General features: G+C 44.5%; 4 protein-coding genes, 1 non-coding gene and 1 pseudogene across 6 annotated transcripts; 2 read left to right on the top strand and 4 right to left on the bottom strand.

The window, feature by feature from the left end:
* Positions 1-3,233: 3,233 nt before the first annotated feature.
* Positions 3,234-5,574, top strand: LOC111169658 (heterogeneous nuclear ribonucleoprotein K pseudogene; annotated as a pseudogene).
* A 17,521-nt stretch (positions 5,575-23,095) lies between these two features.
* LOC115803950 (U6 spliceosomal RNA) lies at positions 23,096-23,198 on the bottom strand. The gene has a single exon (XR_004024754.1). It is a non-coding gene; the product is annotated as a U6 spliceosomal RNA (small nuclear RNA).
* An 11,525-nt stretch (positions 23,199-34,723) lies between these two features.
* Positions 34,724-87,590, top strand: TICRR (TOPBP1 interacting checkpoint and replication regulator). The gene is made up of 22 exons (XM_022564032.3): positions 34,724-35,610; positions 40,245-40,524; positions 41,570-41,808; positions 43,132-43,366; positions 44,288-44,417; positions 48,023-48,162; positions 48,991-49,209; positions 51,681-51,832; positions 52,442-52,539; positions 53,583-53,676; positions 53,767-53,846; positions 54,019-54,255; positions 54,772-54,865; positions 56,461-56,518; positions 59,565-59,711; positions 76,838-76,928; positions 77,951-78,012; positions 79,446-79,580; positions 80,197-80,354; positions 82,126-84,298; positions 84,424-84,549; positions 85,437-87,590. The coding sequence occupies exons 1-22, from the start codon at positions 34,948-34,950 to the stop codon at positions 85,547-85,549; spliced, it is 5,724 nt and encodes a 1,907-aa protein (XP_022419740.2). The 5' UTR covers positions 34,724-34,947; the 3' UTR covers positions 85,550-87,590.
* A 5,253-nt stretch (positions 87,591-92,843) lies between these two features.
* Positions 92,844-109,700, bottom strand: KIF7 (kinesin family member 7). The gene is made up of 19 exons (XM_022564024.3): positions 109,604-109,700; positions 106,903-107,254; positions 105,430-105,630; positions 104,658-105,051; positions 103,920-104,430; positions 103,300-103,416; positions 102,488-102,715; positions 101,434-101,573; positions 100,926-101,041; positions 100,412-100,564; positions 98,954-99,156; positions 97,690-97,887; positions 97,162-97,287; positions 96,792-96,968; positions 95,460-95,675; positions 94,535-94,741; positions 94,171-94,369; positions 93,939-94,085; positions 92,844-93,735 (listed from the first exon to the last, which is right to left on the bottom strand). The coding sequence occupies exons 2-19, from the start codon at positions 107,228-107,230 to the stop codon at positions 93,362-93,364; spliced, it is 4,035 nt and encodes a 1,344-aa protein (XP_022419732.1). The 5' UTR covers positions 107,231-107,254; positions 109,604-109,700; the 3' UTR covers positions 92,844-93,361.
* Positions 109,701-114,927: 5,227 nt separating this feature from the next.
* Positions 114,928-132,231, bottom strand: PLIN1 (perilipin 1). The gene is made up of 8 exons (XM_022564037.2): positions 129,701-132,231; positions 126,530-126,734; positions 124,806-124,888; positions 123,339-123,603; positions 122,859-123,031; positions 120,624-120,818; positions 119,965-120,210; positions 114,928-118,933 (listed from the first exon to the last, which is right to left on the bottom strand). Exons 1-8 carry the CDS (start codon positions 129,743-129,745, stop codon positions 118,592-118,594), a joined length of 1,554 nt encoding a protein of 517 aa, XP_022419745.1. The 5' UTR covers positions 129,746-132,231; the 3' UTR covers positions 114,928-118,591.
* Positions 132,232-132,376: 145 nt separating this feature from the next.
* PEX11A (peroxisomal biogenesis factor 11 alpha) lies at positions 132,377-141,527 on the bottom strand. Of its 2 annotated transcripts, XM_022564027.3 has the most exons (3): positions 141,326-141,527; positions 138,766-138,881; positions 132,385-136,160 (listed from the first exon to the last, which is right to left on the bottom strand). In XM_022564027.3, exons 1-3 carry the CDS (start codon positions 141,379-141,381, stop codon positions 135,589-135,591), a joined length of 744 nt encoding a protein of 247 aa, XP_022419735.1. In that variant the 5' UTR covers positions 141,382-141,527; the 3' UTR covers positions 132,385-135,588. The 2 variants fall into 2 exon arrangements, with proteins under 2 accessions (XP_089762938.1, XP_022419735.1); XM_089906812.1 differs by lacking the exon at positions 141,326-141,527 and having other exon boundaries at positions 132,377-135,897; positions 138,766-138,875.
* Positions 141,528-142,624: the final 1,097 nt, after the last annotated feature.

The raw sequence follows: 142,624 nt of genomic DNA, 5'->3' as shown, positions 1-142,624 counted from the left end.
AAATAAGTAAAAAACAAACTAAAATTAATTAAATAACTATCCTCAGTTGTCATAGAACATGTTGAACAGTAGAGGGAAATGGACACTAAAATCATGAAAGGGGAATCCATGAAGTGCTCTAGAAGGAACTGTTTTCTGGGGGTTGGACAGGACCTGACAGCAAGGGAAGTGAAGAGAAGGGAAAGGAAAAGGGAGTCAGGGAGGATGAGGTTAGAATGTCAGAATCAGGACATGAGGTTAGAATGTCAGAATCAGGACAGGGAACGGGAACACTCCAGGTGCTAAGTCCAAAACGCAGCAGTCTGCAGGGAGGTGAACCTTCCAAGTGCCACTTGTACAGAGTGATGCCTTTGAAGTAACAGCTAACATGGCCTCTGTTTTCATGTGGGGCCCATCTGAAGCATCCCTGGTATTTGAAGAAAAAGATCTCATAATCCCCTATCTTGCATGTGACTTAAATTGGCTGAGCCTCCTTGCTCCCACCTTAAGATGGGTCTCAATGTGTCACATCCAAAGGAAACACCAATCTTACTTTGAATGTCTTGTTTATGCATTTCCTGGGTTTGGGGTAGGGGACACAGAGGAGAAATCATCTCTACCAATGTCAGTCAAAATCCTCTTACCCATTTCTACTCCTAGACATCCACTTCTAAAGGCAGCTTCGACTCCTCTGGTTAAGAAAAAACTTTTTTTGAAATTGCAAAACTGGTTGTTTTTTGCATGTGCAATTAGAGAAAGCTAGCTTGTTAAAATACATTTTTTTTTCCCCCAGAATTCTGACCCTGAGGAGCAAGTCCTACTAGGAGAAGCTTATATTCTCTCCCTGTGCCTTGAGACTAGGGTTCTCAGGAACACTTATCTAGACCGCCTCTGATTCCTGAAACTGAGGGGAAAAAAACAGGGAATGAAGCCTTTTACAATTTTTCTTATTCCAACTGTTATTTATAAATGAGTGAGTTTTATATTGTGATATCTGATTCATGACTAAGTTTAGAAAATGAAGCTAGCTCTCTCGTTGTGTCTGTCTGGATATGTATATGTGTCTCAGTATGTGTCTTTGGATAATATTTCTGAGGTTAATTTGTAAATTATATGGAATTCCTAAAGATCTGATATGTCCTGGTAAAATGTTATCAGTGATAATTCTAATTATTATCTTAAAGTGTTGTATATCACAACAGTAACCAAGTTACTTTGTCAATTGCATTGTAATCAGATTTTAAATGTGCCTTCTTAAGTCTTTTGTCATTATAGACACTTACAGTTTCACCCTAATACCTTTGCAAAAATGCTTCCTCTTCAATAAGACTTATAGAAAGGACTTTTGGATTAATACAAGTTTCTGACTTTCAGACCATAATGCTGAACTGGGTAAGAAATGGAAGAATCCTAATGAAAAACCTGACGGCTTCATAAAGCTGTTAACAAAAAGGATTAGTTACATAGGACTGAGTGAACTGACAAATGTGGTTATAATTTTTATGGTTTCTATCTGAAAATTTTACTGGTTTAAATCTGTGTTTTCCAGGTGTAAGGAAAATCTTCCCCTCAAACTAATTATGGCTTACAGTAATTTGGTAAATTACTTACAGTAATTTGGTAAATTACTTTTGCAACCAGAATTGAAACATTTATATTTTCTCTCTCTCTGCTCCCTCCAGAGATTGGAAACTCTTAGGTTCCCAGCAGCTTTAGCAGATAAATTAGGCTGGCTACCTCACTAACAGGGCCCCTGCACTGGACTGGCCTATAGAGAGGACTGCTGTCCTCAAACTCACCTTAAAACAACATTCAAACAGGGGAGAAACTACACTTGCACTAGGAAGAGAAGATGACATCAGAAGTAGACAGCCCAAGATCCTGGACCTGACTTGTATGATCATTTATAATGTTTTCTTGACTTCTTAGACCTCTGCATATGAATCAAATGTTTTCCTATCATGGGTATGATCCTATGCTAGTTTTAAAAATCAGTCCAGTTGTTGGGTTTGTGGCCAATTACCTGTGCCTAGTACTTCTGAGTTTCCTTGCTAGATATCTCCATTCCAAGGCTCTAATTGGTTGGCCCTTAGGAAATTTTTGACAGTGTGGCCACAATATTCTTTAGACTTTATGGAGAAAAAATTAAGTCATGTTCAGGCCACTATTGATATTACTAGATGGGATCCCCTCACCTAACCAATTAATAATACCTGTTCTGACCTTGGCCATAAATATGAATTTTCCTCTATTACTCAAGCTCAATCAGAGCAACAAGCAAAATTTCAGCCAAGGAATAAAACCTCCCACAATTATGGGATGGATTTATGTAGTTAACACTAGGCTATGGTAATTTAAGTTTAAAGGCTCCTCTATGTTGGGGATAATTAAATCATACTAAAGATAGTCAGTCTAGTAACACTAGGAAACTGGGCTGGGTGCCTTATGGACAGTGCCAATATATAATTTCCCTGAAAGATAAGGATTGATAAGATAAAGATAAGTCAGATGACCTGGGATATATTGGGCCACACCTAATGGAAGTTCTTGGCTTAATTCTTACTTATGAACTTACTAATACTACTAGCTATATATTTTTTTATATTGTCTGTTTTACAAAATTGTTGTTTCTTACATTACCAAATGTGTGACTGAGCCTCTGATAAAATGATGATATATAGTTCCATATGAGATCAATAATTGTAAGAGTGTAACTCTAGATATGGGAAGAAGCAACAAGAGGGAATATTTTCCTGGACCATAAGAGACAAGTAAGACAGGTGGTCCAGAGACTTTCTGCTGCTTGTAAGGCCTAGTCCAATAATAGTACATTGAGTAGCCTATCAGCAAAATCTTCGCCAGACCTGGGAATGAGCATTCCTGGCACCATGGGACAAAATGGTCATGAAATGCCTCCCAAACCATGGTTAAATTTATAACCACGAGGAGGCCCTGTCACCTACAAATTGGCACTTGCCATTGGCACTTGCCATGTGCCTCTACAAAGATTAAATCAGGAGCCACTGCAGCTGCTGACTTTCAACACCCCCTGAAAGGAGTTCAGGGTGGAGATCAGGAACGAGGCGCTCTGTGCTCTGGGTAAAACTGGCAGAACAAGCCTTCAGATAGTTAGATATTTTCAGGAGAAGATTTTATGAGCCCAAACTCTTGTATCTTCTCGTACCCAGAGAAACACTAACATCATTAACAGTGACATGTGCTTTGGCTATTAAGGAGAGAATTACAATTAAAAGTCAAAATGGAGTAGCTGTGGTTCAGACATCCAAGGAAATAACTAGGTGACACTATGGGTGTGATTTTAGACAAGTTCTTGTATTGCCAAGAAATTGAGTTTTCTGAGCTATGTCAGACTTGGGATGCCACCAGCTATTCTCAAAACAATGTCTGCTGGCAGCTGATAACTGCAACCTTATTTTTTAAAGGTCTCCTCTTGTAACTATTACTCCTCCAACTACTTCTAACTGGGTTTGTTACACCTACATCACGGCCATGCCCAGAAATTCTGATTTAATTGGTCTGGAGTACGGCTCAGGGATCCCATTTTCAAAAGCTCCATCCCTGGGACTTCCCCGATGGTCCAGTGGTTAAGAATCCGCCTTCCGATAGGGACGGTAGCCTTGCCCGGTTACTGCAGCACTAGGGTGTCAGTTGGTCCCACCCAGAACACTTCAGTTCTGCCCTGCAAGGATATATTTAATAACTGATTGGTGTGTCCCTTTAATACAAGAAAATGGAAACTGAACAGCCAGAGGAAACCCTTCCCAACACCGAAACCAGTGGCGGATTTGATAAACACCCTGCTAAAGATAGGAAGAGGAACAAGCTTTGAAAAGATCTAGAAACACTGATGAGATGGTTGAATTACTCATTCTGCTGCAGAGCAAGAATGCTGGGGCAGTGATTGGAAAAGGAGGCAAGAATATTAAGGCTCTCCGTACAGACTACAATGCCAGTGTTTCAGTCCCAGACAGCAGTGGCCCCGAGCGCATACTGAACAGTGCTAATATTGAAACAATCGGAGAAATTCTGAAGAAAATCATCCCTACCTTGGAAAAGGGACTGCAGTTGCCATCACCCACTGCAACCAGCCAGCTCCCGCTCGAATCTGATGCTGTGCAATGCTTAAATTACCAACACTATAAAGGAAGCGACTTTGACTGTGAGTTGAGACTGTTGATTCATCAGAGTCTGGCTGGAGGAATTATTGGCGTCAAAGGTGCTAAAATCAAAGAACTTCGAGAGAACACTCAGACAACAATCAAGCTTTTCCAGGAACGTTGTCCTCAATCCACTGACAGATTCGTTCTTATTGGAGGAAAACCTGATAGGGTTGTAAAGTGCATAAAGATCATCCTTGATCTTATATCAGAGTCTCCCATCAAAGGACATGCTCAGCCTTATGATCCCAAATTTTACGATGAAATCTATGATTATGGTGGTTTTACAATGATGGTCGATGACCGCTGTGGACGTCCCATGGGATTTCCCATGCGGGGAAGAGGTGGTTTTGACAGAATGCCTCCTGGTCAGCGTGGGCGTCCCATGCCTCCATCCAGAAGAGATTGTGATGATAGGAGCCCGTCCAGGACCTCCTCCACCTCCTCCTGGACGAGGGGGCTCGGGTGGTGGCAGAGCTCGGAATCTTCCTCTTCCTCCACCACCACCACCTAGAGGAGGAGATCTAATGGCCTATGACAGAAGAGGGAGACCTGGAGACCGTTATGATGGCATGGTTGGTTTCAGTGCTGATGAAACCTGGGACTCTGCAATAGATGCATGGAGCCCATCAGAGTGGCAGATGGCTTATGAACCACAGGGTGGCTCTGGATGTGATTATTCCTATGCTGGAGGTTGTGGCTCATATGGTGATCTTGGCGGACCTATTATTACTACACAAGTAACTATTCCCAAAGATTTGGCTGGATCGATTATTGGCAAAGGTGGTCAGCAGATTAAACAAATCCGTCATGAGTCAGGAGCTTCAATCAAAATTGATGAGCCTTTAGAAGTGTCCGAAGATCAGATCATTACCATTATAGGAACACGGGACCAGATACAGAATGCACAGGATTTGCTGCAGGACAGTGTGAAGCAGTATTCTGGAAAATTTTTCTAAGACTAGTGAAGAACTGAAGGAGTCCTGCATCTTTTTTTTTTTTTAATCTGCTTCTGTTTAAAAAGCCAACATTCCTCTACCTCGTAGGTGTTCTGAATTTGAGGTGTAGTGAAATCTTTGCTGTTCACCAGATGAAATGTTTTAGTTCCTTACAAACAGGGTTGGGGGTTGGGGGAGGGTACACAAAAACTAACACTGAAATTTTGAAACAGCGGCAGAGCGAATTTTAATTTTTGTTCATTGTTGGTGGTTTAAAAAAGTCCCCCCATCTAATTATTGTGAACACTTTGCTTTGTGGCCGCTGTAACATCCGGAGGGGTGGGACAGGGAGGAAAAGTAACAATAGTCCATATGTCCCTGGCATCTATTCAGACCAGTGTGCAGAATGTAATGCTTTTTTGTAAGAAAAGTTTTATGATTTTTAAAATAAAGTTAGTGAACCTAAAAAAAAAAAAAAATCTGCCTTCCACTGCAGGGGACACAGGTTTGATCCCTGGTTGGGAGACTAAGATCCTACATGCTGGGGCAACTAAGCCCACGTGCCACAACTAGAGAGAAGCCTGCGTGCCACAATAAAGATCCCACGTGCCGCAACTAAGACCCGACGCAGCCAAATAAATAAATAAATATTTTTTAAAAACCCAAAACAAAAAAAACTCCATCTCTGATTCTAGTGTACTTCCAAAATTGTACCCTGGAATTCCCTCCCCCTTCCTGCTTCAGCCTGAGAGTTCCTCCTCTCTCCCCTAGGTATTAGTTTCACCTTGGTTTTCTCTTCCCTCTCTGGGCTGAAAAGTCAGTGAGACTTCTTCCTGAAATAGCAGGAGACAGGTTTGCTCGTATTTCTAGTTAAAGAAAAAAAAATTATATGTATATATACCTGTCACATATCCAACGTTGCAGGGCATGGGATAGATTTAGTCATACACCTCTAGAAGAAAAGGATCTTGGAGAGCATCTGGTCCAGCCACACTCTCTAGTTGAGGAAACTGAGGCCCAGAAAGAGGATGCGACTAGTCCAAGGTCAGACAACGAATGAGGCACAGACCCAGAGACAAAACCCTAGTCTTCTGGTTCCAAGCCATGGTCCTTCCCTTCCCCGCCCCACCTTCACTCTGATTCTGTTCCCTGGGGTGGAAAGTAGAAGACTCCAGGGAAGGATCTGGCTCTTTAAAACCATCTTCCATTTCCAGGAAGAAGGGGGCCTGTTCAGTGAGCAAGAGCCAAACCCCCTGGAGGTGACCTTGGGGGAGGGGAGGGTGCTCTCCAGAGAGATTCTGATGGCTCAAGATAAAGGGGATCTGCAGGGGGAGGGGAGCCAGTCAGCTGAGACTATCACGTGGAAAGCAGAAAGCAGTGAGGCCTGCTTCTAACCACCTACTCACCACCCTGGGTAGGAGGCGGGTGGGGAGAGAAGGGGGGGTGGTGGGAGGGAGAGCTGGCAGGGAGGGGAGGAAGAGGCACGGTGCCAGGACTTGCAGATAAAGAGCCCCCTCCCTACTGCAGAGGCCCTGGGCTGACAGAGGCCTGGAATCTGGGTGAGGGTGAGCTAGGTCGGTGCCCCTCTTCACCCACCCCTAACACCTGCAGATCCTTCCCTCCCTTAAAGGGATGAGTTGAGGGAGGAGAGGTGAGCAGGAGGGAACTCGGCCTGGCTGCCAAGCGGCAAGGTTCGGAGAGGGCAGCAGTGCGGTGTCCCGAAAATTACACACAGCATTTGGAATCACGCAGGCGCAGATTCAAATCCCAAATCTGCCACCTCTTTCAACCGCGTGACCCGGAGCAAGTCTCTGAGCTAGGTTCCCTCATAAAATGGGGATAACAATGCCTGGTCCTTGAGAGGATTCTGATACCGTACACATTCATGTACGGTACAGGTGGGGCTCAGAAAATGGAAGGCAGTAGGAGGAAGGGTGGCAGCTGCCTGGGTTCAAATCCCAGCTCCACCCCTTTCCACCTGGCACAGGACTTCCTGGTGCCTATTTCCTCTAATAGAAAGTGGGATGGCTGTAGCATCTACCTGATAGGAGTAAGTGAATTCATAGGCAGATGTGAAAGGCTGAGGACAGGGGGGCCTGGCTCAGTGGGTGCTCCAAAGTGTCAGCTTAATTTTGCTGCTGCTGTTGCTCTGTGGTGGGCACAGCCAGCCTGTTGTACCCCTCAGAGACTCTGGACAAGTGCTAGGCCTAGGAGGTTTTCCTATCAATAGAAACATTTATATCACCTGGGAAAAAGGTGTTTGGCCTCGAAATATGAAAGGAAAAGTGCAAAACCAAAACTAGTGAATGCCTTGTGAAGTGTCTACAAAACACTATTACTTTAACTTCCTTAACTGTCTTCGCAAACATTTAATAACACTTGAAATCCATTTATATGTTAGATTTTTTCATTCTACAAGAATCTAAGTGATGACGACTAAGAATCAGAACCAATCGGAATGTAAGTAACTTGTAACCAGATAACTTCAAATGCAAAATTGTAAAAATTATTTTCGTAAATCACTGTGATAGAGCTGAAAATGCAAACATTTTCAATCTGTTTCAGAAATATATATAAAGTTTAAGGAAATCAGTAGGAACAATACACTCAAAATTCAGGATGGTAGTTTCCTTTGTAGGGAGGGGAGGGTAGCAGAGAGAGGTACACAGGATATTTCAGCTATCCTGCGAACATTTTATTGCTTAAGCTGGTGGTGAGTACCACAGGTTTTTATTATATTATTCTTTATTTTATTTATGAAAAATGTAATAAAATTTTACAATATATTTTTGTAGCAGAAAGAAGAGAAAGAAATGTCCCCACATCATTTCAAATGATTTTAGGGCAAGTTTATATTTAATGTGAAATGTGGAGGCATTTTAATATGCTCTACATAATGTAAGGCAGGGCTAGCAAAAGTGCAAGTCCCCAAGGCCCTACCTCTACCAATGGTCCTCCAGGCCCCAGACCTCTTACCTGGGAATCAGGTGCTCACTGTGGACCCTGCAGAACCCAGCAGGGGTTCAGTTTCTTTATTAAGCATATATCTGTCTATGAAGTACAGATAAGTATATTTCTCCCTATGTACTAATTAGGGAGGTCAGATACATGGAGTTGTGAGAAAGCCAGAGAGTTGCAGAAAAGTAGGAATCACGTGTAGGACTGGAGGTCTGAGCAGGCCCGGTGGTCCCCCCTACAAGCAGGTCTAAAGTGGATCCATCTGTGTGTGACAAGGTGCTGGCTCAGCCAAATGGCCTGAGAGGACAGCCTCCTTCACTTCTAGGGAGAGGGAGCGTCTGCCTGACCCCTGACAATTATAGAGAGATGCTGATAGGCATGCAGGGTAAAGGGCAAACTGTGAGACTTCAAGGCCAGGCCTTGATAGACAGGGAGTCAGAGAGGGGAGGAATGCAGAGTGGGGAAGGGACTCAGTGTTGAAAGAGGGAGAGAAGTGGGTTGTTCATTATCTGCAGTGTAAGCTGGACTCCACAGAGGGTCACCAGGCCCCACCCGGAACCCCGCTTGTTGGAGCTCCCAGGAAAAGGAAAAGATCTTAAATAAGAATCTGGGAAAGATGCCAACTGTTCTCTGGGTCATTCCTCTGGGATGGATTTGATTTGGGGCCATGTTTGCCTTGAGATTAGGAGCCAGGGTCCAAGGAAGTGGTTAGCCAGCACCTGATCCCCTTTGGTTATCCTGGATGTGAAAAAGCAAGGTACATTTGTCTCTGTCTGTTCCAGCTCCTGACACAGGGCAACCTGAGTGTAAAACAAACAAACAAACAAAAAACACCCTTGTAAAAAAGTGATAAGAGCATTAGGAGCATCTTTTGTTCTAATATTTGGTCTTTGACCTGGTCCCTGACACAGGGCTCCTAAATCCCTTGGAATTTTCTAGGTGATAGGAGTGTCTTTTGTTCTAGTGAGGTGACTCTGGGTGGGCTCTTGATGGGAGCTGGTCGCCAGAGAGATCAAGCCATGATTAGAAGCTTGGAATTTTCAGCCATGCTCCCCATTCTCTAGAGAGGGGAAAGGGGCTGGAAAGGGAGTCAGTAATTGATCATGCCCATGTGAGGAAGCCTCCATAGAATCCCAGTAGTGTGGGGTTTAGGGAGCTTGCAGGTTGGTAAACACATCCATGTACTGGGAGGCTGACATGCTCCAGCTCCACAGGGAGGGAAAATCCTGTGCTCCAGGGAACTCTACTTAATGCTCTGTAGTGACATAAATGGGAAGGAAATCCAAAAAAGAGTAGATATATGTATACATATAGCTGATTCACTTTGCTATACAGCAGAAATTAACACAACATTGTAAAGCAACTATACTCCAATAAAAATTAAAACAACAACACAAAAAACCCAAAGAAAATCCTGTGCTCAGGACCCTTCCAGGCCTCGCCCTGTGTATCTCTTCATCTGGCTGTTTATCTGCATCCTTCATCATAGTCTTTAATAAACTGGGAAACATAAGTGTTTCCCTGAGTTCTGTGAGCTGCTCTAGCAAGTAATCAGATCCAAGGGGGAGGAGGTTGTGGGAACTTTTGATTTGTAGCCAAGTTGGACAGAAGTTGTGCATAACTTGGGGACCTAGTATGTGCCATTGGCATCTGAAGTGGGGGGCCAGTCTCATGGGACTGAGCCCTTAACCTATGGGATCTGACACTCTCTCCAGGTAGATAGTGTCAGAATTGAGTTAAATTGTAGGACACCCAGCTGGTGTCACAGAGAATTGCTTGTTGGGGGAAAAAACCCACACAACTGGTGTCAGAAGTATTCTGAGTGTGGTAGTGGTGTGAGAGGAAAGGAGGAACACAGGAGGTGGACTGAGGTTTTCTCTATTTAAAAGGTTTCCCACAAAACTCTTGTAATCAACCAGCAATGGGAAAGAGGGCTAGTGGTGCAGGCTCAAGGCTGGACTCTGGTGCAGGCTGAAGGCTGGACTCCAGTGCAGCCTCAAATGGGGCAGGCAGCCCAGAGCCTTGGCTAATGACAGGCCACCAGTAAATTAAACCCTGTGGGAATTGTCTTGATTCATGGCACATACAGTCCCTGTCGTCAAGGGTCTAAAGGCCACTGGAGAGAGAAGGTCAGCAAATAGACAACAAAGAATGTAAATACACCGATTACCTTAATTTACTGAAAAGCTATAGAAAACATCATTCTTAGTGGGGAAAATAGGAAGCATCCTTTTTAAAATCCAGATGAGGACAAGGCCCTCTATCATCCTTTCTATTTAGCATTATTCCAGAGGTCACAGTCAGGTCATAAAACGAATGGAAGGATAAGGATTGGAGAGGAGGAAGTAAAACTATCCTTGCAAATTATGCAATTGTCTGCATGGAAAGCCAAAAGATGAATCTACAAACAAGTTGTTAGAAATAATAAGAGAATTTAGCAAGATGGCTGACTACAAGATCAATAATAAATACATTGTACATTATAATAATAATGGCTAACTTTTATTGAATTAACTATTTCCGGGTGCCACATGCTTTATATTTACTCTGCGCTAAGTGCTTTCTATGGACTGGCTTGAGTCCTTAGAACAACCCTCACTTTAAGAATGAAGAAACTGAGGGTCAGAGAGGTCAAGTGAATTTATCATAGCAACACAGCTGTTGTGGGGTGGAGGCTGGACCAACTCTTGAACTCTCCCTTAACCACAACCACTATCCTACATACTCAAGTGTGCAAATCTCTGACGTCTAGGGTGGGACTCAAGATTTAGGGCCCTTCTCCCATTCTCCATACACCATGAAAGTTTTCATGTGTGAACAGAGAGAAAGAGAGAGAGGAGGAAAGCCCCAGTAAGAACTGAAGTTGAATTCCCCTCCAGCCTATTGGAGTCAGACTTAAGCTGATTTAAAGAAAATAAGGAAGTGTGGTGTTTCTTGCACACCTGTGTTGTAGCTCAAAGTCTCGCATGCCATTCACCTCTTACCTTATTTAATTCTCAAAAGATCTGTGCCTCCATCTTACCAATGAGGAAAGTGAAGGTCCTAGAAATTCAGAGACTTGTTCAAATTCACAGAGCTGGGAAGTGGCACAGCCAGCATTCAATCCTGAGCATGCCCTCCTAACCTCACAACTCTCTAGACTTTTCCAAGGAACTAGAGGGAAAGGCAGGCAGGTGCACAGCATCCCTAAAGTATGTGAGACATGAGTGTGGGGAAGACAGGCTGGGAAGGGAGCAGTTAGTTAAGGAGGGGCAGAGACAGCTTCCTGGAAAAGGTGGCCTTCAAGCTGAGTTTTCAGGAAGGAGCAGGAATGAGTCAGGGAAAAGTGATGGGGAAGAAAGGTACAAAGTCCCAGAGATGAGAGTAAAACGGCAGATTCTGTCAACAGCTAAGAGTTCAGATAAGAGAAGAACTGACTGAGGATGAGCCTTTTATAGTCACCAGTAACCACTGACACAACCGACCAGTAAGACCCCTTGGAGGGACTTCCCTGGTGGTCTAGTGGTTAAGACTCCATGCTCCCAATGCTGGGGGCATGGGTTCGATCCCTGGGCAGCAAGATCCTGCATGCTGCATGGCGAGGCCAAAAAAAAAGACCCCTTGGAGAGCAGCAGCACAGTGCGGACCTTGCCCGGTGTTGCCCCTCTAGGCAGTGCAAGTGGATGGCGGGAGCTTGGCCTGGTGTCAGCTCTCAGCAGTCCCAATTCTTCAGGTTCCCCTCCCTTCCCTTCAATTCTCAGGACTGCCTGGCCCTGGCTCTCTCCTGAAAAGAAAAAGCTTGCTAACCCCTGATTTAAACCATTTACTGTTGAAAAAATTTGTTTTGAATCATGGAAAATTTCAAACATTAAATATAAAGGAAAGAATTGTATAATAACCACCTATATTCTTGTGACCTAAATTCAATCATTTTAACATCTTGTCATACTTGTTTCATTTATATGTGTTTGTTGAACTATCTTAATTAAAATAAGTAACAGACATCATGATACTTCAATATTAAATACTTCAGCATGTATCTCTTTTTTTAAAAAGCATTCTCCTAAATAACTCAATATCATTATCACACCCACGAAAAATAACAATAATCCCTTAATCCTGGCTAATACCGAGTGTATTAAAATTTCTCCAATTGACTCTAAAATACTTTTTTTTTTTTTTTTTGCGGTACGCGGGCCTCTCACTGCTGTGGCCTCTCCCGTTGCGGAGCACAGGCTCCGGACGCGCAGGCTCAGCAGCCATGGCTCACGGACCCAGCCGCTCCGCGGCATGTGGGATCCTCCCGGACCAGCTTACGAACCCATGTCCCCTGCATCGGCAGGCGGACTCCCAAGCACTGCGCCACCAGGGAAGCCCTAAAATATTTTTTATAGCTACATTTTCAAACCAGGATCCAGTCAAGGGACACACAATACATTTGGTTATTTTATCTCTTATCTTTAATCTAGGACTGTTCCTCCCCTCCCTCACCTCAATTTTTTTTTTTTACATTGATTTTTGATGAAACCAAAGACTGATCTTGTAGTATATTCCACATTCTGGATTTGTCTATTTCTTCATGGTCATCCACGGAATATTTTATTTCAATTATTATACATTGATTTGGTTCTTTTTCAAATCTGCTTCATCAGTCTTTATAGTGGTCTCTACGGTGGTGGAAATCCTATATAATAGTATTGTGATGTTCAGAGATGTCACACTGGTAGCTTGAAATCAGCCATGGTGGGAGTATTTACACCTGAAAATAAGCAAATGCTACAAATGAAGGCTTGGTTTAATGTTTTATTGTCTAGCCTTAAGAAACTGATGGAAAATGTTAATAATTTAAACTTAAAAGTGTGTTGTGTCTGTAGCCATTACATTGAGAATAGCACAGAAAAACTGAGGAAATATTCTTCCACTATTCAAAATTATTATCTGATTTAGCAAAGAAGTAGCTTACATTACTGACTAACAAAGGAAGTGCCAATGTATGTCTTTGTTGTTTCATTTTATCTTCCTCCTTAACATAAATAAAAGTGTTAGCCAACATTCACTTTAGAATTGCAGTGAATTGCAACCATAGGTTGGCTATGGATACAAGAGTTTGGCAAAAATCATCAAGTGTTTTGTGTGAATCAGTTTTCTATATAGAATTTACAATAAGGAGTATTGTATATTTTATTATTATTTGTAAATTGGTGCCATACATCCTTTATGTCAGTAAAATTTATGTAGATATATCTGCATGCATTTTTCCCATATCACTGGATGGAACCTAAGATTCGTCTTTGATCTCTCACCTGGGGCAGCCATCAAAGTACAAGCTCACAGTATCCAGTGTCCAGCAGAAAGCCTCAGAGTACCAGCTGGCCTTGGGGCTCCTTTACCCCCAGTTTTGAGATCTGTGCATTACTCATTTTTGTATCAGTTCAGTGATACATTTTTTTTTTTTTTCAGTGATACATTTTAAAAGATATTTTGGGGACTTCCCTGGCGGTCCAGTGGTTAAGATTCCACACTTCCACTGCAGGGGGCATGGGTTTGATCCCTGGTTGGGGAACTAAGATCCTGCATGCTGCATGGCACAGCCAAAAAATTAAAAAATAATAAATAAAAGATATTTTGTTTAATATTTTATTCAGTATTCAGTTTTTTCATTTTCTCATTGGGAGAATCATTCAGGTATCTAACCTACCACACTCATGGTTTCCAATGACTTGCAGGCACAGGGGGCTTGGCTAAACTGTAAGAGCCAGGGCTTAGTTTATTCATTTCACCTGTCCACTCTACAAGGCTGCAGACTCAGCCATCTCAGTATGTGCAGCAAATTAGTGGGTAATATCTGATTGCTGTGCCATTTTCTGTCTTCTCAAGGAAAATGTTTGGATTTAGGTTGTGATGTTCGGGGTGGTTCTATTGTTCTGAGCTTGTTTTTATGTGTTTTCATTTGTGAATGTTACAGGTGGCTTTGGCTTGGGTGTGAATTATCATCATCGTCATCATCATCATTTTGGTTCTACCCCAGTCCTGCTCTTTTTGGGCAGAGCAACATTCCATAGAAGGGGAGCAGTTCATTTTAATTGGCATCCTTGGCTGATCTGCAGCAGCTGGGCCCCTGTCCTAGTCTGCTTGGGCCATAACAAAATACCACAGACTGGGTGGCTTAAACAACAGAAATTTATTTCTCACAGTTCTAGAGCCTGGGAAGACCAAGATCAAGGTGCCAGCCAATTCAGTTCCTGGTGCAGGCTCTTTTCCTGATTTGCAGATGGCCACATTCTCACTGTGCCCTCACATGGCAGAGAAAGAGAACAAGCTCTCTGATGTTTCCTCTTATGAGGACTAATCCTATTGGATCAGGGTACCACCCTTATGACCTCATTTAACCTTAATTACTTCCTTACTCTAAATATAGCCACCTGGGAGTTAGGGCTTCAACATATGAATTTGGAGGGGTACACAGTTCAGTCCATAGCAGTCTTGCTGACCAGGAGGCCCAGTATGAGCTATAAAGTCAGACAGACTCAAGTTCAGAGCCCAGTTCTGCTACTTACTAACTTTGTAAAATATTTCATCTTTCTGGGAATTCACTGGTGATCCAGTGGTTAGGACTCAGCACTCTCACTGCTGTGGCCTGGGTTCAGTCCCTGGTCAGGGAATTAAAGATCCTGCAAGCGAGGTGGTGGGGCCAAAAAAAAAAAATCATTTTCTGACCCTCAGTTCGCTATTCTGGAAAGTAAAAACAGTAAGTTCCATTTCAGAGGAGTAAGTTCCAATTCCAATGTTGTAATTATTACATTAGAAAATGTATAGAAAGTAGCTAGCACAGTGGTGCCTGACATGGGGCTCAATGTGAAGTTTCCTAGATGATGCCACTCAAAGTGTGGTCCTTGGACCAGCAGCACCTGAGATTATGACAGACATGCAGAATGTCAGGCCCCATCCCAGACCTGCCAGATCAGGGTCTGCACCTTAACACTATCCCCAGTGATTTGAATCCACATTGAAGTATGAGAAGTACTGAAGTAAATGGTATGACTTGGCCCAGCTTGGCCATGAGGCATATTGGGAATGCGGTGTCATAATTCAGTGTGCACGCACACACACACACAGAGCGAAAGTGAGAGCAAGAGAGTCTAAAAAGCAGCTGGAGAGAAAGCACAGATCACCCACAAAGAAATAGCAATTAGACTATGGCCAATTTCTCGATGGCAACAAAGGGAACCAAAAGCAGGTGGAATAATAGCTTTAATTTGCTAACAGAAAATAACTGTTGACCTACAATAATTCTATACCTAGTGAAACGCTCTTTCAAGAAGAAAGGTGAGGGCTTCCCTGGTGGCGCAGTGGTTGAGAATCTGCCTGCCAAAGCAGGGGACACGGGTTCGAGCCCTGGTCTGGGAAGATCCCACATGCCGCGGAGCAACTAGGCCCACGAGCCACAACTACTGAGCCTGCGCATCTGGAGCTTATGCTCCGCAACAAGAGAGGCCGCGACAGTAAGAGGCCCGCGCACCGCAATGAAGAGTGGCCCCCGCTCGCCACAACTAGAGAAAGCCCTCGCACAGAAACGAAGACCCAACACAGCCAAAAATAAATAAATAAATAAATATTTTTTAAAAGGCAGATGCTTGCTTTAAAAATAAATAAATAAATGACCAAAGAGAAAAAAATTTAAAAAAAAAAAGAAGAAAGGTGAAATAAAACCATTTCAAACAAATAAAAACAGAGTGTGCTGACAAAAAAAATTCACTAAAGAAAACTTAAAGAATGTACTTCAGATATCCTGGATAGAAGAACTGAAATAAAATTTAAAAAAGGAATGGTGAGCAAAGATGTTAACAAATATGTGTATAAAAATATTAACTACTGTGAGATTTGTGTGTGTGTGACAAGGGAAAGAGGCTACAGTGCTGGATGAGAAAACCAAATAAATTAAGAGAGTGTGATTGGAATGAAAGAATTCTAAGATCCTTATGTATTTGGAAAGAATGCACAGATACTGATTGAACTTTAGACTTCACTATGTTAGGTATGCATGTTAAAGAAAACGCCACAGGGACTTCCCTGGTGGCGCAGTGGATAAGACTCTGTGCTCCTAATGCGGAGGGCCTGGATGCGATCCCTGGTCAGGGAACTACATCCCACATGCATGCTGCAACTAAGAGTTTGCATGCCACAACTAAGGAGCCTGTGTGCTGCAACTAAGTAGCCAGCAAGCCACAACTAAGGAGTCCTGGAGCCACAACAAAGGAGACTACCTGCTGCAACTAAGACATGGTGCAACAAAATAAATAAATATTAAAAAAAGAAAAGAAAATGCTACAAGCAGAAAATAGAATAGTGGTTTCCAGGGGCTGGGAGAGAGGAAAATGGAGATAATAATGTATCCATTATTATTTAATGGGTACAGAGTTTCACTTTGGGAAGATGAAGTTCTGAAGATAGATGGTGGTAATGGTTGCACAGCAGCTTGAGTGCACTTAACACCACTGAATTGTACACTTAAAAATGGTCAAAATGTTAAATGTAAATTTAACGTTATGTAAAGAAAGAAGAAGCTAGGGTAATCACCAAAAGAACAGACATAAAGCACGTAAGTTGCAAACAAGTAGGAGGGTGGGAACAATGGAATGAAATGGACAATGGAATGAAACAATGGAATGAAAAAATCTTTAAAAATCAGAAGAAAACAAAGAAAGGAGGTAAAGCTCAGAGGCAGGCACAACTCAATACTGTATTGTTTAAGAAGCATGTATAAGTGGTTCAAATATACAGAACATCAGGGGAATGGATAAACCAGAATCAGGATAATGAGGAGGAGGTGTGGTATCAAGGCGGGACACACAGTGGCTTCTAAGGCATCGGTCATATGTTATTTTTTAGCTGGGTGATGAGTATATAGATATTCATTCTATTATTTTTCTTTAAAATAGTTCAATTTTAATAATATTTTGTATGTATAAAATATTTTATCATTATAATTACAATCATTTTTTCAAGAAAGAAGGAAAAGGTAGTTGTAAAGGCAGATTAAAAATGGGACTCTGCAAAGGACTGGGGGTGAGCCATGCTGGGTGCCCTGCTTCAGCATCAAGTTCTGCAACTGGAGGACAATTTAAATGCAGCCTAATTTGCTGTCCTGTCCCCTTTAGTTCTCCATAGATGGGGACAGTGTCTTCTCTACTCTCTGACCCTACAGTTCCTTCCCTGTAGTTTAGGTGGGGCCATTGCACACCCCCCTCACTAGTTTGTTTTTTCTCCCTCTCCCATTTTTCATTTGTCTTTTATGATTCCCAACAGCAGGCCAACATCCTGCAAGTGTTTGTTCAAGGTCAGTTCTGTCTGGTGACCTCTGCCTTCCCTTGTTCTTTAGTGGCTTCCCAGTCTCTTGTGGGATTAGGAAAGAGTTAGGCAGCTCAGACGCTCTCCATCTGTCCTGTATTCTTTGTGTGCAATGTAACTCTGGTGTGTGGATATGGACAATAGGGGAGAAAAGATATCTAATGATTACAATGAACATTCATTTAATCTGTATAAGCACTCTGCATGCATTATCTCATTTAACCCTCATAGCAACTCCATGAGCCGAGTAGTAGTAGTATTCCTAATTTACAGATAAGGACACTAAGACTCAAAGAGGTTAAGTGAGGCTGCACATGTGGTTAGAGGAGAGCTAAGCAGTCTTACCAATACGTCAGGCTCCTCTGGCTCCTCATGTGTGCTTGTCCAGGGAACTGAACACAGAGAGAGCCACTGAAAACCCTTGAGGATCATAAGAAGAGACCCCTCATGTTCACAGAAAGCCTAGAGAAATGGCCTCATCCTCCAGATGAGGATGTAAAAAGCCCTCCCAGAAACTAGGGTACAATTCTACAAATGCAATTCCCACTCTGCTTCTTACCCTTATGAGTAAATAGTAGAGAGTATGTGAAGGAGATGATATGACTTTTGGGCAAGTCACTTAACCTCTCTGTGCCTCATTTATTTATTTATTTTAATATTTTAAAAGTTATTTATTTTTATTTATTATTATTATTATTTTTGGCTGTGCTGGGTCTTCGTTGCTGCGTGTGGGATTTCTCTAATTGAGGTGAGCAGGGGCTACCCTTCATTGTGGTGCACAGGCTTCTCATTGCAGTGGCTTCTCTTGTTGTGGAGCACGGGCTCTAGGCATGTGGGCTTCAGTAGTTGTGGCATGCGGGCTCAGTAGTTGTGGCACACGGGCTTAGTTGCTCTGCGGCATGTGGGATCTTCCCAGACCAGCGCTTGAACCCATGTCCCCTGCATTGGCAGGCGGATTCTTAACCACTGCACCACCAGGGAAGCCCCTATTTATTTCTTTTAATATGTATTTATTTAGACCGTGCTGGGTCTTAGTTGCGGCACGCGGGATCTTCGTGGTGGCATGCGGGATCTTTAGTTGCGGCAGGCGGGATCTTTATTTGTGGCATGCAGACTTTTTAGTTGCAGCATGTGAACTCTTAGTTGTGGCATGCATGCGGGATCTAGTTCCCTGACCAGGGAACGGACCCAGGTCGCCTGCATTGGGAGCGCAGAGTCTTACCCACTGGACAACCAGGGAAGTCCCTGTGCCTCATGTAAATGAAGATTATAATGGTGCTTACCTCACAGAGTTACGAAAATGAAATGTTAATATATATGTGGTTCTTAGGACAGTGCTTGGCACAGAGTAAGCACTAACTGTTGGCTATTATTACATTATTATTATCTGCAGCCCAAGTCATCCAGTGACTCCTCCTGAGTTTCGGTATGGCTGGGTGGTAGATTGTCTCCACGTGTGTCTTGGAGTTAAGTTCCCGCTTCCAGTCCCAGAGTAAGGCAGGAAGGTGGGTAGACCCAGGTGGTTACCGAAGAGGTTGGTCTGGGTGAGCTGAAAATGCAGTGACGTCAGCAGGTGGTGAAAATCTCCCCCTTTCACTCATTGTGTGCTATGAGGGCACGCGTGGGTGGATGGCTGGGGCCCAGGATGTGTGTGGGTTTCATTCCCACAGTGGTTTCAGGAGAGTTGAGTCAGAGAGCATTTTTTAAATATGGCTGCTATAAATGATTTGACTAATTGATCTGGATAATTCTACATACTCTTTCTCAATATTCTGAATTTATGGCTGTGGTTTTCTTTTCTTTTTCTTCTCTCTCTCTTTTCCCCCATATCCACTGAACTTGGCCTCTGGGGATTATGGGGATCACAGGATCATAGTGTGATCAAGGGATCAAGGTGATACTAACCATTGAGCTCTGGGATCATCCGAAAGAAGTATTCATCCTAGGAGATCCTTAAATGTCAAACTGGCCCAAGGGAAAATCTGCTAGGCTGGATTGATAAGTTTAGCTCTCATTTCTCTGTTCTGATTAGTGAGACTAACTCTTTCAAGGCAAGAAACATGAAGTTAATTGCCAAGGTAGACAGGACAATGCTCTTTTTGGAGACTTCAACAACACACAGTGACTCCCTCACTCAGCACCTCTCTTGCTGATGCCTTCCCAGCACCCTGGGGCTTCACATCTCATTGGGGGGATGACTCCCAAAATGACCCAGGGTTTGGGGAAGTGGAGGGCTTGGGTGAAAAGGGCTCTGACTTCATCCCAGGCAACCTTATCTCCTTCCGTCTTCAGTCACAGGCCTGAAAGAGAGAAAGTGGCAAATCACTCTGGATTCTTGGTTGCAAACGATAGAACCCAATCTGGCGAGCTTAAGCAGAAAAGGCTTAAGGTACTTCTAAAAGTCTCTATGAGGGCATGAAGCCAGGCTTGGCAGCTGTGACAAGGCAGAGCTGCTGTAAAGAGACACCACTGCTGCCCTGACTGAGTGTGGACCAGGTGCGACCCCTGGCAAGACCGATGCTGGGCTCACACTCCACTACTGCTACCTCTGGCAGCTGGGCACTTCCGCCCGCCTACACCCTCGCCAAACTGGGTGGGGCTCAATTCCCAAATCCAGGCTCTGAGGTTGCATCTGATTGGTGGACATCAGGTCACATGTCTGGGCCCTAACTGCAAAGGAAGCTGGGAAAGTGCATTTCGGGTTTCTGCTTTACCAGAGGCGCAGAGTAAAACGGTTGAGGACATCCTAAAGAAGATTGGTTGGGGGCGCCAAGAGGAATGACTGATGTTAACATATAATCAACAACTTAAAAATCACATGACTAAGACCCCCTCAGAACCTACCATACTACCTTGACAGAGACCTTTGGGCCGTGACCTGCTGCGTGGGTGTAAACCCACCCTACACGCCCTCAAGTTCTTACTCTGCCCCTGGGAGTCTACAGCATAAGGGTGGACCCTCCTCCTCATCAGGGGCCTTCATTCCCTATGTATCCCAGAAGCATTGGTTTAATTGTTGCTTTTGTTTGGGCCTTTTTAGGCAAACTCAAATGACTTCAAGTGCCAGGCAGGTAAATAAGTGGGTGAAGTGAGCAGAGGGGAGGGCATACTTGGGACAGGAGAGGAACCTAAAGAACAGCCACTGCTCAGGGCCAGATGTTTCCATCTGGAAATATGGACCCTGTGGCCCAGATACTGTGAAGTTTCCAGAGAAGCCAGAAATTTGGATTTCTTTACATGAAATCTCCAGATTTTTTAAATGTTTGATTAAATACTCTTGATTATTAAAATTTTTTTATTGTGAAAAACTTCAAATATACAGAAAAAGAGTGATGGTATAATAATCATCTACATCCAAATTCACTCATCACTCAGATTTAATGCTTTTGACGTTTTGTCATATTTGTTTCATCTATTTTTTTTTCTGCTTAAGTATTTTAAAGTAACAAAATCAAAAAAGCTAATAAAATATTTTCATCCTTAAATACTTCAATAGGTTTCTGTTTAAAACATATTTTCCTGAATAGCTGCAAGAATACTGAAGAAAATGAACAAATACCTTGTCTTTACTCAAATTTCTTTTACTCCCCCAAAATGACTTCTTTAGATGGGTTGTTCAAACCAGAATCCAATAGAGGACCAAGAATTGGATTTGGTTGTTACATGTCTTAAGTATCTTTAATCTAGAGGAAACACTGGTCTGTTCTGTTATTTTTGTGTATTTCTACTGACAGTGATTTGAAGAAGCCACACCAGCGTCTTGTTGACTGTCCTGTCTAGATATGTGTTGTTTCCTTGTGATGTCACTTCAATTGTTCCTTTATTCCCTGCATTTTCTGAAAACTGGAAGTTAAAGTCTTGATTAAATTTGGCAAGAATATATCCAGGTGTTGCTGACTCTGCCTAATTCATCACCCCAGAAAGCATGGGATGATGTCCTACTAGTGGTGATGCTAGATGAAGAACTAGGTTAAGATGATCCCTCCCACTGTAACTTTATATTTTCTTCTTTAGACTGATCATTTCCCCCAAGAAAGCGTTTACCTAATGATTTTAGCATCCATTGACGTTCCTTGCCTGAATCAATTGTTTCATTAGGGATTGCAAAAGAGTGTTTTTCTGATGCTATAATTTCTTTGACATTTATTAGCTGGCATTCTTCTGTAAATAAAAACTTTTGTAATCAGCTGGGACTATTCGCTTATCCTGAAATGGGAACTATTAGTTCCTACCGGAAGGCATTGTCAGGAACCACATCACAGGCTTCCAAGAGGTTATCTCTGGGTGATTATTTCAGTTTATTCAATTTGTTTATCTAAATTTTCTATGATAAGTAAGTATCACTTTATTTTTAAGTTTAATTTTTTAAATTAATTAATTTATTTATTTTGGGCTACATTGGGTCTTCGTTGCTGCGCGTGGGCTTTCTCTAGTTGCGGCGAGCGGGGGCTACTCTTCGTTGTGGTGCTCAGACTTCTCATTGAGGTAGCTTCTCTTGTTGCAGAGCACGGGCTCTAGGCGCACGCGCTTCAGTAGTTGTGACATGCTGGCTCAGTAGTTGTGGCTTGCAGGCTCTAGAGCACATGGCCTTAGTTGCTCCGAGGCATGTGGGATCTTCCCTGACCAGAGCTCGAACCCATGTGCTCTGCATTGGCAGGCAGATTCTTAACCACTGTTCCACCAGGGAAGTCCCGAGCATCACATTTTTTTTTAATTAATTAATTAATTTTATTTATTTATTTATTTTTGTCCGCGTTGGGTCTTCGTTGCTGCGTGCAGGCTTTCTCTAGTTGTGGTGAGCAGGGGCTACTCTTTGTTGTGGTGCGCAGGCTTCTCATTGTGGTGGCTTCTCTTGTTGCGGAGCATGGGCTCTTGGTGCACGGGCTTCAGTAGTTGTGGCACGCGGGCTCAGTAGTTGTGGCTCATGGGCTCTAGGGCGGAGGCTCAGTAATTGTGGCACACGGGCTTAGTTGCTCCACGGCACGTGCGATCTTCCCAGACCAGGGCTTGAACCCGCGTCCTCTGCATTGGCAGGCAGATTCTTAACCACTGCGCCACCAGGGAAGTCCCTGAGTATCACTTTTTAATAAGAAATAATATTTAAGAAATGAAATCAGGATAAACACACAAGCATACTCAAAGAGTAGCCATACTAGGTAAGCAAACAAGAACCGGGCTGACCCAGGACCATGCCTTTAAGGTCAGAGATGCTTAGACAAGAGAACACCAGCCTTGTAGGTACCTGCAGGGATGTTACACATCTACTCATCAACTCTGACTCTCACAGTATTCACTGTCATCCTCACCGCTCACAGTTACCACACTAATCACAGGGTGGGGAGGGGCAGGATGGGGTGACCAGGGCAGGATGCCACAGGCCCTTAGCTGAAAGAGTCAAGTGATCTTTGTCTTTGAGAGCGTTTTGATTGTCTGGCCCTTCCCAGCCAGCCGTATCCCACTCCATCCCTGCCAGTTCTGGCAAAAACAACACAGGCTGGTGCCCTTGCTGTCAGGTCAACTGAGCAGTCACCCAACCTGGTAGTCAAAGCCAGCAGGCCACGGGGCAGGATGGTGCCCCAGTGACCTGTGGTTTTCAGCATGTAAGTCTTGCACATCTTTTGTTAAATTTATCCTTAAGTATTTTCTGTTTTTGTTGTTGTTTTGCTGTAAATTGGTTTGCTTTTCCAATTTCACTTTTCAGTTATCGACTGCTAAAAAAATATGAAATGCTTCACAAATTTGCATGTCATCCTTGTACAAGGACCAGGTTAATCTTTTGTGTCATTCCAGTGATGTTATATGTGTTTTAAGTAAAAACGTAATAAGATCCACTCTTGTGAATTTTTAAGTAAAAATACACTCCAGGCAGGTAAATCCCTTCTCTCCCGAGGCCTCCTGTGCTCCTAGACACTGCCACAGACCCCTACCGGGGGCGTATGGGACCTCTGCCCGGAGAGTATACCTTCTGCTGCATCGTTAGCTGGCTCTTTCAGCCTGGATGCAGTCTGCATTCTCCACTGCAAACTTCACACACTCATAACAGCTAAGATTCTGTAAAATGGTTCAGCAGTCCTAAAGCAGGGTGCAAAAATGCCAGGGGCTGGCTTACTGGCTCGGTCCTCACATGCACCCCCAAATTTTACTGGAGAGGAGAGAGATAATCCCATCTCATGGACCTAAGGACAGCCAGAAAGGGTGAGAAGGGAGGCACATCTGACAGGCTTTTAAGAACTCATTTCTAACCCCCTCGGTGGATCATTTTGAGCCTTAAGGGGAAGACTATGCCTTCCCCAGAAGCCTGCAGGTGCTTCTGGAAGCCTCTTTTCAGCCTCAGATGAGACTGTCTGATGATGTGCTTTCTGGTCTGGTGTGCTTTCTAAGCTAACCACCGTTAAATATCCTTTCTTCTTTTTTTAAACTGTAGTAAGATACACATAGCATAAAATTTACCATTTTAGGACTTCCCTGGTGGTCCAGTGGTTAAGAATCTGCCTGCCAGCGCAAGGGACACAGGTTCAATCCCTGGTCCGGGAAGATCCCACATGCCGCGAAGCAACTAAGCCCGTGTGCCACAACTACTGAGCCTGCACTCTAGAGCCCGCGAGCCACAACTACTGAAGCCCGCGTGCCTAGAGCCCGTGCTCTGCAACAAGAGAAGCCACCGCAGTGAGAAACCTGTGCACTGCAACGAAGAGTAGCCCCCGCTCACTGCAACTAGAGAAAGCCCGCAAGCAGCAACAAAGACCCAAAGCAGCCAAAAATAAATAAGTAAATAAATATATTTGTTAAAAAAAAAAAAAAGAATGAATTAGGGAATTCCCTGGTGGTCTAGTGGTTAAGACTTTGTGCTTCCAATGCAGGGGGCATGGGTTCCATCCCTGGTCAGGGAAGTAAGATCCCACATGCCGTGTGGGCAAAAAAAAAAAAAAGAAAGAAAAAGAATGAATTAAAACCAGGTTCCCCAGTCCTCCACACCCAAACCACTTGGCAGCCCCAAGATGAATGATGTGATAGAAATCTTTCTTTCCTTGTGGCTTCTATTAGCTGGTCCAGGCCTCACTGGCTTAGCCCAGCTTGGGGCTGTGAAACTGCAGGTCTACTCGCCTAAGTGGAAGTGTGGGTAGATTCCTATGGGGAGGGGCCCTCCAGATCAGCTCCAGCCCTCCCCTCTGCTCTGGCCATGGCTCCATTAGAGAGGCTGCAGTCCTGCCCACCCCCTAAATTGTCTGGGGTCTGCATTACTTCCCAACATTCCACCCCAGACCCCATGGCTTCCCTGAGCCAGGGAAGGATGGGCAGGATGCCATCCAAGGCCCTCCAAGAGTAGGGAGGGGAATTATGAGCTCCTTCCTCAAAAGTGAAACTATCCCGCCTTGGGCAGAGCCTGAGGCTGATGGTCGGTCATCAGGGTGAGAATTGCCCCAGTCCGTGTGCAGACTCAGGATCTTTGCAGCGTAACTGGCTTCAAAGAAGGAGTTTAGTCTTAGAAGGAGTTTCAGCCTTGCTCAGTGGCTCCAGAGCCCCCCATCTGCTTTAGTCCCATCTCTTGACAGGCTTCCGTGAGGAGCCTGGGCTGCCTCCCCAGGGGACCTTCCTTTTGTCCTTGGGTTCTCACAAAAGTGAATGGACCCAGTGTTCCAGACCATTTCCATAGGACCCAAGGTGAGCTGTTCTGGGCTCTGTGCAGTCCTGATAAGGCAGGCCTGGGACATGCCTCATTGACTTCATCCACGGCTTGGCTCTCTTTGCCAGAAAAGGGAGGGCCAGTGATTGTACTGGCCCTCAGTCACGGTTTGCCCAGGGACTACTGCTGGGTGGGAGTGGAGGTGGGGTTGGAGCAAGACGGTAGGGGTCCCAGGCCTCAGGCTAGCAGGGGTCAAGAGAGATGATGGGGCAGATGTGAGGCAAGCACCACCCAGCCTTATACCTACACTTCTGCACCCCACTCCACCCTCCACCATGCTGAACCGCAACACTGCCCCTACAGTAAGTACAGGGACCACTCAATCAGCTGTGTGATGTCCAGCAACATCCTTAAGCTTTCTGAGCTGTAAAAATGGGGATTCTAGAAAATACCCAGAAGGGTTTTTGGAAGGTTAAATATGAATGTTCCTTGTGTAATGCCAGACACTCAGAAAGTGTGCAATACACATCATTTTCCTCTCTGCTTTCTTCTCTATAACAGTTTTATGCACATTGCTTTGGTTCTATCAGGGAAGCTAGGCAAGCTGGCAGTTCCCAGAAGAGGTGGGGAAGCCACCGTCTTCTCTTTACCCAGAAATACTGCCACCAATGGATGGCTTCCTCCAGAGGCCACCAGCTAACACTGGAGTACTGACACCCTGGGCGGAACCGACGGCTGGGTAAATGGCTGCTGTGGAGGAGAAACAATGTCCTCAAAGACCCACCCTTTACCCAGACCCACCAAGGACACCTATTCTTCATGTCACTGCCAGTAAAAATTCCCATCTTGAGACTCAGTCCAGTTCAGTTAGAATCTGTGGAGGTGGGACCAGATTTGGGTATTGTTTAAAAGTCCCCAGGTGCTTCTAATGTGTAACCAGGGTTAAGAACTACTGGTCTAGTCCAACCTCCCCATTGTAGAGATAAAAACACACAGGGGGAAATAAAAGCAATCTCAGAAAGGTTAAAAGAAATAAATATTTAAAGTGACAGGGAGAATTTAGTGCAAAATAGGTGCCCCAAAGAGGGAAGCTATTATTATTTCATTATTTCTATTATTGCTCTAGATAGGGCTGGCTTCAGGGACAGGCGACTTGCACAGTCAGTCACACAGGCCCTCAGGCTTGGTTTAACGCTCTGCTGTGGCTGTTTTGAAATTTTTAATTTTTTTTAACAAGGGGGTCCCATATTTTTCACTTTGCACTGGCCCTGGCCCAATATCATACAGCTCTTGAAAGCAGAATGGATTATCACCCCTCTAAAGAAAGATGAGGAACACACTCAGAGCTCAGAGGCTTGCTGGGTGTGGGGCTAACCTGGGTTCATTGCCCAAGGAGGTTCCTTCTCCTGTTCATTCCATCACAGGGAGAAGGCTGCTCTTGTATCTCTTGGAGGAAGCAGTGTAAGAGCTTCAGAGCTCCCTCTTACTATCTGTGAGAGGCCCTCTGAGCCTCAGTTTCTTCATCTGTAAAATGGAGGAAATAATGCCTGTGAATTACTGTGAGGAGTGTCCAGAAGCACGACTGTCCCTCTAGATGCTGGAAATATGTGACTTCCCATCCCTTTATTGGGAAGAGGGGGACCCATGTGCTCCCAGTACAGCCTTGTCAAGTCCTTTTTTTCCTCCCTGGGAGGCCCATCATTAAGTTCCCAGACTTCAGCTTTTCTCATACAAACTAAGAGGAAGTAGTTCTGGGGAAAGGTTTCATTCTGGAGCAGGGTATGTATGCTTCAGAGCCCTTAGTGAAGTGTTGCTGCTACTGCCCTCTGGTGGTAATATATCTGTATCTGCCCAAATTCCTAACATCCTTCCGGGAAATATAAAAATGCTTGATAACACACTACAATTCAATTAAAAAAATAATTTATTGCTACTCTGCTAGACACTAGGGATGCAAAGATGAATAAAACACAGTTCTTGCCCTCATAGCTTAGAATGTGAAACAAACTCCTAAAGAGATAGCTTGAATTATAGTGCCGTGTGATATTTTAATAAAAACAATGACTCCCGACTTCTGGTTCCAAACAAAATGGAGTAGACATATTTATCCCTAGCCTTCCCACTAGTAAAAGCTAAATATCCCCTGGACATTCCACATAAACAAACATAAGAAGACTCTGAGAGGTTGAGAGAAGAGGCAGACTGGCTAGGGCTCTCTTGAGACCCAAGAAATGATATGGCAGTGAGTACCCTGGGTTTCCTTTTTGCCTTTTATATCTAACTGGATACTGGAGAAGCTGGCAACCTAATACGTCAATGGAGGCAGGCAAAAAACAACAAAACAACAACAAAGCCTGCTCTCTCTAGTCAAAAGACGAGGAAAGAGGGCTTCCCTGGTGGCGCAGTGGTTAAGAATCCGCCTGCCGATGCAGGAGATACGGGTTCGAGCCCTGGTCTGGGAAGATCCCATGTGCCGTGGAGCAGCTAAGCACCACAACTACTGAGCCTGCGCTCTAGAGCCCGCGAGCCACAACTACTGAGCCCACGAGCCACAACTACTGAGCCCTTGAGCCACAACTACTGAAGCCCACGTGACTAGAGCCCGTGCTCTGCAACAAGAGAAGCCACCGCAATGACAAGCCCGGGCACCGCAACGAAGAGTAGCCCCTACTCGCCGCAACTAGAGAAAGCCTGCGTGCAGCAGTGAAGATCCAATGCAGCCAAAAATAAATAAATAACTAAATACACTAAAAAATAATAATAAAAAAATAAAATGAACTGCTTAAAAAAAAAGAATGAAACAGAGGCTATCACTACAGACACTGCAGATATCATAAAGATAATAAGAGAATACCGCAAGCAACTCTACCCACATAAATTTGATAAGTTAGACAAAATGGACCAATTTCTTGGAAAACACAAACTACTATAAATCACCCAACATAAAATATATCATTTGAATAGCCCAGTAACTAATAAAGAAGTAGAATTTGTAATTAATAAACTTCCCAAACTCATTTTGTAATATTTAGTTGTGATAAAAATACAAAATATAAAATTTATCCTCCTAATCCCTTTTAAATGTACAGTTCAGTAGTGTTAACTGTATTCACATTGTTGTATAACAACTGCCCAACTCATTTTATGAAGCCAGTGTTCCATGATACCAAAATCAGACAAAGTTAATGTAAGAAAATAAAGCTATAGACCAGAATTCTTTGTGAATATAGATGCAAAAACCTTCACAAAATATTAACAAGGAGAATTCATCCATACATAAAGATAATTATATACTATGACCAAGTGGGATTTATTCCTGATACCCAAGGCTGGTTCGACATTAAAAAATCAGTCAAGGGACTTCCCTGGTGATCCAGTAGTTAAGGCTCTGCACTCCCAATGCAGGGGACAGGGATTTGATCCCTGGTCAGGGAACTAGGATCTTGCATGCCGCATGGCATGGCCAAATAAAATTTAAAAAAAGAAAAATCATTCAATGTAATCTACCATGTATACATACAAAAGTCTCATGATCATATCAATAGAAGCAGGAGAAGAATTTGACAAAATTTAACACCCATTTCTGATAAAAACTCCCATAAAACTAAAAATAAAGGGGAAATTTCTCAACTTGGCAGAGAACATCTACAAAACAGCTAACAACATACTTAATGGTAAAAGGTTGAATGCCTTCCTCCTAAGATCAAAAACAAAGCCAGGGGTTTCCCTGGTGGCGCAGTGGTTGAGAGTCCGCCTGCCGATGCAGGGGACACGGGTTTGTGCCGCGGTCCGAGAAGATCCCACATGCCGCGGAGCGGTTAGGCCTGTGGGCCATGGCCGCTGAGCCTGCGTCCGGAACCTGTGCTCCACAAAGGGAGAGGCCACAGCAGTGAGAGGCCCGTGTACCGAAAAAGAAAGCCAGTATGTCTGCTTTCATCACTTTTACTAAGCCAGCTCAGTTAGGCTAGAAAAGGAAATAAAAGGCATATAGCTTGGAAAGGAAGTTGTAAAACTGCCCCTATTTGCAGATGGCTTTATGGGTTACCTAGAAAATCCCAAGGAATCTACAAGAAAAACAAAAAAACCCCAAAATTCTCATAGAACTAACACATGAATTTAGTGAGGTTGCAGGATACAAGATCAACATGAAAAAATGGATTGTTTTTCTATATGCTAGCAATGCATACTTGGAAACTGAAGTTAAAAATACAATACCATGTGCAATTGCTCAAAAAAAAAAAAAAGACTTTAGGTATAAACCTAGCAAAACACGTATAGGACTTGTATGTTGAAAACTACAAAACAAGTTTTCTTTTTAACCAAAAAAATCAAAGATCTAAATAAATGAAGAGACATTACCATGTTCACATATGTATTGGAAGACTCATAGTAAAGATGTAAATTTTCCCCAAATTGATCTATAAGTTTAAAGCAATTCCTGCAAGATTATTTCTAGATATAGGTAGGCTTTTTCTAAAATTTATATGGAAAGGCAAAAGGAACTAGGAGAGCTAAAACACTAGGAGAGCTGCCACATTATCTTACTATAGACAGAGGTTGTCTCCTCCCACTTTAGGCCGATACTCAATGCCTGCATTAAATTCTTCATGCTTTAGGGACTTCCCTGGTAGTCCAGTGGTTAAGAATCCACCTTCCAATGTAGGGGACGCGGTTCGATCCCTGGTCGGGGAACTAATATCCCCCATGCGGAGAGGCAACTATGCCTGCGCCCTGCAACTACTGAGCCCACACGCTCTAGAGCCCGTGCGCCACAGCTAGAGAGAAGCCCGAGTGCTGCAACGGAAGATTCCCACTTGCCGCAACTAAGACGCAATGCAGCCAAAAATAAATAAATAAATAAATAAATGTTTAAAAAATAAAATAAATTCTTCCTGCTTTAAATACCTAGAATGGTTTCTGAGTCCTGCACTGAACCCTCAGCCCTTTTTTTCCAGGCAATTCTCATCATCTTGATTTTAACCACTTACAGCTCTGTATATCCCCTAAGCTGACCCCATCTCCCACCCTTCCTTGATCTCCCTACAGTGTCTTCTGGAATGGTAGTGTACCAGGAACAAACTCCCCTATGTCCTCAGCCCTTCACCTTCCTGCTCTACTGGAAACCTGGCTAATGCCTGCGGATATTACTTCCAGTGTAGTTTCCCCAAGTAAGGGCTGTTTTCCCTTTCACACCCCTTATTCCACCTGGCCTGCAGTAGCTGCAGGTGGCAGTAGCTGTCCTCCTTTCTCCTTCTCCATAAAACCCCAACCTCTTTGACATTAGACTATACCCTGCCTCCTTGTCACAGTCATCTGTAGATCTCTTCCTCTTCACTGAACATTTTGGCCACTGGCTCACTGTCTCTCTCCACCACTGCTCCTGTCATCATTCTTGGTAACTTCAGCATCTGTGAAAATGATCCATCCAAAACTAGACCTCTCGGTCAATCATAACAATCTCCCCGAATTCCCCAGCCTCCCTTGCAGCTAGAGGTAGTGCTATGTGACCCATTGAGACTTAAGTCTAAATCTGACGGTGGGGTGGTTTCTGTGAAAGCTTTGCTTTCCTGCTGTGGGATCTGCTCTTTTCTTCCTAACTTGAATATGAATGGGGTGTACGCAGCCTTCTTGTGATTATGAGCATGTGGAAAAGGCAGGAGGATGGCACACTTGTTGGTCCTGACATCATTCAACCAAGGAACTCACACCAGAAGCCACTTATCTCCAATCTTCTTGTTATGTAAAGGGAAAAAAAGCTGTTTTTTAAGCCATTGTGGTCAAATTTTCTGCCCTTGCAGCTGAAATAATTTATAATCAGTAAATATCTCCCTGGCACACATCCTCAAATCCCTCACCTTCCTCTTTCACCTATTGTTCTTGTCCAGCATCACCAAATCCTGGGGTGTCTAAGGCAGCAAGTCATTCCCCAATATCCATTCTCCCCTTTTCCCTTTAGTAATAGAACCGCAAAGTTGTCACAGAGCCCATGGTCACCCAGAAAAAGGGAGGAGCCCATCCTTCTCACCCACCCAGACATCAGGCTACTGCACTACTGCAATCCTCTCCCTCTCCAACCCTTTTCTGTATCGTCAGATTTTCAGTCCTTTTTTTTTTGGCCATGCTGCGCTGCTTGCAGAATGTTCCCTGACCAGGGATTGAACCCACGCCCTCAGCAGTGAAAGTGCCAAGTCCTAGCCACTGGACCACCAGGGAATTCCCCTTCACTTTTTTTTTTTTTTTGGTACGCGGGCCTCTCACTGTTGTGGCCTCTCCCGTTGCGGAGCACAGGCTCCGGACACGCAGGCTCAGCAGCCATGGCTCACCGGCCCAGCCGCTCCGCGGCATGTGGGATCCTCCCGGACCCGGGCACGAACCCGCGTCCCCTGCATCGGCAGGCGGACTCTCAACCACTGCGCCACCAGGGAAGGGGAGCCCCCACTCACTTCCTGATCATTCCCAACCACATACATTGTAATGTCTCCTACCTTAAAAATACACACACACACACACACACACACACACACACAAAACCTTTCCCTGGCTACCACCTCATTTCTCTGCTCTGCTTTATGAAAAATCTGTTGGCCGGTGAGAGCAGTGAGGTAGGTGTCATGGTCAGTGGGTGTGTGACAGAACTTGCAGAATGGGAGAGAATGGTTTGAAAGTAACTACCAGAGGCAGTAGTGGAGCATTCTTTTGAGAAATACTGTATTGCCAACACTCCTGATGGCAGACAGGATGGATGATAGTTTATGAAAACAGATGGACCCTGGAGAATGAATTGAAAAGTGATTGACTGGGATTCTGAAGAAGTTTTAGGAATACTTTAACCAATTAATTTTGCTTATATTCTTGTTTTCTTTCTTTCATATGTACAAGAGTGATAAATGATTTTTTAAAAATTATGTCTACATAAATCTAAAGGAGTTCTTTCATATATAAACCCCCCAAATTTGAAGTGATTAGGAAACATTGGGTTATTATAATTGGCTGAATTTTTCTTTTAGTGTGACATAAAATAATAAAATCTCACTACCTATATTATCCTACAGTTGATAAACAATAAAAACTCAGATAAATGTTTACCTGCTCTATGAAACCTCTGCAAAATACTGTCAAGTACACAGTGAACACTCAATAAACTAGCTCTCACTATGACGATATCTTCCAGTGGGGGTGGGAGCGTAGTTTTCTAGTATCTAACTGGACAGACCAGTGCCTTAACCTTTTCTCTGGTAAGATTTAAAAAAAATTAAGGACATGTATATCTCTATTTTTCATCATGATTTTGCATTTGGCTCCAATTTTGGAGCACTTTAGTCCAATTATTCCACCACTGTCCACAGTGATGTGGAACATTTCCTCTGCTGTTTATTTCACAGTATAGAATTAAGCATTTAGCAAGTTGCTGTTTTGATTGATATGTGACCTCTTTAAAATAGGAATCATTTTACTTTTGTCACTACAAGAAAGATGCTCAGCTGCTGAGTTTTCACTTAAATTAGTTAAGCAGTATGGCAAGGACGTTTTTTACTTTTATTTTAAATAAAATGTCTTTTATTTTAAATAAAGAGACTTTGAATGTGTTTGGGCCACAAGCTCACCCCCCTCTATTTCCCATTTATCACTAATGCCCACCATGTCTCATTTCCTTTACCTGTCTGGTGCCTAAAAGCATCCAAATTTTCCAGCAATGATAAAATGCTTCTCTCACACTCTCATCCTTCCCAGCCTGGTGTGAGGGTGGCATATCTGGAAACCCCAGCTCACTGTGATGGTTTCTTTTTGGATGGTTTCTTCTTTTGGAAATACTAAACATTCGGTTTAGCATTGAACTGTCTCTTAAGCATTCTATGTATTTTTGTTTTTAATTCCTCCTAGGGAAAAATATTATTCTTCCTTTACATCCATCCCTCACTTCCACTAACAGTAGGCAGATAGGCAATAACTTTTCGTTAACTAAATAAAAGGGTAGAAGACAGGGAGAGAAAGAAAAACAAATATTAAATAAACAAACAATCTTTAAGGGAGATTGTTGAATGGAGAGGGAAGAAGAAATGTGGATTAAATAGCCAGATCCTGTCACTGTTTTCAGTGAAGACCTAACCAATCAACTTTACTCTTAAAAGTATACTAAGTCCCTCCTTATGAAGCTGGTTTTTCAGTCTAGGTTGCAAGCATTGCACCCCGGGAACCTGCTTTTGGGAATCTGAATTTGATTCCATTTGTGGTTCTGCTGTGTATAAAATCATGGCAGAGATTCTTCAACTGCTCTGAGGTTCAGTTTCCTCTATTTATAAAAGCATGAGTTTAATAACTCTTTAGAAGTTTACTTTGGCAAATAGGGAGCAAAATCCTGTCCCAGGGCCTTTGCATTTGCTGTTCCCTGTTCCCTTCCTGAAACCCTCTTCTCCCAGATGTCCACGGTGCCTCTCTCCCTATCCTGCATACTCTTACCTACTTCATATTCTTTTTTCCACTTAATTCTTCTCCAAAGATTTTATCACCACCTAACATATTTTATCTTTTACTTATTTGTTTGGCTCCCCGTACTGGAATGTAAGCTTCCCAGGGGAAGTATAGTTAGCTCTTTTGTTCCCTGTAATGACTATTTGTTGAATGATGAACAACACAATGGGTGTGTACAGTTTTAGTAAGCACCTGACACATTAAGACTAAAAAATGTTTGTGACTCTAAAATGACAGTCGGTGGATCAGGAAAAGTCCATGAATAAAATAAACTGACAATCTACAAAGTATCATTGGTGGTCTTTCTTGAAACAACTGGTTCAGAGAATCTCAGGATTGGAAGGATATTTAAAGGTAGGCCAGTCCTAGCTAGAGAGAGTTTAAATTCTCCTCTGCTGTTAGAACCAATAATAGGGATTTCTCCCATCTAGAGTCACAACCTTCTCTACAATTGAGGATTCTTCTATTTGCAACAAAAAGATCCTTTTCATTAAGAATATTCCCCCCTCCTCGAATGTAAAAGTAAAATAAAAATATAGAACTTTAGAAAATTAAAAGAAAAAAAAACTTTTAAAAATCACCATCTCGTTACCCAGATACAATTAAAAAACTTTCAGTACACAGTATTATCTTAACAGTTTAAAAATATACACATAGGCAGATAGAAAATTTGGGGATCTCATTGCATGTGCGGTTTTGCAGTTTTTTCCATCTAACATTACATATAAAAACATTACTTTAAAAAGCTGCACGATGTTCCCCTTGGGGGTGCACCATACCTTATTTGATCATTCCCAAGCTGTTTCCTTTTTTTCTCAAATTAAACTTTTATCCTGATCTTCGATTACCTTCTTCAAGAGAAACGCTTAGAAATTACTAGGGCAAAGGAAGTGAACTTTTAATTTTTAATATTTTTTTCTTAAATTACAGAAAATTTGTCTTCCCCATCGGATCTCGCTCCATAGAAAGTCTAGGGTGGCTTTAAACCAGTTCGATTCAAACCATCCCAAATTCTCTTCCCCTACTATTTTCAGATCTTAGTAAACCTCTCCCCGTACCATCGCACGGCCCCAGTCCTCCTTCGTAAAAGAGAAACTTAAAGCCACAGGCCCCCAGCACCGCCTCTTTAAATTTTAAAACGAAGGCCCAGGCCAATGAACGTTAAGTTTCTCTCGGAACACAGCGTCCCGCCCGCCGTCCCGCAGTCCACCAATCAAGCAGGGCTCTTCTCCATCACCCTTCCAATCAGAGCCAAGGATGAAAGTTGCTCACGTAACTTACGTAAGGCAAGCGACCAATGGGAGCTGACCTTGGGGGTTAGCTCCGCCAATGCCAGCAGCCCTTGGAGAGCGCGGGAGGCTTTCGACCAGGGTCCCTGAGAGAAGCAGAGAATGGCGCTGGTTCTTTGAAGCGAGCGTCTAGGAGAGAGCGGCGCCGGCCCCGGCTCTAACCCTGAGGCGGCTGCGCGGCCGACATGGCCTGCTGTCACAACGTAATGCTGCTGCTGGACACCGCGGGAGGCGCCGCTGGTGAGAGCCCAGTCCGACGGGTCGCCCTGCGCCTCCTCACCTACCTGAGTTGCAGGTTCGGCCTGGCCAGGGTCCGCTGGGCCTTCAGGTTCTTTGACTCTCAGGGTGCGCGGAGCCGGCCTTCCCGCGTGTCTGACTTCCGCGAGCTGGGGGTTCGCTCCTGGGAGGACTTTGAGGAGGAGCTGGAGGCCAGGCTCGGGGATGGCGCCCACGGCGCCCACCTGCCGGGCCCGGCGCCCAGGGCCACCCACACGCACAATGCCCTTATGGAGACGCTGCTAGACTATCAGTGGGACCGGCCCGAGATCACATCGCCCACGAAGCCGATTCTGCGTAGCAGCGGGAGGAGACTGCTGGACGTGGAGGGCGAGGCCAAGGAGGCCCAGTCTGCTCTCGGCGGCTTTGTGAACGCCGTCTTCCTCCTAGCCCCGTGTCCGCATTCGCAGAGGGAGCTGCTGCAGTTCGTGTCCGGGTGCGAGGCCCAGGCCCAGCGCCTGCCGCCTACTCCTAAGCAGGTGATGGACAAGTTGCTGCCCAAGAGAGTCCAGGAAGTCATGATAACCCGAAAAATCACCTTGTACTGGGTGGATACCACCGAGTGGCCTAAGGTAAGATTACACAGCAAACTCAGATTTTAGTACGTGGTGCTGGTGCTGATGAACCAGAACTTGACAGCATCTGCAGAGCAGCCCGTGGACCCAGAATGAGACTAACATGACCAACAGGTGTCCCTTCAGAAGGAAAGTTCTGGGGTCACAAAGAGGGACATTCATCACAACGGGATAGGTAGGTCCTCGGTACCTGAGTCAATGCGTTTGAGGTCCTTCACAATTTGGGCCCTATCTGTCTTCCCAGACTTAATCTTTCCTACACACGACCCTTATTCCAGACTGTTGAAACAGTTTAATTGGCCAACAGGTCTTGACGGCTTGTTTTGTCTTAGCAGTGAAACGCCACTGCTCTCTCTTCTGTGCCAGTTTAAATCACACTCATTCTTTAGGGCCTTTGCCCACATGGCAACTACTCAATCTCAACTTCTGAATTTCTAAACACTTTTGTGGCACTTACCCTTTCTCCATTATATGTTCCAGTCGTGCAGTCCCTCACCTTCCATCTAGCCTAGAAATAACCTCAGAGGCAGGCACACACATCTCTGTATCTCCTGCAGATGTGTTGTTGCTTGTTATAGGTGTTCAGAAAATATTTGTTGACCAAATGAACAAATTCTTATGTACTTACAGTCCTAAATGGCTAATTTGGACTTTCGTTGAGGCAGTGGAGCCCCTGCTCCAGTGATAAGTATAAATTTCTACCTCCATCATTTTCTTTCTGTCACTTCACTTTGTCAATAAATAACTTCATTTGAGGAGCCACTACATTGAGTACCGACTACATTGTTTTAGCTGCTGGGGATGCGGTGGTCAGCAAAGTGGAGTTTATCTTCTGGGGGAAGATATATTAGACAGGTATGGTTAACAGATTAAACAGATAAACAAGTGATAGGATTTCAAATAATGCTCTCAAGAAAATAAAGCTGAGTAAGGGGCTGACGGTGGGGCAGAGGAAGTAGAAGCAGGAGACAGTTGTAAATAGGGTCGTAGTCAGGGAAGGCCTTTTTGAACAGAGAACTGAATGGTGAAGGAGGAGGATAGTGAAGGTTGGGCAAGAACTTTCCAGGCAAAGAGAAGAGCCAGTGTAAAGATTTGAGCTGGAAATGAGCCTAGTTTGTTTCAGAAACAAAAAGGCAAGGAATGCTGAAAACTAGTAGGCAAGGGCAAGCACAGTAGGAGAGGAAGTTAGAAGGTAGCAGAGGCATATCTGTAGGGCCAAGGTAATAAATTCGGATTTTGTTCTAATAGTTGGGAAAGTGGCTTAACCAGGTGAAAGATGTGATTGCATCTGTTGGAAACATATGTCACTAAAGTGGGGGTGGGTTAAATTGCAAGGTTGCAAATGGGAAATGAGCAGATACTTAACACAAGTAGTGATATAGTGGGTTAAAATTTCCAAATTGCTTTCACATGCAAAGCCCAAGGAAGACTTAGCAAATGCAATGTAAGGCAGCAGTGGCTGGTCAAAAGAAAAGGAAAAGGCAAAAGTGTTTAAGGGAATGGTAAACATTGACGGAGAAAGTGGAATCCTAAAACTTAGTTTGTTTAAGGCAGCAAATCAGGTGTTGGACACAATACACAACACATAAGGGCTCGATTTGGGATAGTTGATATTAAATCACATCAAAGACTTTATGCTGGAATTGTATTTTATCAAATATTGGCTAGAAATAAGTCTTAGCAGATTGGGCTTGGAGATTCTTTTTCTCTTTTCTGAATGGCATTAAAATAAGTAGGTTGACAGGATCTTTTTAAAGATTCTTCCAGTTTGCACATCCCATCATCTGTGGAGATGGGTCTTCTCTGAGGCTTCTTACATCTGTTATGTTGTTTCCCATAAGAAAAAGCCCATCAGATAATCTTAAGCTTTTCTGGAATTTTTTTTCTGGTGTAGGTCTGTCTTTTCCTGTTCAAAAGCCTCTGCCTAGCTGCACTGTGGAGGCAAAAGGGAGACTTAGGTTCTGTCCTTGGGGAGCTCTCACTATGAGGGTAGAGAGAAGAGAAGAGAAATTCCAGGGTCTGCCATGTGGAGCTTACAGTCTGGGAAGTAAAACTGGGAGAAACAGACTCAGGGAGGAGGGAATCCAAACACACATAACTCTTGCAAAGATATAGGATAGAAGGGAGCATAAGAGACCTCTCTCACATTTTCCACTTTATGCTAACCCTGATTTACTCAACAGATACCTGTTGTTGAACAAACTGCGAGGTATGCTGAGTACTGGGTGCACCATTAGTGAGCCAGACGGATGTGGTCCCTGCTGTCTTGGAGCTTATAGTCTTGTGGACGTTTATAAATCCCTAAATTTGAAACTACCACTAGGACTTGTCTGTTACTTAGCCCATAATGTACATAAAAAAGAAAAATGTAGCCATAATCTATATACTGGTTGTGGGTTTTTTTTTTTATCATGTTCATATATTTTTAATCAAAGCTTATGTCCTTTTCAACTCCTTTTAAAGTTTTACTTTTCATTTGCCAAGCAGTTTTTTTTTCCTGGCTGGTCCTCTGACTGAAATAATTTCAACAATTTTTTTGTTTCCCTTTGGCAGAAAATCCTAATCAGGATCTATGATAATTGAACTGGCTTACCATTCTCCCCCTTGGCAGTGAGCACAGGTGTGGATATATGGGTGGTAACATCAAATACTAATTGATTAATCTATCACAGCATTTTCCAAACTGATAGGCATAACCAAAACAAAAGTTTGGCAGTACATTACTTATCTTCACTACATGTGATAGTTTCTGTTGTGATCTGATATTTTCTTTCCTGGTTTTTTTCTTTAACACTGATCTTAAACCATTCAGTTGATTCATCATAGGGTCCATCCAAGTTCATCAGGATCACCATCCTCATTTTAAAAGCACTACCCAAGAGAGTCGTGGGTTCTTAGACTGGACTATCATTGCCTTGCTGTGAACTTGGGCACCCTTTGAACTTCAATATAATGGAAAGTTTGGAGAGGACCTAGAAGACCCTTCTAGTTCTAATTTTTCACATTCACATAGCAATTTGTGGTTCACAGTTGTCAACTCACCTGTGGAGTAGGCAAAGCGGCATGATCAATGTATTCTAGGGTAGGTGCGCCTTTATGTTCCCATAGTACCTGCATATTGTCATGGTACATTGTGATTCTGAGCTAAATATTTCGGGTTATTGCTTTTTTACTCACCCCACCCTTGACTTTAAGATCATCGAAGACAGGAACTATGTCTTGCTAGTTCATGGTATTATCATCCTGGGTCCTTGGACTCTTTAATCAATAGAAATTGATAAGAGGCCAGATGAGAAATTCAGGCAAGGCTTTACTGGGACTCGTGCTGCACAAGGGAGTAAGAACAAGAAACAGGGGCCCTTCCTACTCCCCAGAGAGGGGCAGGGGCCTGGTTCCTTAAATGGGGGTGTAGTAGGAGCAGATTGGTGGGCTGGGCAGGAGGCGTAGCTTAGGTGATCTGTGCACCCCCTTGGTGCTGTGTGCAGGGATCATGCTCAGTACCCTGCTTTTGCTCTCAGCACCTCAGAAATGGCAGTTGATTTGTGGCCTTTTTGTATCCTATTGTCATAATTGCCCTGACTGCATGCAGTTATTTTTAGTCCCTTATAGTTTCTTTGTATTCGTTTGTCCAGGTGCAAGCACTCCAATAAAGGGTCCCATGCCCCAGCCTATCTCAGTGGCACATAAAGGTTGCTCAATAAAAGTTTGCTGAAAGAAGGTTGGATGAAGAGTCAGCTATGTGTGAAGGAGTGAGGAATGGCTTTTACAGAGACAGCAGGGTTTGAGCTAGGTAATGAAGTATAATAAGCATCCAGTTGGTGAAGATGGAAGGGGAATACACAGCAAACAGAACCAGCAAAAACATGGAAGTGTTGTAAGATGTGGCATGTTCAGGAAACAGCAAATGGTTCAGTGTGCCTGGAAGGTAGGGATGGGTGAGGGAAGGATAATGTGTTTGGAAATATTGTTTAGAGCTGGGTTGTAAAGGGCTTTATGGCTATACTGTAGGGCAGTGGGAAGCCCTTCAGAGTTTTTACAGAAGTAGCATGATTGGATATGTAGTTTCGAAGAATACTTCTTAAAACAAAGGAAAGATTGGAGGCAGAGCACAGACTCTGTAAGCTTCAGTAAGAGTCCAGAGTTTAGTGAAAACACTGAAGATAGAACTGAGAAGACCTGTTTGGTCTCCACACAGACCCGTGGGTGCGGGCAGGGTGGGTGAGTCTCTGGTGATCACCCTCTAAAGGAGGTGCTCCTGCCTCTCTTCTGTGACACTTGGCTGCTGTTGTGTTGTGGAGGACATGATTTTTTTTATTAATGTGTAATGACTTTGCATTCCTTCTAACGTTTTATGATTTTTTCCCTCGTGAGTTGCATCACTTCTGTTCCTTGACAGAAGATAGAATTGAAGTGCTATTTTCACTAAATAGGTGCTTTCTTGAAGGCATATTATATAGCAGTTATGCAAGTAATGGGATGCTGGCCATTATTTGTGTTTGGTTCAACAAATACATTAATTGTGTAATTTGATCCTTTAATGTACATATCAACTTTACTTTCTCCTGATTTCCCTTAGCTTTATGAATGCCTAACTTACAATAACCCAAGATTCTTTGTAATTTTTATTTTAGTTGTGGGAATCTCCGGACCACCTTGGGTACTGGACAGTATGTGAACTGCTCCACCATGTAGGAGGCACTGTCTTGCCATTTGAAACTTTCAGCCAGGATTTTACTAAAGCTGGGGAAACACTGCTTGGTAGTGAAAGAAAGCTGTCAAGGGAACCTCACCTCTCTTCATGGATTTCAACTCTGCCAACTGATTCCACTTTAAACTGTTTGCTCTATAATTCTCCTGAGTATGAAGCCTCATTTCCACGGGTGGAAGGAACATTATTTTTCCCTGTTGAAGGTAAGCAAATAATACTTGGGGCCGGGGGTGGGGGAGGAGTGGTGATGGGGTGGTTGGTCTGGGTTTCATTCATTTCTGCAAGTCAGGCCCATGAATTCTTTAGAATTTCCAGCAGCCTAGGCATTCCATTAATGCTTGTCATTGAAAGATATCTAAGCAAAATCAGAGATACCACAGGAAAGGACTGAAGTTTGGTACAACTGTAAGCCCATGTAAAAAGGACAAGTGAATGTTTTTAAAGAGTTTCCCAACTTTTTGCAAAGAAGGATAATATTGTTCAGGTGCCCAAGCAAATGGGTAGTAAGGTTTCACTGCTTCATAAAAGAGATTGATAAATTGAAGATCATAGAAAATCAGTGATTGACTCAGAGAAGAAATAACAAATTAGTCAATTGAAGCAGAAAATGGTGCCTGGTACCAGGAAGAGCCAGCATATTGGAATCTTCATAAATTTGCTTTATCATATGATTTGCTATATAGTGAATCTAATTTCTGAATCATTATTTAGTCACATAAATAATACCATATAGAGATATGTACATAAAACTATATTATACACTATGGACAATTTAAGGAAATTTCAAGAGTAGTTTTGAAACTTTGAGCCAGGATTTTACTAAAGCTGGGGAAACACTGCTTGGTAGTGAAAGAAAGATGTTAAGGGAACCTCATCTCTCTTCATGGAAAGCAGTTTTGTCTTACATGGTCCTTAGAATTTAAACTCGTAAGATAGGATGCACTGTATTTTATAGATTTAAGAAGCAGTGGGTTTTGTGTGTGTGTATTGCTTGAATACTTATTTCTAAGTCATAATTATTGAGAAGTTCTGAAATCAAGTCACACCATTGTAATTCCAGTCATATACAGCTTTTCCTGTGAAACTGAATGAACTTAACTATGATAGCAGTAGAATGAGGGTTGAAGTGTGAACTAAGTGACAATACTAGTACCTCTGCTGGCAATCTAATTTTTTTTTCTTACTATTAAATCTCTTATTAGGAGCTACTTCTTATATTAGAATTTCAATACTCTTTACTTCTAACAGGCAAAGAGATTCAAGAAACATGGACAGTTACTCTAGAGCCCTTGGCCGTACATCAGAGACATTTTCAGAAACCAGTCAGAATTTTTCTAAAAGGCACAGTGACCCAGTGGTCCCTCCCAACAAGCTGCACTTTGGGCACTGATAGCTGGATGCTACAAAGTCCAGAGGGTAACAAATCAACTCAAAGGATGTTATTTCAGCAGCTGGTAAACAGGCTGACTGCTGAAGAGTTACATCTGGTAGGTATCTTCCACGTGGCAAGTTATTCTGGTCTAATAACACACTGGTAAAGTGAAATAAGTGCATTTATGAAATGCCAAGGAATGCCCTACATAATACAGTCTCAGTGAAACATGATATTTTTGCAAGTATTATAGCATCGTGACAATGCTCATTAGTGAAGAAACAGCTTATAAAAATTGCATGTACCTTGAATCCAATTAAACCAAATTATATTCACATAGGGAAGAGGCAGTGAGCCAAATGGAATGATTATATTAGGGCGGTGAAGTGATGGGTGGTTTTTCATTTTTTAAATGTTGCATTATGTATTTATTACTTTTACGTAATAAATATATTTCATTTTAAAAAAAACCTCTACATTGTAAAATTAGATATACTAGTGTCCAGTAGTTATACAAATTTAGTAATGTCTTCTGAAAAGGAATACATACATACCCAGATTTGACATAAATTTAGTAATGTCTTCTGAAAAGGAATACATACATACCCAGATTTGATATAAAGGTGATGCTAATTTTTTAACTACCAGTAATTCCTTACCTTACTTTGTCTTTTGCTTTTGTAAGCTCAGAAAGCTTTTATCTTCTGGATTCCACTGTAAAACATTCCAGAGAAAAACTGGGTAGTCATTTGGACAGTTGTTGTTCTAAGAGTTGTGTGCTCTGACAGAGCACTGGAGTCAGGGCGTCAGGTGACCTGGATTAGATCACAGCTCTGCTGCCCACCATGTGATCTGAATAAATCCCCTTAAGTGGTAGAATTGATTCCTGGTTAAGAGCATGGGTTTCAAATTCATACACTCTTGGCTTCTGCCTCTTATTAACTAACTGGGTGACAAACAGGTTGCTTATTCCTCAACCTCAATTCCTCCTCTATAAAATGAGGATAATAATTTTTTTTTTTTTTTTTTGCTGTGCCTCATGGCATGCAGGATCTTAGTTCCCCAACTAGGGATCGAACCCATGCTCCCTGCAGTGGAAGCACAGAGTCTTAACCACTGGACCGTCAGGGAAGTTCTGATAATAATCATTTTTACTTCAGAGTGGTTATGAGAATCCATTGAGTTATAATAAGTACATCATAAGTGCTTAGTAAATATTCCTAATAACCTTAGGCTTTTCTTATCTGTAAATTGAGGAATTAGGATTAGATGATCAGTAAATTCAATGCTAGCACTAATATCCGTGAAGTCTGTCTTTTCCAGTTTTCTCTTTTATATTAATCATTGGGTGAAACTATCATTCTGTCTTTTACTAAACTACATGCCTTTTTAGACATATGTCAACAATATTGCCAACTAATTAGATCTTTTTATGTAGGTTACCAGTGTGGACCCTGGTGAAGGCTGGCCCCCCATCACTGGAGTTATTTCCCCCTTCTCTGCCAGTGCTACAATTCTCACTGTGTTCCACACCAAGGAGACTGAATTTCAAAGACATTTTCTCCAAACGGTTGTGGCAGAGAGCCCCCAGGATTCAGCTTCCCTTTTTTCTGAGGTTGTGGATGGTGTATTGAATCAGATTCACAATTCACTTGAAGATCCTGCTACCTCAGGTAAGCTTCTGAAGCAATAACTACCATACTCTAGGTTAGTTTACCATCTTTTCTAGCAACATAACTTTTTTTCAATGTGCTCTTAGTAGAGCCCAATATCTGTTATAAAACAGATAAAAGTAGGCTACAATATTTCTGGCAGTTTAAATCATTATTTATAGAAATCCTGAAGCAATTCTGAGGAGGCCAAAGGCTCTTTGAAACCATTTTGAAATCGAAGGTATAAGAGGAAACCTGGTTTTTAATATGTTTAATAAAGACTACATGTAAAACTGTTATGATTCTGTCTTCCACTTTTTGCACTGTTACTGATATGATACAAACCTTATTTATGCTAGATAGATATAAATATAATCAATTTGATATTTCTTCCATTCACATTTACTCAGTAGATTTATTGAGTGCCTGCTGTATGTCAGGTTCTGTTCCAGGGGCTGGGAGTACATTAGAGAAGAAAATAGAAAAAGGTCTCTGTTGTTAAGAAACTTATCTAGTCAGGGGAGACAAGACAATAAATTAAATAAGGAAATTATATAGTATGTTTGAAAGAGTTAAGTGCTATAGTTATAAAGCAGAGAAAAAGGAATAGGAGGGTTGTAATTTTAAACAGGCCTTGTTAAAAAAGTGATATCGAGCAAAGGCTTTGAAGGAAGTGATAGGGAGAGAACATTGTAGAAGCAACAGTAAGTGCCAAGGTTTGTGTGTCTGGTGTGTTTGAGGAACAGTCAGGAAGCCTGTGTTTGCACATTTTTCATAGACAGCATAGGCCTGTTGGGATTGGGGGTGCAGCTGAAGGAACATTGTTAATGATGTCCTTTAGAAGAATGCGGTCAGTCCAAGGGAGGAGCAAGTGCTTGGAATTCTCTGCTTTGCTTCTAATGCCTCTTTTCCTCTTCCATCTCTGCTCCTTTGTTTCTGTAGCTCCGCCTACTCCAGAATGGGCCCAGCAGGAGCTTGGCCGCACAGCTCCCTGGAATTCCTCTGTTGTGGAGAAGTGGTTTCCTTGCTCTAACTTTAGTGGTGCCAGTTCAAATTTGATGGAGTCATTTTGGTAAAACTTATTTTTTTCTCTGGGTATTGATTATTGAAGTCAGCTCTCAGTTATCTGCATGTGAGTTTGTTGTTGTTTTTAACAGACCACCTTTTCTGAGTACAGTCCAATAATATTAAAAACTAATTACAAATGGAGAATATTGTTTAATGGGTATAGAGTTTCAGGGTTTTTTTTTGCGGTACGTGGGCCTCTCACTGTTGGGGCCTCTCCCGTTGCGGAGCACAGGCTCCAGACGCGCAGGCTCAGTGGCCGTGGCTCACGGGCCTAGCCACTCCGCGGCATGTGGGATCTTCCCGGACCGGGGCATGAACCCGTGTCCCCTGCATTGGCAGGCAGACTCTCAACCACTGCACCACCAGGGAGGCCCCTAGAGTTTCAGTTTTACAAGATGAATCCTGGAGATGGATGGAGATGATGGTATTATGAATATACTTAATACCACTGAACTATGTACTTAAGAGTGATTAAGATGATAAATTTATGTTGTGTATTTTATCAGAACTAAAAATTTAGAAAAAGTTAATTACGAAAACAAAATACACTCGTAGATGTCAGAAAATATTTAGTATTAAATCTCAATAAAAAAGGAAAATAGCAAACTTGAATAATGCAGTTAAATTTATACTTAAAGGAAAATTTAAAATATCTTTTGAAGAGAAAAATTAAAAACCAATTAGCTGAGACCGACACACTTAATACAAGAGAGTAAACCCAAAAATTAAAAAAAGAAGGCAATATTAAAAATAATAAATAGAAATCAAGAGAAACAAAAGATGATTCTTTGAGAAGCCAAATAAAATAATCTATAGCAAGATTGAGCTACTTGTATGAGCAGTCATAAATAATATTGGAAATATAAAAGATATGGCAGAAATTCAAAATATTAAGAAGTAAAGTTGAGGTTTATTTTTTCCATAAAGATACCCAGTTGTTCCAACTCCATTTGTTAAGACAATCTTTTTCTCAATCACTGTGACACCTTTGTCAAAATCAGTTGACCACCAACGTGCAGGTCTATTTCTGGAAATAGTCTAGTCCAGAAATTATGTTAATACCACATTATCTTGAGTACTGAAATCAGGTAGTCTGTGTCCTCTCAACTTTGTTCTTTTTTTTTTCTCAGAATTGCTTTGGCTATTTTGGACCCTTTGCATTTCCATGTAAATTTTAGAATCAGCCTGTTTCCACACACCCAAAAAAAGCCCGCTAGGATTTTTGATTGAGTGTGTATTGAGCTTATAGGTCCATTTGGGAAGAATTGACATCTTATAATAATGAGTCTTCTGATTCATGGACATGGTACAGCTTCAAAAGACTAAGAGCATAACAGGTGCACCTTCCCATATGAGATAGCAAAATTTACCATAAAGCTCTAGTAAATAACATAGTGTGGTATCGGTGCAAGGATCAACAGATAGACCAGTGGAGTAGAAGCAGCAGGGAAAGAATGGACTATTCAGTAAATGGTGGTGTTGATGATTGGCTATCCAGAACAAAAAAGATAAAAAATTAGATTTCTACTTCACAGCATACATAATGATAAATTCCAAATAAACTGAAAAACCAAACATGAAAAGTAAACACTTTAAAATTGTAAGAAGGAGAAACACTAGAGAAGATTAGGCTAAGGGTGGATTTCTCAAATAAGACCTAAAAAATTCAAACCATGAAGGAACATATATGACTACAATGAATTTTAAAATGTTTATATGATGAAGACTAGTTATAGACTCGGGTAGCTGTAATCCATATAACCAGCAAAGGATTAGTATCCAAATTAGTACATATCTCCTAAATATAAGAAATCCAATAGAAACTTGGGCAAAGAATGTGAACAAGCGGGGTTTCCCTGGTGGCACAGTGGTTAAGAATCCACCTGCCAATGCAGGGGACGCGGGTTTGATCCCTACATGCTGCAGAGCACCTAAGCCCATGTGCCATAACTGCTGAGCCTGCGCTCTAGAGCCCACGAGCCACAACTACTGAGCCCACATGCCACAACTACTGAAGCCCGTGCGTGTAGAGCCCATGCTCTGCAACAAGAGAAGCCACCTCAATGAGAAGCCTGCGCACCGCAATGAATAGTAGCCCCCACTTGCCGCAACTAGAGGAAGCCCGCGCTCAGCAACAAAGACCCGATGCAGCCAAAAATAAATAAATAAAATAAATTTTTAAAAAATTGGGAACAAACAATTCATATGAAGAAATCCAACAGAGCAGTAATTTGGAAAGATACTCAGCGTAGGCAAGTGGAAATTAAAACCACAACATGGAAAAACCCACCAGATTCTATTTTATAACTATTAGATTTAAAAATTAGCATGTGGAGAAATGAGCACATTTTAGATGGTAGAATTGTGAAATGGTTACAACCATTTTAGAGAACAATGTTCCTAGTAAAACAGAAACTTCACATACTCTGACACTCAGCAATTCTACTTCTAGGTGTCTGCACTGAAGAAATTTTTGCACAAACAAGGAGAGCTGTGCTAGAATATTCATTTCCAGTGGAAAGGACTAGCAGACTCTCAGCAGGGAAATGGATAAATAAATTACAGTATAGTTATACAATAGAATATTATACATAGATTAGTAAAACTGAATAAACCAGAGCAACACGTGAAAAATATGTTGAGTGCAAACAAAATTGCCAAAGGATGGTGTTGTATGATACCATTTTCATAAGATTTACAACATGTGAAACAGCAGTTTGTTCGTTTTGTTACATATATATGTCTCTGTAAATAAGGTACACACGAATCTAGGAATACCTCTGGGAGGAAGGGATGGGAAGAAATTGGGTGAGGCTTTCTCTGTGTCCATGAATGCTTAATTTTATTTAAAAAAAAATCTGAAGCAGATACAGTAAATTAACGGGGGGGAAAAAGCCACCCTCACTGCTCAAGGAAATACCAGCACACTTAGGAGAATTAGGCTGCTTCAGACCTGCTGCTGGTATGAACTAATTCAACTAATGGCACCATAACTTTCTCCTACTTTTAAGTCAGATGATATCAGATAATGGAAGATAATGAAATAGAAATAATACATTTTGAAAGTTGTGCTATTTTCATTATTTCCTTAGTGACTGATATTTAGCTGTAGGCGGGAAAGCAGTTAATAACTAATCATCTCCCCTGCCCTATTTCTTTCCCTGCTCATCAATCCCAAATTAGTTTACTAGAGTGTGAAATAATTATTCAAAAGTTATTCTGATACTCACTACACTGTATTACATCATCTTGTACTTTAATGTATGGAAACTGGGTAAAAATTATGGAAGCCCAGAAGTGAGTGAAATAGTTAGCATAATTAGACATGTACCCTAGGACATGAAGAATCTTATTAATAAAAGTCAATACTGTATGTATTAATACATTAATGGTTTTGTGAACAGGTAGCTTCTGCCCCTGAATTTGTACAAATCATAAATGAGAAGAGGGACATTTTCCCTCCTGAGAAAAAATACTTGTGAAGGCATCTTGTGGAGACATCTTTTGATTAGCTTTTAAAAGGATAATGAATATTGTTGTTGCTGTTTTTAAAGCATTTTGGAAAATCAGAATTTCACCTTTGTACTAGACATCTTGACTTATTCACAGGTTACTACAGGCTGCCTCATCTAATAAGGAAGAGCCTTCCAAAACTGAAAGTGAATTGACACGTTGCCTCTCTGAGCTCTACCAGAGAAAGTCTCGTGAAGAATATACTGTGTCCAATCAAGAAGACAGCAAAAAGAAGCGTAAGCACATAGAAAGGCTGTTTCTTACAGTCTTTTTTGACACTGTGTGTTTTAAAAGATTGATATTCCTTAAAATGAAGTTGAAATGGTAACTGAATAAAGAAGGACAAGTTCTTATATTTCATATTTTAAAGTAATTATATTAGTACAATAGTGATTTTAAAAATCTCCCACAATCCTACCTTCTTTTTTTCTACCTTCTTAATGAATTAAACCATTTTTGTTTTTAGTTATAACAGAAATTTAAATACAACTTTGTGTGCTGCTTATAATTACTTGTTTATCTACTACTTTGCTTTTTTAGTTACCTCATTGCTTAACAAAATTTGCAAATTTCTTATGTTGTTGAACATGTAGATTGTTTTCACTTTTTACCATTATAAATAATACTATAGTGTACATCATGCATATGATTTACCTTTGAATGATTTCCTTAGTATAAGTTTCCATGAACAAGTTATTCATGGAAAAGGGAGCTCTGGATGCAGACTGCTTAATTGCCTTTCAAAAGAGTTTCATCACAACTCTGTGACTACTGGGTAACACCAAAATGAGTCAGTTCGGCATTTGTCTGTTTGGCATTAGATGTAAAAATCATCTAACCACCTTGAGATATTTAGTTCCTAAACTTCAGTTTAAAAAAGAGCTCTTTCTACCCTGTGTTGTAGGTAGAAAGAGATGCAAGAACTACCTAATTCAGATCATTCTGAATGGATATACTTCATTTCAATACTCCTTCACAGAATATTTCATCTGAATTAAAGTAGTTCTTGATTCCACAGAAGTAAAAGTTATTTTACTTTCCTTCCCACGATGTCGTTTTGGTAGGAGGTGTCCCTCGTACTCCAGTGAGGCAGAAGATGAATACCATGTGCCGTTCCTTAAAGATGCTGAATGTTGCAAGGCTGAATGTAAAGGCTCAGAAGTTACATCCAGATGGCAGTCCAGACACAGCTGGGGAGAAAGGGATCCAAAAGATAGCCAATGGAAGAACAGCAGATAACTTGGGAAACAAAGGAAGAACGCTAAGAAGTTCTAAACCTAAAGGTATTCCTCAGTTCCATTGCATTTTGGTATCTAAATTCATGTTTACTCTTCTGTACTCTCATATTTTTAAGTTTTAATCATATCCCTCGCTTAATGAACATTTATTGGCTATCTACTGTATGTCCACAAGTGTGTTATGGGGAGTACAGTAAATAATAAGATAATTTCCTCTCCTTAGATTTATGATCCAGCTACCAAGAATAATAATAAACATATATATATATATATATATATACACACATACATATACACAACGAATTGGTGAAATGAATACGTAAGAGAGCCAAGAGACTGTATCAGAAAATACTTGTTCATTTTGGAAGTAAAGACATACTAGGAGTCAAGAAAGGGAAAGTCCAGTCTTGAGCAGAACAGGCTGAGAAGGCTTTTACGGAGCCAGTGGAGCCCAGGTTAGACTTTGAAGAATGAGCAGAGTTTAGAAGGCAGAAAGGTAAAAGAAGTGTGTGCTAGATGGAGGATTAGCATAAGCAAAGTCACAAAGAAGGGCTGTGTCTTGGCCCTTTAAGTGGCTAAAGAAGTTTTATACATTTGTGAATGAAGAGAAGGGAAAAGGTTCGTGAATAATCTAGGGTTAGATTATTGAGGTCTTTCAAAGTCAGGCAGAAGAATTTAGTCCAGTAGCTTTTATTTTCCTATTTGTTCTTTTTTCTTCTTTAAAAATGGATTGAATTACAGTATGTTTCTCATTCTCAGGGTACATTCTTAGCTCACACTGACAGTGCCAGTACTGTGGGGTGATTGTGACAATAGCTTATGAACTTTGGGCAATAATTACCTGATGTCACCTTTGAGTCCTTTCAAAAGTTCTGGAATGAAGGTTTTCTGCTTCTTTAAACATTTTTTTTTTCTTGTGGAATACTGGATCATAGATGATAATCAGTTTGAGTGAGATAGCACATCTTCGATGAGCTAGTATGGTATACCAGAATGCGGATGGGAGAGCAAAATTAACAGTAATGCAAGACAATGTGTCATTAGCATAATTTCTGGACTAGATCCTTTCCAGAAATAGACCTGCACAACAGTGGTAAATTGATACTTGACAGTAGTGCCCCCAACAATTCAACAGGACAAGGATAATCTTCAACAGATGGTGCAGGAATAATTGGATATGTTTATGGAAGAATTGAACTTAAACCTTATCTCTTAATAGTATTTTGAATTTGTTTTATTTTCTTGAACCATCTTTGTTTTTGTTGCTCTCTCATTTCTTTTTTTCCTACTTAATTCATTTCTGTTTTTATCTTTATTATTGCCTTCTTTATTATTTGGATTTACTCTTGTGTTATTTCTTGTGTTGGACCCTTAGCTAATTTGGTTTTTGAATTTTTCTTTAAAAAGATAATTTGTCTATAAATTTTCCTTTAGGTATAAATTTAGCTGCATTATATAAGTTTGCTATATTCTGTTTTCATTGATACATCTAAATATTTTCTGACATCAGTAATAGAAGGGAGTGTTTTATTTTTGTAATTAGCTTTTAATTTTTTTGGACTGTGCACAGTGTGTTCTGTAAGATATTGAATCTTTAATATTTGTTGAAACTGTGGCCTAATATGTGATTGTTTTGTTAATATTCCATGTGTATTCTCTAATTTTGGGGTACTTGGTTCCATACATATTCATCTTAATATTTGAATATTCAAAATCCTTATTAATTTTTTTCTACTTAAAAGAATCTGTAACTGAGATGATTGTATAGTCTTCCACCATGTAGATGTCTAAATTTCCTTGCAGTTCTGCCAGTTTTTGCATCATATATTTTGAGGCTTTCTTTTTAGGTCCATACAAAATCATTTATGTTTTCCTTGTGATTATACCTCTATTCCTTTATTTCCAATGTTTCTTTGTCATGTGTTTTGGGTATGTCTTTTGTAAATAGCATAATTTTTTTTTAAAACCCAACCTGACAGTTTCTATCTTTTATTTAACCAGCAAGTGTATTCGTAAAATAAATATTTATAATTATTATGATTACTGATAAGCTAGGGTGTATTTTAGTGTCTTATTTTGTGCTTTCAATTGTTTTTTTCCTTTCTAGCAGGCTATGGGATTAATCAAGTTTTCTTTATGCATCTTTTTCCTTTCTGCTAGGTTTGGAGGTTGTATAGTTTATTTCTTCTCCATTACTGGTTATCCTTAAATTTATAACATGTACACGTGATTTGCAAACCTTAAAATTAATCACTATCTCTGAACTTTTCAACCTCAGCATTTTAGACATTTTGGACCAGGTAATCCTCTGTGAACTATAAGATGTTTAGCAGCATCCCTGGCCTCCACCCCATTAGATGCCAGTAGTACCCTCCCTCTCCCCACCAGTCACTGCCACCCAGACATAGCCAGATGTCCCCCTGGGCAGCAAAACTTCCCAGTTTATAACCACTGGCTTAAGCAGTACAGTGACTTCAGCTGGGTCTGATGATCAATTTGACTTTTTTTCCCCACAGATTTTAAAACTGAGGAGGAGCTACTATCTTACATACATGAAAATTACCAAAAGACTGTGGCCACAGGAGAAATCGTGTTGTGTTCATGTGCTCGGAACATGATCTCAAACATTAAAGCATTCCTAAAGTCCAAAGGCACCAAGGAATTAGAAGTAAGGGAATCCGGATATTGTTGTTTGTCATAACAATGTTAGTTGCTTGTTGGTGGGTCTGGCTCATATGTCTTGGAAAATATCTGTTATGCAGTGCACATTTCAAAAATGATGAGTGAGGGGGTGAGCACAATTCTAGGTCTTGGAAGATGGACATAGTCCACTGAGAAGGCAGAAATCAAGGAAATGGGCCAAGTGGGAGTAATTACATGTACTTCCCTTCCAATGAAAGCTCTATCCTCATCTGAGTTGCATGTTAGCTGCATGAATTAAGCCAGTGGTTCTTAACCCTGGCTGCACTTTAGAGTCACCTGGAACATTTCTTTAAAATGTTGATTCATTTTGCTTAGACTTCTCAATCACTACTTTATGGAATCATCCTTTTATGAAAGTTCAAATCAGCAGGCTTGCTGTATCCATGCCCACTTGCTCTCAAATACTTTTCTACATGTTCTTTTAAAAAATATAAAAGAATATTACACTATTTTTCATTCAAATGAAAGAAAGAGGATGTACTTCCCTTCTTAGGGCATTAGTCAGCTGTGAAGAAATTAGAAATAATGATAAGCATTAATATTAATATTCTCCTATGTAATTTTGTATTTTCAGATGAACTGCCTACATCAAGTAAGAAACAACCTCTTGAAAACTAGCAAAAGTCTTCGACAGAATGTAGGAAAACTGGATAAAGAAAATAAAGTCAGAGAGTAATTAACTACCTTTTTAATTTTTTTTAAAGATTTATTTATTATGATTTTTTAAATTTTTGGCTGCATCGGGTCTTAGTTGTAGCATGCGGGCTCTTCCTTGCGGTGCGTGGGCTTCCTTCTAGTTGTGGCACACGGGTTCCAGAGTACGTGGGCTCTCTAGTTGAGGTGCACGAGCTCAGTAGCTGTGGCGTGTGAGCTTAGTTGCCCCGCGGCATGTGGGATCTTAGTTTCCTGACCAGGGATTGAACCCACGTCTCTTGCATTGTAAGGCGGATTCTTTTCCACTGGACCAACAGGGAAGTCCCCCCTTTTTTTTTTTTAAACCATTACTCCAAAACAGAGCTCCCACGATTTACTTGTATCAATTTAATTTTTCATTTTTAAAAAATTCTTTTCCATTATGGTTTATTACAGGATCTTGAATATAATTCCCAGTGCTGCACACTAGGACCTTATTTATCTTTTTTTAAACATTTTTATTTGAGTATAGTTGCTTTACAATGTCGTTGTTTATCTATTTTATATATAATATAGTTTGTATCTGCTAGTCCCAAACTGCTAATTTATCCCTCCCCCACGCCCTTTGCCCTTTGGTAACCATAAGTTTGTTTTCTATGTCTGTGAGCCTGTTTCTGTTTCATAGGTAGTTCATTTGTGTCATATTTCAGATTCCACACATATAAGTGATGTATGTTTTTCTCTTTCTGACTTACTTCACTTAGTATGATAATCTCTTGGTCCATTCCTATCGCTGCAGATTGAATTATTTCATTTTTCTTTTCAATGGCTGAGTATATATCAGTTTAAAATAGATTGCCAGTTGCTTGAAGAGGCTTTTGTAGCTGATTCTCTATAACGTTCTAATGTTCAGTTTGCAACACCTGTTTACCTAATAACCATATTGCTATTTAGAAAGCAATGGCTCTTCTTTTTGGTTGTTGTTTCTTATGTAAACAGATCTCTGCATAAGGAAGGAACTTTCATTTCAGTTAAGTGACACTCAAAGCAGATATAACCAAGCTTTTTTTTTTTCTCTCAAGGTGCCAGCTCCAGGTATTTCTTCATTTGGAGATGTGTCGGCAGTGCCCTTCAGTATATGAACATATAGGTGAAATGGAGCAAGTAGTGGAGGAGGCAAGTATGCTGCTTAGTGCCACTGGGGATGTGCTGTAGATGCATTCAGCTTCCTGCAGAGGCCATGTGGTAATTTTCTAAAATCTTCAGGTGACAGATTTGCTGCGCATGGTGTGTTTAACTGAAGATTCGGCATACCTAGCAAAGTTTCTGGAAGAAATTTTGGAATTGTAAGTTTGATGACTACTAATTTAAATTTAAAATAATTTTACCAAGAACTTATATAGGTATTGTCTCAGAATTGTAGCATTGTAAGGACTATTTCTCATGCTGGGTGAGGAAGGGAGTAGAGAGGGTGGAATGGTGACTGACTGTTCCATATTTAATCAATCTATTCCACAGGTATATTGATTCAATCCCAAAGATACTTGGAAATCTTTACCACAGCCTAGGATTTGTGATTCCTCAGAAGCTGGCTGGTGTCCTTCCTACAGATTTTATCAGTGATGACTCCATGACGCAGGAGAGCAAATCACCCCTTTCTGTGCCTCTTACGTCAAATTCTCATAGGTCAGTGTCGGGTGGCACTGAATCTGACCAACTGGAGGAGCTTCGTTCCAGATCAGCTAAGAAGAGAAGGTAGGAGCTCAAGGAATTAAAGGAATTACTTGTACTGTTACAGTTCTGGTATAGGGTATGTTTAAGCCATAGTCCAGTTGTCTTTGTCTATAATTTATTGAATTAGTAGTTGCCCTTATGTCTGAATCACAGAAGCCAATTATTAGAGTTCTTAACAAGGAGCATCTGACACTCTTTATATTATCTGGGGAACATATAGTCTTGTATTGTGTAGTCACAGTCCCCTCTTGACTCTCCACATGGGGTCTCCAAGAACTAGGAGCCTTCCATGAGGTAAGCTTAGGGTTTCAGCTTACTTTGTATATTTTCCATGATGCTCTACATTGTTCATAACTAAATTTATAGTTGTTACTTTTAGAAATTCTGGGATTGACTTGTTTTACTGTAAGTTCAGGCCAACCTCAAGATAACCGACTTTTATTTAAGTGTTTTATTTTAAACTCTAGTTCCATTCTGATATAACTAGCTGTAACCTGTATTCAGTGTATATTGACTGTTTCTTTCTGTTTTTAAAAGGAAAAATGCAATAAGACATAAAAGCATTGCAGAGGTTTCACAAAATCTGCGACAAATTGAAATTCCCAAAGTATCCAAGAGAGCTACGAAAAATGTAAGTCATTTCCAGGAGATAGAAAGTGGTATCACTTTGGGTATGAGTTCATACAATAAATAAGAATGAAACACGGTGTCTTTACTTCTAAGAAATGAGCATTGGAGGATACAGAAATAAAATTAGGTATTTTTATGAATGTGTCTACAACTGTAATCTAAGGAATAAAGAAATATAAATTTATTAAATATTAATCATTTTTCCCAAAAGTGTGACAGAGGTAATATTAAGGGGAAAAAAATAGTAAAAGTTAGGAATGAATAAGTTAATTCAAAATCTTTAATGTAGTTAAGAAAACTCATGAAATAATAACATAAGCAAAAGAAACCATTGAAAAATAATGTACAATCATAATAGGACTTTGTGTATCAGAAAGTACTTTTCAGTAAGTATGTTTTACGTCAATAACAAGTTACAAAAGCAAACAAAAAAAGTCATGAAGCCAGGTGGTAATTATTTTTCTGTGGCAGTAGATGTTAGGACTTGGTTGCAAAAAAAGAAATCCAGCTGGAGTCTATTTACTAAGTAGAATTAATGTCTTACTAAGAGAAGGAGAGAGACAAAAAAATGCGTTGAAACTTTTGAACTGCATGAATTATGAGAAGAGTTAAAATTCTAGGAGAACTAGCTTTAGAAGCATTAATCATTACAATAGTGGTTTGTTTCTAGAGATTTATAGCTGTGCTTTAGTACTGGAGGTGGGGTTTCTTTGGAAGAGTTAGTGGTGTTCACTTTCTTAGTGAATAAGATGCAAATGTTAGATATCTTGGAGATTTTGTTCAGAGAGTATGAAGTCCAAAAGGTATCAGACCACCTCTCTCACTAGATTTTACACGATTAGCAGTCCTTTCTAGCACTCCTTTTGGAAAACTTTTGTTTCAGATTGGCCTAGAAAGTTAACTTCTTTAAGACCAGATTTACTGAGATCAGGATTTGATTTTGGTTAAAAAAGAATATCATTTGTTAAGTTTCTGCTCCTATTTGGCTGTTTATTCTTTAATGATTGCAGTGGCATAATTGAAAAAACAGCAACAAAATCTTTAAAAACAATTCTCTTGTTTAGATGCCATTTGAGTTTAGGCACTTGAATCCTCTACTATAATAGCAAATAAATAGCAGGTGGGTATTTTTTTTTTCTGCCACGCCGCACAGCATGTGGGATCTTAGTTCCCCAACCAGGGATCGAACCAGTGCTCCCTGCAGTGGAAGCGCGAAGTCTTAACCACTGGACCACCAGGGAAGTCCCCAAATAGCAGTTTTATACAGAGACGTTCCTAAGAGTATATAGCCATGCTCTAATATTATGGGGTTTCCCTGATGTTTTAGTTATAAAAGGTATACAGAAACATCGTTTAAAAGTTGAAATTGTATAAAGTTAAATGTTAGTGCCTCTTCACCATCCATTCTTCAGAAGTAATCGCTGATGACAGTTTGTTGTGTATATTTCCAGGCCCTATTTTTGTGCATTTTACAACTATTTCTGTTACAGATTCCTACAAGTGGAATTGCAAGGATCAAAGGGTTTCTTGTGGAATTTTTATTCTTTTAAATGAATTCCTATTTAAATTTTCTTATTGGATTTTCTCATCTTTCAGGAGAATTCTCACCCTATTCTTCAGCTGCCTCCACCCCCAGTGAAAGAAACGGTACAAGGTATACTTTGTTTCCTTGTTGTACTCAGTGACAGTTTTATTTTGATTACATATATTTAAGCAGTTGCATATAGTTAAAAATTATAGTTTTGTGTAATTGTTCGTTTATGAAATATGTCCATATACTGTGTGCTAGAGGAGTAGGATGTTCACATGGTCTCAAAATACTGCATTTTGTAAAATAACTGGTCTAAAATTTTTTTTTTAATTTATTGTTTGTTTATTTTTGGCTGCATTGGGTCTTCATTGCTGTGTGTGGGCTTTCTCTAGTTGTGGCAAGCGGGGGCTACTCTTGCGATGTGCGGGCTTCTCATGGTGGTGGCTTCTCTTGTTGTGGAGCACGGGCTCTAGGCACGTGGGCTCGGTAGTTGTGGCGCACAGGCTTTGTTGCTCCGTGGCATGTGAGATCTTCCCGGACCAGGGCTCGAACTCGCGTCCCCTGCATTGGCAGGTGGATTCTTAACCACTGTGCCACCAGGGAAGCCCTAAAATATTTTTTTAATGCCATTAACATGAAAGCCGAAAAAGAAAAGAGGCAGTGGAGCTGGTTTAGATAAAAGGAATTTAACTGTGACATAAGTGCACTACATGATCCCTGCTTGGGTCTTAAATGTAGGGTAAAAAGCTATAACGGATATTACTGAAACGATGAGAGGAAGTTCTAAGATGGTTTAGATATATGCCCTTGTTCTTTGGAGATACATGCTGAAATACAGGAAACTAAAGAGTTGTGATGTCTGCAACTCACTCTCCAGCGTTCTGGGGTGGGCAGTTGTACAAACGTAGAGAGAGAGATGGAGGGAGAAAACAGATGTTGACAGTTGGTGAATTTTAGTGACAATTCTATGTGTGTTTTTTTGGTTTTGGTTTTTTTTAAATATTTATTTGTTTGGTTGTGCTGGGTCTTAGTTGCAGCTCGCCAGCTCCTTAGTTGCGGCACACGGGCTCCTTAGTTGTGGCATGCAAACTCTTAGTCGCAACATGCATGTGGGATCTAGTTCCCTGACCAGGGATCAAACCCAGGCCCCCTGCATTGGGAGCGTGGAATCTTATCCACTGAGCCACCACCGAAGTCACCATGATTCTATGTTGAAATTTTCTATAGATATTAAACTTCTCCAAAATGTAGGAAAAATGGAAAATAACAGATCAAATTTGGCTGTCAGGCCGTAAATCAGTTTCATAGACAGCCTAAGGCAGGTAACAGAGGCTTTTATAATGGAGATAGAGAAACATTTTTTTGAAACTTTGGTGTGCATTATTGGCGTCCTTAATGTTTATGTCATTGATGGGTAAAAAAGGCTCCTCCCAGTTTGTGGATCCTGGTTTATTTGGTTTTTATTTAAGTGACTTGCTCTTAGAATATTTTTCCTCTTGGTGAATTTTTGAATAGCCTCCACCAGGCCATCTTGCTTAAGATTAAGATTAAAATGCTAGCCTGCTAGCTTTGTCAAGTATTTCCTGACTCTTCAGCTATTTTTCCTAACTTTGAGTCTAGATGGTTACAACTCTCATGCTCTGGAGTTAGGAAGAGGATTTAAAATATAGTAGTTCCCCCCTTATCCACAGGGGTTACGTTCCAATACCCTCAGATACTGAAACTTCATATAGTATCAAACCCTATACTATGTTTTTTCCTATACATACATACCTATGATAAAGTTTAATTTATAAACTAGGCATGGTAAGAGTTAACAATACCATAATAAAATAGAACAATTATAACAATATGCTATAATAAAAGTTACATGAATGTGGTCTCTCTCAAAATACCTTGTACAAATTTAATGCCTTTTCCATCTTAACTAAGCCCTTTCATGCGTTGTAGCCATAATTTTTGAAGTTTGAGTTGTGACAGCAAAACTAGCGTGAATTTTTCCTTCACAGTTTCACAGATAGACAATTCACTCTTACCATAGATCGTAGCAACCTTAACATATGATTTTTTTTTCCCTTAAGTTGAGAAACTTTTTATTTATAGGAAGCACTTTATGACTTCTTTTCAGCATATCCAAGTTGCCAGCATCACTACTTTTGTGCTTTGGGACACAAAAAGTATTTAAGTAAAATAAGGGTTACTTGCATATAGCATTGCTATACTGCTACAGTCGATCTGATAACCCAGCTGGCTACTAAGTGCCTAACGGGTGGGATATGCTGGACAAAGGAATGATTCATGTTTTTGGTGGGACAGAGCAGGATGGCATGAGATTTTATCACACTACTCAGGAAGACACACAATTTTAAAACTTATGACTTAAGTATTTCTGGGATTTTTCATTTGATATTTTCAGACTGCAGTTGACTGCGGGTAACTGAAAATGTAGAAAGTGAAACTGCAGATAGGGAGGGACTACTGTATCCCAGCAAATTAGTAAAATACTCAAAAGAAGAAAAATGAAATCTCTGGGATTGAAAAGAACAGTTTCTCTGCTTGACCCTGAAATACAAAGCAGCAAAAAGTTCCAATGTGAGAAAAATATCGTAATACTGGGATATATTAAAAGGACTATAATTTACATTATCCAACCTCTTACCTGAGGATTATGTCCATTTTACAGTGAATAAAACTTCTAATTTAAGTGATGTGGGCCTTCCTTGTATTCCTGAAAGGTTGGGTTTATATTAAATTTATAAATGTAAGTAGTTTTTAAAAAAATTTTTTTAAGTTTTTTTTAAAAATATTTATTTATTTATTTGGTTGTACCAGGTCTTATTTGCAGCACGTGGGCTCCTTTAGTTGTGGCAGGCAGGCTCCTTAGTTGCGGCATGCACGTGAGATCTAGTTCCCTGGCTGGGGATCGAACCCAGGCCCCCCGCGTTGGAAGCGTGAAGTCTTAAGCACTGTGCCATCAGGGAAGTAAATAGTTTTGATATACCATGTGAGTGTACTATTTAAGGAAATCCTATTAGTAAATGTGAATATAGCAGTCAGCCTGTCAAATAGTTTCCTCAAGCAGATTCTCTGTTTTGGATATCCTTCTTTTCCCACATGTGGCTTTTATTAATGATAATATTTGACTTTCTTTTTTTCTTAATGCTTTCAGAAGTGACCAAAGTTCGAAGAAATCTCTTCAACCAGGAAATGATTTCTCCTTCAAAGAGATCTGTAAAGCGGGGGTTGCCTAGAAGCCATTCTGTGTCAGCTGTGGAAGGTCTAGAGTATAAACTTGACAACTTCAAGAGGACCAAAGGTACTACATTTTAGGGTAACCACGAGAAGGGGATTCTTGGACCCAAACCGGTCTCCAGACTCTTGTTGCAGAAGCTCATTAATCTCATGTTTTCCTCTCCTCTTTGGTTACCATCAGTTAATTTTCCACTTTGGGTCTCTCCCTCCAAGTTTAGATGAAGAATTAATCCTGGTTTTTCTCATTCCTCCCTTTCTAGTTACCCCTACAGACAACAGACAAACATCTATTTTATAAAACCAATTAAACAAAAACAAAAGATAGTGACTAGCAATTTTCTAGTCTTTCGGTGTGTTGGGGTTTTTTTTGCTTTTTTATAATTGAGACCATTCATGTATCATAAAATCAACTTTTAGTGGTTTTCAGTATATTCACAAAGTTGTGCAACCATCATGACACATTCCAGAACATTTTCATCATTCCAGAAAGAAGCCCTGTACCTACCCATTAGTAGTCACTCTCCATTTCTTCCAGTCTTCCCAGCTGTAGGCAACCACCAGTCTACTTTCTGTTTTTATAGATTTCTTATGGATATTTCTTTTAAGAGGAATCATATTATGTGGTCTTTGTAACTGGCTTTTTTTACTTTAGCATAATGTTCAAGGTTTGTACATGGTGTAGTACGTCTCAGCACTTCATTTCTTTTTATTGACAATAATATACCATTGTAGGATAAACTACATTTTACTTATCCATTCATCAATTGGTGGACATTTAAGTTGCTTCTACTTTTGGCTATTGTGAGTGATGCTGCTGTAAGCATTCATATATAAGATTGTGTGTAGACACATTTTTAATTCTCAGGCATATGCCTAGAAATGAAATTGCTGGGTCATATGGTAACTCTATGTTTAACTTTTTAAGCAGTTACCAGACTGTTTTCCAAAGTGGCTATACCATTTTATATTCCCACTAACAGTGTATGAGGGTTCTAATTTCTCCACATCCTTGCCACCACCTTCCATTGTCCCTCTTTGATTCTGCTCATCCTAGTGGGTGTAAAGTGGTGTGTCATTGTGGTTATGAGTTGCATTTCCTTGATAACTAATGTTGAGTTGCTTTTCATGTGCTCACTGGCCATTTGTATATCTTCTTTGGAGAAATCTTTGCCCATTTTTAAATTAGGTTGTTTGTCTTTTCACTGTTGAGTTGTATGAGTTCTTTATATATTCTAGATACCAGCCCCTTATCAGATATACAATTTGCAAATATTTCTTCCCCAATCTGTTGGGTTTTCTTTTCACTTTCTGGATAGTGTTCTTTGATACATAAAATATTTTTAATTTTGATGATATCCATTTTTTAAAATTTATTTTTGGCTGCATTTGGTCTTCATTGTGGCACGTGGGATCTTTAGTTGCGGCATGCAAACTCTTAGTTGCAGCATCTGGGATCTAGTTCCCTGACCAGGGTTCATACCCAGGCCCCCTGCATTGGGAGCATGGAGTCTTAGCCACTGGACCACCAGCGAAGTCCCAATTTTTTTTTTTAAAATAAATTTATTTATTTATTTATTTATGGCTGCATTGGGTCTTCGTTGCTACACGCAGGCTTTCTCTAGTTGTGGCGAATGGGGGTCACTCTTCATTGTGGTACATGGGCTTCTCATTGTGGTGGCTTCTCTTGTTGCGGAACATGAGCTCTAGGCACACAGGCTTCAGTAGTTGTGGCATGTGGGCTCAGTAGTTGTGGCTTGCGGGCTCTAGAGTGCAGGCTCAGCAGTTGTGGCACACGGGCTTAGTTGCTCTGCAGCATGTGGGATCTTCCCAGACCAGGGCTTGAACCCGTTTCCCCTGCATTGGCAGGCAGATTCTTAACCACTGCAACACCAAGGAAATCCCCCCAATTCTTTTTATTTTTTAATATCTTTATTGGGGTATAATTGCTTTACAATGGTGTGTTAGTTTCTGCTTTATAACAAAGTGAATCAGTTATACATATGTTCCCATATCTCTTCCCTCGCGTCTCCCTCCCTCCCACCCTCCCTATCCCACCCCTCCAGGCGGTCACAAAGCACCGAGCTGATCTCCCTGTGCCATGCAGCTGCTTCCCACTAGCTATCTACCTTATGTTTGTTAGTGTATATGTGTCCATGCCTCTCTCTCGCCCTGTCACAGCTCACCCTTCCCCCTCCCCATATCCTCAAGTCCGTTCTCTAGTAGGTCTGTGTCTTTATTCCTGTCTTGCCCCTAGGTTCTTCATGACGTTTTTTTTTCTTAAATTCCATATATATGTGTTAGCATACGGTATTTGTCTTTTTCTTTCTGACTTACTTCACTCTGTATGACAGACTCTAGGTCTATCCACCTCATTACAAGTAGGTCAATTTCGTTTCTTTTTATGGCTGAGTAATATTCCATTGTATATATGTGCCACATATTCTTTATCCATTCATCCGATGATGGACACTTAGGTTGTTTCCATCTCTGGGCTATTGTAAATAGAGCTGCAGTGAACATTTTGGTACATGACTCTTTTTGAATTTTGGTTTTCTCAGGGTATATGCCCAGTAGTGGGATTGCTGGGTCATATGGTAGTTCTATTTGTAGTTTTTTAAGGAACCTCCATACCGTTCTCCATAGTGGCTGAACCAATTCACATTCCCACCGGCAGTGCAAGAGTGTTCCCTTTTCTCCACACCCTCTCCAGCATTTATTGTTTCTAGATTTTTTGATGATGGCCATTCTGACTGGTGTGAGATGATATCTCATTGTAGCTTTGATTTGCATTTCTCTAATGATTAATGATGTTGAGCATTCTTTCATGTGTTTGTTGGCAGTCTGTATATCTTCTTTGGAGAAATGTCTATTTAGGTCTTCTGCCCATTTTTGGATTGGGTTGTTTGTTTTTTTGTTATTGAGCTGCATGAGCTGCTTGTAAATTTTGGAGATTAATCCTTTGTCAGTTGCTTCATTTGCAAATAAATATTTTCTCCCATTCTGAGGGTTGTCTTTTGGTCTTGTTTATGGTTTCCTTTGCTGTGCAAAAGCTTTGAAGTTTCATTAGGTCCCATTTGTTTATTTTTGTTTTTATTTCCATTTCTCTAGGAGGTGGGTCAAAAAGGATCTTGCTGTGATTTATGTCATAGAGTGTTCTGCCTATGGTTTCCTCTAGGAGTTTGATAGTTTCTGGCCTTACATTTAGGTCTTTAATCCATTTTGAGCTTATTTTTGTGTATGGTGGTAGGGAATGATCTGATCTCATACTTTTACATGTAGCTGTCCAGTTTTCCCAGCACCACTTATTGAAGAGGCTGTCCTTTCTCTACTGTACATTCCTGCCACCTTTATCAAAGATAAGGTGTCCATATGTGCGTGGGTTTATCTCTGGGCTTTCTATCCTGTTCCATTGATCTATCTTTCTGTTTTTGTGCCAGTACCATACTGTCTTGATTACTGTAGCTTTGTAGTATAGTCTGAAGTCAGGGAGCCTGATTCCTCCAGCTCCTTTTTTCGTTCTCAAGATTGCTTTGGTTATTCGGGGTCTTTTGTGTTTCCATACAAATTGCAAAATGTTTTCTGTGAAAAATGCCAGTGGTAGTTTGATAGGGATTGCATTGAATCTATAGATTGCTTTGGGTAGTAGAGTCATTTTCACAATGTTGATTCTTCCAATCCAAGAACATGGTATATCTCTCCACCTATTTGTATCATCTTTAATTTCTTTCATCAGTGTCTTATCATTTTTTGCATACAGGTCTTTTGTCTCCTTAGGTAGGTTTATTCCTAGATAGTTTATTCTTTTTGTTGCAGTGGTAAATGGGAGTGTTTTCTTGATTTCACTTTCAGATTTTTCATCATTAGTATATAGGAATGCCAGAGATTTCTGTGCATTAATTTTCTATCCTGCTACTTTACCGAATTCATTGATTAGCTCCAGTAGTTTTCTGGTAGCATCTTTAGGATTCTCTATATATAGTATCATGTCATCTGCAAACAGTGACAGCTTTACTTCTTCCTTTCCGATTTGGATTCCTTTTATTTCCTTTTCTTCCCTGATTGCTGTGGCTAAAACTTCCAAAACTATGTTGAATAAGAGTGGTGAGAGTGGGCAACCTTGTCTTGTTCCTGATCTTAGTGGAAATGCTTTCAGTTTTTCACCATTGAGGATGATGTTTGCTGTGGGCTTGTCATATATGGCCTTTATTATGTTGAGGAAAGTTCCCTCTATGCCTACTTTCTGCAGGGTTTTTATCATAAATGGGTGTTGAAGTTTGTCAAAAGCTTTCTCTGCATCTATTGAGATGATCATATGGTTTTTCTCCTTCAATTTGTTAATATGGTTTATCACATTGATAGATTTGCGTATATTGAAGAATCCTTGCATTCCTGGAATAAACCCCACTTGATCATGGTGTATGATCCTTTTAATGTGCTGTTGGATTCTGTTTGCTAGTATTTTGTTGAGGATTTTTGCATCTATGTTCATCAGTGACATTGGCCTGTAGTTTTCTTTCTTTGTGACATCCTTGTCTGGTTTTGGTATCAAGGTGATGGTGGCCTCGTAGAAGGAATTTGGGAGTGTTCCTCCCTCTGCTATATTTTGGAAGAGTTTGAGAAGGATGGGTGTTAGCTCTTTTCTAAATGTTTGATAGAATTCGCCTGTGAAGCCATCTGGCCCTGGGCTTTTGTTTGTTGGAAGATTTTTAATCAGAGTTTCAATTTCAGTGCTTGTGATTGGTCTGTTCATATTTTCTATTTCTTCCTGATTCAGTCTTGGCAGGTTGTGCTTTCTAAGAATTTGTCCATTTCTTCCAGGTTGTCCATTTTATTGGCATAGAGTTGCTTGTAGTAATCTCTCATGATCTTTTGTATTTCTGCAGTGTCAGTTGTTACTTCTTCTTTTTCATTTCTAATTCTATTGATTTGAGTCTTCTCTCTTTTTCTTGATGAGTCTGGCTAATGGTTTATCTATTTTATTTATCTTCTCAAAGAACCAGCTTTTAGTTTTATTGATCTTTGCTATCGTTTCCTTCATTTCTTTTTCATTTATTTCTGATCTGATATTTATGATTTCTTTCCTTCTGCTAACTCTGGGGTTCTTTTGTTCTTCTTTCTCTAATTGCTTTAGGTGCAAGGTTAGATTGTTTATTCGAGATGTTTCCTGTTTCTTAAGGTGGGCTTGTATTGCTATAAACTTCCCTCTTAGAACTGCTTTTGCTGCATCCCATAGGTTTTGGGTTGTCATGTTTCCATTGTCATTTGTTTCTAGGTATTTTTTGATTTCTTCTTTGATTTCTTCAGTGATCACTTCGTTATTAAGTAGTGTATTGTTTAGCCTCTATGTGTTTGTATTTTTTACAGATCTTTTCCTGTAATTGGTATCTAGTCTCATAGTGTTGTGGTTGGAAAAGATACTTGATACAATTTCAGTTTTCTTAAATTTACCAAGGCTTGATTTGTGACCCAAGATATGATCTATCCTGGAGAATGTTCCATGAGCACTTTAGAAAAATGTGTATTCTGTTGTTTTTGGATGTAGTGTCCTATATATATCAATTAAGTCCATCTTGTGTAATGTATCATTTAAAGCTTGTGTTTTCTTGTTTATTTTCGTTTTGGATGATCGGTCCATTGGTGAAAGTGGGGTGTTAAAGTCCCCTACTATGAATGTGTTACTGTCGATTTCCCCTTTTATGGCTGTTAGTATTTGCCTTATGTATTGAGGTACTCCTATGTTGGGTGCATAAATATTTACAATTGTTATATCTTCTTTTTGTATTGATCCCTTGATCATTATGTAGTGCCCTTCTTTGTTTCTTCTAATAGTCTTTATTTTAAAGTCTATTTTGTCTGATATAAGAATTGCTCCTCCAGCTTTCTTTTGGTTTCCATTTGCATGGAATATCTTTTTCCATCCCCTACTTTCAGTCTGTATTTGTCTCTAGGTTGGAAGTGGGTCTCTTGTAGATAGCATATATATGGGTCTTGTTTTTGTATCCATTCAGCCAATCTGTGTCTTTTGGTGGGAGCATTTAGTCCATTTACATTTAAGGTAATTATCGATATGTATGTTCCTATTCCCATTTTCTAAATTGTTTTGGGTTCATTATTGTAGGTCTTTTCCTTCTCTTGTGTTTCTTGCCTAGAGAAGTTCCTTTAGCATTTGTTGTAAAGCTGGTTTGGTGGTGCTGAACTCTCTCAGCTTTTGCTTGTCTGTAAAGGTTTTAATTTCTCCATGAAATCTGAATGAGATCCTTGCTGGGTGGAGTAATCTTGGTTGCAGGTTTTTCTCCTTCATCACTTTAAATATGTCCTGTCACTCCCTTCTGGCTTGTAGAGTTTCTGCTGAAAGATCAGCTGTTAACCTTATGGGGATTCCCTTGTGTGTTATTTGTTGTTTTTCCCTTGCTGCTTTTAATATGCTTTCCTTGTATTTAATTTTTGACAGTTTGGTTAATATGTGTCTTGGTGTATTTCTCCTTGGATTTATCCTGTATGGGACTCTCTGTGCTTCCTGGACTTGATTAACTATTTCCTTTCCCATATTAGGGAAGTTTTTAACTATAATCTCTTCAAATATTTTCTCAGTCCCTTTTTTTTTCTCTTCTTCTTCTGGAACCCCTATAATTCGAACGTTGGTGCGTTTAATGTTGTCCCAGAGGTCTCTGAAACTGTCCTCAGTTCTTTTCATTCTTTTTTCTTTATTCTGCTCTGCAGTAGTAACTTCCACTATTTTATCTTTCAGGTCACTTATCGGTTCTTCTGCCTCAGTTATTTTGCTATTGATCCCATCTAGAGTATTTTTAATTTCATTTATTGTGTTGTTCATCGTTGTTTGTTTCATCTTTAGTTCTTCTAGGTCCTTGTTAAATGTTTCTTGCATTTTGTCTATTCTATTTCCAAGATTTTGGATCATCTTTACTGTCATGACTCTGAATTCTTTTTCAGGTAGACTGCCTATTTCCTCTTCATTTTTAGGTCTGGTGGGTTTTTATCTTGCTCCTTCATCTGGTGTGTGTTTTTCTGTCTTCTCATTTTGCTTATCTTACTGTGTTTGGGGTCTCCTTTTTGCAAGCTGCAGGTTCGTAGTTCCCGTTGTTTTTGGTGTCTGTCCCTAGTGGCTAAGGTTGATTCAGTTGGTTATGTAGGCTTCCTGGTGGAGGGGACTAGTGCCTGTGTTCTGGTGGAAGAGGCTGGATCTTTTCTCTCTGGTGGGCAGGTCCACGTCTGGTGGTGTGTTTTGCGGTGTCTGTGGACTTATGATTTTAGGCAGCCTCTCTGCTAATGGGTGGGGTTGTGTTCCTGTTCTGCTAGTTGTTTGGCACAGGGTGTCCAGCACTGTAGCTTGCTGGTCGTTGAGTGAAGCTGGGTGCTGGCGTTGAGATGGAGCTCTCTGGGAGATTTTCACCGTTTGATATTACATGGAGCTTGGAGGTCTCTTGTTGACCGGTGTCCTGAAGTTGGCTCTCCCACCTCAGAGGCACAGCACTGACTCCTGGCTGCAGTACCAAGAGCCTTTCATCCACACGGTTCAGAATAAAAGGGAGAAAAAGTAGAGAGAAAGAATTAGTAGAAGTAGGAAGAAAGAAAGGAAGGAAGAAGAAAAAAGGAAAGAAAGAAAGGAGAGAGGGAGGGAAGGACGGTGGGAGGAAGGAAGGAGGGAAGGAAGGAAAAAAGAAAGAAGATAAAGTAAAATAAAGTAAAATATAATAAAGTTATTAAATTAAAAATTATTAAGAAAAAGAATTTAAAAAAAAAACGGACGGATAGAAACTTAGGACAAATGGTGGAAGCAGAGCTATACAGACAAAATCTCATACAGAAGCATACACATACACACTCACAAAAAGAGGAAAAGGGGAAAAAATCATAAATCTTGCTCTCAAAGTCCACCTCCTCAATTTGGGATGATTCGTTGTCTAAAGGAGGGAAGGAAGGAAAGAAAGAAAGAAGATATAGTAAGATAAAATAAAGTTATTAAAATTAATTATTAAGAAAAAAATTTACAAAAAGAAAAAAAAAAACGGACGGATAGAACCCTAGGACAAATGGTGGAAGCAAAGCTATACAGACAACATCTCACACAGAAGCATACACATACACACTCACAAAAAGACGAAAAGGGAAAAAATCATAAATCTTGCTCTCAAAGTCCACCTCCTCAATTTGGGATGATTTGTTGTCTATTCATGTATTCCACAGATGCAGGGTACATCAAGTTGATTGTGGAGCTTTAATCCGCTGCTTCTGAGGCTGCTGGGAGATATTTCCCTTTCTCTTCTTTGTTCTCAGCTCCCAGGGGCTCAGCTTTGGATTTGGCCCCGCCTCTGTATGTAGGTCGGTGGAGGGCGTCTGTTTTTCGCTCAGACAGGACGGGGTTAAAGGAGCCGCTGATTCGGGGGCTCTGGCTCACTCAGGCCGGGGGTGGGGGGGGGAGGGAGGGGCACGGAGTGCGGGGCGGGCCTGCGGCGGCAGAGGCCGCCGTGACATTGCACCAGCCTGAGGCTCGCCGTGCGTTCTCCCGGGGAAGTTGTCCCTGGATCCCGAGAACCTGGCAGTGGCGGGCTGCACAGGCTCCCCGGAAAAGGGGTGTGGATAGTAACCTGTGCTCGCACACAGGCGTCTTGGTGTCGGCAGCAAAAGCCTTAACGTCTAATGCCCGTCTCTGGGGACCGCGCTGATAGCTGCAGCTCGCACCCGTCTCTGGAGCTCCTTTAAGCAGCGCTCTTAATCCCCTCTCCTCGTGCACCAGGAAACAAAGAGGGAAGAAAAAGTCTCTTGCCTCTTCGGCAGCTCCAGACCTTTTCCCGGACTCCCTCCCGGCTGGCCGTGGTGCACTAACCCCTTCAGGCTGTGTTCATGCTGCTAACCCCAGTCCTCTCCCTGCACTCCGACAGAAGCCCGAGCCTCAGCTCGCAGCCCCGGCTGGTGAGCAGACAAGCCTCTCGGGCTGGTGAGTGCCGGTCGGCACCGATCCTCTGTGCGGGAATCTCCCTGCTTTGCCCTCCACACCCCTGCTGTTGCGCTCTTCTCCGCGGCTCTGAAGCTACCCCTCTCCGCCACCTGCAGTCTCCACCCGCGAAGGGGCTTCCTAGTGTGTGGAAACCTTTCCTCCTTCACAGCTCCCTCCCATTGGTGCAGGTCCCGCCCCTATTCTTTTGTCTCTGTTTTTTCTTTTTTTCTTTTGCCCTACCCAGGTACGTGGGGAGTTTCTTGCCTTTTGGGAGGTCTGAGGTCTTCTGCCAGCGTTCAGTAGGTGTTCTGTAGGAGTTGTTCCACGTGTAGATGTATTTCTGGTGTATCTGGCTCCTAACTGCTGGTGGTTTATGCTATCCTTGAAGTTCCTTGTCTTATAGATGTATCACTTCAATCTTCACTTCTGTCTTCACATGGCTTTCCACTTTGTGTCTGTGTGTTTCAAATATCTCTCTTCTTTCTCTTACTAGGATCCCCCCAATTCTTTTTAAATGTTAGGTAGAATTCAGCAGTGAAGCCATCTAGTCCTGGGTATTTTTCGGAAGGTTTTTTTTGTGTGTTTTATTTTTATAAATTTATTTATTTATTTTTGGCTGTGTTGGGTCTTCGTTTCTGTGCGAGGGCTTTCTCTAGTTGCGGCAAGCGGGGGCCACTCTTCATTGCGGTGCACGGGCCTCTCCCATTGCGGAGCACAGGCTCCAGATGCACAGGCTCAGTAGTTGTGGCTCACGGGCCCAGTTGCTCTGCGGCATGTGGGATCTTCCCAGACCAGGGCTCGAACCCGTGTCCCCTGCACTGGCAGGTAGATTCTCAACCACTGCACCACCAGGGAAGCCCCGGAAGTTTTTTGATAACAGTTTCATTTTTTTTTTTTTTTACTTGTTATAGGTTTATTCAGATTTTCTGTTGCTTAGTCTGTTTTCAGTAGTTTGTGTCTTTCTAGTAATTTGTCCATTTCATCTAGGTTTTCTAATTTGCTGCTATACAATTGTTTGTAGTATTACCTAATAGTTCTTTTTTATTTCTGTAAGGTTGGTAGTTTTATTCTCTCTTTCATAGTTGTTTGAGTGTTCTGTATTTTTTCTTTGTCAATCTAGCTAAAGGTTTGTTAACTTAAAGATCTTTTCAAAGAGCCAACTTTTGGTTTCATTGATTTTTCTATTATTTTTCTACTCTTGATTTTGTTTACTTCCTGTGTAATCTTTATTTTTTCCTTCCCTCTACTTGCTTTGATGTTAGTTTGATCTTTTTCAGTTTTTTTAAGATTAAGGTTTTGTTATTGATTATTTAAAATACATGCTTTTTTAAAATTTATATCACTCATTGAACAGTTTATCACCACTGTCCTTTTTTTAAATTTTTTTATTTTATATTGGAGTATAGTTGATTTACAATGTTGTGTTAGTTTCAGGTGTACAGCAAAGTGATTCAGTTACACATTATCATATATCCATTCTTTTTCAGACTCTTTTCCCATATAGGTTATTAGAGAATATGGAATAGAGTTCTTTGTGCTCTACAGTAGAAGCTTGTTGATTATCTGTTTTATATATAGTAGTGTATATATGTTAATTCCCAATTCCTAATTACCCCCACCTTTCCCCTCTGGTAACCGTAAGTTTGTTTTCAAAGTCTGAGTCTGTGTCTGTTTTGTAAATGAGTTCATTTGATCATTTTTTTAGATTCCACATATAAGTTATATTTGTCTTTCTCTGACTTACTTCACTTAGTATGATAATTTCTAGGTCTATCCATGTTGCTGCAAATTGCATTATTTCGTTCTTTTTTATGGCTAATATTCCATTGTATATATGTACCATGTCTTCTTTATCCTTTCCTCTGCCGATGAACATTTAGGTTGCTTCCATGTCTTGGCTGTTGTAAATAGTGCTGCAGTGAACATTGGGGTGCATGTATCTTTTCGAATTATGGCTTTTTCCAGATATATATGCCCAGGAGTGGGATTGCTGGATCATATGGTAGTTCTCTTTTTAGTTTTTAAAGGAACCTCCATACTGTTCCCCATAGTGGTTTAGGTACCAATGTAAATGTACCAGTTTACATTCCCAACAACAGTGTAGGAGGGTTCCAGGCTTCTTTTTTGTTTTTGTTTTTGACCACGCTGCATGGCTTGTGGGATCTTAGTTCCCTGACTAGGGATCGAACCCATGCCCCCTGCAATGGAAGCGCGGAGTCCTTACCACTGGACTGCCAGGGAATTCCCCAGACTTCTTTTTTAATACAGCTTTTTACAGGTACAAATTCCCCTCTAAGCGCTGCTTTAGCTTCATCCTATAAGTTTTGGTATGTTGTTTTCAATTTCATCATCTCAAAATATTTTCTAATTTCCCTTGTGATTTTTTTTCTTTGGTCCTTTGGCTATTTAGGAGGGTGTAAATTTTCACATATTTGTTAATTTCACAAATTTCTGTTATTAATTTCTAATTTCATACCTTTGTAGTTGAAGAACATACTTTGTATTATTTTGGTCTTTTTAAATTTTTTGAGATTTGTTTTATGGCCTAACATTTGGCCTGTTCTGGCGAATATTCTGTGTGTACTTGAGAAGAATGTGTGTTCTGCTCTTGGGTAGAATGCCTATAGATGTCTGTTATGCCTAGTCTGTTTATGGTGTTCATGTCTTCTGTTTTCTTTTTGATCTTCTGTATAGATGTTCTATCATTGAAATCAGGGCATTAAAGTCTCCAAGTATTATTGTTGACTTATCTATTTTTTTCTTCCTTCAATTCTGTCAGTTTCACGCTTCATAGAGTTTGGGGCCCTGTTGTTAGTTGCGTGTATATGTTTATAATTGTATCACTTAATGGATTGAATTTTTTAAATCAACATGATGAACTTTGTCTTTTGAACCTTTTTTGACTTAAAATCTATTTTGACAATAATATAGCCATGCGAGCTCTCTTTTGCATACAGTATCTTTTTCTGTCCTTTTACTTTCAACCTCTTTGTATCTAAAGTGAGCTTATAGACAGAATATAGTTGCATCATATTTTTAAAAATCCATTCTGCCAATTTCTGCCTTTTTTTTTTAACATTTATTTTTTTTATTTGGTTGTGCTGGGTCTTAGTTGCAGCTCACCAGCTCCTTAGTTGTGGCACATGGGCTCCTTAGTTATGGCATGCATGTGGGATCTAGTTCCCTGACTAAGGATCAAACCTGGGCTCCCTGCATTGGGAGCACAGAGTCTTAACCACTGTACCACCAGGGAAGTCCCCAATTTCTGCCTTTTAATTGAAACACTTGATCCATTTACATTTAATGTAGTTACTGATAAGGAAGGACTTCTGCCATTTTCTACTTATTTTTTTATATATCTTATACCTCTTTTGTTCTTTCATTTCTCTGTTACTGCCATTTTTGTAGATGATTTTTTATTTTTTGTAGTGTATTGTTTCGATTCCCTTCATCTTTTTTTCTGTATATTTTCTAATTATTTTCTTAGTGTTTACCTTGGAGATTACAATTAACACCTTAAATTTAAATCTGTTGAATAATACGACTTAGTTTCAATAGTATACACTCTTTTCCTATATATTTCCATCATATTTAGCAAATTTACAACCATTATTTCTCCCGACTTTTTTCTGCCCTTTTCTCTCTTCTCCTTTTTCTTCTTCTAGGACTCCCAGTGTCTGTATATTGTTATGCTTGATGGTGTCTCACAGGTCCCTTAAGCAGGCTTTGTTCATTTTTCTTCATCCTCTTTTCTTTCTGCTCAGATTGGATAATTTTGTCTTATCTTCAAGTTTATTGATTCTTCTGCCTGCTCAAATCTGAGGTTGAACCCCTCTAGTGAACTTTTCATTTCAGTTATTGTACTTTTCAGCTCAAAAATTTGTTTGGTTCCTTTATATAATTTCTGTCCCTTTATTGGTATTGTTATTTTATTTATCCATTGTTTTCCTTATTTCTTTTAATTCTTTTTTTTTCCTTGAGCTCATTGAGCATGTTTAGAATATTTGATTTAACATATTTGACCAGTGATTCCAATGTCTGGGATTTCTCAAGGGTGGTTTCTGTCAAATTCTTTTTTCCTGGACACACTTTCCTGTTTCTTTGTATGCTTTATAATTCTTTTTTGAGAATTAGATATTCTGAATATTACAGTTGGTTAACTCTGGAGATCAAATTCTCCCACTTCTGAGGAATTGCTGATCTTTGCTTATTGAGGGCCTGTCCATTTGTGCGTTTTCCAAACTAGTTTTTACAAAGCGTGTATTCCTTCTTGTGTGGTCACTGAAGTTTCTGTTCTGTTATCTCTGTGGTTAGCCAGCGACCTGACAAAGATTTCCTTAAGTGTCTGGCTCCAAAAAGGTGTTCCTGTCCCTCTAAATCTTCTGTTAGATGCAGTGGGGGAAAGCTGCTGCAGCCTGAGAGAGCAGAAATCAAGGCGAATGTCTGCACCAGCCCCACAGGACTCCACTCTCCAAAGCACACTGACTGAACCGTATAACCCCAAATTTGGAAGACAGGGTCCCCACTGTCTGCCCTACCACCAGCCAGCTGCTCCTAGACTGTGGGCCGCTGTCCCCACAGCTACAGCAGGGCTGAGGAAAGGAGGCTGGTAGCTGGTTCGTGCACGTCATTTACTTACTAAATATCAGCCTCTCCCTTCATCAGGCACTTCCCTGGTTGTCATAAGTGCCAGTCAGGTTCCAGAGTTCCAAAATAGTTTACTCTGATAATTTTTTTCCCTAGTTTACTAGTTGTTTTGGGGGAGGGACCAAACCCTAGAGCTTCCTACTTCCCTGTTTCATGTGATGTCACTTTTTCTAGGGGTTACAATTAAGTATCTTAATTTATCTAGTTGAGGTTAATACCAACTTAATTTCAGGAGTATACAAAAACTTTGCTCCTGTATAACTCTGTTTCCTATCCCCTTCTTTGGGCTGTATTGTCATACAGATTACATGTTTATGCATTGTATGCCCATCAGTATATTTGTAATCATTGCTTTATCTTTTAACTCAAAGGAGAAAAGGATTACAAACAAAAATACTTTTTTTTTTTTTTTGCTGTACGAGGGCCTCTCACTGTTGTGGCCTCTCCCGTTGTGGAGCACAGGCTCCGGACGCGCAGGCTCAGCGGCCATGGCTCACGGGCCCAGCTGCTCCGTGGCATGTGGGATCTTCCCGGACCGGGGCACGAACCCGTGTTCCCTGCATCGGCAGGCAGACTCTCAACCACTGCACCACCAGGGAAGCCCCAAAGATACTTTTATTCTGTCCTTTGCATTTACTTGTATAGTTGCCTTTACAGTGCTCTTTAATTCTTCATGTGGATTCATGTTACTGTTACCCTTTCCTTTCATCCTGAAAGACTCCCTGTAGAACTGACATTACTTTTAGGGCTGGTCTGCTAGTGTCAGATTCTCTCAGTGTTGTTTTTTGGGTGTTTCTTTGGAGGTGGAGAGGATGTGCTGATTTCTCCTTCATGTTTGAGTAACAGTTTTAGAGGATATAGAATCCTTGAGTCTTTTTCTTTCAGCATTTTGCCTTTCATCACAGTGCCTTTTTGTTATCCTATGTTTCTGATGAGAAATCAGCTGTTAATCTTATTGAGGGTTCCTGGTACATGATGGATCACTGCTTTCTTGATTCTTTCAAGATTCTCTCTTCCCCTTTGGCTTCTAACAGTTTGATTATGATGTGTCTGGTGTGGATCTCTTTGACTTTATCATACTTAGGTTTGTTGAGCTTCTTGGCTACGTAATGTCTGTCATCAAACATTGGAAGTTTCCAGCCAGTATTTCTTCAAATATTTTTTCTGCCTCTTTGTCTCCTCTTCCTCCAGGACTCCCACTGTGTCTATGTTACTATGCTTGATTGTGTCGTACGGGTGTCTGAGACTGTTCATTTTTCTTCTTTTTTCTTTTTGTCCCTCAGACTGGATAATCTCAATTACTTGTTTTCAATTTTGTTGATTCTTTCTTCTGCCACCTCATATCAACTGCTGGGCCCCTCTAATGAGTTTTTCATTTTAGATAGTGTACTTTTCAACTTCAGAATTTCTATATGGTTCTGTTTTTTTTTGTTTGTTTGTTTTTTTAAATGGAAAGGACCTTGTTGGCTACTTTGTATGGGCCAGGAGCTGCTGTAAGCATTTACACAGATTTGCTCTTTTATTCCTAAATGCACACACACTTTTTTTATTATTATTAATTTATTTATTTATTTTTGCTGTGTTGGGTCTTAGTTTCTGTGCGAGGGCTTTCTCTAGTTGTGGCAAGCGGGGGCCACTCTTCATCGCGGTGCGCGGGCCTCTCACTATCACGGCCTCTCTTGTTGCAGAGCACAGGCTCCAGACGTGCAGGCTCAGTAGTTTGTGGCTCACGGGCCTAGTTGCTCTGCGGCATGTGGGATCCTCCCAGACCAGGGCTCGAACCCGTGTCCCCTGCATTGGCAGGCAGACTCCCAACCACTGCGCCACCAGGGAAGCCCTGGTTCTGTTTTTTAATGATATCTCTATTGACATTCTCTGTTTGGCAAGTCATCAGGCTCATTCATACATTCCTTTAGTTCTTTAGATATGATTTTTTTTCCTTTGGACATATTTCAGATAGCTAATTTAAGGTCTTGGGCTAATAAATTCAATGTCTGGACTTCCTCAGGGATGCTTTCTGTTGAATGATTTTTTTTTTCCCACTGTGTGTGGGCCATTCTTTCTTGTTTCTTGTCTCATATTTTTTGTTGACAACTGGACATTTTAAATAATGAGTCAACTCTGACGATCAGATTGCCACTGCTCCAGGGCAGGGTTTGTTGTTACCATTACTGCTTTTGTTTGTTTACTTTCCTGAACTAAGTCTTTTAAGTCTGTATTCTGTCATGTGTAGCCACTGAAGTCTCTGCTTGGTTAGCTTAGTGGTCAGCTAAGGGTTGGACAGAGATTTTCTTACATGCGCAGAACCAGTAAGTTTCCCAGCCTTTGCTGAGGGGCCCTATGTGTGCATTGGCTCATGTCTTCGATACTCAGCCAGACATTTTACAACTCTTTCTGTTTTCCAGAGCCTCAAGGTCAGCCAGAGGTGACAGCTAAGGGCCTTCTTGGGTCCATCCTGGGCATGCACACAGCCCTACCACACATGTACTTTTAGGGTCCCAGGAGTGTGTCAGAAGTCAGCAGAGTCCCTTAGGGACATCTCACTCCCCAGTTTTCCCATCTAAACTTCTGGTCAGCTTGTGGTTTGCCCCAAGTGTTATCACCACCTCAGGCAGCTGTGATGTTTACAGTTGCTGCTGATTGTTTTCAGTAAATGCTCCCTGGGAAAAAGTTGTTTGCATTGGATGAGTTCTGAGTCAGGTCAAATAAAGACAGGCCTTGTGAGTGGGATTTTCCAGGGAACCGCCAGACAGACCAAATAGTTATCTGGGAATGGGGCTTTGGAGGAGCTTGGATCCCATTCTGTTCCATCCGGAGGCTCCTGGGCTGTTGGTTTTCACTGTAATTATGGGCTTTTGGTTCTCAAGGCTACCACAGGCCTAGGGAGAGGAGGTTGGGATTGGGGCAAGTTAAAATTCCACAAAGCTTGCTATTCTTAATGAGATTCAGCTGCTTTTGTTGAATAAATACTCCCTGGATTGTTCCAAACTGGTTAATTCCCAGAGTTCTGGAAAAATTGATTTTGAATTTTTGCCAGTGTTCTCATTCCTTTAATGGAGGAGAGTTTTTTTAAGAGGTCCTTACTCCACATTCCTGCTGACATCACTCCTCTTTCTAGTCATTTTTATCTCCCTTAAAACCAGTCCTCCCATGAGTAGCTTGCATACCTACTCTATTGAGAAAACTTATGCCAGAGCATAAGTTAGATTTATCGTTATATTAAATATCTTATTGCATGACACATCAGCATTTTCACATGCTTTATTTCATTTAATCATAAATACAAGAACCACCAAGTAGGTGCACAGGTGTGTTAGCCCAAATAAATGAGAACTTTTCACTTTTTCAGGAATATTATCTTAAAATTTTATAATATTTTACATTGGCTTATTTATTATTAAACTCTAATAGTGCTGATAAATTGTTATATCATGTTAAATTGAGTCTTATGGTTAGACCTTGGTCCAAAAGACCATTAAGAGCCACTCTGGCTAAACATTAGACCATATTTAAGTTCAAACTGTTCCCTTTGCCTTGCTCTTCCTTCTTGATAAGATTATGTGAAATTTATCCTTTTTACATTTTAGGTTATCGCAAGCTGCTAACCAAGAGTGTGGCCGAGACTCCAGTACATAAGCAAATCTCCAGAAGGCTGCTTCATAGACAGATCAAGGGCAGGTAAATGACATCCTTGTCTATCTTCTTCATACACCTGCACAGCCCTCCTAATCTTATGGGCCATGTTTACCTTCTCATGACCTTTGTGACTCTAGTCTCAACTGTGTTGCTTATAACCAAAGAGCATTCTGTAGATTTTATGGGGGCTGGAGATCCATACAGAATGCACTCTTTGTGTCTCGCCTCTTTCACTTGGCATAATTATTGAGATTTATCCATGTTGCATATATCAATAGTTCCATTTTATTGCTGAGTAGTATTCCATTTGAATGCATACTGCATGATTTAAAAATCTATTCATGTGTTGACCTGGGGAAGGAGGGAGTCTCACTGCCAGGCAAGGCTGGAAGTCTGGGATCCCAACTTGGCCTGTGGTGGGACCACAGCTTGCCATGGCACTTGGAGTAGGGCAGTTCTGGTCTGAAAGTTTCTGTCTTGCTTGGCTGCCTCTTTCCTGGTTCTTTGGCTAAGGAGAGCTAGCTATCCTTAGGGCAGTTTTCATCTGCACCTCTTGGTGTATCGGGGTTGTCAGGTTGTCAAGCGCCCAATCTAGGAGCTCCGGGGGCTCGCTGCCCTGTCTCTCCTCAGGTCCTAAAGTCCCAAGCCTCTTCTCTCCACCTTTGAGAGTCTTACGCTTCCTTTATATGTAATATCCAGGGCTCTTAGCTGTACATAACAGGGAGAATGGGGAGAAGTGTATCTATCTACTCCTTCTTGTCAAGGCTCCATCTGGACATTATTTGTGTGTGGATTTTACACACTTGTGCATGTTTATCTATAGGGTAAATTGTAAGAAGTGAAATTTGTGGGTCAGAAGGTATACATATTTTTAACTTTATGTTGTCAAACTGCTTTCCAAAAAAAAATATTCTTACCATTTCATTCTTGACAGTAATGTGTGAGAGTGCTTGCCAAAGACCACTTGTGGTCTTTGTTACCTTGTGAGGTGTGAACCTGTAGCTCTTTGACATGCGTCATTTATGAGTGGTGTTGAATAATCCTTGTACTTGCTGTTCCTCAAGGTCCTCTGACCCTGGTCCTGAAATTGATGTTGTTGAAGAGTCCCCAGAAAAAGGAGAAGATGGTATTACCTACTTTTGTTTTTTTTTAGGGTTCTCAGTTTTTGTGTTTCCTCTACTTTCTGTGAAAGCTATTCTATACTGGTATTATCGCTCAGCATAGCCTAAGATACTTTACAGACATTATGACAGCTCTGGGCCCACAACGTATATCAGTACATATTTACTGGTGAATGGTCTTTTACATAGAATGTACTGAGAGTTTCTGGAGAAGAAATATTTTTACACAAGAGAAATGGGATTCAGAGTGAAAGCTAAACTACTACGTTAATATAAAGTGCTGTGGCTTTTTTAAAAATATATATTTATTTGTTTGTTTATTTTGGCTGCACCGTGTCTTAGTTGCAGCATGCAGGATCTTTTAGTTGTGGCATGCGGACCCTTAGTTGCGGCATGCGTGCGGGGTCTAGTTCCCCGACCAGGGATTGAACTTGGGTCCCCCTGCATTAGGAGCGTGGAGTCTTACCCACTGGACTACCAGGGAAGTCCCCTGTGCCTTATTTTTGAAGTATACATGATGATGGGGCTTCCCTGGTGGTGCAGTGGTTGAGAGTCCACGTGCCGATGCAGGGAACACGGGTTTGTGCCCCGGTCTGGGAAGATCCCACGTGCCACAGAGTGGCTAGGCCTGTGAGCCATGGCCGCTGAGCCTGTGCGTCCAGAGCCTGTGCTCCACAACAGTGAGAGGCCCGCGTACCACACACAAAAAAAAGTATACATGATGGAGGAGGGGTTTCCAAAAACTAACTTCTTTAAATCAAGTAGTTTATGTTTATTGTAGAAAAATTAGAAAACAGAGAAGCCAAGAATTTAATTATCACTTGGTAATCCCACAAATTAGAAATAAGTCTGTTGAGGGAGGAGATATGGGGATATATGTATACATATAGCTGATTCACTTTGTTATACAGCAGAAACTAACACACCATAGTAAAGCAATTGTATTCCAATAAATGTTTTAAAAAAGAAAAAATTATTAACATTTAGCTTTTTTTTTTTTTAACATTTAGCTTTAATAATACTCTTACAGGTGGTGTTTCTATACAAATATGTGTAACATAAATATGAAAACTCATTTTTAAACTTTTTAACAACTCACACTATACAAACCTTTTTTTCACTCTACAAACCTTTTTTCACTCTACATCATTCTTAAAGGTGGCAGGTTATGAAATTTCTGCAGATTATAGTGGGGGGTCAGGGTTTTTTTGGGTTTTGGTTTTTGTGGGGGGTTTTTTTTGTTGTTTTTTTGGTACTTTGTTGGGGCCACGTATCATATCCCTCTTAGCTTTGTCTCACTTCAGAGATCTCAAAGCCAATAGCTTGTCAAATTTCCATCTTGTACGTGGTGTTACATAAATCTTACCCATTTAATATGTGGGGAAATGTCAAGCTTGCATTTCTTCTTGTCAGAACTAACTGTGATTAGTTCTTGTAGAAGTAAGTTTGAGACGAAGTCCTCGAATCAAGCAGTTGGCATTCAGCAGGAAAAATTCTGGTTCCTTCTACTCTGTGTCTCAACCAAAGTCTCGAAGTATACAACAAGTTCACTCATTCCAGCAAGTCAAGTCAGGTAACAATGCTTGCCTACCTTTCTTCAGAGGTCCATGCAGATTTAGTGGGGAGTGTTGTTGGGAAAAGAATGAAGTTTGACGTTGGAGAAATAGAATAGGTATAAATATTTGAGGTTCAGAGTGATGACCAGATGAACAATCCATGGCCACCGTTTTCAGAGTCATCCCTTTAGATTCCTACGGCTGGCTGTCCACATTATCCTTGTGGGTAATTCATTCATTCAAGAGGAAATTACCTGTAATTTCTACCATATGTTCAGATCCTACAGAAAGGCATCTCCAGGTGGAAGGTGCTGTTTGTCCTTCATTCTTTTATCATTATTAGCTTGGATTATCAGATATGTCTTTTTATATTTGTCTTTGCAAATTAAATTATTTCAGTTGCCTACATCTCCTAACACAGGGACTGGGCTTGATATGCAGTGTTAAAATTCAAGAAGGCAGCAATTATTGGACTGCTGTCATAATTAGGTGGGATCTGCCCCTATTTGCTCTAAAAGAATTATCATCTTTCTCGTATGGACTGGCTGTTTTATGGGTATTTGGTGCGGGAGGCGGGTGGGGCGCGCAGGAGTTGAGAAAGAATGAAATATTGTAACTGTTTTTGACTTGCAGACCAAAGAGAAAATTCTCCAATCCAAAGTATTCGGTCTCCCAAGAGGCTTCTTTTCGGGGCAGTGTCTGAGATGATCAGTCCCTCTGAGAAGGGTTCAGCTCGAATTAAAAGGCCTTCAGGAAACACATTGGGTTCTGAAATACCTATAGCTTATCAGGTATAAAATTACGATGATGTTTCAGATAGTATAGTTTGGGGAGCATGTAGTCATGGACAAGGAAAACCACTGAGTCCAGTAGGGAAGAGAAGATAATAACAGATGTGAGGTGGTTGGGGTTGACTTGAATGAATGATTATTGGGTGTATGGGGACTTAGGTAGCAGTTGGGCTGAGGCCAAGGTGGCAGGGAGGAGATAGAAAGATCTCGCCCTACTCTCTTGGCTTCATCTTCCATTTATATTGGACACTACGTATATATCCTTCTGAAATGTGCAGTAGCATTCATCTGTTTCTGTTAGATTGCCCACTCGATCCCGTCACCCATGTTAGAAACCTGGGAGTCATCCTGGACTTCCCCCTCTCCTCAGGCCTGGCTACTCAATTAGTCCTGCCCATTTTACTGACAAACTATCTCATACCCATTCCCTCTTCTCCATCCCTGCAGTTCCTGCCCTAGTTCAGTTCTGCCTGGAACACTTCAGTAGCCTCTTCTCTCTCAAATTCATCCTGTCCCCAGAGGTCAGAGGGACCTTTGTGACCCCCTTGGACGCTCCTCTGACCACATCACTTTGCTTGAAGCTCTACAGACTCTTCATCTGTTAAAGCAGGGTTTTCTAAGTTTTCCTGAAATGGAACCCTGTGTTCAAAGATAATAATCTTCGTTTGGAAACCCAAAAACTGCTTAGAGGATGGAGGAGGATACGGAGGGAACTGTGGGGAAGGGTTTGAAAACCACAGATCTATAGAACCATGTTCATTCTCCTCCCTGGACAGGCAAGGACCTCCATGATCTGATCCCTGCTCAGCCATCTCTGCTTCACACTCCACCTTCCCAGCAGCCTCAGGATGCACACAACTGCTGTTTTTTGCTTTTGTGCCTTTGCTTACACTGTTTTCTATGCCTGAAGTTCCCTCTCCCCCACTTTCCCACCTTTTGTCTTCTGCTGACACCCATTCTTTTAAGACCTGACTCGCTATTCCTATTCCCTCTTTCTCCCCTTTGCTGGGTTAGATAGCCAACCCTCCCGGTGCTCCCATATTGTCCCATGCGTGCCCCTGTCATTGCATTGGCCATACTATATATCTGTCTGTATCCCACATGAAATGCCAACTAGACCAGGACTCCCTTGAGATGATCAGATAAGATTAAACAACAGGTGTTGGACCTCCTTACCTGTTGGAGTATTTAACTGCATTTTTGCAAGAAGGAAGGAAAGTTTTTTGCTGGAGAGTTTCCTTTCTGAGATGTTATCTTTGAGGCTGTGCCTTATATATCCATATATTTCATGTTCCACCTCATCCCCCCGGGCCTCCTCCCGCACACATTGCCTAGCACATAGCAGGTACTTAAAAGCACATGTTGAATGCAGATCAACAGGAGGTGATGTGGCTCCGAAAGGTTACTTTAGGCAAAGATCAGAAATAGTTGTCTCATTGAAGAAGATAGCTGTGAGTAGTGGAGTGACATAGAGTTAGAGGCAAAGCATGTTTTAGCTGTAGTATGCAAATTATTAAAACTATTTGTCTTAGGAGAAGAAACTAAGATTGGATACAGCGCTTGGTGCTAGAAAAAGTGGACATGTAAAATCTGGGTCATGTTTTGGAAGTGGAAACGTGTCACTATACGAAATCCAACTTAAGATCATTCCTTTGGCTGACTATAAATCTTCCAAATTTGACTTTTTAATCATCTTAGACATTATTAAAACACTCTTCAGAAAATATGGGTTATGATGTTCAAGCACTGAAATGAGCATTTTTCTTTACAGACTCCTGAGAAGAGTTACTGGAAATCTCCAGTCTTTTCTAAAGCTACACCAAGAAAGTTCCCTCATACGCCACGAACTCCGTTGCGCACTCCTGAAAGGCTGCAAAAATCCCCTGCAGAAATGACCCCTGCCAAACAGGTCATTTTTAAGGAGTTCTTAAAAGACTCCTCACACGGCTGGCATTCGCCATCTCGACGAAAAGCCACTCCTCAGAAAGGACACTCCCTGGCAGAAAGTCACTCTCCTCTTGAAAAAATACCGAGAACTCCCCAAAGACAAGGTGGTCAGCCACCTAGATTTTTGCAGAATTCTGCTTGGCCACGTTTGGTGAATTCCAGTCCAGAAAGCACCTCCTGTCCGGCAGCCCTGGTTTCGTCAACTGCCCAGACCAGGAGTGAGTGTCTGACTCCCATCAAATACTCTCCTCGAATCCCTCTGAGGGCAGCAGCCTCGGGGGTCCAAAGACGAGCTGCCTTTGTAGGCACACCTCCAAGTCAGAAACGCCAACTCCTCCGTGGCTCCGGAGCGTCTCAGGCAGAGAAGCTGGCGCAGCCATGGAATGATGCTGTCAGAACCCCAGAGAAACCAGGGAACACAGCTCTGACTTCTCCAAAGAAACCTGTTCCCTCTCCTTCATGTGGTATTTCCGAGAAGACTCCATTTGGGAATTTTTCTGTAGAATCTCCTCCCTCTGGAGAACTGGATTGGCAAGAGGCCCAGAAATCACCCAGTGTAGCCACATCTCCCTCCTGTCCTGCTCCCTCGACTCCCTACAAAGCCTCACAGATAGCTAGATCTGACCTCCTACCGCCTCCACCCCCTTCTAAAATTGGGAAAAGGCATAAAAAGACTTCTAAAACAGAAAGAAACTTCCAGGAGGGCCAGCCTAACAGCTCTGCTGTTCTCAGAGTTGCCACAACTGACAACCCAGCTGCCATCACAGATGCTAGAAAGAACCAGAAGGAAGCGACCCTCTCTCCTCCATCTCCTCCTGAAAGACATAGTTACCCTGGGACTAGCTTTGGGAGTCACTGGCATACATCCTCTCCTCTGCTTATTGCAAGAGACTCGGAGTATCTCACTCTCCTGGATGAAGCTGCTGAGCACCATAGCAGTGATAACTTAAAAAGCAACGTTTCACCAGTGGAAGAAGGTGAGGGGTCAAGGATGGGTACTTATGAGAAGCCGTCTCTGTGTAACCCTGGGATTCCTCCCTCTTCTCCTTCCTCTGGGCCCAGCTCTCCCCTGACACCCTGCTACGACCTGCGCTGCACCGCAGACAGGAAGCAGCGCCAGGCTGCTGCCCAACTAGAGAATCTGCAGGCGTCAGCCTGGCCCTCCAGAGCCTCTGCCAGCCCACAGACCTATGAGGTTGAGCTGGAGATGCAAACTTCTGGCCTTCCCAAGCTTCGAATTAAAAAGATAGACCCCAGCTGTCTGTCAGAAGCCGAGCCCCTGCAAAGGGAGGAGAGCTCTCTGGGAGAGGAGAGCTGCCTCCCTGGTCTCAGCGTGCCCAGGGCCAGCAAGTCCTCAGGCAAACCCGAAGCCACCTACCTGTCGCCCCCCTGCCTTCGCCCCTCACACGGCACCCCCGGCAAGAGCAGGGGACAGACCTATATCTGCCAGTCCTGTACCCCCACCCGCTGCCCCTCTAGTACCCCCTCTCCATTTCAGACAGAAATCGGAGTTCCTTGGACACCATCCCCCAAGCACAGCGGGAAGACAACTCCTGACACAATTAAAGACTGGCCCCGCCGGAAGAGGGCAGTGGACTGCAGCCTCAGCTGCTCTGCTGGGAGGAGCGAGGGCAGTACAGACCTTCCTGGGGGAGTGTCGCTGCTGGAGCCGGAGGGGAAGGAGCGAGGCCTTGAACTCAGCATCACCAAGACCCCCATCTTGGGGGATTTTGAGCTCGAGGGGGTGTGTCAGCTGCCAGACCAGTCACCTCCCAGGGACAGTGAGCCTAAGGCTGAGGAAGCCTTCTCCTGGGGACAGTTTGGGTTGGGATCTCGGAAGAGACTCCTTTCTGCCAAGGAGGAGGCTGAGTGTCAAACCAAAAGAGTCTGTGACAAGCAGAGAGGAGACTCCCGAGTTGGTAAGAGTGAAGACAGGTCTCCAGGCACGGGTGTGCGACAGCTCCCCTCCACGGCAGGCGACGAGGTGTTTGTTTCAGGTGAGTTGGCTGCCGTGCAGCTCTGTCGGGTGTGTTGGTCAGGAGGCACTGCAGAGATGCCTACCGGGAAGGCTGGGGCTTCCTTGTGAGGGCTGCGGGCTGTGCTGACTGTGCCGTTGCTGCAGGTGCCACCCCGCCTCCCGGCTGTGCCGTGCGGAGCTGCCTCTCTGCCAGCGGTCTGCAGGCGCTGACCCACTCTCCACTGCTGTTCCACGGGAAGGCACCCTCCTCTCAGTGTAAAGACACCAGAGGTAATTTGTTGAAGGTCCTAGAGATGTTACCAGGATCAATCTTCTATCCTTTGGTTAGCTCTATCCCAAGCTAGCTTGGGGTTTTCAGGCACTTGCATCTTGCAGGAGTTGTAGGGACTGCCACAGTTTGGGATGGTTTTATCCCTGCAGTGTGTTATGTGCCCTTCCCAGAGAAATACCACTTTAGAACTTATGTGTATTTGAACCAAAAAACCCCGCGACATCCTACCAAATTACTTCAGCTTCTTGAAGACAGTGACAGAAACTGGCACACAATCACTTCCTGCTCGTCTGTGGTCGCTGGGATCTGAGGGGAAAGCAGCACGAGTGGTAGGTGGTGTGTGCAGAGCCAGCCATTTCCCCTCGGGGGTTATACCCCTGTGTTTCCATACATTCAGTCTGAGAACGGACTGGCTATTATAATCAGCCTTCAGACCCTAGGATTCCCCTCGACCCCACCTGGAAAGAACGGGATTCACCCTGTTAGCTGCACTGGTTAGAGAGGTTTCCTCCTTCTGCTAGAACTGCAGCGGGGTGCAGGAGGTGGGGCTTTTCAGTGGCTCTCTTCCCTCAAGACCATGATAGAAATCATGCAAAACAGCAAAACTGCCACAGATCTGAGACAAAAAGAACTGCATAGTATCAAACTGAAGTACCACAGGTATTCTGTGTTTTCACAATTACTTGTTGCTGTCAGCTCCATGCTGACAGTAAGGGCGGAGGGCCTTGAAAAAGTATAGGTAGTGTGTCTGTGGGATGAGAGAACCTACAAGCAATGCTGGGTTTTAAGTCCATCTTAACGTGTAACCCTCTGCAGTTGAAGCCCATTTTCTTTTGTTCTGTTCTCAGTTACTTCCTGTATGCTAAGTCTTTCTGCCTTTTTCTAGATGAGGATGTGGATGTATTCTCCCCCACGGCAGAAGACTCTCCTTTCAGCCGAGCGTTCTCCAGGAGACGTCCCATCAGCAGAACTTACACACGGAAGAAGCTGATTAGCTAGTTAGGATGGAACTGGTTGGGGGACTTATAACTACAAACACTACTGAGCTTGCCCAGAGCTACCGCACTTCTTAACAGAAGTGTTCTGACAGCAGTTTTCTCTGGACGTACAAGGAATTCCAGACATGTATCTTAAAAGAATTCTTAGTGATGTACCCAGAAACTCGGCTCATTTGAGCCAGGGCCCTACTGGTCTGCTCATCATAGGTAACCCTCAGTTTGCTGCACAGAAACAGGAATAACCAAGGCTTAATGGAACTTAGGAAATTTAAAACATGAAGGTGAGGTCAGCCAGGTCCCCATGGGCATAAAGAAACTGGGGCCTGGTCCCAAGCCTCCTTTACCATGATCGGCTTTCAGATTCCCACATGAATGCCTTCAGCTTTTCAAATCCCCCTTGTGGAGTCTGTCCACCTCCAAGCCCAGCCCTAACCCACAATGCCTGCCCTGCCTTAGCAAGGTGGTATAGCTGGTGGTGTAACTCAGAGGCAGCCTGGGAGTCAGGAACCAGACAAGGACCTGTTAAGATCAGGATCCCATTCCACCCCACCCCAGCTGTGACCATGGCAAGTTCAGACCACTCTGCTTCACTTACAAAATGGGAGAAGGACCCCTACACATCGGTCCCTCACAGAGCTGCTACAGGCCAGGAGCCCAAGACAGAGGCAGTGCCTGGAGATGGAAGCAGCATCCACCAAACAGAAGACTGGCATGGGGGCAGCATAAATCTTTTGCATTCCCTGTGTAACAATAAAATCATCTCTAGCTACTTGGCATTCAGTGCATTTCTGTATAACATTCCAGCCTGAGGTTAAATGTGACCATGGTCCAGCTCTAGTGGTTTCTGGAGCAGCCACATCTCAAGGTCTGCCCTGAGAGTCGGCGAGTCCCTGGCACAGTTCCCACCATCACAGGGAGACTCACCTGAGTCGTGGATATGCCCAGAGCACCCAGTGGACCAGTTTGCTGTCAAGTCTTGGCCAGGAGCTTCGCTAACAGCTGATTCAACGGTCTCATGGTCTCTGAAAAACTTTCAAGCCTGTTGTTCTGTTCCCAAACCTGTCTTACTATGATCTTGTAAATCAAACTAAGTGAAAACTCCCATTTCTCCCTCCAGAGATTACTGTCATTTATTTTAAAATGGTTTTCGAAAATCTTTATACTACTAAGCTTTTCAGTTCCCCCCCCCAATATACATAAGACCATTTAAACCACAACCCTGTGGCTTGTGACTGTTCTGTGACAAGCCTTGGCTGAACTTCAGAACCAACAGCACACACATCAGCGTGAGACTAGAATCATCCTTCTGAAACTCAAGCCAAAAGGTGGCAGGAGAGAGACAAGATGGCAGAGTAGGACTTGAGCTCACCTCCTCTCACGAAAACACCAAAATCACAACTGACTGCTGAACAACCATCAACAAAAAAGACTTGAACCTACCAAACAAGATATTCTACACCCAAAGGCCAAGAAGAAGCCACAAGAAGACAGGAGGAGGGGCACATTAGTGATACAATCAAATCCCATACCTGTGGAGTTTCTCCCACATGAGTGAGAGTTCTGAGCCCCACGTCAGGCTCCCCAGCCTGGGGGTCTGGCATTGGGAGGAGGAGCCCCCAGAGCATTTGGCTTTGATGGCCAGCTAGACTTGAGTACAGGAGCTCCACAGGACTGGGGGAAACAGGGACTCCATTCTTAGCACACAAAATGTTCACAAGCACTGGGGCCCAGGACAAAGCAGTAACTCCATTACAGCTTGGACCAGACCTACCTGTGGATCTTAGAGGATCTCCTGGGGAGGTGGGGGTCAGCTGTGGCCCATTGTGGGGACACTAGTGGTGGATGCCCCAGGCAACACTCATTGGTGTGAGCTCTCCCAGAGGTTGCCATTTGGCCATCAAGACCTGGCCCTGCCCAACAGCTTGCAGGCTCCAGTGCTGGGATGCCTCAGGCCAAACAACCAATAGGGTGGGAACACAGCCCCACTCATCAGCAAACAGGCTGCCTAAAGTCATCCAGAGCCAACAGCCTATAAACACCCTTTGACATGGCTCTGCCCACCTGAGGGACAAGACCCAGCTCCACTCACCAGTGGGCAGGCACCAGTCCCTCCCACCAGGAAGCCTGCACAAGACTCTTAGACCAACCTCACCCACCAGCAGGTAGGTACCAGTACCAAGTATTAAAATCCTGCAGCCTGAGAAATGGAGACCACAGACAAAGTTAGACAAAATGAGACGGCACAGAAATATGTTCCAGACAAAGGAACAAGATGAAACCACAGAAGAACAACTAAGTGAAGTGGAGATAGGCAATCACCCTGAAAAAGAATTCCGAGTAACGATAGTAAAGATAACAAGATCTCAGAAAAAGAATGGAGGCACAATACTGAAAGGATACAAGAAATGTTTAATAAAGAGCTAGAAACTTTAAAGAACAGAGATGAACAATAACTGAAACGAAAAATACACTAGAAGGAATCAATAACAGAGTGAGACAGAAGAACGAATAAGTGAGCTGGAAGACAGATTAGTGGAAATTACTGCTGTGAAAGAGAGTAAAGAAAGAAGAATGAAAAGAAATGAGGACAGTCTCAGAGCCTGGGACAACATTAAATGCACCAACATTTGCATTATAGTGGTCCCAGAAGGAGAAGAGAAAAGGGGTCTGAGAAAATATTTGCAGAGATAATAGCCGAAAACTTCCCTAACATGGGAAAGGAAACACTCAAGTCCAGGAAGCACAGAGAGTCCCATACAGGATAAACCCAAGCAGGAACACGGTGAGACACATATTAATCAAACTGACATAAATGAAAAACAGAAAATATTTAAAGCAACAAGAGAAAAGCAACAAATAACATGCAAGGGAGTTTCAGCTGATTTTTCAGCAGAAACTCTGCAGGCCACAAGGAAGTGGCATAATTTATTTAAAGTGATGAAAGGGAGAAACCTACAACCAAGAATACTCTAACTCTACCCAGCAAGGCTCTCGTTCAGATTTGACAGAGAAATGAAAAGCTTTACAGACAAGCAAAAGCTAACAGAATTCAGCACCACCAAACCAGCTTTACAACAAATGCTAAAGGAACTTACTGAGGCAGAAAAGAAGGCCACAACTAGAAACAAGAAAATTACAAATGGGAAAGCTCACCAGTAAAGACAAATATACTGAAAAGGTAGAAAATCATCCACACACAAATATGATATCAAAACCATCATTGTGAGGAGAATATAAATGCAGGATATTGGAAAAGCATTTGAAATTAAGAGACCAGCAACTAAAAACAATCTTGTATATATATAGACCGCTATATCAAAACCTCACAGTAACTGCAAACCAAAAATCTACAATAGATACACAGACAAAAAGAAAAAGCAATCCAAACACAACACTAAAGATAGTCATCAAATCACAAGAGAACAAAAGAGGAAGGGAAGAAAAAAGACCTACAAAAACAAATCCAAAACATGATGGCAATAAGAACATACATATTGATAATTTCCTTAAATGTAAATGGATGAAATGAGCCAACCAAAAGGCATAGACTGGCTGAATGGATACAAAAACAAGACCCATATATATGCTGTCTACAAGAGACCCACTTCAGATCTAGGGACAGGTAAAGACTGAAAGTGAGGGGATGGAAAAAGGTATTCCATACAAATGGAAATCAAAAGAAAGCTGGAGTAGCAATACTCAGACAAAATAGACTTTAAAATAAATACTGTTACAAGAGACAAAGAAGGACACTACATAATGATCAAGGGATCAATCCAAGAAGATATAACAATTATAAATATATATGCCTACAAAATAGGAGCACCTCAACATATAAGGCAAATGCCAACAGCCATAAAAGGAGGAACTGACATTAACACAATAATAGTGGGGGACTTTAACACACCATTTACATCAATGGACATTATCACCCAGACAGAAAATTAGTAAGGAAACAGGCCTTAAAAGACACATTAGACCTGATGGGCTTAATTGATATTTACAGAACATTCCATCTGGAAGCAGCAGAATACACATTCTTCTCAAGTATGCATGGAACATTCTCCAGGATAGATCATATGCTGGGCCACAAAGCAAGCCTCCATAAATTTAAGAAAATTGAAATCGCATCAAGCATCTTCTCCAACCACAACACTATGAGATTAGAAATCAATTACAGGAAAAAAAAAAACCTGTAGAAAAGTGCAAACATATGGAGCTAAACAATATGTTACTAAACGACCAATGGATCACTGAAGAAATCAAAGAGGAAATCAAAAACTACTTAGAGACAAATGACAACAAAAACACGATGATCCAAAACCTATGGGGCACAGCAAAAGCAGTTCTAAGAGGGAAGTTTATAGCAATGCTATCTTACCTCAGGAAACAAAAAATTCTCAAACAACCCAACCTTATACCTAAAGCAACTAGAGAAAGAAGAACAGGTAAAACCCAAAGTTAGTAAAAGGAAAGAAATCCTCACAATCAGAGCAGAAATAAATGAAATAGAAACAAAGAAAACAATAGAAAAGATCAATAAAACTAAAAGTTCATTCTTTGAAAAGACAGGCAAAATTGATAAAACTTTAGCCAGACTCATCAGAAGAAAAAGGGAGAGGGTTCAAATCAATAAAATTAGAACCGAAAAAGAAGTTACAACTGACACCACTGAAATACAAAGGACCATAAGAGACTACTACAAGCAACTATATGCCAATTAAATGGACACTCTAGAAGAAATGGACAACTTCTTAGAAAGGTACAACCTTCTAAGACTGAACCAGGAATAAATAGAAAATATAAACAGACCAGTCACAAGTACTGAAATTGAAACTGTGATTTAAAAACTTCCAACAAACAAAAGTCCAGGACCAGATGGTTTCACAGGTGAATTCTATCAAACATTTAAAGAAGAGTTAACACCTATCCTTCTGAAACTATTCCAAAAAATTGCAGAGGAAGGAACACTCCCAAACTCATTCTATATGGCCACCATCACCCTGATACCAAAACCAGACAAAGATACCACAAAAAAAGAAAATTACAGGCCAATATCACTGATGATAAAAAAATCCTCAACAAAATACTAGCAAACAGAATCCAACAATACATTAAAAGGATCATACACCATTATCAAGTAAGATATATACCAGGGATGCAAGGACTTTTCCATATCTGCAAATCACTCAGTGTGATACACCACATGAACAAACTGAAGAATAAAACCCATATGATCATCTCAGTAGATGCAGAAAAAGCTTTTGACAAAATTCAACACCCATTTATGATAAAAAAAAAAAACTCTCCAGAAAGTGGGCCTAGAGGGAACTTATCCCAACATAATAAAGAATTAAAATATGACATATGACAGACACACAGCTAACATCATTCTCAATGGTGAAAAGCTGAAAGCATTTCCACTAAGATCAGGAACAAGACAAGGATGTCCACTCTTGCCACTTTTATTCAACATAGTTTTGGAAGTCCTAGCCTCAGCAATCAGAGAAAAAAAATAAAAGGAACCCAAATTGGAAAAGAAGTAAAACTGTCACTGTTTGCAGATGACATGATACTATACATAGAAAATGCTAAAGATACTGCCAGAAAACTACTAGAGCTCATCAATGAATTCAGTAAGGTTGCAGGATACAAAATTAATGCACAGAAATCTCTTGTATTCCTATATATTAACAATGAAAGATCAGAAAAAGAAATTAAGGAAACAATTCCGTTCACCATTGCAAAAAAAAGAATAAAATACCCAGGAATAAACCCACCTAAGGAGGCAAAAGACCTGTACTCTGAAAACTATAAGATGCTGATGAAAGAAATTGAAGATGACACAAACAGTTGGAAAGATATACCATGTTCTTGGATTGGAAGAATCAACACTGTCAAAATGACTATACTACCCAAGGCAATCTACAGATTCAGTGCAATCCCTATCAAATTACCTATGGCATTTTTCAAAGAACTAGAACAAAATTTTTTTTTAATTTGTATGGAAACACAAAAGACCCCAAATAGCCATAGCAATCCTGAGAAAGAAAAACAGAGATGGAGGAATCAGGCACTTTGACTTCAGACTATACTACAAAGCTACAGTAATCAAAACAGTATGGTCCTAGCACAAAAACAGACACATACATCAATGGAACAGGATAGAAAACCCCAAAATAAACCCATGCACCTATGGTCAATTAATCTACAACAAATGAGGAAAGGACATACAATGTAGAAAAGACAGTCTCTTCAATAAGTGGTGCTGGGAAAACTGGACAGATACACACACATTAATAAAAGAATGAAACCAGAACATTCTCTAACACCATACACAAAAATAAACTCAAAATGGATTAAAGACCTAAATGTAAGACTGGATACTATAAAACTCTTAGAGGAAAACATAGGCAGAACACTCTTTGACATAAGTCACAGCAATATCTTTTTGGATCCACCTCCCAGAGTAATGAAAATAAAAATAAACAAATGGGACCTAATTAAACTTAAAAGCTTTTGCACAGCAAAGGAAACCATAAACAAAATGAAAAGACAGCCCACAGAATGGGAGAAAATATTTGCAAACAAAGTGACCACCAAGGGATTAATCTCCAAAATATACTAACAGCTCATGCAGCTCTATATAAAAAAAAACAAACAACCCAATCAAAAAATGGGCAGAACAGCTAAATAGACATTTCTTCAAAGAAGATATACAGATGGCCAAAACGCACATGAAAAGATGTTCAGAGAAATAAAAATCAAAACTACAATGAGGTATCACCTCACACCAGTCAGAATGCCATCATCAAAAAGTCTACAAACAATAAATGCTGGAGAGGGTGTGGAGAAAAGGGAACCCTCCTACAGTGTTGGTGGGAATATAAATTGACACAACCATTATGGAGGTTCCTTAAACAACTAAAAATAGAGCTACCATATGATCCAGCAATCCCACTCCTAGGCATATATCCGGAGAAAACCATAATTTGAAAAGATACATGCACCACAATGTTCACTGCAGCACTATTTACAATAGCCAAGACATGGAAGCAACCTAAATGTCCATCAATAGAGGAATGGATAAAGACATGGTACATATATACAATGGAATATTACTCAGCCATAAAAAAATGAAATAATGCCACTTGCAGCAACATGGATGGGCCTAGAGATTATCATACTAAGTGAAGTAAGTCAGACAAAGACAAATATCATATGATATCACTTATATGTGGAATCTAAAAAAATGATACAAATGAACTTATTTACAAAACAGAAACAGACTCATAGACTTTGAAAACAAATTTAGTTACCAAAGGGAAAAGGTAAGGGGAGGGATAAATTAGGAGTTTGGGATTAACATATACACACTACTATATATAACACAGATAATCAACAAGGACCTACTATATAGCACAGGGAACTCTACTCAATAATCTGTAATAACCTATATGGGAAAAGAATCTGAAAAAGAATGGATATATGTATATGTATAACTGAATCACTTTGCTGGACACCTGAAACTAACACAACACTGTAAATCACCTATACTCTAATATGAAATAAAAATTTTTTAAAAAGCCAGAAGGTAGCAATTGGGTATTGCAGCTTAAAGGAAATGAATGGTAGGAATCTGCATCTTTTTTAAACAGTTCTGGGCTGTGGCCCAAATTTGTTGACTCCAATTAGAAAAATCAGGACCTGATTTAGAGTTTGAGGTAAGGACTCCTTCCCAGAAGGAAGCATTGACATCACAACTTTCAGCAGGCTCCACATCTCCCTCCAAGCCCAGCTCTGCCCCAAGAGCCTACAGGGGGTTTTTTCTGACATCAATCATCCCTGGGCTGGTCCTTCGCAGTTCCCGCCGGGGCTTGGGGAAGGGCCCAAGGTTCCGGGGCAGACCCATCTCACCCACAGGTAGCATCCGCCCCACCAAGGGTTCAGCGGCCTCCCGCTGCCGTAGCTCCTCAGGGGAACCCTGCTCCTCGCTGCACAGGCTCGAGCGTTTCCATGTCAATGGTAACGGGGCATGTACCAAGTCCCGCATCTCCTCACGGGCGCGGGGCACACCCTCAGTGACGGGGGGCTGCCACAGAGGCTCAGGTGCCGGGTGGGGCTCGTCTTCACTTCCAGGGGCTTGTCTGTTCTCCGGGCACAGGGTCCTCTTCTCCCCACCTGTCACTGGGAATAACAACATCCTTGTCAGAAATGGAGTAGCAGCACCTTTCTGAAGTCCTAGCTTTCCAATGCCCCAGTGCAATAAGCAACATGTGAAATGACCCAAGAGCTGAAGTTAGAGTGGTTTCTAAGCTTTCTCCAAAACAAAGAAAACCTGACATCAGGGCAAAGCATTGGCCAGCTTGGTGACAGCACATAACAATTACCCCTGCTCTGGCCCGCAGCATTCAAACTACTGAGCTTCTGTTTCAGTTCCTGGTTGATCCACATGTGGCGGCCCAGCTCCTTCTCCAGAGCCTGAATTCTGGTCTCATACTGCCTCTTGCTGTCTGCTAACCCTTCACCAAGGTGGTCTGGAGGGAAAAGGCAGAAACAGGTGGCAAGGGGCTGTGGGCAGGCAGCAGTCACCACGGCCTTTGGGGCAGGACTGGGCCTCACCTCGACTCTGCTGGAGGAGGAGCTGGATGTTCTGCTCATGCTCCTTCTGCTGCAGGGTCAGCTGGCGGTCCATCTCCAGGCGCTGCCGCTCTAGAGCCACCTCCAGCCAATAGACCAGCCTCTGCTGCTCCTCCAGCTGCATCTCCAGCTCCGAGAAGGCAATCTGCTGCTGGTGCTGCTCCTCTCGGAGCGTCACCACCTGTCCCAAGGCCCAGCCAGGCTCAGCCCCAGTGCCGGCTCCCTTCACCCAGGGGATCCTCAACCAGGGGCAGCAGGTATTTGGCGAACTAGCCACCAACATCATCAACCTTCTCCCACTGAGTTCCAGAAGGAGGAGTCAGGGGCTCGTGGGCCAGTGACCCACCTTGTCAAAGTACTTGCAGAGTAGGGCTCTGGTCTCCGAGGATGAGAGGTAGCTGAGCTTGGCCATGAGGTTCATCTCGCACTGGGACAGCAAGGAGGCCGAGGCCCGCAGCACCCGCTGGCGGCACGTGATGGCCTCGTTCTTGTACTCGATGGCAGCGTCCAGGGCCTCGATGGCCTCGTCCAGCTGGAACAGCGTCCGCTCCTCCTGCGGGGACATGGGACGTGTGGAGGTGGAGCGCTGGCTTCCTGCTCCACGGAACGCCCGCTCCCTGAACAGGTCCTGGGCAGGCTTGCAACAGTCACACGCAGCCATGACTCAGCCCGTACGTGTCCCCTCGTCCTAGCGCAGAGTCAGCACATGGAGAGAGGGGCCCCTGGCCACTACGGCAGGAACAGGGACACTTCCATCTCAGCCTCAGCCCGGGGGGGTACGGGAGGCTGGGGCTCGCCAAGAGGCTGCCCCCTGGAGCACGTGGCCTCTGGCGTGACCTGCACTCGGGAGACCCTGCACTGAAGGGAAGGCGTGCTGGGACCACAGAGGCACCCAGGATCTGCTGAGGTCCGCTGCTCTTAACATGGGCTTTCTCTGCTCTCAGGAGGGCAAACCTGTGTGGCTGAGGTGTGCTGACATGGTCCCAACTCTCATCCCACGTTAGGGAGTTGAGAGGTGTGAGCACGTGATACATACACAAGGTCAACGTGCCGCAGGACGCGGAACGAGTCCAGAGTCCAGCTGGGCGGGACCGAGGGCAGCCAGGCCCTAGCCGTGTGTCCCAGACATGGGGGCTGGAGCGGTGGGGGGGAGGGCCAGTTCTGTGCGTTCTTGGTGGGCTAACACCCGGGAGGAACGCGTGCGTGTCCAAAAGCAGCAAGGCCCGCACCCAGCGTGCAGCAGGCAGCCAGGGCCAGCCTGCGGGGCGCACCTCAGGCGACAGCAGGCTGCCCTGCCTCAGCTTGCCGTCAATCTCCAGCCGCTGCTTCAGCAGCGCGTCCTTCTCCTGGCGCAGGGCGTCGATCTCCCCACGGATCTGCTGCTGGCTCTGGGCGCTGCCCTGCCGCAGCTGCCCGCTCTTCTCGGAGAGCTCCTTCTCCAGGTGCTCCAGCCGGCTGGACACACGCACAATGTCCTCGTTGAGGGCCTGTGGGTGGCACAGCTAGCGATTAGGGAAGAAGCAGGCCCCATCCTCCCCAGGGCGACAGGGATGGCCCAGCCCCACCACGGGATGCTAAGGAGTGCTGCTCCGCGGGAGGCCTGACTCTCAGCTCTGCATAAGCCGGGGAGTGGGCACCTATGGGACCCGAGCCTCTGAAGAGGGGCCCCCAGAGACGGCCTGGAAGGAGGATACAGACAAGTTGAGGAAAGGGCAGTCCTGACAAGGAGGGAACAACCCAGGCAGAAACAGAGCGGGATGGTGGTGGCCTGTTACGGCGATGACGTGACTCCAGCTTGCGATGGGAATTATGGGGAATCAGTGGCCAAATCCCAAAGGCCCTTCTGGGAACCTGATGTGGGAGGAAGTAAGGGCTCTAGTGGCCAAGGGAAGTTCCAGATAATCCAGCTGAATCCTCTTGGACTCCATGAGGGCAGAAGTGAGTCTGGAACCCTGTGGGAATCTAGCCTGAGCACCCGCTCCTGGAACAGGCTCTGGGCTTTGTGTGTGACATACGCCTTCTCTGATCCTCATGACCACACTGTGATTCCATCTGACAGAGGAGGAAGGTATGGCTCAGAAGCTTCCTGCTCAAGAGGAGGCAATGAAGCCTAGCAGAGCTGGGTGGGGCCAGGTTCGTCTGCCTCCAGTGCCAGTGAAAGCTCTTCCTCTCTGGCCATACCACCTCTCCATACCTGTGGTTCCCTGTTCTGCCTGCACAGTCCAGAGCAGGTGGTTAATGAGGTAAAATGAATTGTGGGATAGATCCTTGGAGAGGTTCTTCTACCCACACAGCAGCACCTGCATCACAGACACTCTAAAGCCCTAGAATTCTTGAGAGATCCATAGGATATAGCCTGACCTGGCTGGAACTTACCTGGCAGGGACATCACCTAGAAGAACCGCACCTGTCTAGAACTCACCTGGCAGTGTTATCAACCGGAGAGATCTCACTTGGAAGGACCTCACCTGATGGAGTCTCACCTGGCAGGACCTCACCCGGCAGAAACTCAACTGGCAGGCTCTCTCCTTGCTGGACTTCACCTGGCAGGGCCTCCCATGGCAGGGCCTCATCGGGTAGGGCCTCACCTGGCAGGACCTCACCTGGCTGGACCGCAGGCGCTTGCTCTCCAGCCCCGTCTTCTCCTGCATCAGGGCCTCCTTCTTGGCTAGGATGGCCTCCCGCTTGTGGAGCTCCTCCCCTAGCTCCTCCAGCGCCCGCCGCTGCTGTAGGACCTTCTCCATCTCCTGGTCCAGCCACTTCTTCTGCTCCTCAATCTTCTGAGGGACAGTAGAGGCGGGGAGGGAACTCAGCTCTCACCTCTGGCTGCGTGGGTGGTGCAGGCGGCCGCCCGGGTCAGGTGGGGAGAATGGTGTACCCACTATCTGACCCCCCGGGGACTCTAGCAACTGGCCAGGCTGCCCAGCCAGGCTGTGGGTGCCCCTGGGGGTGCAGGCGCAGCCCAGGCCCCACCTGCTGCTGCTCCAGGCTGACAACAGAGCCGTTGCTGCCGCTGCGCCGCTTCCTCTGAAATGCCGCAATCTCTTCTGTCTTGATCTTCAGGATCTTTTGCTGCTGCTCGTGCTTCAGCTCCAGCTCCTGGGGATGTGCAGGGTGAGAAGCTCAGTGGGCAGGGCCGTGAGTGGTGCCCGCATCCTCCCAGAGCCTGTAATCCCCCAAGCCCAAAGGAGTGCCTACCCTGCTCCCAAGACAGCCCTGCACGGCAACCCCCAGCCTCGCCACCCCCAAGTCTCGCTGGGGACCCGCAAAGAGAAGCAAACATTTGCAAGACGCCAGTCCCCTTATATAATTCATCCTACTGAATTCTCACCCAAGCCCTGAGTTTCCCATAACTCTCCTCATTTTCAAGTAAAAAATCAAACTCAGGGAAGCCAAGTGAGCCGCTTTATAAGGTCACGTGGCTGTAAGTGCTCCCCCGGCTGTGTGCCCCGCCTGGCCTCCTGGCTGGGACACAGGCACCCCACCGCCCAAGCGCCCGACCTTGACACGGTGCTGCCGCTTGTTCATCTCTGTCTCCAGGCGCCGCTTCTGCTCTGTCTCCTCACGAAGCCGCCTTTGCAGCTGCCCCTGCTGCTGCCGCATGAGCTGCACATTCCTCTCCAGCTCCTGCAGCCGCTTCTCGCTCTGGGCCGACAGCGACACCAGCCGCTCTGTCGCCTGCTTCTTCTCCTTCAGCACCTGGGACCAACACAGCCTCTGCTGCGCCACGCGTGGGGGCTGCCGAGAGCCTGGCATGGTGCCGGGCACTCAACAAGGGCAGGCAGGACAGAAGAACGGCGCATAGAGGGACAGACAGAAGGGAAAACAGGCAGATGGATGACGGACTAATTAAAATATCAAAATTATAAGAATGTCAAGATACTACGACGCTTATTACGTACCAAGCGCTACATCAAGTGCTCTCAGTACACTAAATGGTCCTAACAATCTGATGAAAAGGTTTTAAAGGTTTCCTACTTAACAGATTAGGAAACTGAGGCACAGAGAGGCTAGGAAACTTGACCAAAGACACATAGCTAGTAAATGGCAGAGCTGGGATTCAAACCCAAGCAGTCAAGGCTCCAGAACCTGTGCTCTTAATCACTCTACTGTACGGTCTCTTGGACACCTGAACTGAGAAAAGAAGGAATGAATAATGGATGGACAGCTGCAAAGAAGAATGGATGGCAGGGTGGGTGGACAGATGATGGGATCATATAAAGGTAAAAAACAGGATGGACAGATAATGCAAGGGTCCATCAAGGGGAATAGAAAGACAAATGAATAGACACATAAATGGACAGTTAGTCATACCAACTGATAAAAGGACAATCGGATGGATGGATTAGATAGACACATGGACTGATGGGTGGACAGACAGAGGGATGATGGTTTGGAGAGGTGGGTAAATGGAGAACAGATGGAGGGAGGCGGGGGGAGCTGCAGGAGGGAAGGCTGGTTTCTCCCGATGCCCACCCCTCACCCTCACTGGTCTCCTAGATGGTCTTCGGGCAGGCCCCACCTCCCTGCCTCTGCTGTGTTTAAAGCTGAGCCGACTCCCAGCACCGCCAGCTTCTATCTAATGCCAGCCTCACCCTGAGAGACCAGGAGGGTGTTAGTGCCACCAGCCGGGGCTGGGGCACGAGGGCCTGAGCACCCACAGGTTCCACAGTGAGCTTGGGCTCCAGGGCTCACATGTCTTGATCCCAGGACCCCAGCCTGGGAGGTTGCAACCACCACCCCCAGGGTCCGGACAGGTCAGTACCTGCACTTGGCTCTGAGCGGCAGCAACCCTCTTGCGGAACTCCTGGAGCTGCGAACACTCGCTGGCGTCCTGGGGCTCCTTGCCCTCAAGCTCCCGCAGCTGCCTCTGGCCTTCACTCAGCTCAGTCCGCACCCGCTCTGCCTCCTGCTCCAGCTCCCGGATGCGCTGGCTGTGCTGGCGGTTCAGGGCCTGGGCCGCCTTCCCTGGAAGAAAAGGCGAGGGTCGTGTCAGCACAGCCCCTCTGCCTGAAAAGCATTGTAGATCGTTCCCCTGGGAGCTTTTACAGACCTCTGTCAGCCCTGGACACCTACATGGATTTTGCCACGACTCTGTACCCCTAGAACTGTGATTTACTTAATATTTTTCTTTAAATTGACACATTTTTTAAAATAGTCTTATCCATAGCAGTGACCCAGGGAAAATATGGGTTTACTTGTTTTACTTTTAACTAACACATGCTAAAGTAAATACGTAACTTGAGTCTGCATGCAACTAAGCCTCTAGAACTAACTTCCATTTGTAGGAAATATGAAGGACAGAGGGACAAGCTAAATGACACCACAGGAAGCTAACAGACAAAACCCAGAACATTTGGAGTTTGGAACATTCTATAGGATGACTGTGTAAAGGTGAGAGAAGGGAGATTTCAGAGAACTAACGTGCAAATATAATGTGTGGACAAGCCCGGAGCTGCACACAGACACTGCTGAAGAGCTGCTTCTGCTCTGGGCATTGAGAGGGCATTCTGTTAGATGTGCTAATGGCATTTTGGTTAAAATGTTGAAAAAGAGGCATACTGAAAGGTGTAGGGATGAAATGACATGCTGTCCTGGATTTGCTTCAAAATATTTCAGCAAAGAAAAAAGGGAGAGATAAAACAAATGTGAGCAAAGCTTGGAAATGCTAAATCTGGTGATAGGGACTCTCATATGTCTAGTTGAAATTGTTCCCAGTGCATTTTGGAATAAATAAAATTATAACTATTAAAATTAAAAAGCTCAACTAGTCACCACCGAAAATCATCCCCTGCTCGTTCACCAGTATCACCAGTAGTAGACGTAGATGATTTGGGGACACTGTTTGCTCCCAAGGACCAGGAGATTCTGTGCCCAGTGCGGTGCCTGACACACAGCAATTGATTAATAATATTGGGTTGGCCAAAAAGTTCGTTTGAAAACCCGAACGAACTCTTCAGCCAACCCAATAATAAGAACTAATGCTTCCTGAAAGCCAGCCTAAGCACTTCACTTGAATTAGCTCATTTCAACAACCTATAAAGCAGGTTCAGTTACTATCTCCATTTCAGAGAGGAGAAAACTGAAGCACAGAGGCATTATCCTACCTGCTCAAGGTCACATATCTGGAAGAAACTGAGCTGGTTTACCAAACCTATGCCACCTGGACCCCGCTCCTAACCACCCTCAGGTGGGAGGCCAGCCCAAAAGCCCTCCCCCTCACCTGTGCGGACCAGCTCGCCTATGAGCTCCTCCTTCATGCGGATGTTGATGGCCAGCTCACGGATCTTCTGCTGGGCTTGGGCCAGCCGCCACTCAGAGGCCATGGCAGTAGGGGCCTGGTGGGGCCGAACCAGGGCCTGGCTCCCACCAACCACTGTAATAGGCTGACTGTCAGGGCCGCTGTCCCAGCTAACAGTCGGGGGTGGGGGGAGGGGGAGGGGCGGAGGGGGGAGGGGGGGAGGGGCGGAGGGGGGAGGGGGGGAGGGGGGAGGGGGGAGGGGGGAGGGGGGAGGGGGGAGGGGGGGAGGGGGGAGGGGGGAGGGGGAGGGGGAGAGGGGGGAGGGGGAGGGGGAGAGGGGGGAGGGGGGAGGGGGGGAGAGGGAGGGGAGGGGAGGGGAGGGGCATGCCCTGGCCAGCGGCAGCCAGGGGTTGTGTGTGGACTGTCCAGGGTGGCCAGTCCAGGACCATGAAGGGGAAAAGGGGTCAGGACCCTCTCTGTGCCCTACCCATCTCACCTCTGTGCCCCAGGATGGTTGCACCCAGCTCCTCCAGGCGAAGCTCTGGGCCCTTCCTGTTGAGTGGACTCCCTGGGAGGGCCCCCATCCTCTGGCTCCCCTTACTGATCCTATTCCTGGAGGGCAGAAGTGGGAGCCTGTACCCCTCCCCAGCCCAGCTACCTCCTGGGCCCAGGAGGGGAAGAGAGGCCACCAGGGTCACTGTGACCCCAGGATGTCAGTCTGGCAGAATTCTGAGGCCAGCAGCTGAGCTTAGAGGGTGCAGGGCAGCTGGGGGAACTGAGGGCCACCTTGGAGGCTGAGAACCAGGAGGTCTGGGCCCATCCCCTCAGCACACTCACCCCAGCAAGAACTCTTGATTCAGAGCCCATAGTCCCTGCCTGCTCTCCCCCAAGGGCCGGCCAGGGCAACGCAGGTGAGGGCACCCTGAGACCCCAGTGGGATCCTCCTCCTGCCCAGCCGGGGCCCTGAGCCGGTCCTTGTCAGGTGGGCCGTGGGTCCCACTCACCTGCATGGGTGCAGGATCCGTCGGGGTGGCTCCTCCTCCCCCCCCTCCTCCTCTTCCTCTGATGCAGCTGAAGAGCCACTTCCCAGCCTCTCTCCCTCTGCCAGCAACTTGGCTCCAATCTCCCCGCCATTTGTCACTTGCTAGGGGAATGCCAGGTTTCAGGATAGGAAGCTTCTAGGGCATTCTCCATCAGCCATCTCCCACCACCAAGTCTTTGCTCCCACCTACACCCACCTTGCATGCTCCTCACATCTCTACCTCTTCCAGCCCTACCTTACCTTCAGGATCTAGCTCAAATGACACCTCTGGGAAGCCTTTCCAGTCTCAAGTCAGAGCAGGAGCTTCCTCCCTCTTCCCTCGCTCCTTCCTCTTCTCCCCCTCTTCTCTTCCCCCTCTCCACCCCTGCTCCGGCTCCCATAGCAAACCTGGCACTCCTCGGGGGACAACTGGTCCTTTCTGTCTCGTATACAGGTCATCTGCACCAAGTTTTATCTCACCAACAACGCCCTGCTAGAGTAGGGGGGCTGCATAACAGGCTTCTGCCAAACCCACGTCCTCCCTCTCCTCAGTCCCTCAGGCCTTTAGAGCTGAGATGACCCAGAGCTCTCAGGCAGATGCAGGAGCAGCCTTTGTCCAAAAGGCCCCAAGTGACAGAACTAGAAACAAGAGACCAGGCTTGAGGAGCAGATTAGAGCTCAGGAAAGAGTGAACTTGCAAAGAAACATGTCCAAAGATGGAGAGGGTGTGGCCTCGGAGGTGATGAGCTCCCCACCCCTGGAGGTATGTGAGCTTTCCACTCCATACTGGAAGCCAGAAGCCCCTCTATAACCTCCTCACTCTGAGCGATCCCAGGTACTCCAGGGATGCTCAATGGCACCAGATCCTTCTGAGAAGCCCTACCCAAATTTTGGCCATTCCTCTAGAAACACCAGAAAGGGGCATCTCATAGCTGGTCCCATGAAAGCATGGGGTGAGGGACACATTCCCCAGCATCACCTTCCCCTGCCAGAGCCTGCCCAGGTCAACAGGCCCAGCAGACACGCCACCTCCTCACCTCTCCCCAATTCTCAGGGCCAACTTCATCTCCAGGAAGGCAAGCAGGGGGCACCATGCCCAGCACATGGGTGTGGGCACCCCCCAGGGGGGCTGTGTGAGGCCGGGGCATTATGGACTCAGGAGGAAAGCCCTGCAAGAGCCCTGGGGCCCCCCAGCCAGGCCGCACCAGCTCCAGCCGCAGCCGCAGCTCTGCCATCTCCTCCTGCTGCTCACGAAGACGGTCGCTCTGCAAGACACGGTCCAAGTGCTGATGGGGCAACGTGGATGTGCGAAAGGTGGGGTGCAGGGATGCTGAGAGGCAGAAGTGCAGGAAACTGAAGAGCACGCCTGAGGCCACCCTGCCCTCTCTGTGCTAAAATGCAGGAGGGCTAAATACCTCTGACCACCTCTTGGTGTCCCTCCCACGCACACACACTGCATCAGTTCCGGTTCAAACTCACCCACCCTGCCACATCCTATCCCTCCCTCCATATCCATGCCATTCACTGCCACCAGAGGGCGCCAGGAGCAATGCTGACCCAGTTACCCTGGGACAAAAGGAAAAGCCCAGCTCTGGAGTCTCATTCTGCTACCCCTCCAGTCCCACTTCCTATCCATCCTCATGACCATCCTGCACACCCACCCGCACCAATGTGTTCCTCACCTCCACACTTTTGCTCATACTGCGCACCCCGTATCTCTACCCATCCTGCCAGAACCCGCCCCCCCCCCACACACACAGCTAACTTCCTCTCATCCTGACAGGCTCAGCTCAGTTTCACCTCCCAGCAGAAGTGCCCCCCACCACCACTGTGGAAGGGGGTGCCCCACCTGCAGCTTGTACTGCTCCATGGCGTCCTCCAGCGCAGCCAGAAAGTCTCGGTTCTCCTCCTCCAGCCGGGCCACCTGGCTCTGCAGGGCCAGCAGCTGCAGTGCCCCCTCATCTTCCTATGGGGCCGGGAGAGAAGCTTCAGGGGCAGGAGCTGTCAAGACAAGCCTGCCTGTCCCTGAGATACCTCAGCCCTCTCCCTGCCCTGCCAGAGGTTCCCCTAGCCGGGCTTGCTACTCTGCTCCAAGCCCCGCCTGCAACAGGGGCTCGAGACCCCACCTGGCCTGCAGTCCCCTCCACAAGCCATTGGGCCAGCTCTTGTAATTATTAATCATATTTTCATTAACAATAACATCACTATTATTAGGAACAACTAGCCTTCACCTGCACTTGTGACACCTTCAGTCCTTACATCACCAGGAGGTAGATACTAATGCTATCCCTATTTTATAGATAGAGACCCTGAGGACTGGAAAGTCATCAAGGTCACCAGCAGAAGTGCCTCTGAATCCCGAATGTGCTCTGCTAATGAGCAAGGGACAGGGACACAGCTAGCTGTATGAAGACTTTCTTCCTTCCCCATCCCCTCCCCACCCCTAGGCCACACCTGACCCTTGGCCACCTTTCGTCCGCCGGGTCCCTGCATGGCCTGCTCCTCGGCGGAGGCACTCTCGATGCCGCTGTCAGGCCCGGAGGCAGAGCTTAGGGCGCTGCGCTCACCCTCGACGGCGCACAGCCAGTCGCGCACCTTGCGGGCGGCGGCGCCAGGCAGCCCAGGCTCGGCCTGTAGCTCGCGCAGGAGGCTGTAAGCGGCGTCGGTGCGGGCCCGGTAGCGAGCGCACTCGGCGCCAAGGCGGGCGGCAGCCGCGGCGGTGGGGCCCAGGGCGCGCCGGCCCCGGTGGATGATGCGCGTCTCCGAGCGGTGTCTAGGCGGCCCCCGCGGGCCAGCGGCTGCCTCCTCGGGCGCCCGCTCGGCCTCAGGCCGCCAGTTGACAGTGGCGCAGTTGCGGATGTTCTGGGCACGGCTGGCGTAGTTCAGGGTGTTGAGAGTCTCGTCGAAGTCCGAGGAGGAAGGGCTGACGCAGGCGATCATCACTGTCTTGGCATTCCCGCCCAGGGAGTCTTTGAGGATCCTGAGGGCGCCAGGCAAGACGCGTTAGGGGTCCCAACGTGCCAGGTCCAGACCCCAAACCGGGTCCGATCCTCGGCTTGCTTCCCCATGGGCCGGATACCTCGAACCGCCTGATGGGGACCCATCTCCTAGTCGCCTCCCCCCAACCCCAGAGGCCAGACAGTAGCTAGAACAGACTAGCACGGCTCTTGGGGCCCCTTCTCTGGCCAGCGGCCAGCGGCGGCTCACCGGGTGATCTTGGAGTCCCGGTAGGGGATGTGGCTGCCACGGCGCTGGGGGTCACCCAGGGCGCTGATGACGTTGCCCAGCGCCAAGAGGCTGCTGTTGATCTGGATGCTCTCCTTGAGCCGCTCGCCTGTGCTGCCCGTCTTGAGCACCCTCTCTGAGCCCGCCAAGTCCACGAAGTGGAACTTGGAGATGAGCAGCTGGCCCGCGGCAGGTCGGGGGAGGCGGCTGGGGGCGCGCCCCCGCTGCTCCAGGGTCACGGTGAACACAGTGTGTGAGCGGCTGGAGAGGCGGTTGAGGTGTGTGGCCCCCGTGTGCCGTGCTGCATTGCCCATCTCCAGGAGGCTCAGCACCTCATCCAGGCCCTCCACGTCCACCTCCTTCACTCCACACAGCACTGCGGGCACAGAAGGCCATGAGCCCAGGGCAGGGGCAGCCTGAGACTGACAGCCAGGAGAGCAGGCAGAGCACGGCTGGTCCTCTAAAGCTCTTCCTGACTCAGGGGTCCCTTCCCCATGCCCAGGGGGTCCTGCCCATACTGGCTGGGGCTTGAGGGGGCTCCAGCTTCCCCACGCTTACCTCAATGCCTATCACTCTGGGCACACCAATGTATACTGAACTCAGTAGGGACGGGAAGTGAAAGCAAAACTTTCCAGAGCTTGGTTTCCCAGTTAGGAGGTACCCCCACCAGACAGGTAAGGCACCCTAAGCAGGTAAAGCCTCCCCAAGCCAGGTATCCCGCTCCCAGCCAGTGGAAGACCCAGGAGTTCCTCACCAACATTCCCACGATCATCTTCCCGAAGCTGGATGTCACGGCTGGCGGTGCCCACCTCCAGCAGGTCTCGGAACTCCTCCTTGTACACTTCCAGGTAGGACACGTGCACCAGACAGTCAAGAAGGTCATTCTCATCAATCAGCTTAAAGGCCTCAGCCATGGCCCGTGGGATGATGCCCTGCTCGTCCTCGTGAAGAGAGGCTGAGGAGACACCGCAGGGCCTCCTGCCACCATGCTTTCAGCTGGATGTGACACCCACAAGGCCCAGAAGCCCCTAGCAGCAGCTGGAGGATGGGGCTCCAGTGTGGAGAAGGCAGCAGCAGAGGCCAGGATGGGCTGGGCAGCCTGAGCCAGGCCATGCCCCAGGGTGGTCAGGCAGAATTTCAGAGTTGGAAGCAACCTCTCAAGGTTCAACCAATCCCTTTCATGATGTAAGCATCCCCTCCACTACATCCCTGCCAGGCGGTCAGATACCCTTTGCTTGATTACTCCTGGAGACTCATTACCATAGTCTATGCTCAGTTATCTAAAGGACCTCCTGAATTTATCCCAAGGAAGTAATAAGAGGATATTCAGAACATATTCTTCCTCATAACTCAATAAAAATGTAAACATCCTAAGTGTCCATCCTAACATCCAAAAAGGGGATCTGGTTAAATAAGTTACCTTATACTCACAATGGCATGCCAGGCAGCCATTAAAATTTTTGATTGAAGAATATTTAATGATACAGAGAAATGTTCATGATATACTGTTAAGAAAATAAAACAGGATACAAAAGAATGGGTACACTATAATACCATTTTTTAACGTATACTAATTTTCACCCAGAAAGACTGAAATGCTAACAGGGTGAGTGATTTCTGAAAGGCAATTATCAAGTAAGTTTTATTTTGTGTATGTGTTTTCTGTATTTTCCTAATTTTCCACAGCAAACATGTACACTTTTAAAACCTAGGATAAAGCAGTTCATGCTCTTTAAAAGGGGGAAGTTCCTTCAGTTGGCCCAAAGCATCTCTCCCAAAACTCTGCTCCAGAGCCTCATGGAACCAGCCTGCTTCCCTGCTATGCAGCGGCCAAAGCATATCTCTTCCAGGACAGTTCCCCTTCCAACCACTCTGACTAGAACATGGATTCCTGACCCCCAGCAGCCATCCTAACAACCTCCAGAGACAAGCCAACTTCCCGTGCCCTTCCTCCCCGTGAGGTCCCCACAGCCAGACAGCATGGTCCCATCTCTATGGAGTTGAGAAGGTCACTCACCTCCGAGGACTCTTCCTGCCTGCCCGACCCAGCCCACTGACACAGCTGGTCCCACTCCGGGCTGCAGATCTGTTTAGGAAACCTGCCCCTCCCCCCTCCCCCAGCATCCTCATCTTCAACAGAGAATGGCAGCAAGAGGGCAGGGGCAGAAATTCAGGAGACACTGAGGACCCTCAACAAGGGCAGGGGGCCTCAAGCAGGGACACTCACCCACACTGGCCTCCCCCATGGTGTACGTCTTCCCGGAGCCTGTCTGACCGTAGGCAAAGACGGTGGCATTGAAGCCCTCAAAAAAAGCCTCGAGGAGGGGTTGCACGCAGGCCTGGTACACAGCCTCCTGCCCGGTGTCCTCGTCCAGCACTACGTGGAAGCCAAAGTGGCGGTCCCGGCCCAAAGTGACCCGGCCGTGCCCCGGCTCCACCCTCAGGCAGCTCTGGTGCCCGTGCAGCAGCTCCTTGGGCAGCAATGGGCGGACTCGAAGGGCCACCCTCACTGGGGCCTCCTCAGCCCCTGGCAGCCTCTGGGCCTCCAGCCCCATGTCGAGGGAAGGCTGTTCCCTGCCCTGCGAAGAGAGGAAGAGGCCCCTGCCATCAGCACCTGGACTCACTTTGCAGATGACCTGGAGCCAGATCCTGCAGCTCCCGACCTTGCAGGGATTAAAAGGGAGGGTGGTCAAAACTCAGAACATCCTCCGTGCCCCAACCTAATGCCCAGATGCTGCAAGGGCCACGATAAAATCCTGCACAGTAACATTTCATGGTTCCCATCACTGGCAAAATAAGGCCCTAACTCCTCCACCTAACATCCAAGGGTTTCTGTGTTCCAGCTGCATCCTTCCCCTGGGACCCTATCTCCTAGAAGGAAGACACACAGACACACACACAAGCAGCACCACATCAGGGATCTCTTTTCCCTAACACCCATTGGGTTTTCCATAGTCTCTGCCTTTGTCATCTCACATCCCCTGCTCCACCTTCTTAAAAAGAGTCAGCACAGGACAGGAATAAAGATGCAGACGTAGAGAATGGACTTGAGGACACAGGGAGGCGGAAGGAGAAGCTGGGATGAAGTGAGAGAGTGGCATGGACATATATACATTACCAAATGTAAAATAGCCAGTGGGAAGCAGCCGCATAGGACAGGGAGATCAGCTCAGTGCTTTGTGACCACCTAGAGGGGTGGGATAGGGAGGGTGGGAGGGAGGGAGACGCAAGAAGGAGGAGATATGGGGATATGTGTACACATATAGCTGATTCACTTTGTTATACAGCAGAAACTAACACACCATTGTAAAGCAATTATACTCCAATAAAGATGTTAAAAAAAAAAAAAGCAGGGCTTCCCTGGTGGCGCAGTGGTTGAGAGTCCGCCTGCCGATGCAGGGGACATGGGTTCGTGCCCCGGTCCGGGAAGATCCCACATGCCACGGAGCGGCTGGGCCCGTGAGCCATGGCCGCTGGGCCTGCGCGTCCGGAGCCTGTGCTCCGCAACGGGAGAGGCCACAACAGTGAGAGGCCCGCGTACCGCTTGAAACCAAGCCCCCACCATCAAATACTGCCAATCCCATCTTCTAAATATCAAGTACACCTGCTTCTTTCCATCCTATTACCAAAGCCCTGATCCTGCCCACCGACATCTCGACGGAATGACATTTACCAGCCTCCTCACTGGCCTCAGCCTCCCTGCACCTTCCTATGCAGCAACCGGGGCATTTTTCAGAAATGCAAATGCGCTCACATCACTCTCCTATTTAAACTCCCCCCAAAAGAGACTCCCTAATGCTCTTGAGATTCAAAACCTTAACAGGAAAAAAAAACTTTTAATGGGCCCTGCCTACCTTGACTACTTACCCCCTATACCCCACCTTTCTCCGCCTGCAGCACACTCAGTGTTGCCCAAGACTCCTCATCCCCCCAGGCTTAGGCTGGTCCCACCTTCAGGGAGCCAGGGAGGGGCCTCTGCTCTGTGCCCCCACCACTACACACACACACACGCACACGCACACACACACACAATGCCCTGTGGTTCTCCCATCAGCCACTGACCACTCCCTTCCCTTGCAAAAGACAGATTACCCGTCGTCCCCCCCCCCGCCACGTCCCAATCTGGGAGCTGGGAGGCAGGGACCCTCCTGTCCCCCTTCGTGCTGCATCTTCAGCACCCAGCACAAGGTCCGACGCTTAGTAGTTGCCCAATAGTGATGAATAATCTTCACCCATGGCACCTTCCCCATCTCCTTCCTCCCTTCTCTTATCGCAGTCCTCACCACTCCCTACCCCCACCCCCAGGTCACAGCACTTTATTTTTCACTACTTAACGTCTCTCAGCAGCTGTAACGCTTCGTTCGTTCATTCAATCATCAGCGCCTGCTGGGTGCCCGGCCCTGGGGCCACAGCGGTAACTGCCACGCGATACTGTGGGCACCTTCGCGCACCCCTCACCCAAAGCTTTTCCAGCCCCGTGCAGTCCCGGCTTCTTCGCACCCCGGCTCGAGGCACAGTGCTCCGCGCACCGAAGGCGCCCAGACAACACCGGGGCGGTCGGGCGCCCGGGGTAGGGGAACCGGAGTCAGAAGCGCCAGGCACGGGATAGGAGCTCGCGGAAAGTTCGGAGAAGTGATTACAAATGCGAATCCAACTCTCGCAGCGTGGGCGCTAGCTCCACCTGGCCAGGCCCAGAAGGCCGGCCTCAGGCCCCCGACTTAGGAAAGGGGAGACTCCCACCCGCCCAGACACGGACCTCCAGGAGACTGGTAAGCAAGGATGGGGGAGGTCCCCGTGCTCGGTCAGGGCTCCCCAGGCGTGCCGACACCGTGCCACCCGGTCCAGGCCTGCTCAGGGAGGGGGCAAGCGCGCGCCTCCTCCCTCCCACCCCGGTCCTCGACCGCCACCCCTCCCCGGCCCACACCCACCTGCTCCGGTGTGAGTGCAGTCCCCCCGCGAGACAGTCAGGCTCTGAGCCCCAGCGCGGCGCGCGCGGATGCCGTCACCGGGACCCCCGCCCACCAAAACATCCCGCCCCTCATCCGCAACTCCGCCCACCTGGGCGCTCGGGGGCGGCGGCGCGGGCTGCGCGGCGCCGCGGAGTCTGTCGGCAGACGGGGCGGGGCGGGGACAGGAGGGGCGGGGGATTGGGCGTGGCCTGGGCTGAAGTGCGGGGCCCCTCACCCCTGGGCCCCCAGCACCGCGTGGGGGCCCCCAGCAGCGCCCGGAGTCGCGAGCACTATTCGCCGAATTCTGGGGACACAGCGACCAACAAGGCCGCCCGGATTCTCCGAGCTGGAGAAGCCCACCAGCTCCTGGAGCGGGGAGCCTAAGTTTTATAATGCAAGTTGTAACAAGTGAGAGAATGAAAACTAACTAGGAGACATTTTCGTTCCGGGAGGGGAGGGTGGATTTTCTAACCCTGAGACTCCGGTTAAAGTGGCCTAAAAATCAACTACTCTTGGTTCGTTAGTTCGTTTGTTCATTCAAGTGCAGACCTTCCCTCCTTCCCGCCATTGCTACCCTTCTATCGCAGAACTCCCCACGCCCCGTCAAAGGTCAGCAAAGCCTCTACCCCTTTTTTTATCTGATTTCACTACCCCTTCTAAAGCTGAGAAGGATTCATCCCCCCCTGAGATATTCGGGGTTGGGATGGGGGCCCACTCCCGGCGGTGTGGCCGAGGCCCTGGCTGCACCCTGGGCGCTCACACCAAGCAGTGGGTGGATGGATGAAACCACGAGGGAGCTCCTATTCAGGCCTTCTAGCATTCTGGGCAGAGAGCAGGATGGCTGCTGCCCCCTGCTGGGGGCAGCCTCACCCCAGGGCAGGCCCTGACAAAGTCTGGCCTCACAGTTCTGGCTTGTAAGCCCCCAGGTGGGAATGGGCATGGGATCCACTGGCCCACTGGTGGATTACACTGCCACCCAGCCTTGGGTTCCTGGATGGACAACTGCCCCTAGAAGAGGCCACTGGGAGTTGGGGGCTGCTGCAGAGTTCTTAGCCAACCTCTCCGGTTGGGGTGGCAATTATGTGTGTTAACAGCCAGTGGAAATCCTGCAGAGGTATTCATCCTGCATCTACCTGGGCAGGTGCTGACCAGGAAACTGCCCCCAAACATCTCTTCCAGCATGCCCCCCACCATCCACCCCATCGCTCAAGCCATCTTTGACTCCTCTGTTCTCCTATCTACCACCAAGCCCTGATTCCCCCTCCTCAGTAGCTTCCAGTCCAGGCAAGTCTCTTCATCCTCCACAACCTTGCTGCCCAAGCCACCACTATCTCTTGCCTGGGCCACTGCAAAGCCTTATCACTGGTCCCCCTTCTGCCCTAGTAATGCATGCCAATTTTTAAAAAAATGTTTTTAAAAAGCACGAAAGTACAGAAGGAGACAGGTAAGCGTAGTCATGTTTTGGAGGGTACCCTTCCAACTATTACTCTCCATGTTGCTTAGTCCTCTCAGGCTGCTATAACAAAATGCCACAGACTGGGTTCCTCATAAACAACAAATATTTATTTCTCACAGTTCTGAGGGCTGGGAAGTCCAAGATCCTGGTGATGGCAGATTCAGTGTCAGGTGAGGCCCCAGTTCCTAGATGGCCATCTTTTTACAGTGTCCCACATGGCAGATGGGACAAGCTAGCTCTCTGGGGTCTCTTTTATAAGGGCACTGATCTCAATCATGAGAGCTCCGCCCTCATGACCTAATCACCTCCCAAAGGCGAGCCTTCAAATACTATCACACTGGGGGTTAGAATTTCAACATATGAATTTGGGAGACACAAACATTCAGACTATAGCACTACGATATACAAGCATGTTCATACATATATAATATATACAAATATGTTATACATATTATAACTTGTCTTACTAAACTGTGAGGTCCTTGCATGGAGTGTGCTTTATTTATCTCCAAGTCTCTCTCCCTTGGCCCAAGACCTGGCATAGTCACCCCATGAAGGTTTTTGGTCAAGTTATTTTAGAAAGAAAGGAAAAACTGTCTTTGCATTAACAGAAATATGGATGTGGATCAATATGGCTCATATTTTCATTTTGTAGGCACAAACGACAGAGTGGTATGTAGAACATCTTTGGAGAATGAGGAAGTATCCTCATGATGGCATCTCCTTACGTCAAGCCTCCAAACTGGATACCAGACGATCCTGTCCTCGGTTCAGAGTCCTTTCTCCGCTCGTCCCTGTTTTCACTCTCAGCCCTAAACCACCCCTCCGCCCAAAGCCAGCAGAAACTTGCATCTCCCTACATACAAAAATGCTTCCTCAGTTTTAAGACGCTCATTTTAACGTTTCTGAAATTGAGTTGCATCTTGTAGTCATTGCCAAGGGAAACTTGGCACCAGGAGAGATGATATAGGAATGTCCACATGCTGCCTGAAAGAGATGGTCTCTTCACCTCTGTGACCTCTGATGGATTGGTTGCATTGGGAGCATCACGCATGGTTGAATTTTAATGAAAATCTAGAAACATCTTTGCGACTTAAAATGTCATTAGAAAAATCAAACTTTGAGGTAGTAACGAAACAATTTATTATATATACAGAAGATTGCCTGTCACAAACAGGCATTATAATTAAAGGCTGTAGAAACTGCCAAGTCTCTTAGGATAGATCTATAGGAAATCCTCAGCCTCGAGGAGCAGAAACCACACTTTGAAGTGGCTTGAACAATAGGCCATTTGTTATCTCGGTGAACAGAGAGACCAGAGGGAGGAGGGCTCTGGGGCAGGTTGAGTCAGTGAAAAGGGACCTGGTTTTTCCATTTCTCCCCTCTGCCATCACCATCAACCATAAAACACCCAGAGGGGGAAGAGAGCATTGTGTCACGCAGCACTGTCTTTGGATCAAGGGAACTTTTCCTAGGAGACCTACCATCAGCTTTCCCTCACATCATGGCTGAGGCCTGTCCACCCCTGAAGTCATCACCGACAAGGAGACAGAATAACTATGGTTGGCTTGGAATATGCACATGAGATGAATATGCATGGATGTTGGGAAGTGTGATGGTTAATTTTATGTGTCAACTTGACTGGGCTGTGGGGTGCCCAAATATTTGGTCAAACATTATTCTGAATGTTTCTGTGAGGGTGTTTTTGGATGAGATTAACATATGTTTGAGTAGAGCCGATTGTGCCCCCCAACGTGGGTGGCCCTCATCCAATCAGTTGAAGGCCTGAATAGAACAAAAAGGCTGACCCTGCTCCAAAAAAGGGAGAGTTTTCCTGCCTGTCTTTTAACTGAGACTTTGGCTTTTTTCCTGCCTTCAGACTCAAACTGAAATATCGGCTCTCCCTGGGTCTTGAGCCTGCCAGTCTTTGGACTGGAACTAAACCACTGGCTCTCCTGTGTCTCCATGCTTGCTGATTCAGCCTGTAGTTCTCGGGACTTGCCAGCCTCCATAATCTTGTGAGCTAATTCCTTATAATGAATCTCTTTATATATATATATAAATATAAAATATATATATGTATATATAGTTATATATACAGTTGACCTTTGAACAACACAGGTTTGAATTGTGCAGGTCGGCTTATACTCATATATTTTTCAATAAATACATACTATATTACTACACAATCCCTGTTGGTTGAATCCGCAGATGCAGAATTGCAGGTACAGAGGACTGACTGTAAAGTTATGCTCGGATTTTCTTTTCTTTTTTTTTTTTGGCCCCGTGGCCAACCAGGGATTGAACCCAGGCCATGGCGGTTAAAGCGCCGAATCACAGACCACGACACTAACAACTAGACCACCAGGGAATCTCCCTCAGATTTTCAGCTATGCAGAGGGCTGGCACCCCTAACCTGTGCAGTGTCCAAGGGTCAATTGTATATATATTTCCTACTGGTATAAATGTATATACTTCCTCTTGGTTCTGTTTGTCTGTAGAACCCTAACACAGGAAGTCATCCATAATATCCACAACCACCTCCTAGAATTTTCAAAGCTAAGAGAGGCTGGTCAACTGATTCATGTATCATGAAGGACCATCATTCTGGTACCAAACATTCATCTGTTAGAAGCTGCCAGAAGCTATGACCCTTCCTACAATATATAATTCAGTTTACGAGAAACCAAAAATTCAAGCATGTGGGAAAAGTAGATGAAACCCCATTGTTCTCTGATATGCTATAGAACTACTCTGTTGGTCTGAGATATTCTAAAGAAGTTGGGGTCCTCAGCTGGAATGATTCGGAGCAGCCTGTTACCACACAGTCAAAAAAGATTCATTTAGACTCAATGTGAAGAAGCCTAAAACTAAACTTGGATCTTTATGTATGTAAATGTAACAAAAGGTGATCATGATCAATGAAACCTTGGTATAATTATAATTACAATTTTAAGGTACTTAAATTTAGAGAAAAGAAAATTGAAACTTTTGTTACAGTAATTTTAAAGATTTTTGTGATGTTAAAGTTCACTGGAACTATCAATGTGGATTGATGACCTTGGAAAGAAATGCCTTTTTTCTAGCTGTCACTAGTGGGTGTGCAGTGTTTTTCTGTCTATCACCAATATGCACATGGAACAATCAGATATGCATACCCAGGGTCCAAACTGTGCTACCACTATTCCTCTTTAAAAGTAGCTGATCCCATGGATTAGGTCAAGAACAGGAATAATTTTTTTGTGGTCAGAAAAAACATGCTTTTAGAATGTCCGTTGTCAGCCTGAAGGACAAAGGCCCCAACTTAAAGGGGCGAAATTGTGACAATTTGAGCATCAAAAGAGCAAATAATAATTATAGTTAATTGAAACAAGCTGAGTCTGTAAATTTTCCTTTTGTAGAATTTGACAAGCTGACTTTATTATTTGTATGGAAAAGCAACGAGCCAGAAGTTGTAAAGCCCTCCTACAGAAGGGCAATGTGGGGGGCTTGCCCAACCAGATATGAAAACAGATTTTAAACCGTTGTAAGTCAGACAATGGAATAGACAGGAATAGATAAATAGAACACATTTGGAAACTTGATCTACGACGGAACTGAGAGTCGGGGGAAGCCAGACTATTCCATACATGAGGCAGAACCTGGTCCCTCTGTTCCACCTAGATGCAAGAAAGCATCATTCAGGCATCAGACATCAACAGGTCAGAAGCTGCCAGCTGACTTCTATGAGAAACTCTTAGCCTTCCCACAGTGTACAATTCAATTAAGGAGAAACTAAAAATTCAAGAAATTAGGAAAAGTATAGGATAATCAGTTATCCATATGGAAGAAAAATCAGATTCCTACTTAAACCATACATAAAAATTAATTAAATGTAAAAGGCAAAACTACGAAAATATTTGAAGAAAATACAGGGGAATATCTTCATGACTTCATGGTAGGGAGAGCTTTAAAAACTACTCAAAATTGCAAAACATAAAGGAAAAGAATTATAATTTTGACTAAGTAAAAATTAAGAACTTTTGTTCGTTGAAAGAAACCATAAAGAGAATGAAAAACCACACACTGGAAGAGCATATTTGTGATGCGTAGAGTTGATAAAGGATTGGTATCCAAAAAATATTAAAGTCTTCTAAAAATCAATGAGAAAAAGAAAAACAACCAATAGAAAACTGCGCAAAAGTTTTGACAGACACTTCACAGAGGGGAAATACAAACATTCGATAAACATAATAAACAATGTTCAATATCACTGTGATTCACGGAATTAAGTCCACAAAGAAATGCCATTATACACACTTCAGATTTGCAAAAACGATAAAACCAGACAATATCGAGTGTTGTTAAGAACGTTGAATAAGAGGACTCATATACTTCTGGTGAGAATGTAAATCAGAACCACCAAGTTGGAGGACAATTTGGCAATATCTAGTTAACAATACACATACTTTATGACTTAGCAATCCCACTCTTCATCATATTCCCTAAGCAACTCATAACAATGTTTACTGCCAAAAATATGTAATAGTAGAAATAGAGGAGCAACCCAAATGTCTGTTGACAGGAGAGTGGTGTGGCAGAGATTGCAAGTTGCCCCCACCCCCAGAATCCACTTCCCCTCCTTTTAAGACCTCAGATTTTTAACTAGATGCATAGCCACCCCAAATAAAGACTATATTTCCCATCCTCCCTTTCAGCCAGATGTGGCCATGTGACTCTAAGTTTTTTCTAGTGAGTTATAAGCAGAAGTTTAATTTCTTCTACCCCCTTGCTCTTTTCTGTGGCTGGAATATGGAGCTGATGACTTTTTAGTTTGTATCAACATTTAAATATTTAAAATAATTTGATTAATGCATTTAATAAGTTTGATTAAGTAAAAAGTGCTTAAATGTTTAGGAAAACTATGGCTAATACAATGAGCATTAAAACCCAAGTTGCAGAGATAGCTCTCTCCAGGCTCAGAAGTCCTTTGGATATTAAGATCCCAGATAAGTATGGAAGAAAAAAGTGGTAAATAATTGCATGGATAAATGTATGTCTGTAATGGTTGTTTTTCCATCTCTAAAAGTTGTGATTGAGTTGGAGGTGCATTTTATGAGCTGGAATAGAAGAGAGGGGATAGAGTATTTCTCTGGAGAGGAACGTTGGCATCCCAGTGTGAAGGGGAAGTCTTCCTGAGGTCCAGAGCTACCAAAGATGAGTGTGGATGAGCCCTCACATCCACATGAGCAAGAACATGTTCTGTCGTCAGAACAAAGTCCCACATCCATCCTGGAGCCAATGAGGCAAATTTCTGCCATTTAGAGAAGAGGCTTTGCTCTCATTTCTCACCAAAAAGTATTCAGAAATACTGAGGGCCAGGCTCAGAGCACTTTGCCATCTATTTAATAATAAAAAGAGACTTACATGGCAAGCTGTTTGCTTCCTGGGCTGTCCTGTACTGGTTTCCAGCACCCTGGCTGAGGTCCAGGACAGGGTGAGGGGTCTGTGTCTGGCCAATGGGTGCGCTGACTTCTACAGTTCTCCTGGGTTGCTCCTGGCAGGAGCAGCCACAGGACTATGGAGGAGTAGACAGTCAGGAGTGTGGTTTCTGGAGCTCCAGGAAGAAAGCAGCATGGGCAGGTGAGGCCCAGGATAGCTGTGTGTTTCTCTCTACACAACCAGGCCTGAGGCCAGTTCTCCAGCAGCTGCCCACAGGAACCCTGCCAGGGCTAGGCTGGTACTGCCTTCTTAGCCATGTCATATCACCTTCTGAGGGCCCCTCTTGCCAGATCCATACCCCCTGCCCAGGAAACTGCTGAGTGTGGTGTGGATTGTGAGGGTTGGGTGGAGGGCCCAAAACTAGTTCAAGGTCATGACCATGTCCATATGTATATGTCCATCAACACTCCCCTCTCCTCATTCTGGGCATCCTCAAATTTCAAAACCACGGATAAAGGCCAAGGACTCATTACACCAAAGATCTGTCAGGGCCCAGAGTCAGTTACAGGGAGCTGGACTCTTAGGTGTGCCACAGAGTGGCGGCCAAGAGGGTGCTCATGGATCTGAGGGGGACCTATAGGGGCTGAGTGTATATATAGAGATGTCTAAAAGGACTGACAGAAGTGTCAGAATTATCTGTGCAGCTGCAGATGACAAGAAAAACTGAGTTTGGTTTGGAAGGCTATTTGGCATTATCTATCAAGGTTTAAAATGAACGTTCCCTTTCACTCGACATGTCATCATTCCAAGTTATAAATTTACCCTATAGATATATGCACACATCTACATGAAACATTTGTATAAAGACATTTATTGTAGCACTGTTCGAAGGAGCAAACAATTGGAAACAACCTAAAAGTCCATGATTAAGGCACTAGTTTAATCAAACATAGCACATCTATATTATGAAGCACTTACTGTGTGGCTGTTAAAAAGAGCAAGGAGGATTTATGATACTGATACAAAAAAGATTCCTAAGATGTATTGCTGAGTGAAAACAGCACTGAGTATAACCTCCCACAGCTTGTGTAAACAGTGGGGAGTATATACACATGTGCCTGTGCATGCACAGTCCGTAATCAGAAAGATACAGAAGTGACTGGCACCATGGTTGCTTTGGGGAAGAGAAACCAGGGAACTCAGGGAGGAAGGCACACATCCTTTGGCAGTGTTTGAATTTTTAATTTATATGTATGCATTTCCAAATGTACGAAATATTAACGTTTTCAAAAATAGGGCTTGGAATGAAGTGTGGCTATAGAGTCCAAATATATGGTCTATACTGTATAACAAACGATCACCACTGTCTCCCAGCACTAGGGGCGCCAGCATTCGAGAAGTGGACGGAAGGGTGAACATGCAGGTGGAAAGCAGTAAGGGTGCAAATGGAAATGTAGCTGTGAACAGGAAGGTGGCGCTACAGAGCACAGGCCAGGACTCAGCCTGTGAAGAGTGTGGGGCACTCAGAAAGTGATACTCGTATGTATATAAACACTCAAGAGCTTTTGCACCTGATTGCTGTTCCCCTCAAAGTAGTCTTCTGAGAGCCTGTATACTCAGAGGAATCTCTGCATTCAGGGCTTAAAAATGTGCCAGGATCTACTGCTTGAACCTTTAGGGTGGTGACACGTTCACTAGTGACAAATATTTGTCTACAGAGGATGGATGTAAATACTGGAAACAGTTAAATGTCACTTGGCCACAAATTTAGTGAAAGAAGTGAGAGATCAAGTTAGGCAATTAATCTTTTGGTAAAAATAACAAGGCATAGAATTAAAGCAGACTGCTAGTCTGATGCTTCTCAAAAATGGGCTCTGACAGCTAAACCCAAAAAGGATGCTCAGAAGATGATGTGTGCCTTGGCAGCATCCTTGGAATGAGGCTCGGGACCCAAGGGGACTACTTGGAAGAAGTCAACGCTCATTTGGACATGTAGGTTCTGTTTGTTTTCAGGAGACAACGGCCCCAGCGCTCGGCCGGGGCGGGGCGGGGCGGCGGGCCGGGCCGGGAGGGCGATGGGGGCAGCGGGCTCAGCTCTTCTTGCGCAGCTGGCTGTACTGCGTGCGGCCCAGGATGGGCTCCATGACGCTGGGCCGGAAGAAGCTGTCGCTGACCCTGCGCGCGGGCTTCTCGCGGGGCATGGCCGGCAAGGCGGTGCGCGGCGCGGCGGCCGTGTCCACCCGGTCTTCCGCGCCCGGGCCCCGAGCGCTGCGCAGGCTGCCGCGGGACTGAGCGGGGCGCGACGCGGCATCCGAGCCAGCGGGCAGCGCCCCGGACCCCCTGCGCTCCGCCTCCGGGCTCTCGGCCTCGTCAGGCGGGTTGTCGATCTCCCGAAATTCGCTCTCGGGCTCCATCAGCGACAGCCTGGGGAGCTGGGGGCCGGCAAACCACGTTAGGCCCCCGCCTTGGCCCTAGTCCCTGCGCCTCCCACCACCGTCTCCTCTGCGGCCCTCGCGGTCACGCCTCCCGGGAGCGGCCGTCCGGAGGGCAGAGGCCAGGGTGTGGGACAGGGTTGGAGGGTGTGGAGGAGACCGCTTAGGTCCTGCCCTCCCTGACAGTGTGCACAGTCCAGACCCCCAAGGCAAGGCAGACAGCCACCCTCTAAAGTTTCTGGACCCCTCGGGTCTCCCTCGGAGGTTCCTCAGTGGGAGGTCGGTGGCATTCCTGGCCCTTCCTTGGACCCTTCCTTGCCCCTGCCTGGGTCAGGGTACCCACGCGTGGCTCTGTTTTGGGCCCAAGGTGAACAAGCTGGCTGCCAAGACCCCTGCCATGCCTCTTGGTGAGAGTGAGTGGCTGAGTAACCCATTCCCCCACTACCCTCACAGCCTCCCTCAACCCTCAGCTCTAAGGGGCCTCCTGCCCTGACCAGCCCTCCTACTGACTGCTCGACCTGTAACTTGCTCTGGAAAGGGACCCAGGGACCCCCAAAGTGATAGTACTGGCACTCCTTGGGGTTTTCCTGTTGGTGACAGGTGTTGGAATTGGCATGGGGGCAGCTGCTGTCCCTTGGAACCTAGCCGACCCCGCAGGGTGCCCTGGAAGCCTCCCTGCAACCCTTTCCCAGGGAGCAGCATGCAAACCTGCCAGGTCCTTCAGTTCGGAGCTGAGGGGTGAGGACTTGGTCACTGGGACCCCCAGATTAATGGTGGGTGACCTCCCCAGCAGCAGGTGGGAAGGACAGATGTGGGGAAGGGTCTCAGGCCAAGGCCACAGGTCTCTGTACTTTGGGGGCTGCCAAGGCCCCCAGTCAAGGCCATAGTATGTCAAAATGTTTCTGGGGCACTGAGGATCTGAGACTGGGGAAGGGAGGGCAGCTGCAGCCCCTTCAGTCAAATCTGCTTTATCTGTCCTTTCAGGGGTGGGGGGGAGGGGGAGGGTTAGCCGGAAGGGTAGGGGGACTCACCGGCACATAGTGCACCACCGTGTCCACGACATTGTCAGTAACGCCCTTCAGGGCATCAGACAGGGACATGGCCCTGCCCTTGGTGGAGGAGACAGCACGGGCTGGCATGAGATGCAGCAACCTCCCTGCCGTGCCCAGCACAGCCGCAGGCACCCACGTCACGACCGAGATGGTGCTCTGGAAGGCCTTCTGCAGGGTGTGCACCACATCGCCCAGGAGGCCTTGTGGGCCAGGCAAGGCTGCTCCCTGGGGGCCAGAGCAAGGTCAGTGCCTCCTCAGCAACTCCCCTGACCCTTCCCCTCTCCTCACCATCCCCAGAGCTAGAGGGGAAAGAATGTGGATACCAGACTGAAAAAACTATTAGCCTGGCTCTTGGGCAGGTCACTTCTGCTCTCTGAACCTCAGTTTCTTCATCTGCAAAATGGGGATGACAATCTCTGTCCTGCCTATTTTATGGGGCTGTTGTGAGGATCCTCTGAGAGAACTTTGTTAGCTGGGCGTTTGGGGGTGAGGTGAAGAGCACTGCACCCATGTACTACATTCCTGGGCCTGGGGGCAAAGACCCTTGTTTCACCCGGGGCCTCTGCTTCTCACCCCCTCGGTGGGCTGTGGGACCTCCAGGTTCCTGCATCCCGCTCGGCTTCTGCTCTCTCCCTTACCTCACTGAGCTTGTTCTCCTCCGTCTCTGATTCCTCCTCCTCCACCTCTGTCTCCTCCCCCTCTGTGTCCATCTGGTCATTGTGGTCCTCCTCCCGGGTGGCAGTGAGGTTGTGCAGCCAGGGCACCCGCACCTCGCTCGACCGCCGGGACACCACCTGTATGGCTGCCGATGCGCCCCACTGGGCCAGGCTGCTCTGAGGGCGGGAAGGTGGCGGGCTGCTGGTTTCACAGCCCCTGCCAAAGGCTGGGCAGCCCCAGCACGCAAAGGCCCTCACCCCCAGGGTCAGGGTTGGGGGAGGCAAGCAGGGCCTGGCCCCAGCAGACTGTTCTTCAAACTTTTTATGGAGTGGTAACTTACACCCACTAAGGTGCACAAGCTTTAGTATACACTCTGGGAATTTTTAGAAACACACACCTGTGTGACCATTACAGATCAAGATATAGACCATTTTCGACACCCCAGAAGACTCCCTGTGCCCCTCACCCAGTCAGTACCACCTAAGGGTGACCACATTCTGGCCTCTATCACCATGCATTGATTTTTCTCATTTGTAAATGGACTCACACAACGTGTTTTCTTTCATGAATAGCCTTTGTTCAACGTTGTGCTGTGAGAGTCATCCACATTACTGAGTGCCAGAGTAGTTCCTCCTTTTTCATTTGTGTCATATTCCACTAAATAAATATACCACAATATACCCATTCTACTGTTGATGGACATGTGTTATTTCCAGTTCTTGGCTAAGGATAAAGCTGATAGGAGCATTTCCGGTGTGTCTTTGGGGGACATAAGCTCTTATTTCTGTTGGGTGGAATTGCTGAGTCATAGGGGATATGTATGTTTAGCTTTAGTACATACTCCTTGCAGATCTTTTAAAGGGTGAAAAAAATCAAGTGGGCCAGAGGATCCCATGGGAGGAAACTGACCTGGGTAGGTGGGCTGGTGTCCCCTGGGGCACAGCTTGGCTCATTTCAAACCCCTAGGGAACCCCACAAACAGGGTCTCCTTGTTATACATCCTTAGGCTACACCATTATTTTCTTTTTAAGATTTTTTTCTTTTTTGATGTGGACCATTTTTAAAGTCTTTATTGAATTTGTTGCAATATTGCTTCTGTTTTATGTTTGGTCTTTTGGCTGCAAGGCGTGTGGGATCTTAGCTCCCTGACCAGGGATCGAACCCACACCCACTGCATTGGAAGGCAAGGTCCTAACCACTGGACCGCCAGGGAAGTCCCTGGGACACCATTATTTTCTATATGAACGGTGGTGGCTGAAGCTGTGCCGTACAGTGGCCCCCGCCCACTAGGGGCTAGGCCAGGGCACAGGAGTTAGTCTAGCCCCCATGGGGAAGTGGCCCCCCAGTGCAGAGGAGAACTACTACTCCTGTATCCCTACTGGAGCTACAGGAACTGGCACATAGTAGGTTCTCAGCAAACATTTGCTTGAATGAATGAGCCAGGCCTGAGGATGCTTTTAAAAGTACCACCCTCTTGATGGCTGAGAAGTGGTTATCTTGTTTGCTGACATTTATGCGTTAATGCTTTTATTTCCTTTTTTTTGAGGGGGGGGGGCTGCTTAGTTTCTTACTAAAGTTCCTATGAAAATAATCCAGGCTATCTCTGCTAAAATACACAGAGAGGTGGAGGTGGGGTGTGGTGGGGAGTAAGCCCTATCTGGGCCTAGAAAAGGCAGCTTTACCTTGGGTGCAGTGGGATGCAAATTAGAAGCCTCTAGAAGGGAAACCAGAACCCTGGGGGCAGTCAGAGACACAGCCCAGCTGGGGCTCTCTTCCCAACAGAATGGGTTTTGTGCCTTGCTTATTTACAGATGACACTCCCTAGTGCCTAGAGGGCAGATGCGGGGGGCGGGGGGGGGGGCGGGGGGGGGGGGGGCGGGGGAGTGTCTGCTTCCTCACAAGTGGGAGGGCCCACTTGGGAGGAGGAAGGCTTGGGAGGGTGGGGGGGACTCAGAGGGAGAATGGGAGAGACAGAAGAGGGTGGGGGCAGGACCACCCTAACAAGCAGGCCTGCCCTCTCCCCTTGCATCCTAGAGGACTAGCCCACCACCCCACCTAAGTCCTCTTGTCCTTAGACCTAAAGTCCCCACCCAGGCCGGAAGAGAGGAAGTTCCTAGGACAGGAGGCAGAATTGGGTAGGGGATGGGAGGTACCAGGAGGCCCACAGACAGGGTTTCCAGGCCGTGGGTCAGTCAGAGCTCAGGGCAGACACTCACCAGGGGCGCCACACCTGGGATCCACATGGCCAGGGCCTGGCCCTGTTTCAGCACCCGGGCTGTGGTCTGGAAGGTGTGTTGAGAGAGAGTGTTGGCCAGGGCCCCAACCCTGCTCACGAGGCCCAGCTTGGCCTGGGGAGGTTTCTGGGCATGCTGGTGTCCTGGAGCAGGGGCTAGATAGGAGTTTGTGAGGGGAAGGAAAGGAAAGCTGATCAGAAAGGCACTGGGCAAAGCTGGGTTGTGTCTAGGGTTGGAAAGTGGTCATCCTAGCTCCACCACAAGCTCGCTGGTGATTTGGGCAGCTCACTTTCTCCACTTAAAAATGGGGAGAGAGGGCTAGGTGAGGATGGATCCATCTGAAAATCTTGCTGGGCCATCCCTGTTCCAGAGCAGGGGCTAGATGGGCCCTGGCTGCCTCTTCCTAATTCCCAAGCAGCATGGGTGGCCAACTCACTCCCCAGGCCCCCTAATGGCAGATACCTGACTCTTCCTTGGCTGGAGGGAGGAGGAACTCTACCACCTTCTCAACACCACCCAAGGCCAAGTCGGCCCCTCCAGAGGCTAGCTGGCCAGCTCGGGTGTTGGCAGCAAATTCGGCAGTGTCTTTGACCATCCCCCAGGCGAGCTCACAGCCAGCCAGAGCGGCCCCTAGGACTTTGTCTGAAGTGCTGGCGATGGGCACACTGATGCTGTTCCTGGCACTGCGAAGGCGGGTAGAGATGGTGTCCTTCAGCTCAGAAGCAATCTGGAGGAAGTGGGGAGGGGAGTCAGGCATTGGATCTGACAGACCCTGAGCCCAGCTTCAGGAAAGCCTCATTTAAAGGGGACTGGCACCAATATTTGGGCAGCTTGATTAAGCTGAACTTAAAAGGTAAAGGGCTCCAGTCCTTCCTGTGCCAACCACTTAGATCTCCTGACTTCTTTGCACCCCGTTTCTACCTGTCAAGATCCTAACCATCCTTCAAGAATGCCCCCCAAAGTCCACCTCCTTGATAACACCTCATGCACACAAGACATCTCCTCTTCCAAATTCCTCTGCTGTCTGCTCTGTCTTGCCCTCAGAACATTGCTCACATTCCTATCTGCACTTATGTGGACTTATAGATGTGGTTGATCTTCCTGCAGGTTCTGCATTGAAATAATGTCTTTCTCTCCTTTGCCTTAGGAGCTCCTCTGTGACAAAGACATTGCCGTTTATCTGGAAAAATAAGTGAAGAGCACTCGCCTCAGAGCCAAATAGACCTGCTCTCATGTGGCCTCCACTTAAGGCTGTGTAGTCAGGAGGAAGTCACTAGTTTTCTCATCTGTAAAACGGGGATACCCACCCCTATACCAGAGGATTGACAAGAGGATTAAATGAGAGGGCTCTATACATCATACGTCATGACCCCTGTCATAGGGTAGGGCTCAGTAAATGTTTGTGAGATGGGTGGTAGTTTGTCAGTGAGACGGATGGCGTCTGAGAGTGCAACTTATTCCCCCAAAGCACCAGACATGGCCCTTACCATGGCAAATGCCCAATGAACAGCTATCCAGGTGAAGTGACGTTTTCAGTCTCATGGTCCATAAAGTGTTGGATCTTGAGGACATGGGACTGCAATCCTGGGATCTGACGAGTGTGACCCATGATCTTAGGTGGCTGTAGTCACCAAACGGTCCAAAGAGCAGGGAATCAGAAGCAGTGGGCCCTACCCCAAGCTCCTGTTTGAGTTTGCCTCTGGGCTGTGCCTGCTGGTTTCAGAAAGCCTGCCTTCATCTGGCCCCACAGGGAGAGGAAGAAGCCCATCGTATGGTCTTAGGGACAGGCAGCTGCCACCAGCCTTGGAAGGCATTTGCCACAGAAACAAAAGACTCACATTTATGCATCATGGGCTTGTGCCCTCTCCTCAACTGGGAGGCAGTGACAACAGAATGTGGGGAGCCTTAGAGAAGAGGGGAGGGGCTCACCTTTTCAGGAGGATACTGGAGGGCCGGGATCTTTTCCTCCAGGTGGTCCAGGCCTCGGCAGGCCAGCTCGTTGGCAGCTATGACTGGAAGCAAAAGGCCATGGTCAGGTGAGCCCTGCCCCCACTGTGAGAGCCCAGCAGGGGCCTCTGTGCCAAGGAAGGCACCTTGGAGCCTTCAAAACCCCCAGCCCTGCTACCCCCAAAGCATCTGGGGATCTGAGGCCCTCTGCTACCTTTAGCCACCATTCACTGTGACTCCTTGAGAGCAGGATGTTTTCCCTCTGAGCAGGAGCTCTGGAGTCATGCAGATCTGCACTCAAAGCCCAGCACCTGCCTCTGCAGTGTAGCTTCAGGCAGGTCGCAACCTGGCTGAGCCTCAAGCTCCTCACTTGTAAAATGTGGATTCATGTGGACAAACCTTGCAGGGTTGTCGTGAGGAGGAAGTGACAGAACCTCTGTGAATCACCAACAGATCCTGGTCTCTCCTCCTCCTCCAACCCCTCTTTGGGTGAGCGCTGGGTGAACACGAGGGGGGAGAGCAGAGGTGTCATGGTGGAGGGGCAGCCGGGCCCTAGGGTGGGAGCAGGCCTGGCACTGCTTAATTCTAGAGGTGAAAGGCTGTTCTAGAGTTCCAGATAGTCCATGGCCCTTCCTTTTAACCTCTAGGAATGAGATGGTCAACACTGGGAAGAAGGTCACAGGGAAGAGAAAGGGGCAAGTGCCAGAGGATGCAAATGTTCCCGGGAGATACTGCCCAGGGGCTGCCGAGGACATCAGCTCTGCAGACATGACCATGGAGGTCACAGTTTTAAAGGATATCTATATATTCTCTTTCATATGTTCTTTCTCCAGATAGCCCAGGTTTCTTCACAAAATTCTCAAGCAGCAGAGAGCCCAGATGACTTGGCTGACTTCCGATTGGGCAAAATGAGACCCAGGGAAATTATTTAAGGAGTTTGCAGGCAGGGAGGTGGACCCAGGCCCAGGTCTTCTTTATATCTGTCCTCTCCCGTTGGCTGTGCCAAATCCTCAGATACCCATAACTCTGTAATCAGGACTGTGGCAGGTCCTAGACTTCTGGAATTTCCCTCAGCCCTGTCAAGAGCCGTGCCGTGGAGACCATATTTTCCAACGGGGCAGAACAATTTGAACAGGGGCAGGTTTGGTAAGTTGTCCTCACCTTCAGGGCCCTGACTGGTAGCTCTCTGCTGCCCCGGCCTGTCATGGGGCCAGTACCATCAGCTTCCCCTCTCCCTCCTCTCTCCCCATCCCTGCCAGGCTAGCCCTAGTGCCCACTGCCTCTGCCTCTGTGCCAGACTCTGCTAGTTCCTGCAGCTGCTGCTGGATTTGGAGCCAAAGTGGGTATCTGGTCTGCCATGGGCCCCCACTCCCACCACTGCCCTCATAGCTCTGCCCACCCCTTCTCCTGCCAATTATGTGGCCCATCATTGTCGTCCTAGGAAAATGCCAGCTGGGCTACAGATGAGGCATCTATAGGTGAGAAGAGACCTATATCTATATCTACATCTATATTTATATCATCTATATCTGTAGATGAAAAGACTATGTAATGGGATGTAGATACTCAGGAAGGCAGTCAGACAAACAAAAAGGCAGACAGACAAGCAAGCTATCAAACAGACTGATAGACGGACAAAAGATTGGCAGGCAGGCAGTGAGCATCAATGAACAGGCAGACAGCCTCCGAGTGCCACAAGGACTCACACTGGGTGGACAGCCTTCGGACCACCGGCTCCATGCTCCAGGCTGCCAAGCTGGTGGCGCTCTGCACGCCCTTCTCGTACGCACTGCATACAGAGGTCACCAGGGGGTGGGCTTCCTTGGTGCTGGTGTAGGTCTTCTGGAAGCACTCACAGGTGCTGCTCACCACCGGCAGCTGCAGGACCCGCTGCAGCACGTTCTCCTGCTCCTGGAGTGGAAGGAAAGCAGGTACTGAAGTCATCCCACCTCCTCCTCCCACCTCCTGGGGAGGCAGCCCCAGGGCCATGGAGCCCATTAGGGCTGGCCTGGGTCCAAGTGACCTAGGAGAAACCCAGACTAGAGAGGTCTCTGGAGGCCCCACAGGGAAAACAAGAGCCAGGCTGCCATGCTCTCCTGGTCACAGTCCTGGCTCTGGAGAGCTACTGGGCAAACTCTGGCCTCCAGGGGCCACCCCCCAACCCGCAGCCACCCCACTTAAACTTAATGGTAGGAGCAAGTGTGTCGGCGCACCTGCCTAGAGTTTTAGTCCACCTTGGATTGGTAGCTTCATCTGAACATCTTTCTGGTCTTTTCGGGAGACTGCCTCCCTGCCTCCAGTGCTTGTCCCACTGCCTAGGATGCTCCCCTTCCCTCCCAGTCCCTTCCGTCTGGCAAAATGTCACTCCTTCAAGACACGGCTTGAGCATTGCTTCTTGTGTGAAGCTTCCTGACTCTCCCCCTTCACATCAGAAGCCACCACTTCCCTCGCTGGGTTGTTTCCGTATCATACATGGTGCTCGTCTTGATCATGTGTGTACTTGGCTCTCTCCTAGGAGACTGTCATCTCTGTATCTCCAGGGCCTAACCTAAAGCCTGCACAGTAATGTTAGTTGAATAGGTGAATCACAGTCAGGGCTGCACCTAAGGTGTTAAGTTTAGATCTGCCCAACCATACAGAATCACAGAATCTTAGGCCTCCAGGGGCCTCTGTAGCAAGACTGCTTCCCACGGTCCCTCTGGGAGGCTTGTATTTGGACGTCTCCTTGCATGGAGCTCACCCCTCATAGAGTGGCCTATGCCCCTTGTTGGACAGCGTGGCTGAGCTGAAATCCGCTCCACTCTCTGCCCTGTGTAACAATACTGAGGAAATCTGTTTCATCATTCATGGGCTGGCCTTTCACACACTTGAAGACAAATATTTCTCCCTTTAGCAGTCCCTTCTCCATTCTAAATAGCTCTAGTTCCTTACTTAGCTTACAAACGGCTCAGCGCCCTGATCTGCTGATTCCCTCCTCTGCACACACTACAGTTTGACATCGCCTTTCTAAAAAATATAGCACTCAGACTTGAAGACAGCATTCCAGGTGTGGTCTGAGTGTGTGAGGTATAGTGAAACCATCACCTCTCGTTATTGGGGTGCTGTGCTCTTATTAATGCATTCTAACCTCAACAGCAGGCACTTAATTAAACTTTAGATCACCTAAGAATCTTAGTGGAGAAACACTGATCTTTGAGGTTAAAAAAAAAAAAAAAAAAAGTGGATTCTAATCCTGCAGAGGGAAACAACATTTACTCAGTGCCATTATGCTCCAGGCACTGATTGGGGCGCTTTCATGATATGACCTCATTTAATTCTAAGAGCGACACTCTGAGGTCAGCATTATCATCAGCACTTTGCCAATGAGACAAAGACTCAGAGATGTGAAGTGACTTACCCAAGATCACACAGCTAGTGAGTGGCACTGCCAGGCCAACTCAGGCCTGAAACAGCATGTCTGAGATTTGCTTCAAAATAACACAAGGGGGCTTCCCTGGTGGCGCAGTGGTTGAGAGTCCGCCTGCCGATGCAAGGGACACGGGTTCGTGCCCCAGTCCAGGAAGATCCCACATGCTGCAGAGCGGCTGGGCCCGTGAGCCATGGCCGCTGAGCCTGCGCGTCCGGAGCCTGTGCTCCGCCACGGGAGAGGCCACAGCAGTGAGAGGCCCGCGTACCGCAAAAAAACAAAAACAAAACAAAAAACACAAGGCTGGGGAATGAATGGGGTGAGGATGAGGCACAACTGTCCATGGATTATGGTTGCTGGGGCTAGTGAAAGGTATTATATTTTTCTGTCTGTTCTTAGGAATATTAAGAATTCTCCACATAAACATCCCAGGTCTGACTCAGATGTTCGAGCTCTTTCTGTAGCTTTGAATATGCACTGTTGCATAGTTCTGCTCTAAAGATGAGGACCTAGCTTCTTCTGTTTGTAGGCGGTTGAGTTAGAAGACCCATCAAGGAGACCTGATGTATACTAGACAGCAAGCTGCAATATTTCAGCTTTTGGTCTTGCAGGTGAGTTTGAAATTTGAACTAGAAAAAGATTATGACTGTAAACAAGAAAAAATTTCTTTAACATTTTGGACAGAACCTTCAGGAGTTGTTTTAGGCAAAGCCAAAGGAGAGAGGTCCTGGGACGGCAATAAACTATCGATACCTCTTAACTATGCACTTGACCATTTTATGCCTCTCTGTGTTCTATGATCCAATAAAAAACTTAACATGGTGATTACTAGTACAGAGGTTAGTTAAAGCCTAACTTGGGACAAGATGGGTATTATATGGGTTCACAATTTTTAAGTTTCACTATTTGAACTGTACCTAAATTAGAGAGGCCTTGCCAGGAGGCATCAATACACCTAAAGGTGTCAAACCACTCTGAGTCACACTGAAAACCAGGTCAGACACACAAACTGGACACACTGCCCCTCTAACCCCTTCCCACATACATAATGTGCATCGTGTAACTCTAAGAGGTGCCATTTACATAGACTGCACCATACAAGAAGCCTCTGGAGTTACAAAATGCAGAGGCTCCATCCCAAATATACATTTCGCCTGGGTGGACAAAGCATGGGCTTCTGTTTCAGGCTTTAGAATATAGTAGTTCCCTTCCTCTCCTTTCCCTCCCAGCCAACTTTTCTGTGCTTTTTCTCCAAGGTACTTAGTTTTTAATAGACATCTTTTTTTCCCCCTCACATTCTCTAACAGCCTTCTGCAAAAGGTAGTGAGGGCAAGAATAACTAAGACATAATGGTCAATGAGTTATGAATATAATCTAGACATATCTTGCTCTAAGCCCCCTGAACTTCTCCTCCCATCTCCTTCCTCCCCACAGAGTTGTCCACTGTCTCATATAAGCCCAAGTTACTTACAGGGCGGTCTTCATCCAGCAAAGTTGGACCCTTGTTAACTGCCATCGGAGCTCTTCAAGCTGCAAAGCAGAGGGTTCCAGGTCCATGAGAAAGTCCTCAGCCTGAGATCCACAGGATCAGTCCCCTACCTCTCATGGCCATCAGGGGGGCCCAGGCTGTCTGGGAACTCAAGTTCCCTGAAGAGAAGGTATTTGGAAGATGAATGTCACAGACAAGTGGCCAGTCCTTAGAGTCCCATAGGGATGAGTTGTCCCGCAGCCTACTTGTCAAGACCGTAGTTTCTTATAAGGATTCAGGGTAAGAAATAAAAAATGAAAGTAACTTTAAGAGATAAGAGGTTGTAGATGTTTAGGAGCTCTTAGATGAGGGTCCAAAAGAGACAAACAAAGTTTCAGATTTAGTCTTTTTTTTTAAATGAAAAAGTTCTGCATTAATTCCTCTCTTTTTAAATAAGCAAATCTGCCAGTTATTCCCTCTGTGCTCAACCAGAGGAGAAAGTAGTCATTCTTAAAACCAGTAATTTCAGCTCTGTTCTGGAAAACTAGTGGCCCCAGAATATCTACTCTACACTCTTGGTCATTCACCCTGAATAATCTCTCCCTTAGTGGTTTCCCTGCAGGCCTCTTCATCCTCAGTAAAATTCCCAGAAGACCCTTACCCTCAACTTCTTTAATTCTCAGAAACAAACCAGGTAAGGTTGTCCCAGGATCCCCACACTCACTCCAGCTGATGCCACCTCAGTCCCACGGAGCCCGGGCTGCAGAGCGTCTCCTCCAGCAGAAACAATTCCAGTTGCTCTGGGGAGTCTTGAGCAAAGCTACTAACACCTCCCAGATAGAGGAGGGCAGAGAGGAAGAGAAAGCTGGTTCATGGTTATTTGACCCAGCGTCCCCTGGGCATATCTTAACTTCTGTAAGGAGGTTTAGCCAACTAGGAGTTAGATTGCACAGCTGTAGGAAACCATACTCAAAGGAGTTATTATTCCATGAGATAGCTGTTCTGTAACATATTTCTGGCCCCCAGTTCTCAAGAAACTTTTCCAGAAAGAAGATTTTGGGATATGTGTCATTAAACTCATAAGCTCTGAAGTTTTATAATCTTTGGTTCCTTTTCCATTAGAGGGTCCTACAGAACCGTTTTCAACCCATTTGCCTCATCCTTATTTTTTACTATCAAGAGTGAATTTTGAACAGTAAGATTTAAATCCACACAGGAACACAGTTTACCTGAATGTATTAGTCTTTGATTATGAAGATGAATTGCTCCCAGTGAAGAAGAGAACCAGAGCTGTGGCTTACTCCTTGAAATCTAGGCTTTGAGGGAACAATTTCAATCTCTGCAAAATCCTGGATTTCAAGAAAGTTTATTGAACTCTACCTGGTCTAAGATGCCACCAGAATATGCAGTGGGAAAGCCAACTGGATTTTGTCAAGTTTGGAAAAGTGACAATGTTGACCAAGGTTCTGTTACTGATCAACAGCATCCAGACAACCACCGATCACCTCTCATCTCTTCCTTAGCGATGAATCAGGCAGGAGCCCAGGTGCTAATTCTTGGCTTCAAAGATGATGGAGGCTGTGGTTTTCAGCCATCGTTTTCAGATTGTCTAATAAGGGCTTTTTAATTAAAATGGGTAATAGGACAAAACATTTTTTCTTTATTTCTTGTAGAATCATATTGTGTTGACTCTCTGCTAAGTTGTATACTGTGGGCAATAGGAGAAAGAGGCAGGGAGTGGAGAGACTGATACAAAGGATCTATTTGGTTTTTTTTTGTTTTTGTCTTTATTTTTGGCTGCATTGGGACTTCGCTGCTGCGCATGGGCTTTCTCTAGTTATGTTGAGCGGGGGCTCTTCTTTGTTGCAGTCCATGTTCTTCTCATTGCGGTGGCTTCTCTTGTTGCGGAGCTCAGGCTCTAGGTGGGCGGGCTTCAGTAGTTGTGGCGCACAGGCTCAGTAGTTGTGGCTCGGGGGCTCTAGAGTGCAGGCTCAGAGTTGTGGCGCACAGGCTTAGTTGCTTCACGGCATGTGGGATCTTCCTGGACCAGGGCTCAAATCTGTGTCCCCTGCATAGGCAGGCAGATTCTTAACCACTGCACCACCAGGGAAGTCCCCAAAGGATCTATTTGTGGTAGATCCTTTGTATCAATCCTGTATCTAGGATACTGATAAAGCAGGAGAGGGAGGAAAGAGTCAAGCAGTCTCCAAAAGGAGTAATAAATATGTGATACATTTAATACTTATTGATCCAACCTGGGCTTTTAAAATATAAGACAATAATGGAGAGGAAGAGAAGTATCTAAAAAAAGTGGCCTCAGCCCTCACCTCACTTCAAGGTTCAGGACAAATTATCTATGAGGTTGTGTCGAGAGAGTACCCTGGGCCAAAGGGTAATGTTAAGATTTTGAAGCCGTGGCTTTGGGCCAGAGGGCATACAGGGCTCTGTGCCTGAAAGCTCTGTTGACAAAGGTCGTTCTTTGGCCGCTTCAGCTGGGTGTCCAGAATGTGGGTGAGAGGTGAGAAGTAGTGAAAGGGTCTAAGGGAGTCCCTCAGGAAGAGTCCACTTTCCAGCAGCAGCTTGAAGGACATGGTTACCTTGTTTTCTTCCCCATCCCTACATAGCCCTCCCAACCCTGTCCAACTACCACATGAGCACAGGGACCTTGGTCATCTTGTGCACAAATGGATCCCAAACAAATCTAAGAATGGCACTCAAACATTCGTTGCTGAATAAACAAATTCTCAGGCAACAATGTTCAGTTGTCAATGTGCTGGCCCATACATCTATTAGAAATGTCTCTGGACAAATATGATATCACTTACATGTGGAGTCTAAAAAATAATACTAACAAATCTATATACAAAACAGAAACAGACTCACAAACATAGAAAACAAACTTATGATTACCAAAGGGTAAGGGGCATGGGATTAACAGATACAAATTACTATCCATAAAATAGATAAACAAAGGTTTACTGTATAGCACAGGGAACTATATTCAATATCTTTGTAATAACCACAAAAATATTAGGTTTGTAATAACCTAAAATAATCTAAAAAAATACATATATATCACTGAATCACTTTGCTGTACACCTGAAACTAACACAGTATTGTAAATCAACTATACTTCAATTTAAAAAAAACAAAACAAAAAATACACTTAGTAAGAATACCTACCATTTGGGGTGGGGATGTGCAGGGAGGAGAGAAATAGGTGAGGGAGATTAAGAGGTACAAACTTCTTACAGTTACAAAATAATTGTGTCACAGGTATGAAATGTACAGCATGGGGAATATAATAAATATATCTTTGTCTGTTGACAGCTGGTACCTAGATTTATCACGGTGATCATTTTGAAATGTACAGAAATATTGAATTACTATGTCGTGCACCAGGAACTAACATTGTGCTGTAGGTCACCTTTACTTCAAAAACAAACTCATAGAAAAAGAGATCAAATTTGTGGTTACGAGGCAGGGGGTGGGGAGAGGGAAAATTAGATGAAGGCAGTCAAAAAGTACAAACTTCCAGTTATAAGACAAATAAGTACTAGGGATGTAATGTACAACATGATAAATATAATTAACACTGCTTTATGTTATTTATGAAGGTTGTTAAGAGAGTAAACCCTAAGCGTTCTCATCACAAGGAAAAAAAATTTTTTTTCTCTTTCTTTAATTTTGTATCTATATGAGATAATCTATGTTCACTAAACTTACTGTGGTAATCATTTCATGATGTATGTTAAGTCAAATCATTATGCTGTACAACTTGAACTTACACAGTACTGTGTCAATTGTATCTCAGTAAAACTGGAAGAAAAATAAAGAAATGTCCTTGGTTTTTAGAATCCCTCATGAATGAATGTGGAGGCCTGGAGGTGGGGATGGTTAGTTATAAAGGACAAAGATGCACAGGGAAGGAGGTAGCAGGGCACCATTAAGGTTTTCACAAATTCTAGAAGAGGTGGCATTTCCCAAGCTCTCCACCACCCACCCTAACTTGCAGAGGACAAAACTACCAAGATGGACACCACTGTAAAATGCCATCACAGATTCAAGGCCAACTTCTCCAGGCAGAATCAAAAGCACCACTGACAGGGATGATATAGAGGACCCTCTCCTGGCTAGCAGTCTGGATGAGATTGTCTTAGAGGTCTCTTTCAACCTGGACGTTCTACATTTAAATCTTCCTTCATCCTTTTCCTGAGCTTGGATCTTCCAGCCAAGAGCTTATTTTACCAGAACTCACTCTACCAACTGTGTAGACTCTGATTATCTTTGGATCACCTTATTTTTAACTCTTCTCCATTCCCAGAACACATTCACAGATACATGAATAAATTTTGTCTATAAGTTTATTAGACATAATTTGTTACAGTAGAAGATCTGGACAAAGTAAAAATAGTTAAATTTTTTATTTGCCCTGATCTAGCAGCTTTTCTCTTAAAATTCCCGAAATGTTCTTTCTCAAATCCCATATCTTGATTGGTCACTTTAAAAATAGAGAGCCAAGGACCTGAGTCTACTTTTTAAGAATCTCAATCACATTTATGGGAAATTTACTTAGTGCACATTTCTTTTCTCCTTTCCATCCAGTCCTGTCAGATGGCTTTACTGGCAGGACTGACACTGACCTCTTACCTGATGGTACCCTATTTCTCTACCTCACCTGCCTCAAATTAAGAGGATCTGTAATCACAAATAAGAACCCAACATCCAAGATGAGAAGTAGGAACACGAGCAAGTGGCATCAACTCATCGTTCTACTGTCCTCTTCTCTTGCCCCTTACTGCTCTTCTCCACCTCCCCCAACCACCCTACAAATACGAACTCTGATTTATTGTCGAATATAGTAGAATTTCATCATATTCGTGAAATTTCTTAACTGCACAAATTTTGATGAAAATTAACGTGTAAGTGCCCAAAATGTTATATGGTTTTAAATAAAACAATCCTGCTGGTGTTTCTAGATATAGTTTTAATTTCTGTAGAACAGAATATAAACCACTGACCAACAAAGGTTCTAAAAAAGGCTTTTCGCACAGGATTCTGGAGAGTCTCGCACTTCCACTCAATCAGGAAGGCAGTGAAACATTGAAAGAGCACTGGATTGGGAGTCAGAGAAATGAGCTTATGTCCTCAGTTTTAACCTCAAGTCTCCTCATCTGTCACAGGGAAACCTGCAGGCACCAACTGTAACTTTCCACATCATTTTTACCTCAAGTCCTTTCTATCTGCTTCTGATTTTTTATTTCCTTACTGCGCTACCTAAAGACACAATTTATACCATGAAAGTGCCTGAAGTACTTCTGATTTTACTACTAGACAGAGGAAAGACAGGAGCGCAGTGATGTAAAAGCCAAATTAAGAGGCTATAAACCCAGCTTTCCTCCATCCTGGCACTGGCAGCTGTGGAGGAAGTGGGATAACTGATCAGAGAATAAGGGGCCTCCACTAAATCTGAGAGAGGGTGTGTATCAGACCTACTGTAGTTGGGCAAAAGTAGTGAGGCACATGGCCCAAAAGTTAGTTATATTAGTGTCCACTTGTTAGTTTGGATCTTTTTCAATTTTTCTCTTAATTTTTATCCATTCAGCAACCACTAAGTTCCTAATATGCACATAAAAGATGCTCAATAAACATTAGATGAAGGAAAAATACTCAGAAATTCAGAAGTCACTCCAGCGCTCTAGAAAACACATAAACCTTCATGTTCTTCCCTCCACCATTCTTGGCCCCACCTCTGTTCACATCACAGGTCACTCAGTGCTCATGTGACTAAGTCTGTAAGCGCAGTGTGACATGGCTGTACCTAATGCAAATGTCCATTTCACTAACAGGTTGTCTTCAAAGCAGGTACTAGTCTTCAGCCTGAAACCACCTCAGCGGGTCTTCAGTTTCATCTGAGGATACGCCACAGTGATGATGCCTGCTATAGAAGACACGAGACCTCCAAGGCCTATGATGCCAGGATTGGACTTATAGATCCCCAGCTGGTCCAAAGGGTTCAGGATATCACAGAAGTTCTTCACTGTGTCCAGGAGCAAGGGAGGATGCTTCTTCAGAGATTGGAATAAGAGAAGAAGAAAGGACTGGAGCCATTCTGTTTCCTCATCAGCCACGCTATACACAAGAGGATCCTGGGATGGTGATTTCTCCTTCTTTGCTCTGTCGTGTGCAACCTGTTCCATCTGCAGGGAGATTTCATACAGATCCCTGACCAGGCTCAGCAGAAGAGAATAGTAGTAATGGCGTGCAGCCCACATTCGCCATTTCTCTTTGTTAATGCCAGAGGCGAGCCCTACACTCCTCACAAAAAGGATGGTGTCACAGATGAAATAAATCACACGGTTCAGGCTGGCTAATATTAGACAGATGCGGGGCACTAGGTCAGTGGCATGACTGCTCTGCTGAATCATCTGTACAGCATGTACCACATTGCCTAGTCTGAACCCTGCAAGAAGAACCCACAAGAGTTAACAGTTATTTAATCAGTATGTAATAGGATTTTACAGGCAGAATCCCTGTATCAGGGTGAGGGGTCAGCACTGTCTTTCTCTTTTTTCTTTTTTCTTTTTTTTTTTTACATCTTTATTGGAGTATACTTGCTTTACAATGGTGTGTTAGTTTCTGCTTTATAACCAAGTGAATCAGTTATACATATACATATGTTCCCATATGTCTTCCCTCTTGCATCTCCCTCCCTCCCACCCTCCCTATCCCACCCCTCCAGGCGGTCACAAAGCACCGAGCTGATCTCCCTGTGCTATGCGGCTGCTTCCCACTAGCTATCTACCTTACGTCTGGTAGTGTATATATGTCCATGCCTCTCTCTCGCTTTGTCCCAGCTTACCCTTCCCCCTCCCCATATCCTCAAGTCCATTCTCTAGTAGGTCTGTGTCTTTATTCCTGTCTTACCCCTAGGTTCTTCATGACATTTTTTTTCTTAAATTCCATATATATGTGTTAGCATACGGTATTTGTCTTTCTCTTTCTGACTTACTTCACTCTGTATGACAGACTCTAGGTCTATCCACCTCATTACAAATAGCTCAATTTCGTTTCTTTTTATGGCTGAGTAATATTCCATTGTATATATGTGCCACATCTTCTTTATCCATTCATCCGATGATGGGCACTTAGGTTGTTTCCATCTCCGGGCTATTGTAAATAGAGCTGCAATGAACATTTTGGTACATGACTCTTTTTGAATTATGGTTTTCTCAGGTATATGCCCAGTAGTGGGATTGCTGGGTCATATGGTAGTTCTGTTTGTAGTTTTTTAAGGAACCTCCATACTGTTCTCCATAGTGGCTGTACCAATTCACATTCCCACCAGCAGCAGCACTGTTTTTTTTTAAACAACTGACCGCCCTCTGAGGCTCAGTCTTTGCTCAGGAAAGGAGGACTGTACAGTATGTTAAGGACACCTAAAATGATCCTGGAATGTAAAAAAGACAGTGACTCTTTAAACTTATTGCCTCCATTTCAATGACTACATTAACAATGACCTACTACACACTTTAGGCAAAGGTCAATCATAAGTGTGGATTGTTACATATGAATATCACCAGCTACACTTCTTTAGAAGGAAGGTACTGCAAATTACATGAACTCCAGATGCAACATTCTTTTGGAGAGTCTGATACCTTACACTGTACTTACTTTCCAGTTAAAAGATTGCTTTAAAAAAAAATACCATTATCATACTGCCATTTCTCTGGTCCAAAGCCCCTTTGGCTCCCTACTGTCAAAAAGACAAAGTAGAGATGGTAGGATTTAGTGGATAACACAACTAATAATACTGTCATATGTGACTCCTAGTTCAATTAAATCAACCATTGCAAGGGCATGTCCTTTATCTGAGCATGTAACTCAATTAAGCAGGGATGCATCAATCAATAAATATTTACTGAGCACCTTCTCAGAGTAAGTTATAGTCCTAAACATTATGGAGGATACAAAAGAACTACTTTCCCTAAGTGACTATATCTTAGACTCAGCAAACGCTCAGAAGTAGCTACCCTCAGGAAACTTATGATCTCAGAAAAATGTTTTGTATTATTTTATCAAAACTAACACAAAATATGTAATGAATAATCCTGGGTTCCAGTTCTGGCTGTTGCACTAACTTAGTGACCTTGGGTAAGTCTTTTCTAGACTTCAGAGACTAGTGATCTTTAAAGGACCTTTGAGCTCCAACATTCCAAAGAGCCTGAGAACTTCTAATCTTGGCTTTCCAAGCCATCCAGAAAAGCTCCTTCCCATCCCTCTGCTTGACAATCTAAGTCTTGTTTCCATCAAACTAGTTTTCTCATTGATCCTCAATACAATGGTTTGCCCAGAACAGTCCTGAGCCTCCACTAGAGGAAACCACCTTCAAGAATGTTCTCCTAATCCTTCTCTCTCTTGCCACACCTCAAGTTCCATCTCCTCCAAACATCTTTCTTTTTCTCTACCCCAACCAACATATTTGGTACTAAATCTTAGATCATTATACCATGTGATCTTAGTTCTCCCATAAAGCTCAGGACTATATCTATATGAAGCAGGTACTCAAAGTGAATTAAATGAGTACAAAACACTGACCACTTTTTGGCATTAACATGAAACAATCCCACAAATGACTTAAGAAAATGTATCCATCCATTTCCCCTAGCAATCCCTCAAGAGAAGGGAAAAAGGCAGGGGGTCAAGGATATAGCTATTCTATTCTTCGAGGGTTCCCAGGAGCCAGAAGCTCATGTCAAAGATTGCCAGAACGTTTTGTGATTCTAAGAACTAAAGGTGAACTAACACATTGCGTGTCCCACTGGTTATGATTAAGCAGAAAGATATAATGTAGCACCAAATGTGAACATAGGAGGGTGTTTGTGAATGGTGTGCAGCAAAACATTCAATCCTTTTGGCCTGTCGTTCCATGAGGGCAGCCTTACTGGTGAACTTCATCAATAAAGTTGATTGACTAGAAAATCATGACCTAGGAAATATTTTGTGAATTACAAGGTCTGAGGATTCTAAACCAGGAGCCACTGTCCCTCAAGGGACAGGGTACTTACATTTACGGCCAGTGCTCACACTGGACTCCAGTTTCTTGAGCTTCATAACAACCTCCTCTTTGTCAGCTTTAGGCTCTAACAAATGTCTAAGCAACATGCATGTGTACTGAGTGGCTCTGAAATGGAAACAAAATGAGGAGAACGATTTACAAACCAAATAAAATTTGACTCATGAAGTAGGGGAAGGAGAAACATGTCCTGCTAAAAGCAAAGTTTCCAAGACAATTTCTCATGTAGCAGCTCTTACAAGAGCAAAATTCTGCAAGAGTCACTCCACAGGGCTAAAGGGTAGAACATGTCATGGAAATGCAACACAAGGGTAATGAAAGAAAACTCTGCAATAATACAGTGAACAGCTCCTCAGAAGGCCTCTTGCTGGCACAGAGAAATGGATATAGTCAAAGCAGTAAACTGCACAAAAATGTTAAGTCTGCAAAGATCCATATTCTTTATTTCTTCCAGTGTAAATTTCTAAAAGATTTTCAGATTTCTAAAAGGAAATTTTTGTACCAACTACTTATGTGACAGGTCACACACTCAAACCAGAGCCAAATGAAAAGTCCACCATTTGCATATTGCTTAACTTTTTATAAAAGGACCAAATACATACCACTACATAAATAAGTACAGATTTGTCTTTCAAAACTAATTAGTATTTTATATAAAATACAGACTCCTGTTTAATAATACTAAATATTCAATAAAGTGATTATTGTCATGAGTACAAATAGCAATGCCTTACCAATAGAAACATAATAAAAAATTTTATATCACATAAACATCTAAATGCATTTGGCAGTCTAGTAAATAAAGTAGGTAGATGCCTGTTTCCTACTGTCCTGTAACCGCATTTGAATCCCTTTATGCTATAAATATTATTCTCAATAAAAATATAGCACATTTTCCAAAATGGTGAACTTGTTATTGTGAATGAAGTAAAAAGAAACAATCTCTCCTTCTCTTTTAAGTATGCTTCCTGGATAGAGGGCTCAAGCTGGTCAGGTCAATGAATCCCCCTTTTTCAGATCTGGTCTAATAATAGGAATGCGTCCAAACACAAGGCATTATTTTCTGAATGCCAGTGTGTTCAAAGAAGCTATAGATCACCAAGGGGATTAGGAAATGAATAATAGAGATCTCACATCTTGCTAAATAAGTATATCTTAAACAATTATTTATTTTTTATTATTTTTTTGCCACACCACACAGCACGTGGGATCCTAGTTCCCTGACCAGGGATCGAAGCTGTGCCCTCTGCAGTGGAAATGCAGAGTCCTAACTACTGGAACGCCAGGGAATTCCCCTAAACAATTATTTATTAACCAACCTCACTGATAAAATTTGCAGGGTACATTCTAAGTACATTGGATATGTAGGCTTCTATTTTAATGAAGTTTGTACATAATGCAACCATTTTGAAAATCTATCAAATTAATTAGAAAGATAGTATGGCTTGATAGTTAAAGAAGTGGGCCCTGAGTCAACTGTTTTTTGTTTGTTTGTTTTTGCGGTACGCGGGCCTCTCACTGCTGTGGCCTCTCCCGTTGCGGAGCACAGGCTCCGGACGCACAAGCTCAGCGGCCATGGCTCACGGGCCCAGCCGCTCCGCGGACACGAACCCGTGTCCCCTAGCATCGCCAGTCGGACTCTCAACCACTGCGCCACCAGGGAGGCTAAACTGTGTAGTTCTAAATCTCTCAGTTCAGTCACTTAGTCCCTATTAACCTTCTACTTCAGTTTCCCGTTTCACGTAAATGGGGATGATTTAGAGAATTTAACCTAATAGGATTGTGTTGAGGGTTAAATGGGTTAATAGTTGTAACACACTGAGAACAACGTCTGGCATTAAGTCCGCTTCCAAAAGTCTCATAATTATTAGGGCTACTACTGATCTGTGTGTATTAGCACTTGTACACCCAGAAGAAGGAAAAGCTGTTACATAAAACTGTAACTGTGACTAATTTCTTATTATTGAGCAAGACTCAACCAAATTCCTAAAAGAAACATCATAAATTAGTATTAAAGCCGCAATCTCTTTAATATTTTCGTGTACCTTAGAGGTGCAGTAGTTCTTTCTGAGGCTCTCCACACTATTTTACAGTTCACAAAACTATTTCACATGCGCTATCTCAATGAGATATACGGGACAAGAACGGAAGATAAATACAAGTGTTGGCTTCACTGGTCATAAATGTCAACCCAGAGTGTCTCTTAAATAATTCCTCGGAAGAATGTTGGGCGGAGAAAACCCAGTCTTTCTCAGGTTAGGAGAGGAGGGTTCGTCGGCTGGTTTAACTGCTGGTTTAACTGCCAGCGCCCCCGAAGCGGCTGCGGGACTTTGGGGCAGGAGGCTCGGGACCGGACGCGGTGCGTTCGGCCCAGCCCCACTGAATTTAGGGTGAGGAGGGGCTCCGGACCACACTCCCTCCGGGAGCCGGCAGCGTCCTTCCTGCTTTCGTCCACTGGGCTGCCACCTCCTTCTCCGAATGCCGGAGAACAGGGAACCTTGTACCGGGTTGAGGGACGGGGAAGGGCTAGAGGCCGCGGGCACCGGACTCACCTGAAGAGTCGGTCCCGGCCCTGGGTCTGGTTGGTGAAGCGGATGAAGGCGTCCATGGCACCCAGCCCAAGGACAAGAGTCGCACCGGGTTCTTTTGCGAGTCCTCAGGGGCTGCTGACGAGTCCCCACGGAACTGTCAGTCTCTGCCACCCAGAGGACCCAAGTCTCCCCACCCCCGTGGGGGCGGGTGCACTTACCGAAGAGCAACTTCTCGGGCTTCCGGTTTGGGGCCGGAAGTTGTGGTTACTAAGGCAACGTCAAGCTGCCGGCCCAGGTGAGCGGAACTTCGGCTTTTGCCCTCGGGGGCAGCGGCTCCTCACTTGTCCCAGGACTCTCCTCTATCTCTAGGATCTCCTAGAGGGCGATCTGAGGGAGCCCGTCTCCTCAGCGTCGGCTTCCCCGGGACGCCCCGCACCTCCCCTCGGATCCCGGGTACCCAGGGACCCCCAGCGGAATCCCGAATGGAGATTCCTCTGAACTTTTGCTTGGGAACTGAGAAGCCTAATCGTTTCCCAGCTCTGTGCCTCCGTTTCCATTAGCAACACCAGCTCCAGATCTGGGGAAGGAAATGGTTAGAGCAGAAATAAGCCGATTCATGGAGTGTATTTTAGCAGGAGAGCTGGGTAAAGTGAGAGAATTTTCTGTTAGGATTATTAACACTGAAAGAAGATTGCTACTTGAGGAAATTCTAAAAGGGTTAACGTGAACAAAGTTGGGGCAAAAAGAGATTAAAATGAAATTGCACCACTGAACGTTCCTTCTGTGAGGGCTGAAGACATGAAGCCCCACTCATTCCATAGCAGTAATTTTATAAAATGTACAACCTATAGTCACAAAGTAAGGTCATCTATTTTTGTAATCTTTATTCCCGTGGTCAGGCCTGCACCTAACATTTGCAGGCCCTGGGTAACAGTACAAATAGAGACCCACAAACCATATGTTTAAATGTTTAAATTTTTAAATCAAGGTAACAAATTGTTGAATAAGCTACGTTCTTTTCTCCTTCCTGGACAAATGTACCGTCATAATGATCAAGAAGTCCAGTTTCACATTCAGGATTCTTGGACTCCTTGGAATACCTGGAAACACGGCTAGAATATGGTACTGCGGGGAGAGCTGATCTCCAGTCCTTTCCCAGCCCTTTCCACCCCACTTCTGGCTCCCACTTACATCACTGAGAGGGGCCTTGCATACATAGTGTGGATACTCCAAGCCACATGCAAGTTCTGCCCATTATCCTGCAAAGCGCCCTGCCTTCTCCACCTTTCAGGTCTAGGGGTGCCCATATTAGCACCCATT

This window comes from Delphinapterus leucas, chromosome 2, assembly GCF_059928025.1.
Source record: "Delphinapterus leucas isolate spDelLeu-1000000601 "Yukka" chromosome 2, BTC_Dleu_Yukka2, whole genome shotgun sequence".
Classification (NCBI taxonomy): Eukaryota; Metazoa; Chordata; class Mammalia; order Artiodactyla; family Monodontidae; genus Delphinapterus; species Delphinapterus leucas.
This window is presented reverse-complemented; position numbering and strand designations above follow the sequence as displayed.

Excerpts from the sequence above, each read along its gene's own strand:
- TICRR (XM_022564032.3), top strand. The coding sequence starts at position 34,948 with ATGGCCTGCTGTCACAACGTAATGCTGCTGCTGGACACCGCGGGAGGC. Across the intron at positions 35,611-40,244 it reads ATACCACCGAGTGGCCTAAG|TTGTGGGAATCTCCGGACCA; the intron begins GTAAGATTACAC and ends TTTTTATTTTAG. Across the intron at positions 40,525-41,569 it reads ATTATTTTTCCCTGTTGAAG|GCAAAGAGATTCAAGAAACA; the intron begins GTAAGCAAATAA and ends TACTTCTAACAG.
- KIF7 (XM_022564024.3), bottom strand. The coding sequence starts at position 107,230 with ATGGGGCTGGAGGCCCAGAGGCTGCCAGGGGCTGAGGAGGCCCCAGTG. Across the intron at positions 97,888-98,953 it reads CCGCTCAGAGCCAAGTGCAG|GTGCTGAAGGAGAAGAAGCA; the intron begins GTACTGACCTGT and ends TGTTGGTCCCAG. Across the intron at positions 94,370-94,534 it reads TCTGCAAGTACTTTGACAAG|GTGGTGACGCTCCGAGAGGA; the intron begins GTGGGTCACTGG and ends GCCTTGGGACAG.
- PLIN1 (XM_022564037.2), bottom strand. The coding sequence starts at position 129,745 with ATGGCAGTTAACAAGGGTCCAACTTTGCTGGATGAAGACCGCCCT. Across the intron at positions 126,735-129,700 it reads TGCTGGATGAAGACCGCCCT|GAGCAGGAGAACGTGCTGCA; the intron begins GTAAGTAACTTG and ends CTTCCACTCCAG. Across the intron at positions 123,032-123,338 it reads TCCAGCCAAGGAAGAGTCAG|CCCCTGCTCCAGGACACCAG; the intron begins GTATCTGCCATT and ends ACTCCTATCTAG.
- PEX11A (XM_022564027.3), bottom strand. The coding sequence starts at position 141,381 with ATGGACGCCTTCATCCGCTTCACCAACCAGACCCAGGGCCGGGACCGA. Across the intron at positions 138,882-141,325 it reads GGCCGGGACCGACTCTTCAG|AGCCACTCAGTACACATGCA; the intron begins GTGAGTCCGGTG and ends TTTCCATTTCAG. Across the intron at positions 136,161-138,765 it reads TGTGAGCACTGGCCGTAAAT|GGTTCAGACTAGGCAATGTG; the intron begins GTAAGTACCCTG and ends TTCTTCTTGCAG.